This window comes from Siphateles boraxobius, unplaced genomic scaffold (genome assembly GCF_051911475.1).
Source record: "Siphateles boraxobius isolate OS27281-9 unplaced genomic scaffold, OSU_SipBor_1 1, whole genome shotgun sequence".
In the NCBI taxonomy this organism is placed as follows: Eukaryota; Metazoa; Chordata; class Actinopteri; order Cypriniformes; family Leuciscidae; genus Siphateles; species Siphateles boraxobius.
The window spans coordinates 17,528,765-17,672,591 of NW_027508699.1; the positions used below are offsets into that span (position 1 = coordinate 17,528,765).

The 143,827-nt window shown below is 38.4% G+C and overlaps 8 protein-coding genes across 21 annotated transcripts; 5 read left to right on the plus strand and 3 right to left on the minus strand.

The window, feature by feature from the left end:
• Nucleotides 1-4,260: 4,260 nt before the first annotated feature.
• On the plus strand, nt 4,261-24,012 carry palmda (palmdelphin a). 2 transcript variants are annotated; one of them, XM_077225522.1, is made up of 9 exons: nt 4,261-4,380; nt 7,508-7,559; nt 7,777-7,857; nt 7,972-8,090; nt 9,015-9,129; nt 10,420-10,444; nt 10,546-10,662; nt 16,910-17,803; nt 22,892-24,012. In XM_077225522.1, exons 2-9 carry the CDS (start codon nt 7,515-7,517, stop codon nt 22,930-22,932), a joined length of 1,437 nt encoding a protein of 478 aa, XP_077081637.1. In that variant the 5' UTR covers nt 4,261-4,380; nt 7,508-7,514; the 3' UTR covers nt 22,933-24,012. The 2 variants fall into 2 exon arrangements, with proteins under 2 accessions (XP_077081637.1, XP_077081628.1); XM_077225513.1 differs by lacking the exon at nt 22,892-24,012 and having other exon boundaries at nt 4,356-4,380; nt 7,510-7,559; nt 16,910-20,405.
• An 84-nt stretch (nt 24,013-24,096) lies between these two features.
• LOC143735427 (uncharacterized) lies at nt 24,097-30,796 on the plus strand. 2 transcript variants are annotated; one of them, XM_077225592.1, is made up of 4 exons: nt 24,097-24,333; nt 27,524-29,537; nt 29,637-29,725; nt 29,919-30,796. In XM_077225592.1, exons 1-4 carry the CDS (start codon nt 24,328-24,330, stop codon nt 29,928-29,930), a joined length of 2,121 nt encoding a protein of 706 aa, XP_077081707.1. In that variant the 5' UTR covers nt 24,097-24,327; the 3' UTR covers nt 29,931-30,796. The 2 variants fall into 2 exon arrangements, with proteins under 2 accessions (XP_077081707.1, XP_077081700.1); XM_077225585.1 differs by lacking the exon at nt 24,097-24,333 and adding an exon at nt 25,839-26,141.
• frrs1a (ferric-chelate reductase 1a) lies at nt 30,674-39,652 on the minus strand. Of its 3 annotated transcripts, none has more exons than XM_077225611.1 (16): nt 39,391-39,652; nt 37,668-37,903; nt 37,399-37,538; nt 36,075-36,169; nt 35,794-35,938; nt 35,517-35,699; nt 35,294-35,392; nt 34,978-35,125; nt 33,918-34,031; nt 33,545-33,660; nt 33,264-33,350; nt 31,842-31,939; nt 31,673-31,731; nt 31,426-31,569; nt 31,154-31,212; nt 30,674-30,971 (listed from the first exon to the last, which is right to left on the minus strand). In XM_077225611.1, the coding sequence occupies exons 2-16, from the start codon at nt 37,861-37,863 to the stop codon at nt 30,879-30,881; spliced, it is 1,776 nt and encodes a 591-aa protein (XP_077081726.1). In that variant the 5' UTR covers nt 37,864-37,903; nt 39,391-39,652; the 3' UTR covers nt 30,674-30,878. The 3 variants fall into 3 exon arrangements, with proteins under 3 accessions (XP_077081726.1, XP_077081718.1, XP_077081735.1); XM_077225603.1 differs by lacking the exon at nt 39,391-39,652 and adding an exon at nt 38,328-38,374; XM_077225620.1 differs by lacking the exons at nt 37,399-37,538; nt 39,391-39,652 and having other exon boundaries at nt 37,668-37,832.
• Nucleotides 38,413-67,850, plus strand: agla (amylo-alpha-1, 6-glucosidase, 4-alpha-glucanotransferase a). 5 transcript variants are annotated; one of them, XM_077225552.1, is made up of 35 exons: nt 38,413-38,487; nt 38,674-38,771; nt 39,848-40,006; nt 40,812-41,022; nt 41,132-41,301; nt 42,494-42,697; nt 43,884-44,065; nt 44,167-44,278; nt 44,924-45,050; nt 45,344-45,446; nt 45,516-45,613; nt 45,859-45,998; nt 47,004-47,191; nt 49,493-49,616; nt 51,847-52,010; nt 52,096-52,197; nt 52,291-52,446; nt 53,897-54,047; nt 54,800-54,924; nt 55,218-55,330; nt 60,686-60,820; nt 61,385-61,515; nt 62,306-62,442; nt 62,832-62,965; nt 63,498-63,673; nt 63,884-63,986; nt 64,277-64,502; nt 64,876-64,987; nt 65,071-65,206; nt 65,338-65,450; nt 65,743-65,954; nt 66,455-66,552; nt 66,658-66,745; nt 66,837-66,970; nt 67,304-67,850. In XM_077225552.1, exons 3-35 carry the CDS (start codon nt 39,928-39,930, stop codon nt 67,419-67,421), a joined length of 4,602 nt encoding a protein of 1,533 aa, XP_077081667.1. In that variant the 5' UTR covers nt 38,413-38,487; nt 38,674-38,771; nt 39,848-39,927; the 3' UTR covers nt 67,422-67,850. The 5 variants fall into 5 exon arrangements, with proteins under 5 accessions (XP_077081667.1, XP_077081677.1, XP_077081686.1 ...); XM_077225562.1 differs by lacking the exon at nt 38,413-38,487 and having other exon boundaries at nt 38,771-39,593; XM_077225571.1 differs by lacking the exons at nt 38,413-38,487; nt 38,674-38,771; nt 49,493-49,616 and adding exons at nt 39,322-39,593; nt 49,900-50,023.
• Nucleotides 67,851-71,497: 3,647 nt separating this feature from the next.
• LOC143736512 (putative defense protein 3) lies at nt 71,498-76,707 on the plus strand. The gene is made up of 5 exons (XM_077227239.1): nt 71,498-71,524; nt 71,685-71,877; nt 73,970-74,094; nt 74,853-74,947; nt 76,404-76,707. Exons 2-5 carry the CDS (start codon nt 71,685-71,687, stop codon nt 76,687-76,689), a joined length of 699 nt encoding a protein of 232 aa, XP_077083354.1. The 5' UTR covers nt 71,498-71,524; the 3' UTR covers nt 76,690-76,707.
• A 505-nt stretch (nt 76,708-77,212) lies between these two features.
• LOC143735452 (ADAMTS-like protein 2) lies at nt 77,213-98,981 on the minus strand. Of its 3 annotated transcripts, none has more exons than XM_077225641.1 (18): nt 98,849-98,981; nt 96,185-96,327; nt 91,519-91,594; nt 91,196-91,298; nt 90,751-90,896; nt 89,679-89,802; nt 89,101-89,181; nt 88,836-89,011; nt 87,387-87,819; nt 86,147-86,495; nt 84,777-84,880; nt 84,552-84,678; nt 84,187-84,400; nt 83,010-83,165; nt 82,740-82,910; nt 82,365-82,541; nt 80,956-81,100; nt 77,213-77,765 (listed from the first exon to the last, which is right to left on the minus strand). In XM_077225641.1, the coding sequence occupies exons 1-18, from the start codon at nt 98,945-98,947 to the stop codon at nt 77,644-77,646; spliced, it is 2,946 nt and encodes a 981-aa protein (XP_077081756.1). In that variant the 5' UTR covers nt 98,948-98,981; the 3' UTR covers nt 77,213-77,643. The 3 variants fall into 3 exon arrangements, with proteins under 3 accessions (XP_077081756.1, XP_077081747.1, XP_077081764.1); XM_077225632.1 differs by having other exon boundaries at nt 96,185-96,387; nt 98,849-98,975; XM_077225649.1 differs by having other exon boundaries at nt 96,185-96,322; nt 98,849-98,951.
• A 3,612-nt stretch (nt 98,982-102,593) lies between these two features.
• Nucleotides 102,594-116,376, plus strand: olfml2bb (olfactomedin-like 2Bb). Of its 3 annotated transcripts, none has more exons than XM_077225746.1 (8): nt 102,594-103,013; nt 103,334-103,600; nt 103,787-103,894; nt 104,340-104,498; nt 104,921-105,110; nt 107,760-107,870; nt 107,980-108,156; nt 115,473-116,376. In XM_077225746.1, the coding sequence occupies exons 1-8, from the start codon at nt 102,870-102,872 to the stop codon at nt 116,069-116,071; spliced, it is 1,755 nt and encodes a 584-aa protein (XP_077081861.1). In that variant the 5' UTR covers nt 102,594-102,869; the 3' UTR covers nt 116,072-116,376. The 3 variants fall into 3 exon arrangements, with proteins under 3 accessions (XP_077081861.1, XP_077081850.1, XP_077081856.1); XM_077225735.1 differs by having other exon boundaries at nt 102,596-103,013; nt 107,421-107,870; XM_077225741.1 differs by having other exon boundaries at nt 102,596-103,013; nt 107,424-107,870.
• A 20,011-nt stretch (nt 116,377-136,387) lies between these two features.
• dusp12 (dual specificity phosphatase 12) lies at nt 136,388-140,138 on the minus strand. Of its 2 annotated transcripts, none has more exons than XM_077225661.1 (7): nt 140,088-140,138; nt 139,613-139,881; nt 139,169-139,282; nt 138,967-139,085; nt 138,722-138,809; nt 138,248-138,431; nt 136,388-137,995 (listed from the first exon to the last, which is right to left on the minus strand). In XM_077225661.1, the coding sequence occupies exons 2-7, from the start codon at nt 139,873-139,875 to the stop codon at nt 137,846-137,848; spliced, it is 918 nt and encodes a 305-aa protein (XP_077081776.1). In that variant the 5' UTR covers nt 139,876-139,881; nt 140,088-140,138; the 3' UTR covers nt 136,388-137,845. The 2 variants fall into 2 exon arrangements, with proteins under 2 accessions (XP_077081776.1, XP_077081784.1); XM_077225669.1 differs by having other exon boundaries at nt 140,092-140,120.
• Between the last annotated feature and the right edge of the window lie 3,689 nt (nt 140,139-143,827).

Consider the following 143,827-nt stretch of genomic DNA (forward strand, 5'->3'; position numbering starts at 1 on the left):
AGGTGCATGAGGACCTTTTGGTACCATGAATCATATAATGTTATAGAATAATTCACATGATTGCATTGTAGTCTTGCCAGCAATCTGTTTTCCTATATCCATGGGCCACCACGGCACGAAAATGTTTCAAAGAATAGCTCTTGATGCATCACTGGAGTGAAGCAGCTTTTTAAAATGGCAAGCTCTTATCAAATTTTGCAAGGTCAACACACTTTCATTATGTGGGACGCTATTTATTTCTATGATGCTATTGCATAACTTCGTAGTTATCACAGTGCATTCATGAGCAACACTGTGTTTCAAGCTACTGTATATTAGGTATGCTACTGATTTTTCTTTATCTTTTGAGCTATCCACCTGGAATGAGCATCGGTTGCAGAGCATTGCCATCTACTGGAACTTTGAATAAAGCACAATTTATAAATCAATGCTGAGATATACAAATATATTTTTTGATGTCCATTTTTTTTCTTTGAATTCAATCATGCATTTTACTTAAAAGTTTTCATTTTATTTTAGATAATTAAAATGTAGGTTCCACTTATTATTTGACTTTAAACACATATTATTCCTGAAAACTAAAACTAGAACTTTATTATATATATATTACAGTAATATCCCATTTCCCAGATACTGTTTTCCTATAGGTACTGTATGGGTTTTTTTGTTTGTTTTTTTGATAGAAATACAAGAAATTAGACTGTTGTCCTAAACTTTATAACACTCTAAGTCTTTGTATGGAGTTTTTGTCTATATTTAAACAGAGTTTATGAACAAGAGATTGTGCTTTGGCAACCATAATGATGAATCAGAACAAATAAATTAAATGTCAAAATCTAATACAGAGAAACAACATTATATTCAGGCTGGTAAAAAAGGAAAGAAAAAAGAGCTGCTCTATAGACAGGAATCCTTTCTCTTGTTCAGGCTTTAGATTCTAAATTTACATTTAGTTCCTACTGTCAATGACCAGTTCACAATATCATAACATTGAACAACAGGTTTGCCTTATTCTCATTTGCCGATTAATGGGTTACACTTAAAGTATATAAAAAGCACTTTCTCACCTCTCATTACATTCCTGACATGATTCTGTTCCTTCTAAGCATTACAGCACTAAATGTTCTTGAAAAGGAATGTCTCTCTGAAGTCATTTTGACATGGCACCAGAGCTTGAAAATTAGCGCATTTCTCAGCTATCTATTTTTATGGGGTTGACAAGACCTTGGTTGTCTCACAAGAACCGCCCAAATGCCTTTCTGCTGTGTAACATGCAGCACCCACAAATTTATGAGTTAAAAATGACAGGGCGTGGGAAAATATGATGTGGTCACAATAAATAATAACAACTCTGTGACTTTTAGGTACACTATGCAAATTTTTGACCTAAAAAAACTGCATGCATATTGTGGAAGAACATTGTTTTGGGTGCGCTTCGGCTCTGCATGAATGCATGAATATGACCCTTCACAATATATAATGCTTTATAATGAACTCTGTAAGAAAGCTACATATGGTAATTTGTCTGTTCAGCTAAATCACTTACGTGTTGAGTGGTTGACTTACCTAATTTAGAAAAAAATTACATAGTGCACCTTTAAATTTAAAAAGTAGTTTAAAATGAGTATGAGGACCATGTGACTTTTGGACACACACACACTCTCATACTCGCAACTTGTCTGATCAATACCCAGTGGGAAGAATAACAGCCTTATTGGATTAGGTCAGAAAAGTGTGTTAAGCATCTTCTTGGATGCCATAAATATATCAGAAATAGAGGTGCATTCTGTCACTTCCCAAACAGGGAAAAAAGGCCTTGAATTCTGTAGAAATTTAGAAGAGGTAAAGTGATAGAGACAAACTAAAGGTCTCAGGTCAGTAAAGATTATAAGTTAGCTGATCTGATCAGTCAGTATTAGAACATCAAATTCACACTAATTAAATAAATATGCATTAAATGAAAATTCATTCATATAAGAAAGTTACTGACAAAAATATGTTTTACAATACTGCATATTATAATGAATGGAATAAATAATCACACTGCGAATACACTGAATGATGATTAAGCATTCTTTACATTTATATTTGTATTAGTTTTTATTATATTTGTTTATTATTTTTATCTATGTTTACTATTTAGTAATATTTGATATATTTATATTTTGATTTATGATATTTTATTTTATGTGATATATGTGACCCTGGACCACAAAACCAGTCACAAATAGCAATAGCCAACAACACATTGTATGGCTCAAAATTATAAAATTTTTATTTTATGCCAAACATCATTAGGATATTAAGTAAAGATCGTGTTCCATGAAGATATTTTGTAAATTTCCTACCATGAATATATCAAAATTTCTTTTCATGAGTGGATGCAGCAAAAGCGCGAACATAAATGGACATAAGTTTAAAGGGCAATTTCCTCCATTTTTTCGAAATATTTTTTTTTTCCACCCTCAGATTCCATATGTTAAAATAATTGTATCTCTGGCAAATATTGTCCCATCCTAACAAACCATACATCAATGGTAAAAAAGAATTTATTTAATGTCCAAAAATTTACCCTTATGAATGGTTTTGTGGTCCAGGGTCACATATAGGCCTAATAATAATGCATAAGGACTATATACGTATATAATTATGCAGGGCCGTCCTTGAGGAGGTATATTTTATTTTTAGTATAATGCATGTTGATTTTGTAAAAAAAAATCATCAGTTAAATGAAAAGTAATCAAATTAACCAGAGTCTCTCTGTCTTATTTATTACAACTAATACAAAGGTAACATATGTTATCAATATGCTATTTTTGAAGCAGGCTTGCAGTCCGATGATTGTTGCTTTTTTCCAGAGGTCTCTGTAAAAGCATTGGGTGCCCTCAGCTGTCACTAGGGCAAGGGCCTGTGAATGCCCCACCTCACACATACCCTAAATATCTAAATGAATGTGTCATTTGATCAGGAAGCAGAAAGTATGACAGATGCTACTGCAGGGAGGCTTGTGCAATATCCTTTGAATAGTTTTGCTTTACATTTGCAGTGTCTGTTTCTCCATGCATATAAAAGAAATCATCAACCACATTCAAATAAAATATGTGTTATTGCTTGAAATGCGTGGGCCAATACATCAATTTGAGATTGATTTAAAAATTAGATGAGAAAGATTTCAGCATTCTTCATTCTGTTCATTAGATGCAACTGTCGGAATGTCCCATCCTGCTGTGGGTCTCATTTTCTACAGCTAGTGTGAACAAACAGGAAAGTGCATGTAATGTATGACACTTGTCTGCAGCTTGTGAGTCGCCCCACGTCAAAATGATTTGTGACACTGTTTTCTGCTCCGAAAGCAGCTCTGAAGTGTATAGCCCAATAAAAATTTTGAAGTGAAGAGACACTGCTCTAGTGTACACTCTTAAGGCCAGTAAAAATTTAGATTAAAAGAACAGCTTTCCAGTGAAACCATTTACTGTATCGTACTGTTTTCTGCCTTACAAAGGGCACCAACACTGAAATGGAGAAAAATGGCTAACAAGCTTTCCTTATAAATTGATTCATTTGATATCAACTTTCACTCCATTTTGTTGTTTCAGCATTGAGCCACAGTCTAAGATTTTGATTTTAGTGAAAACTCAATTTACAAAATGTAAACATTTACAATACCAATTAAAGTCGACATGAAATGAAAGTTACGATAATATTTTAATCCACATTGTGACGTATATCTGAGTGAAACAGTGAACAAGAACAAATGCATAGGCAGGACTTGATTTTATCAGGAATTGATTGGATTGTTGGATCATTGGAGTTTGCGGTGATTGACAGGTTGTCCCACCCTCGCCAGTAAACACGTCATCAGAGAAGAGAAGAGATGTGGATGTGGTTATTTATTAAGTTATTTTGATTACAAAAATTATGAGGGCACTTAATTTCTTTTTTTAAATGTGCAAAGACAAATCGTTTATAATAAGCTAAATACTGCAATATTCCATAAAAAAATAACAATTGTCAATTTTGGTTTCATGGTGACTTTAAGTGAAAAATATTTTTCAGATTTTTTTCCAGTATTTTTTTCCCCCCCAAGACAATGTTGTTTCCAAAGGTTTGTTAACCCCCACAGCCATCAAACAGAAGTATAAATTGACACATTCACGTCTACATGGTTGTGGACTGTCGTCATTCACTGCAAACATTCACTGATGAAACTGATGAGACTGAACAACTGAAACAGCTCACTGGCATTTCATTGGCTGAGGGCAGGACTGCCAATCATGCATACAGCACCTGCGAGAGCTTTGGCCATTTAATGAGCGCTGCGTGACGACTGCGCGTGAACTCAGAAAAGCCTTCTGGATACCGTTTGTCTTCAGCGGCCCGGTAAGTGTGTTCTTCTCTGCTATTTTACTTCTTCTTGTGGATTCACAGACAACATGTGCAAGACAATTTACTGATGCCATAATATGCCTAGGGTTTGTCTAAAGTTTTTGTAGAATTAATTCATTTGTAAATGAAAGGGTCTCGTATCATCTCAAATGTCATTAAGGCTGCATAATTCTCCCGTCACTTACGAATCCTGTGTGACAGTTTGGAGAAAGTTAATATAAGTTTAAACCCTCCAAAGTCATTAAAGAGAGTTAGTCATTAAAATATTCTGACATATGGAAATTATATTATTTTCAGTCCGTTTTCTATATTTTTACACACATGAACACCTTTTATCATTATTAATGATTTCATTATTAATGGGGGTGGGGGGGGGGGGGGTAGTCAAAAAGTACTATTTTTATAAAGTTTAAGATGTTCTTAATCTTTTTTTATTCAAATACTATAACTCCTACAGTTCCTGGATGTTTGTTCAGTCAGGATATTGAGCAGATGCCACAACAGGAGATTTACATCTTAACTGACTGGTGATCAGATTAGAGGAGATTAGAGAGAAACTTCCTCTGGGCTAAAACTGACAGGGGAACTGACCATGTGCAGGAGCGTCTGCAAAGACTATCATATTCATGTGATTGTGTCTGCCAATCAGCTTGTTCAGTTTGCTTTGGATCTGTGCTGAAATGTTCCTATATGCCATAAAGCTGTCAGCTATAGCCTGTAACCCAAACTGTTTATATAGTACTTACTTGTAGTGTCACTCTTAATGCATAGTTTTCATATAGGCAAATGCAAATGTACTGTATCTGGTTATCTTTTCTTTTCTTTTGGGTTTTAAACCATGACCTCGTCAAGGGTCAATTTAAAAACATTCAGATATTGTGAAGGTGTTTGTTAATAGCCTAATTTATTGCTCATGTTATCAATTCTTTACATCAGCTTCACATCTGTTTTATCACTATGATCCGTTTCAGAACGATTGGTGTGTTTTTGTGGCAGGGAGACGAAAGGGACCTGGTGCTGGTGTCCCACAACCTCAGACTCATTAGGCAATGTACCCCTGGGTGGCCTTGCTATTTTTAGATGTGCCTTCCTCTAGTGAAATTCTGGAGCATAAGGGGTTCAATAGGGGTCTGTAGATGGATGTACAGATAGATAGATAACTTGATAGGTTGTAATGTAGTTTTATGCTAAAAGCTTTTATGGTTCAGGGCCTGTGGTTTCTTTTAGGTTTTGCACTCTAAAAAATGCTTGGTTGTTTCAACCCATGTTTAGGTCAAATATAGACAAACCCAACTGTTGGGTTTAAAAATGTAATTTAAAATTTTAAACCACCAGTTTGGTTTGTCCATATTTGATCCAAACATGGGTTGAAACAACCAAGCATTTTTTTTAGAGTGTAAAGTATATACAAAAATTGTAGAAAAGTTTAAGATGAAATCAAATTCATTTCACAAAAAAAAATCTATAGGCATAAACTACTGTTCAATTTTACTTAATTTTTGTGTGGAAAGAAACTAATTTAGCAAGAATTAAGCATTAAGTTGATTAAAAAGTGACGCAAAGACTTTTACATTAACCTTTTTTAACTTTTGAACTTTCTATTCATCAGAGAATAATGAAGATGAAATGCATCACTGTTTCCACAAAAATGTATGCAGCACAAGTGAATTCAAAGTTGATAAGAAATGTTTCTTGAGCACCAAATCAGCATATTAGAATGATTTCTGATTGATCATGTGACACTGAAGACTGAAGAAAACCGCTAGTTTAAATTGTAATTATATTTCACAATATTACTGTTTTTACTGTATTTTGATCAACTAAATCCAGCCTTTTAAAACATTAATATATAATACTGACCTTAAACTTTTGAATGGTAGTGTATATATATTGAGTAATGCTTTTATTGTGCATTAATGGCGTGGTGATGGCGCAGTGGATAAGACACATGCCTTTAGTGTGAGAGACCCGGGTTCGAATCCACTGTGAGACACCAATGTGTCCGTGAGCAAGACACTTAACTCCTAGTTGCTCCAGAGGCATGCGACCTCTGACATATATAGCAATTGTAAGTCGCTTTTGATAAAAGCGTCAGCTAAATGAATAAATGTAAATGTAAAATGTTAATATTGATTGCATATACATAAAGAGGTTTCTCTTGCAAGCTTTTAGAATATGTCACTGAAATGAACATTGTAACATTGAACTGTGGGCAGTGAGAGGCCTTATATCTAAAGCAGATGAGGGTTATGTTGAGTCAGCGCTGGATACTGTCTATGTGAAGCAAGGGCAGAGACATGAAGTCTGGACTGGAGTCGGTCTCACATATCCTGGGAAAAGAAAGAGCAGCCTGGAGACCCACAGACACAGGCCCTGCTGTCACTATAACATGACAGTGTTACATTTTCAAATACTTGTGTTGGTCAAAAACTTGTAACTGAAGTATACTTAGCACAGAAACAACTGACAGGGTATCGGAGATGATGTAAATTGAAATGATATAGAAAGTGATGGTCCACTGCAGTGTATTGTGGCCGCATGCAAAAACAAACATGCAGGACAACCATTATAGATTTATGAGGTCAAAAAGTCAGCATAACTTTCATAACTGTGAATTACACATGCTAATAAAACATAATTCTTTAAAATGCTGTCTATCTATTGCATACCTTTGCAATATTTCATTCTCTTGCATTGCATTGCATACTCACATGTGGCCAGTTGTAAGAGATATTTAACTGAATGAAGCATGAAGCTACTTCAAGGGGCAAGTTCTAGCCTAAGGCCTTACTTGGATGTCTATTAAACTGGACAATATATTCAATGGGTCACCCACTCAGACACAGGCTACCGAATCATGTCAGGCAGATAATTTATGGTGCATCGCAGAGACTGTTTTACCACTGCTGCTATTCATGGAACCACAGTGATCTTTAGAAAGCAGGAAGCAAGTGGTGATAAATGGACATTAACTAATGTATCAAAATATCAGTGTCACTGTATGGAGTTTGACCTACCTATCGGCCAACACCCTTTTGAGGCCCCACTAGTATGGATGATGATTTAGTGTCATATAAAGGTAAATTATTCTTTTGTTGTGTTTTTTTCCCTTTTTTTCCAGAGGCAGGATGGAGGAAGCAGAACTCTTAAAGGAGCGACTTCAAGCTATTACGGTAACCTTACATGGGTTTTTGTTACTTGTTTCGAAGCTCTCTGAAATACTTGATTGTGATTGCTTAAATGCTGCTATCTGAGCTAAAATATTTTTTAATGATGATTGCTAAACAGTATCAGTGTTATTAATTCATTCTTTCTCTTTTTTTGCATTATACACTTATAGTATTTATTAATATTTTGAATTAACTATTTGAATTGTCCATTTGTCCACAGAATAAGAAAAAAATCCAAGAGGAAATTGCCCACAAACGGCTTGAGATTGACAGAGAGAAACTGAAGCTTCAGCATGTTAAGGTACCTTCTTGATGTTAGAAGTATAGTGTCATTTTCATCAGCTTTTTTCTGAATTTTATGTTTTTAATTATAAGGGTCTGGAATTTAAAGTATCTCTCTATGTCTCTTTTATAGAAAAGGTCCATGAGAGATATGTGGCTCATGGATGGGATGAACAGCAGTAATGCACAGGAAACACAAAAAGCTCTTGAAGATGCCCAACAAACGAAACACCTCAAGAGTAATATATATCGGTAAGACAAATTATTGTGCTGTGCCTTATCATATTTTTCATTTCAATGGTTTTATTAGTGTAGTTTTATTTATACCATATTTACCACAAGGGACTGTTGATCCAAACACCATTTTGCTATTTAAGATTTTTCCTTAGCGAATGTCAGCTTGTTTGTTGAAATTATCATAGCATATGTCATTCTGGCATCTTGTGAATACAGTTAAAACATTTTCAATCTGAACTTTAGGGTCTTTTGTATTTTGCTTCAGGGGTTGGTCTGATGTTTCTCAGCTAATGTTTTTAGCCCTGTGGTGCCCTAATAAAATCTTTTAGAGTGAAGTATGAGGCAAGCATTGTGCAATGCTTTGTAACCGCATTGCATTGTAGTAGCAATGAAGTCAGAGAAGGATGCTTAAAAAAGCTTTTCCCATGTCCTTGAGAAGCTGCTATGCAGGTCACAGCACACCCTGGTATTGCTGTTGGTTTCATTCTTTGCGGGTGTGTTAAATGATTCAGGCCGATGGTGATTTTGACTGAACCTCTGTCGTATGAGAGAATAAAATTCTATTTTATTAAAATCTATGTCTGTTATTTTTTTATATTTGTTTATAATGCTTTCATACCCTCTTAACAACTCAATGTGTCTTTAACTCAATGGATCTAGCATGTCTATGCAGCAAAAAGTACAAGCAAAGTCTGACAGGCTTTGTCACTCTTGTGTGACTTAACCCAGCAAAAAGTGTGTGTTTGTGTGTGTGTGTTTGTGTGTGTGTGGGTGTGTGTGTGTGTGTGTGTGTGTGTGTGTGTGTGTGTGTGTGTGTGTGTGTGTGTGTGTGTGTGTGTGTGTGTGTGTGTGTGTGTGTGTGTGTGTGTGTGTGTGTGTGTGTGTGTGTCTAATAGACGGAAGATTTAGAAAGCAATCATTTTTTAAAATTCTCTGCAGGATAGAGAAAGAGATTGAGGCGTTGGAGAGAGAGGAAATGAACATCTCAACAAATGAGGGGCTGATTCTAAAGAGGCTAAAAGCCATTGAAAAATCTCCAGAGGACATCATTAAGGTACCGTGCTTTTGTTATGTTCATTTAAAACGATCAGAAGCCATGTTTCCATCCACACCTTTTTATCCGAATTAAGTGATATCGAATGAAAAATGCTTTATGGAAACAGTAAAATACGATTAAATTTCATGAATATCGACTCAAATGAAATACGTTCGGTCTCATCGGATTTTATCTTGATCGATATACGGCAAATGCGATAAAAGCTGATGGAAACGTTATTTGCCGAATAAATAATGAATTGCGATTAAGTTTTAGGCCCTTTTATGGTTGCAACACGCCACAAAACATAGAAGAAGACGAGTTCATTTCCTGCCAGTATTCCTGCTCTGTTTGCGCACACATGGCGGATGTCAACAAAGACAGATGTAAGTGGACAAAGCAAAAAAATGCTTCAACCAAAGGGTTTCCGTGAAGTGTCTCTGAACCACGATCTCCCAGAACTGATGGAGCGCTGTCGTTCCCACACCACAGGCTGCCTCCGTTGTCGTCGGGCATTTACGTGCATCTGCATCATCATAGCAATGTGTTTATAGAGTCGTTGTTTTCTTATGTTAGGTTTGCTTGTTATTACGTGGCTTGGTTGAATTCTAATGTAGAATGCGGTATGTTATTTCTTGTTAACAGACTGCGGAGCTGCTAAGTATAACACACCGTTGCCATGGACGCAGTTCAGAGACGGAACAGACTATTTTCTTTAGCAGAAGCACTACTCGTTTTAAATCAATAAACTCCTTTTTAAGTTAATATTTTGTGTCAAATTATTGATTTATTTGGTAGGTAGCCATGTAATAAGCAGGATAATGTATAGCGAGGCGGTTGTTAGCGAATACAACCCCTTCAGGCTAACAACCGCCTGGCATATACATTTTCCCTTACATATGTCGCTATCAGCTGGCACATAAGCACTATTAGGCTCCGTTTTGTCTAGCAAAACTTTGTTCGCAAAAGTTTGCTTGAATGTTGTTCGATTCAGTGCGAAAATGAATGGAAACACCTTAAAATGTCTCAAATCAATTCGATATACCAATTTGATCGCAAAACAGCATGTGACGTCATTACGTACAGGTTTTTATTCGCTTTAAAGCCGTTGGATGGAAACACAACATCACCAGCTTTATTCGCATGAGTTTTCTTTACCGAACTTCAGATAATTCGGTTGACAAGAGGATGGAAACATGGCTAGTGTCTTTAGCTTTAATTAACTACATTTTACAAAAAATAGGCTTTATACATCTGAAAATTGAAGACACTTTATATTAGAAAATGATTCTGTTTGTATCTTCACAGGCAGTGAATGCAGATTTCATATCAGGTAAATACTTTGTATTACATCACAATCACAATGTTTATGGACCATAAAACTGTTGTTTTGTTTTCTGGATTATTTATGAATATAGTAACTTTTTTTTGCAGACCCGATCTATATACATTCAACAATTCCAAATATGCTAAAGCCCAGCACACCTCTATTAAATCAGAGGAAGAAACAAGACCTGGAAACTGAAGCAAAAAATGATCAAGCCAAACCTGGTAAACTGAAAGAAGACTTCAAACATCTTCAATATGTTTCTATAATGTAGAACTAGCAAAAAAAATCTTTTAAAACAGGGTTTCCCAAACTGGGTTTCACAAATCCCTGGGGAATAGCAGGGAGTTTGTGAGTTGATTAATTCTTTAAAGCTAATTAATTAAATAATAATTTTGACTAAAAGTTTAAATAAAAAACGTCTCGGGTTATGACTATAACCCTTGTTCCCAGAGAAGGGAACGAGACACTGCGTCGAGAACTTGACACTTTGGGGACGCTTCCTTAGCGTGCGCCTCTGAAGTAAGAATGAAACTATTCCAATCCTGATTGGCGTTGCGTCCTGACGTAACATGTGACGGCATAACCGGAAGTATAAAGGTGACGCTGAAAGACACACATACCAGCCTCGCGTTGAAGCAAGACGCTCTAAGGCCTCGAGGGGCGTGGCAGAGCGACGCAGTGTCTCGTTCTCTTCTCAGGGAACAAGGGTTATAGTCATAACCCGAGACGTTCCCTTTCGAGGGAACTCAACACTGCGTCGAACTAGACACTTTGGGGAACGAATGCCTACTAGGCCACGCACCTAAAAGGCCTGTCCCGGAGTGAAACTGATTCAGGCACTCAACTAGGACGAAAGCACGTGTGCGCCAGGTGTACTAGGGAGGTGTAGACTGTAAAACCTAATAAAAGTGTGCGGGGTAGCCCAGCCGGCTGCCTCATAGGTAATATTGGATGCCGGGAGCCCCTTCTTAGGTGACCCAAAACACACCAATAATTGGTCCGACCTCCTCCAAGAAGAGGACCTCTCGAGGTACACGCTCAAAACTCTGACGGGGCATAGCAAATGAAGCTTCTCTTCTTCTGCCGACACATGAGGTGGAGGATGGAATGCCTGAAGGACCGTGGACCGAGCCGTATTCGTAGAAACCTTAGGCACGTAGCCTGGACTCGGGTGCAAAAAAACTCTGCCAGGGGCAAACTCCAAGCAAGCTGGTGTCACTGCCAGGGCTTGGAGATCTCCCACCCTCTTAAGAGAGGTGATAGCTAAGAGAAATACAATTTTTAGCGTAAGATCCCTAGGCGAAGCCGACTGCAGAGGTTCGAAGGGGGCCAGGAAGCAGAGCGATCGGGGGAAATGCATACAGGCGAAGCCTCGGCCAGGCCTGTACCATAGCATCCAACCCCAGTGGGACTGGATGTGCGAGGGAGAACCAAAGTGGGCAGTGGGACATCTCTCGAGATGCAAATAGATCCACTTCCATTGGTCCAAACCTCTCCCATATCAACTTCACCACATCTGGATGAAGTCTCCATTCCCTAGGCCTCAGCCCCTGCCTCAACAGGATGTCTGCTCCCTGATTCTGAAACCCCGGAATATACATTGCTCTGATAGACAGTAGTTTCCCCTGGGACCAAAGAATAATCTGATGCGCGAGTCTGCACAGAGGGCGCGATCTGAGTCCCCCTTGTCGGTTCAGATAAGCTACCACTGATGTATTGTCTGATCGTACTAAGACGTGGTAACCTCTGATGTCTGGAAGGAAGCTTCCCAAAGCCCTGAACACAGCCATCATCTCTAGACAGTTTATGTGCCAAGAATGATGATGGTCCTGCCACAGACCCCTGGCAAAGCGGCCGTCCATGACTGCGCCTAAGCCAGTGAGGGAGGCGTCTGTCGAAACGGCTTTACGGCGACATGACGCTCCCAATACTGGCCCTTGGACAGGAACCAAGGTTTCTTCCATATTTGTAGAGAACGAAGGCATCTGCGCGTTACTCTGATCATACGAAATGGATTCCCCTTGGGAGAAAACCCCTTGGCTTTTCGCCACCACTGATGGGGGCCTCATATGTAGAAGGCCCAAAGGTAAAATGTTGGATGCCGCTGCCATGAGGCCCAGCATTCTTTGAAATTGCTTCACAGTGATGGCCTGACCTAGCTTTACTCCTGAAACCATATTTAAGATGGACTGGACACGTGCGGGAGACATGTGTGCCCGCATCGTAATCGAATTCCATACCACACCCAGAAACGTTGTTTCCTGATCTGGTTCCAACACGCTCTTTTTCGTGTTGAGTCTCAACCCCAAACTCTGAATGTGGCCAAGGACGACATCTTGATGCCGAACTGCCATTTCCCGAGACTGAGCCAATATAAGCCAGTCGTCGATATAATTCAGTATACGAATGCCCTGGAGTCTGAGAGGAGCCAGAGCTGCATCCATACACTTCGTGAACGTGCGGGGAGAGAGTGCTAGGCCGAACGGAAGAACCCGATATTGATATGCTTTGCCCCCGAAAACAAACCTTAGGTACCTCCTGTGACATGGAAGGATGGAGACATGAAAATAGGCGTCTTTTAGGTCTATTGTGACAAACCAGTCCTCGGACCTGATTTGGTTCACAAGGATGGATATTGTCAACATCTTGAACCTGAACCTCCTCAGAGACTGATTCAAGTACCTCAAGTCCAAAATCGGCCTGAGCCCGCCATCCTTCTTTGGAACTATAAAGTATCGGCTGTAAAACCCTGACTCTCTGTCTGGTAGGGGAACACATTCTATGGCCCCTTTGACCAGTAGAGCCTGTACTTGTTCCATAACCCGAGCCTGTTCTGGAACCACTGTAGTTGGTAACACCCCTGCAAACCTGGGAGGTTGGTGACCGAACTGCAGTCTGTACCCTTTTTCTATTTTATTCAGGACCCATATAGAAATATTTGGCAGAAGGCGCCACCACTCCAAAAAATTTACTAAGGGAACCAGCCTCTCGAGGCTGGCCTCGGGTGTTTCTCGAGAACTGTTCTCGACCTTCTGAAGCAGCGAACTGGCAGGAAGCGGACGAGAATAATTTTTCGACCATAGGTGGTGCTTTTTTGCAAGCTCTTTGGGCGAGCGCCACGGTGTGCGTTCGCTGGAAATTGATGCGACCCGAAGCATCAGTGACGGCGGGATAACATCTTTTTCCGAAGGGCTCCGCTGGGAAAACAACCTCGGTTGCCTCACAGCGGGGGGGACAGCCCTTAGTGGTCCTATTACTCTGGCTAGGACCTCTTTCCTGAAGCCCTCTTTCCTGAATGACGGCCCTCAAGTCGCCCTTCTGGCCAGCGGATTTAGAATGAGAGCGTTTTCTCTGTTGCCAAGCTCCCGTAGGAGGGGCTCGAGAGGAAACGCTCTCCTTTTGCTCCAGGCGATGAGAGGAGCTGGCTGACGGCTGAGGCTGGCCACTTGGATCAGCCCTCCCAGATCTAGAACGGCGGGGGAGGTACTGCTGAAAAGCTGCCGACTGTTTTTTCGCCTCCTGAAACCTGTCGACGACAGTAGATACTGCATCGCCGAACAGGCCAGAAGGCGTAATCGGAGCATCTAACAAAAAGGAACGATCTTTATCTTTCATGCCCTACAAATTTAACCACAAATGCCTGTCCGTTGCCACCAAAGCTGACATGGAGCGGCCAATAGCACGGGCCGTCTCCTTAGTGGCACGGAGAGATAAATCTGCGGCTCTTCTTAGCTCAGCAATATCAGCAGGTGTTGGTCCCTCCCCCTCATCTATATCTTTGAGAATATCGGCTTGGTACGCCTGCAGAATAGCCATCGAGTGAAGGGACGCACCAGCTCGACCAGCCGCCATATACGCCCTGCCCACCAATGCAGAGGTGTCCCTACATGGTTTGCTGGGCAGCGCCGGGGCTTTAAGCGAGGATGCCGCTTCGGGAGAAAGGTAGCTCGCTAAAGCTTCCTCCACACACGACATCCTGCCATACCCCGCCTCTCTCGCACCACTATAATCACATGATGTATTATGTGAGATGCGAGACGAGTAGGGCTTTTCCCAGGATCTAACTATCTCTTTATGGAGATCTGGGAAAAAAGGCAAGCCCCGGCGCTGAGGTTGTAAACGGTGCTGCAGGAATCTCTCGTCTAATTTACACTGACGAGATTCCTCCTGCTTATCTTGTGGCCAGCTGATGCTGAGTCTGGCCACAGCACGCGTTACAACCTCCACCAGTTCCTCATAAGCGGGAACATGAGCTGGCGAGTGAGACTCATGTTCCACGCTCCCGATGCTGAGCACATCCACTTCCTCGGAAGCAGACAGCTCAAGCACCGGGCACTCATCACGGGCAGAAGAAGCTGCAGCGCGGGCTTCTGCACTATGAGCGAGTGTTATAGAATCCGCAGATGACGAACGAGAAAGTGCCTCGGCAGTCTCGTTCTCATCTGCTAGATCCTTCTGCGATCCCCAGGATCTAAGCCTCCGCGCCGCCTCAACAGACGCAGGACCTGAACCCGCAAGGATCGCGAGCTTGGCCATCTTTACAAAAAAATAGCCAAGTTTGAGCGCAGCAATCTTAGTGGGGGTGCTTTACAGTGTTCACAGGGCTCACAAGCAGCTCCCTCGAGAGCTGCCTGTGCGTGCTGCACTCCCAAACAATTTACACATAACGGATGCGTGTCTCCACCCGTAATAAATCTAGGACAGGGGTGCACACATCTCGTAAATTGTTCACTCGCCATACTTTCAAGGACCAACAACAGTAAATAGGACAGACAGTTTCAACATAGAGCGCTTAGTGGAGAGCGATAGCTGGTATGTGTGTGTTTCAGCGTCACCTTTATTCTTCCGGTTATGCCGTCACATGTTACGTCAGGACGCAACGCCAATCAGGATTGGAATAGTTTCATTCTTACTTCAGAGGCGCACGCTAAGGGAGCGTTCCCAAAGTGTCGAGTTCTCGACGCAGTGTTGAGTTCCCTCGAAAGGGAACTACGGTGATCAGAGGATCATAGTGAGGCTTCCCTGCCCTGTAACCAATCCCTGTGGGCCCCTCACTCCTCTATCACATCGGTGGAGCCTCCCATTGATCACGCTGGTCCCTCTGTAATGGACCGACCAGCCGTTTCATTCGGGACCCCTCCAGAGGACAGGATGCAAAGCCTCAGGACCTCAGACCAGCTCTTGTCTGTTACGGAGACCAGCAGAAGGGAAGGCTGTTTCCAAGCAGAGGTTGGCCCACTGGATAGTGGTTGCCATAATCTTGGTGTGTTTACCCAAGGTGCACTGTGCCCACCTGGGTAGCGAGCCTCTCCAAAGAGAGAGTGTAGCTCTTTCCTGGGCGTTGACACAGGGTGCCTCGCTGACAGATGTTTTAGAGCTGCGGAATGGGCGACACCAAACACATTCGCTAGAAAAATAGCCTATGTGTTGTGCCGGTTGCTTCCCATGGGCTCCCTTCACATGAAGCCAGTTTCACTGTAAGCCCGGTTCGAAGTGTTGGCTTGCTGCGCCATTCCCCTCCTATGGACTGGATACGTGCGCCATTCTTGCTCCTGTAGAGTTCCTCTTTAGCCGAACCCTGTTGAGTTCCTCCACACCATCGGCAACGGACGTGGCAGAGCGTCCGATGCCAGGCCTAACACTCATATGCACTGGTGGAACCTGTGTTAGGCTTAGTCCTGTTGTGATCCCTACGGTGATCCCATATGTGTATTCTTCCACGGTACGGCTCCCTGCGGCGAGCCTGTGTCTTCCCTGGGCAGAGCCCGCTCTGCCGTCACTGTCAGGTGTGTCTCCTCCCTGTTAATAGGCTGGAGCCACCTCAGTGACATTCCATATGTTGTACTGCCCGGTAACGCCCAGTCCATATGTGTATCCCCCACATGTTACTTTCCTATGGACAGGATGTGGCTTCCGCAGCGTATTCCTTTCCAAAAAAACGCTTTCCCAGTGGTCTTGTGGAACAGCTGTGACTTCCCTGGCCTAAGCCCTATCCTGTCTCTGCCTCAATAATGGGGGGGGGATCAGAAGACTTTTGTTTAGGCACTGGAAGGTGGCAGCACTATTGGCATTTTAATTGGGATCCCAATCAGTCGACTACGTCGAAACGTGAGCGACTGAAGGGGAACATCGCGGTTACGTATGTAACCCTCGTTCTCTGAAGGAGGGAACAGAGATGTAGTCCTGTCACCACTATTGCTGGAACACCGCTGACTCCGGGCTCTGCTCGGCTCCTAAGCGAAAAACAACTGGTGTGTGCATCCACTTCTGTTTTTATTCCTGCGCCGTGGGGCGGAGTGGGAGATGCAGTTTTAACGGCTCGTTTTAACAGTACATGAAGATGACAGGCTCCCTAAGCGTAATCCCAAAGCATGATCCTCCTTAAGGGAACATTGTTAAATATTTTAACATCTTGAAACGATCTTTAAAAATCTTATATATTATACACAATCCATTTGTCTCTTACAGCTTTGTTTGCCATGGAAATTAATGTTCAGAAGGACTTGCGCACAGGTGAAAGCCAAGTGCTGTCCACCTCTGCCATTTCTCCACAAGAGCTCCAGCAGAGAGGCATCAAAGTCTATGACGATGGACGGAAGTCAGTATACGCCTTACGCACGGATGGTGACCAGCCTGGTGCGAACGGAGTGGATGAACTCAGTCCCGTGGAGGTTGAGGAGCTGCTGAGACAGGCCTCTGAGAAAAAGAAGAGGTCCAGTCAGGTTCAAATGGACCCTTCTTATCCCTACAACATCTCCCATGAACCACAATCAGACTCCAACAACATAGAGAGCCACAAACCCAACGGACACCAAGATCCCTACAGCATCGACTTATCTAAATGGCCCGAGCTTGTGTACAATGATAGTGTTCGCTATCCGGAGGACGTGGGTCATAGACTTCCACTCCTTCCAATGCCTGATTATAATGACAGACCAGACGAATACTATCAAAACGGCAATGGGAACAACTACAGCCGTGAGTTATATAGAGGGGAAAGACACGCGCATGGACAATATTACAACCGAAGAGAGAGCAACCGGGGAACGCAGCATTTGGATTTTGACATCAAAAACCACAGCCTGTGCTCAGCCTACTCTGAGGACTCCAAAGTCAGCATCCTTAATGCCATGCCATCGGACGAGCCCGTCACCATGATCTTCATGGGCTACCAGAATGCCGAAGATGACAGCCAAAGCTATGAGGGCTCAGTTCGGGCAGAGCTGGTAATCGTTGGAGAAGGTGAAGATGACGCAAGCAAGAGCTTCCACCCTCATCAGAGCTCCAACATCAACAACGCCTTTTCCTACTCTGCCGGATGGAAAGGCAAAAGAGAGGGCATAGAGGACCCGTCAACTACAGGTACCCGTAACATTAAAAAAGTCAAAGAGAGACACAAGCCCTGCTGTGTGCTGATGTAGTTGCACTAACACTCTATCAGCTCTTCTATGATGCAGCTTCTCACCAGACTGGCTTTCCTCACTGGAAATGTTTCCACATTTGCATGCTGGACACTGCTGTGGTTTTCAGTTTTTCAGTGTCTTAAACTGTCCTTCATGTTGTCATTTGCTTATGTTATCTGACAGTGTTTGTAAAAACACCTTCTCGTATATGTGTAGCTTTAGAGCAGGGGTCTTCAACTGCATGGGTCCAACAATTATCATTAAATCTCAAATTATTTTTTGTGAAAATGTGTTGAACAAAGAAATCAATAATAAGTTAACTAAAAACAAATCTAAGGTCATCTAAATACACTACAGTTTAAAAGTTTTGGGTCATTTAAAGTTTTTAATGTTTTTAAGAAAGTCCATATACTCACACAGGCTGCATTTATTTGATCAAAAATACAGTAAAACATGAAATATTATGAAATATTTTTTTTAATTCAAAATAACTTTCTATTTCAATAAATTTTAAAATGTAATTTAGTCCTCTAATGGTAAAGCTGGATTTTCAGCTTCAGCTTTCGTTCCCTCTCAAGCAACTGGGGTTATATTCATAACCTAGACACTCCCTTTTAAGGAAACTCAACGCTGTGTCATAACGTTGGTGCTATGGGAACGTTAATACCCACTTCACCATGCTGAACAAGCAACTGATTCACTAAGCTGTGAAGTTATGCACAATCATAGTGAGCCAGTGTCAATAACTCAAGGGACTTACACCTAAATTAAATGTCAAAGTCTGTTCAGGTGCATAACCATGACATGCAATGCCCTTAATACCTAGAAGAGCTAGCGGTCCAGCTAGTGACATTCCCGAAGCTCAATGTTCTAACTAACCATGTAAATTCCATAACAGCCCAACAATGGATGAGATACAGAATTGATATCGCAACTCTAAACAACTCTAAACCCGTTACTACCTCTTAAGCACTAGGAACAGCCTTAGCGAAGGGAGAATGTGAGGTAACTCCTCAGCAGGCTGATCTCCAGACTTAAAGTACTGGAGAGGGCGACAAATGAGAGAATGAATCACCGATTTCAATTCAATCTACTTCTGCTCTGTCAAGGAGCCTGTTTCAACCTTGACTATGCCTTTTGAAGAAGGGTATTATTAACAGCAACTCATACCCAGGGGAGCATGTATCCTTTAACTTTAACACCCAATGATGATTGGGGAGGGCCAAGCTCTATACCCTTAGCCTCATTGGCTAATAAATGCCTATTCCCACAGCTTTACTGAGGAGGACAGAACGTGAGCTGCCACAGTGCAATGCCACCTTTATACTCTGTCTTTATACTCCTCACAGACCTTTAGGAAATGTTTTACATAGTTCCACTATGACTACACTATCACCATGTCCAAAGTGGAGGGGCGACAGATTAGGAGTCTGGGTATTTGCCCAGTCTTCCTAATCTGTACAAGCCTAAGGTATTTAAACACTTCCATCATTATCACTTCCAGGTCCAAACTGGAGGGGCAACAGATGAGATGAGGCAGTGGGACGCCTGTGGCGGTGTTGCACAGTCTACCTAACCTGTACCAATACTAAATACAGCACTAGATGGATCTCTGAGGAGCAGAGGCTTCAGCATGACAACCCTCTTGAGCGAGAGGAGGCCTGTCAATGCTCTACCTTTCACACTTGATATCACTGTCTAGAAAGAGCTCTGGGAAGCGGAGTCCTCAGCATGATGACCCTCTAGAGTGAGAGTAGACCTGTCTACGTGTAACTGTCCTAGGCCAGTAAGAGCTGTGTGTGTAAACCTCACTCCTCTAATCTCAAGGGGCACTCTAGTAACTGACGCTGGAGGCTGCGGTCTTTAGACTCCTTGTTAGAGTGCCACCTCCCACGCTGGAGACCACAGTTCGAATCCAGCTCAGAGTGGGTTGAGTAGAACTGGTTACATATGCTCTACCCTAAATACAGCTTACCAAGAAGGCTCACAGGGAGCCTTCCACACCTGATATCACTGTCTAGAGAGCTCTGGGGAGCGTAGGCCTCAGCATGACCATCCTCTAGAGTGAGAGGAGGCCTGTCTATGCTCTACCCTAAATACACACTGGGGAGACAACAACTGAACTGATGATGTCAATGGATCTAAATAGGAAAGCTCCCTTGTCAAACTCATCCACCAGTTTATATCCATGGTCCCTGTGATCAGAGCCTCTGCAAACGCAGGGTCTAAAACATGATTTGCAGACGCTCGATTCTGATCCCTCAAGAACAGAATCAAGTGAGAGCAGAGCTTCCCCACCATGACACATTGCAGTGCCTGCATACAGCTCCCTCAAGAGCTGACAGCACTCACTCTGCTCTCAAGCTTACATTGACAGGCAATATCTTCACACACACATACACACACACACACACACACACACACACACACACACACACACACAAGCGGATCCTGAAGTCAAAGAGGCAGGCAATTTTTTTATTATCACAGGCGCTCCATGTGATGTCATAGGGCTGCAATCTGCCAATCAATTGCCGTGTTTCCACACCTGCTTCAGACACCGGTCAACTAGGGCTGCACAATTAATCACAATTTCCATGTAATCGCACTTAAATGAGTTTGGCTTATAACGATTTTGAAATCGCAAAGGCTGCGTTTTATTTTTTTATGCGCAGCTTGTCATTGATGTACGGTTCTGTAAACGCTGCTCCATCTGAAAAAACTGTGAGTTTGAGTCACTTATAATGTGCATTTGAAAAAGCGAAATGCGTCAAACATCTTTCCAAACATTAAAGCATTTATGAACCTCTTGTCCAACAAAAGACAACATTTAATAACATGCTTTTACTCCAAACCCGCTTCATGACAACAGTTGAGCATCCTTCTGTGAGATGATGTGGCTTCTTACACAGAATAAGGCAGTTGTTTTTATTAGTCATGTTTAATCAATCAAAGTGCTTCAATCTTCTGTTCATTCAGCTGCAGATAGTATGATTTCAGATAGGAATTTCCTGGAATAATGTGCACTTCTCCGGCGGCTTATATTTGGTGTGTCTGCATTAGAGCACCCTCTGGTGTTCAGATGGAGCAGCATTTACTACCGATCAGCCATGCTGCTCTGACAAGCCGCGCATAAAATAATTGCAGCCTTTGCCAAATCGTGTGCGTTTTTATTGCGATTAATTGCGCAGCCCTAGCATTAACCTTATGACATAGTGTCTCATTCCCTCGAAAGGGAACACTTCTCTACTGTTAATCAAGTAAATTCATATTTGCTGCATAAAATCATTAATTAAAAAAAATACTAAATATCTTTGACGCCAAACTTTTGATCAGTCATTGTACCTCCCATAATAAGATTTACATTTCATATACATTTTAATTTCACCTAATAGACTTAATATGTGATTCTGATCATTTTAATGAATTCGCAATGTAAACATTATAAGTATGTAAATGCATTCATACAGGCCTATACAGCATACATGTTATTAATAGTCAAGCTTAAAATACCGTTATTAAATTTTATGCAAAATGTATTGAAAAAAAGACCCCTGATTTAGAGCTTTACCTCCCTCTAATGGTGAAAGGGCAGAAATGCACTTCTATTTCAAAATAATACGTAAAAATGCAATAACTCTCCTTTGTTTTCACCTGCCAAACTTTCTATGCTATATTTCTTTTTTCATATTTTGCTTATAATTTCCTCCCTGTGTTTTTTCCGCTTGCAATAATAAGCATGACAGCATGCCATCTGCTGTGACATGAACAGTCATGCTTGCTTTCATGGATTGTTTCTTTTCTGTCATGCATCCTTTCTTTTGCTTTGACATTGAGTGTATGAGAGTGTGAAAAGAGTGAGAGATTAATCTTTGTAATAAAACAGATTGAATGAGTCTTGTTTTTTTTTATATCCTCATATGTTCTATTTAAAGAGATAGTTCACCCAAAATGCTAATTAATAGGTTTTTATTATTATTAAAATGCTATTATATTATTTATTCATATTTTGAATTGGATTTTTTTTTCAGTTTTCATTTTAGTTTTAAGTTTTAGTAATTATGTTATGTGTGTTTGTCTTGAGTTTTTTTATTTGTAGCTTCCATTTATTTTTAAGCTAATCTTTTCCTAATTTTAATACTTCAACAGACTTATTTCGTTCATTTATTGTCAAGACAACATTTTTTTACGATTTTCATTTAATATTAATATTTTATTTTATTTCAGCTTTAACAAAAACAATTTTAAATAGTTTTAGTTTAAGTAAACAATAGCAGCTTTGTAATTAATCCATAGTTGTTTTTTAATGGACAACAAAATGAGCTTGACAGCTGCTGTCATTATTATTACTATACATTTTATACATTCAAGTAAATGACAGAATATTAATTTTTGATTGATCTATTCCTTTAATGCTGAAAAATAAACTGATTACGACAGCATCCACCTACACAAATGTTGCATGAAAAGATAAGTGACTCATAACTTTTGAGGCTACACTAACTTAAAGCCATTATGGCAATATTTTGCTGGTAAACTCAATATAAATTATGTAGTTTAACAGTATGCTTTATATATAAAAAAAATAATAATAATAGGGGACACTCCCACACATGGCCCCCTCTCTGTCATTTCTTCATTGTAGAATATGCAATCCAGCCCTGTCAATCTTCTTCAGAAACACACAAACTCAGAGCGCTCCAGTGGTGGGCAGATAATTTGCTGTGCATGTCTTCCAACCTTAAGAGGCTTTTAAGAAGGCTGGGTGGTGTGCTTGAAACACTCTTATATAATCAATCTTGGGGATTATATAAATGGGGATAGCTTGTTTCATGAGGACAAATGTCTTTATAGCTTGAGTTATTAAGATTACCCTTTTACTTAAACTGCCCTTGCACAAAAGATGAGTCAGTGAGGAGGTGGAGCACTGCTGATAGGACTCAGAGGGAAGCTACTGGTGTGCATCAGCTGTCCATTAATTTCTATTTGGTTGGGAGGATAGAACTGAGCAGCTAAATCAATGTCTTTTCTCTCATGCTCCCAACAGCATTACAGATCCAGATGGAGAAACTGGGTCAAACCGCATAGTGCCCGACACGCAAATTTGTGGAAATCACACTCTCTGAGAATCTTGTACGATTGTCCAAAGTGGCCAGCAAGACAAGAAACATAGATCAACATCTCAGCGGAGTCTTCTGAAAGTGAAAGGAGGATGTACTATTAACACTTTTCAGGAATTTTTTTATATAACTCTAAACCGCTTAACATTTTGTGCCTCTGTCAGTTTCTTTTATTCATAATGGTGCTTCAAAGAAATATACAACACACACAGATATCTGCTGTGAATGACACTGACTGTTTGAAACATTGTTGTCATATGATATGTCACAGTCTGAAGCTTCTTTTCAGATGTGTTCTTATTGAGAAAAACCCAGAATGACAGTCTAACCTCATGGTGTGCATGTGTATGTGTCTGACAGCTGTTTGGGACACCTTTATTATCTGTGCTAATGAATGAATCTTTCTGTTGTGTTTTTGTGGGGATTTTTTTTTTCATTAGATGTCCATGTCAAAGTCGTATTAGTGAGCCCTTATTCGCTGTTAATAAGGGCTAATTGTTTTTTTATTTTTTTTATTTAGATAAAATAGTAAGTGTTACCTTTAATATTATTAGTCTAAAACAACTAAAAAAATTAGTCATAGCTCACTCAAAAATTAAAAATCTGTCAACAGTTTTTCAAACTCATTTTATACAACTTTCTCTCTTCTGATATTCTAAGCTGCTACAAAAAAAATTTAAGATATCTTTCAGTGTTAATTAAATATTTGACATTTCTGATATTTTTGTCATATAGTGAAAGTGAATGGGGACCAGGGACAGTCTTAGTCTCTATTCGTTCTCATTATGGAAAAGAGCAGCTTGGACAATCTGCTAAATATCTACTTTTGTGTTTGACAGAGTCATACAGGGTTATTGTAACAACATGAGGGTGAGTAAATTATGATAGATGAACTGTCCCTTTTATGAAATAGCCTAACTGACAAATACTTTTGATGCATATACACCCTATAATGTTGTTTTTGGTCCCCCTGTAGTTTTGCAAAAGTGATGGTGGAGCGAAAAAATAAATAATGAAATACTAAATCAGATTAAAGCTGATCTTTTAATACACTGACCCTCTGTATTTAATTCTGTTCACCGGCGAAACTGTCTGAATACAGTCGTCTGGTGTGAGCTTTTTTCCCAGAGCATTGAGGATTGTGTGCAAATATATATTTTTAGGTATATTCTCCCTTCCCTATATGTGGCTGTATGTGTTTGAGCTTGAACTTGTCATGTCTGTCAGTGGAGTTACTGTGCTGCCATTGGTCGATTCCCACGCATTCAATCACAGCTGTGGCTTCTGTCAAACACATTCATATACATGCACTCAAAGGAAGAAACGAGACCTTCACTGTTAAACCGGCCGACCTCAAAGCTCCATGACAGTAAGTATTCACATTTCAAACTTTTGTATTGATATGGAATACACATAGCCTACTGTAGTGTAACACATCGGTCTGGATGAGGAGAGTCATTGTGCATGCGTCTGGTGAGAAAAAAATGGTATGCATCTTCTACAGAGTTTAAAAAAGGCTCAGAAGTACACTTTGGAGTTTTGGCGAATGTGTGCATTGTAGTGGGAAGGTCTTAAGTAGAAAAGACGGAGGATGATGAGAGATGATGCCTTTTTTGGTGTTACATTTGCAATTTGCTGGAGTGTACTCATGCTGCTTTTCCGTCAATTGTGTGGGTTGGTAGCAAAAACAGAAAAAATGGGGGGGGGGGGGGGGAAACATGCTGAGACTGAACCAGTAACACAGGCAGCAAACAGACAGAATATCCTCTAACAAACTTACTTTTGTTATTTTTACTATGATGCTCTGCAAGCAGATTTGAATTGCTTATTCTAAAAATATGCTTATTTTAGAAAAAAATCTAAAAACTTTGCCTCATTCCCTTCCACATCCAAAGATAATCTCGGTTTATCTACAAGATGCATTGGATCTTTACATTAGTTAATTTGCAATCAGATCACCCAAAATGGGTGTTGTAAATATGGTCTAAAAACCATTAGTTTGCACAAAATTAAATGCATTGTCAATTCATTGAAACCAATTTCATGATCAAGCCATTGGAATGGTTGTTTTTTTTCTCTCAAAAAGATGTAAACATTTGGATATAAAGTTGTAGAGTGTGGAATCACACAATGAATAGAGTTTGCATCACATGTGACATTATTACAATAAAACAGATGTGGCAGTTGATTAATACCGAATTCTGGGTTATTCCTGGAAAAACATAATGATAGGCCTACATGGTTTGGCTTAGAGTCTAAGTGGAGGATGAGAGGATGAGTTTAATAGAAAAAAAATATAGAATATAAACATTTGTGAGATTTAGTCAGTCCAAACAGATGGTTAACTCATCAGGTTAACTCATCTAATTTTCTGTCTCTGGAAAATATTATGCTGAGTTTTTTGTGTCTATTTGTTGATGGGAAATTTGTGGACAATTGTTTTTAGATTTGTATGAGTAAAAGTTATAGTTTTTATTTTGGAGTATAAAATATAAAATTAGACCCGTGGGGTAAGATTTTGTGCTATAACAACTAAATAAGCAAATGTTTCTATTTATTTCCTATAATAACATTGGCTGATGCATCATCATTCTGCACATGCTAAAGTTATCTAAATATGTTTAAAAGTAGGTTAAATCCACATTGTTGTTGGGGGGATGCATCTTCCCCCATCCTACCCATATATATATATATATATATATATATATATATATATATATATATATATATATATATATATATATATATATATATATATATATATATAAAAGAAGAGTCCAAGAGTGACCTTGCTTAAAATATGGACTGCATGTTCAAAAATCGCGTGGGCACAACCAAGCGTTCAATAGTTGGTTGAGAAAGTGTGGGCGCCTAGAGGGACAGAGCGGCTCCGGCTCAGTGCAACCAGTGCTGGCGGGGCTCGTGCATTCAGTTGCTGTCGTTTCTGTCAATATCTTTATCTGCTCTATTTCACATTTGACAATTGCTGACGGATCGATAGGTCTGAACAGGAATTTGTGGCGAGCTTGATTTTCCCTCATCGAGTTCAACCATATGAATTACTCGCGACGCGTCGCCATTTGGTTACTCGCGTTATCAGTGCAAATTATTCAGGAATGTGCGTATTGCGGTAGATTGGAGATGATATCCGTTTGGCTCCTCTTTTTAAAGCTGCTGGTAGGTATCAAAATATTGAAGCTTTGTGCATCATCTGTTGCATCCCGTATCTGCTTTGGTAACATCTGCATGCGCAAGGCACGACGAGCGAGTGATGCAGGAATTATGTGTGCTGGATTTGCACTGTCGTGCTTGGAAGAGTGTCCAGTGTATTTAAAAAAAGTTATGATGCTGCTGTCTATATCTGAAATCTGATCGGTATAATTTCCCTATCTGCTTGTCAACACTGCAGTGATAGAGTAGAATATACTCATTTACCAAAGTTAAGTTTGACTTAAAGGGATAAACCACCTTCACCACAAAAAGCAAATCCATATATGTTCTGTGGAAAACGAGATCAGTCACCATTGGATGGAAACCAGATGTAATGAAAGTAAATGGAGACAGAGGGTGTTAGACCCTAACACATCTTAATTTTGGGGGGATATTTCCCTTTAATGCAACAATCACACTTATTGGACAATAACTGAGGACATCATTTTGCTATCTGCAGAATTCCACCTCTGGCAAAGTGGATGTGATGTTCAGACATTAGAAATCTATTTTCCAAAACAGACAGGGGTTAATGGTGGTTACAGCACCAGCAGGCATGCATAAAAGAACATCATATCCGCTCGATATGAGCAATGGATTTGTTTCTCTGTCTCTCTTACTGAATAAACTGCTGATTGCTAAAAAAGCTGATTGCTCTAATAAACCAACTGCATCATGGCACTTTGATAAGGTTGTCTCTTACTAGTGAGCTGCATATACATGGCTCTTACTGTATAATATACAAGACAGCCTCCTCAGATGGAGCATGTTGCCAGGCAACCACTACTTTTCGGGAAAAAACACAGAACAGACCCTCTGAAGTCATACAGTATCTTGCAAATAAATTATGATAATGACAGTATTAAATGAAATGGCATTTTGATCATCCACATAATGTAAGCTCCTCTCAGTTTGCATGAGTTTGAGCACTGAAGCAGCACAAAGAAGGGGAATGATAAACGATTAAGTTATACATTTTAAGGAAATATGAATTATTGTAAAGGTCACATATTTTCTTTGAGGCTGCTAAAATATCCTTTAATGTAGATTTTCAGCCCACTTTGTAATTGCCTGCTTTGTTAGAAACCATTTCTCATGGTTATTTGGTATCAAAGAGGTCTACCCACTTCTCACAGCATGGATGCCAGAATAGCTTGATGAAACTAAAGTGACACTGTGCAATTCTGCAGAATAAACAGCACAAGGCTGGTTGTCTATGTTAATTGGATCTGAGACTTTTCAAGGACCAAGTCTAGAGAAAACTAATGTTAGTGTTTGTCATGTTTTGAGTCTTTCTAAGCTTGGTTCCTTTAATTCTAAACATATCTGTTTCAATGTAACTTTCTTAGAGAGCCACAGCTGGTGTGGGAAGGTCATATGGAACTGAACTAAATGAAGGCAAAAGCACCTCTGTAAATCAGCAACAAAAAGAGCAGAAATACCTCTCTGAAACAGTCACCATGGAGACCAGCCAGCTTTCAGAAATGGCTGATCTAACAGACTGTAAAATGGATCCTGAGTGTACAGAGGACCAGACATGCCAATTCACTGAGGAGGTAAATGAATGTTTTGACCCATATTTCTCTGAGTGCCTGGATACCAGAAAGAGCAACCCCCATGAAGACCTCGATGGGCAAGACGACAAAGGCATAACCAATGCAAGTGATAGCTCATGTGAATCTGATGGGAGCAAAGAATCTCAAGATAGCGTTATGGTCAACAAACAAGAACAGCCGAATGGTAGAGAATCTTTTAACTCTGATTCTCATGAAGACCTGCACACGAATGACCAACCAGAAGAGGAAATGGAAATTCACAATTCTGATGATACCCAGGAGGAGGAGCACAATGAACCTGAGGAGAGGCTGGAGGCAGAAGAAGAATCTGTGCTAGAGCAGCAAATGAACAAGCTGGTGATTTCTGAAGTCCAGACTGAAACTTGCCCGGATATGGATCGAGATGACCTGAGTGACTGTCTGCTTGTGGAAATGGCCATCATTTCATCAGACAGTGATGCTGAAGAGCCATGGAGATCTTTAGTTCCACCAGCTGTCAACAAAGAGATTGATGAGAACGGTGATGTCTTGGGTATGGATGAAGCAGAGGTAAAACCGGAAGTGGTTGAAGTGATTGATAGCAATGCTGAACCTGAAGATGAAGCCCTGGCTTTGAACCTTAATGAAACTGAGATTCTAGAACAACCAGAGTTTCCCACCGAATGTGAGCTGCAAGATATTTCTTTGGACTCCTCTGTCCATTACTGTAGCTTAACAAAGATTGCAGAGGACGAAGATGAGCTTGGGAAAACCTCAAAGCACAACCTGCAGCGCCTGTCTTGTTCAACTTCGGAGCTCGATAAGAAATTGCCGCAGGACTTCTGCGTGGTTCAGGAAATAAAGAGCGAGAATGTCAGCACAGAGCATCTGGATTTCAGGGTTGCTCGCAAGCAATGGCAGAAGATGGAAGAGCAAACCAAGGGTCTGGTGCACCGGCCAGTGATGAAGCATGGATCTTGCCAGGGTGGGCACAGCTTCATGTATACACCTGTCCGCAACATTGATCGCACTAGAAGAGACCCTGACATCGAGAGTCTTGGTCTGGGGGAGTACCAGTACACTCAATTCAGCCCCTGTTCGGAGGATTCTGGTCTGGACGACACAAGCTACAGGTCACCTTACGATGAGCCAGAGACACCAGTGGAGCGGGAGATCCGTGAAGCTCTCGAGCGAGAGGAGAATTTCAGACGAGAGAGGGCAATGGCAAAGATGTCTGCTGGTGATGCTACACAAGTTCAACCAAGGCCTAGTGTTCTTCACCACAGCAGATCAGAGCCTGGGGAGAAAGGACGGATGTTTGACACACCGGAAGACAGGTGCAGGTCTCAGAGGTCCCCTAGTGCAAGAACTCCAACTTTGTCCATCACTGCATCTTCTGGAAGGAATCCCACATACCATGAAATGACCGCCAGCAATGTCATTATACTCGAGCCGGATTCGTACCCCACAAGTCCACGGAATCGAGGGAAAGGTGGGCTGCTCTCTCCAGGGACCAGCAGTTTCCAAGAATGGCCAGACATGAACAACGTGATAATCCTGGAGACGTCAAATCTCATAATTCGAAGTGCCTCGGAATTCTGCCTGAGCACTGCATGTCAAGAGACACAAGAGAGCACGTTTCAGAACAATCCCTTCTTCAAACTGCGCTCTCACAGCACCCAGTCTCTGGTGGATCAGGAGATCAAGTTGGTGAAGCAAAGAGAAGAGGAGCTTAGGAGGCAGAGAGCACAACTATATGTAAAGGAGAGATATGACACAGTCCTCGTGTCCCCCAGCCAACTGCAGAATTTCACTTATGAGAGACAAGGTAGCACATTTTGCAACTTGTAAAGTATTTATTTCATTGATGTTATTACACAAAGATGTAGTTAAGCAAACGTCGTTCTTTTATTTGGACACTTTTCAGGAGAGGTACCTGCAAAATCCAAGTCATCCCCCTCATCTCCATCGAAGATGCGCAAAATGGATCGCTCCGCTTTGTCCTGCGACCACAAGGTACATTCAATTTAGGCATGCTGATTCAAAGTTACAGATTTTAAACTGTACATATTTTTCTGTTTGTCCTCTCATGAATCATATATAAGTGTTCTGAATTCCATTGCAAAGCAACTGTTTTTCATCTGTTTCACATCTTTGACATCTCATTGATCTCTGCCCATTTCACCTTGAAACTGGAAACTGCATGCAGTTTTACAGGTGAAGTTTTCTTCTTTAGTTCCCTGAAGCTCCTTTCCCTCGAGTCAGACGAAAAAGTGCCCTGGCCCAGAGGTGGGAGGCAGGTATCTTTGCCAATCATCAGCAACAAGACTGAATGATTTGCCTAAATGAAGCACCGATGCACAAATCAAGTTTCCATTACAGTAAACACATGTAGAAATAGATTCAGAGTAAAACAGTCATTAGTACAAACCTGGAACTTAATAGGTGAGTAAAAATATTCAGAACTGATGTCATACCTTTTTTAATTTTTTGGATGCGAATAGTATTTTCATTCTGAATTTTATCCTGGGTACAATTTTATATTACTGCAGATGGAAAATTTATACAGTAATGCATTCCTAAATTGCACTATGTAAAAAAATAACGCCAAACACTGATAAATATATTTCACATAACATACATTGTTTTAAAAAAACAAACAAATTTTGAGTCTTAACAATTCAGTTTCTTGTTTATAAGATATTTTGTCACTTTAGCCATACAGTGGAGAGCAGAAGTAAATAAAAAATACATTTATTATTGATTTAATCTGATTAAAAGTGCAATTTAAGACAAGAGAAACAGCTTCTTGGAATGTCTATTAAAGAGTATATTATGGATGTAGCTTCCAGAGGTGTTACCATTATTACATTGTGAGCCTTTAAAATATTTTATGCTTTGATTGCCTGCTTATAATGTCAACATTAATTTCTGTGTGAAAATAATAATTTAAAATATGTGTGAATTTCACTTCATAATATTCATGTTTGGAAAGGCATCTTAATAGATATGTTTTTTCCTTGCAGGATGTTTTCAATGCAAAAATACTGTTCAAACATTGCAATAAAATGAAATGACAACTGATAATGATTTGTTCTGCTGTATAAACAATTGTTGGCCTTCATCCCAGTTTATGTCCTGAAAAGCTGCCATGTGATTCATTTGTTGGTTATACGTTCCCTATGGAGCCGAGCATTGAGATACAGAAAGCTGAGTTTCCGAGCACAAACACAGCAAGGACAGCCACTCTAAACTTAGTATCCTGTGGAAGCAGGAAAAAGGCCAATTAGATGCTTAGATGAACACTATGTAAGGTTGTTTTGGAGCCTTATAGTTTGACTGAACGTTTTTGTTGTGTCTATTGCAATACACATTGATTTATTTGATTATTTATTAAGTTTTTCTTTGAATCTCCACCTTTAAGTCTGAGTAAACTAAACATACCCAGTTTACCTTCCCTGAAAAGTCTGTGAAAACTGGAAGTTCATCTTCATTGACACTTCCTGTTGAAACAAGAAAAATAGCTAAATATATAATGTTACATATCTTTGAAAACATATTTTACTTCATTTCACTCTCAGTTGGAATCATCTTCAAATGTATGTCTGAACCACAGTAAGAGGGAACGTGACAGAACAGGTACTTCCAAATAAATCAGACTTTTGCTTTTGCATTGCCTTTCAGAGGTATTTAATGTAAAAATGATTTATACAAACCTTTTCTAATAACATCATGCTTATGAAGTTTTAACACAAGCTTTAACACAATGGTCCAAACCACAAAAGCAGAGAGAACCCCTGTGGTCCACGGGTAAGGTAGCAAAAGAGACTGTTGCCTTATTCCAAAAAATATGGAAATCACTGCAACAATAATAAAAAAATTAAAAAACGGAATTATTACAGATAGAAATGTATTTTTGAGATAAATTTTCTAAACATCAAAATTCCAAAGTTCGGAATTCACCGGCAATAATTTCAGCAGCATTTCCAACACCCCAGTGTAACCAATTGAATATCCACCTCCTGGGAAAATGAAATGATTATCCTGGTGTTATTCTACTCACTTCATTATGTATTTCAATTCAGATATGTAAGCAGAAGATGTAAATATGAGTTCATTGATGAGTCATAACCTTGAGGAGTCTGGAGCTGGTCTGAATGCAGCCATTATAGGCTGACAGAAAGTGAGAATCATAACTATGCAGCCTAGGTAAGGATGAGCACCTGCTCTCTGCAAAGACATTTGGTAATAGGATTGTTAACTAAAACCAAAACTATTTTCAGAAATTTAAATAAATTTAAAATAAATGAAAATCTAAATATTAGATGAAAAAAAAATATATATATATATTAATAAATTACTATAATAAATTAATAAATGCTGGATTAATAAATGCTGTAAAGATATTGTTCATTGTTAATTAATATTAACTAGTTAAACGGATAGTTCACCCAAAAATGAAAATTCTGTCAGTATTTACTCACCCTCATGTTGTTCCAACCCCGTAAGACCTTCGTTCATCTTCGGAACACGAATTAAGATATTTTTGATGAAATCTGAGAGCTGGATCACTCCTCCATACTAGTCCATAGCTTCGAAAGGATTAAAACTTGCCGGCCTCGAAAAGTTATTAAAGATATCGTTAAAATAGTCCAAGTGACTACAGTGGCTCAAACTTAAGTTTATCAAGCGACGAGAATACTTTTTGTGCGCAAAAACGAACAAAAATAACGACTTTATTTCAACTATTCATTTCCTTCTCTGTTGGGCTCTAGTCAGTTAACTTAGTGTAATAGCGTAGAGCTACGTCACACGTAGGCTCACTATTGGCCGACGCTGGTCATGTGGGTGATGCGTGTGACGTACAACAACAGGAGCTCTACGCTTTTACACTAGTGAACTGACTCGAGGCCCACAGAGAAGGACATGAATGGTTGAAATAAAGTCGTTATTTTTGTTTTTTTGCGCACAAAAAGTATTCTCGTCGTTTGATAAACTTAAGATTGAGGCACTGTAGTCACTTGGACTATTTTAACGATTTCTATAATAACTTTTCGGGGCCTGCAAGTTCAATCCCTCAAGAAGCCTATGGACTAGTATGGAGGAGTGATCCAGCTCTCAGATTTCTTAAAAAATATCTAAATTCGTGTTCCGAAGATGAACGAAGGTCTTACGGGGTTGGAACAACATGAGGATGAGTAAATACTGACAGAATTTTCATTTTTGGGTGAACTAACCCTTTAACTAATCTAAACAAGTGAAACCTTATTGAAAAGTGTTACTCTTAAACTAAAATTGAAATAAAATCTGAAAACAAAAATAAAGGTTAATTATAAATACATAAAATACTACTGTACAGCCAAACACATATTATAGACATTACAACATAGGCTACAATATAACTCCACAGCATAATTATAAGACGCTCTCTAAATCAAATGGGGCGCCCCCTATTGTCAAAGAGCATTTAATACATTGAATATTGTCTGTTTAAAATATGTATTGGATTTTTTTGCAAAACATTGTCTAGGCAGAGAGCACAGGCTTTACTCACTGTGCTCCATTTTCCTCGGTAGATAAAAGGAAAAATAAAGCCCACCGCTGTGAGCAAAATTGTAAGGGACATCAACATGTGATGCACCTGTAAACAGAGAAAATGAAAAATATATGCATTTATGAAAAGCTGATTACAAGTGAAATGTGCAGAAAACTGAAAAGTATTAAAGTATGAATAAGTAATAAGCAGCAACCAATAGATTGTTTAATTTTTTTTTTTTTTTTTTTTTTTTTTTGCAATAGAAGCATAAATGTCCTGTATAAAAACATAATACATACCTGGAACCATATTTTTTGCCCAAACAATGTTCGTTCTGGCCAATCGGGTTTAAAATAGCCAGCGATTAATGTTCCAGTGCTTCCTGCTAGCATCCAGGCAATCAGCATTAGAGCTCCTGCATTTACATTTGGAATTATATTTGTAAACTTGCAAATGATAGCATTTTGCAAGTTACACCAATAACATGTAGTAGTTTATCTAATTACCAAATTGCCATGCTTTTATTCCACAGCAGTTGCAATACACTTTTCAATGGCACAATTATTATAATTGCCCTTTCACATGCAACATTTCCTTTTCCTGACCATATATTGAACCATCAATGGAAGTCTCAGTATCCTGCAGTAAACTTAATTGCAGCAAAACACTTACCATGACATTTCATGAGCAGTGGAGATCGAGAACCTGTCAGTATCTCAGGAGGGCCGGTTATGATCTGATGGTGGGATGATATCAGTGGCTGCCACGTGTGTCTATGGATCATACCTGTAGCACAACAAAACAACAATAAAAGTGATGAGATAACTTGGATAAAGTATAATCTCACCCCATTTCTATCAATAAAAAATGTGATTTATTATACAATAAAGATAGAATATAATTTTTTTTTATCTAAAATGTGAAACAATTGCTGTGTAAATCGTAGAACATCACCTGGTCAAAGTGTTTTAAGAAATGCACGCTTGTAAAAGTTTAATTCAGATTTTAGCAAACCAGCTATAACTTTTTTTTTATCCCTGTGCACCCAATGACCCTGCCATAAAATAAATGAAAGGAAATGAGTACTGATTGCTCAGGCCTTCACAGACACTTTTTAACCAGTAAGGTCAGAAATCCGGATCTGTGGAGTAACACGCAGTGGGGAGGCCATAAAAACAAAGTTATATGTGACACTGTATCTGATGAGATGCATGATCATTTGCCAAAAGGAAAAATACAGCCCTGAAAGACATGATGACCGGAAAGACAATTCCTGCTATTTCATCATGCTGTAAATGTAGCAGTTTAAAAATAAAAAACACATAAGACAAAATTATCTATTCTGTTATTTGTCATTATTGTTATTTTAGTATATATATATAAATATATATTATTGTTTTATATTTTCAACTTTCATTTCAATTTTAGTATTACATTATTATATTAAATTATAATATATATTTTTTAATTCTTTCATTTTAATTTTAATTTCAGTTTTAGTGCTTTTGTTATGTGCTTTAGTCATTTTATTAGGTTTTTTAGATTTCTATTTAGATTTTTATTTTTTTAACTTCATTTGTTTTGTTTTTTTCAGTTTTACTTTCAGTAATTTTAGTACTTCAACTTCAGCTTATTTTATTTTATTTAGTTGCCAAGTCATTTGTTCCAATTTTTATAGCTGTATTTGACAATAACAACAATCTATGTCATTGATGCAGTTAAAAAAGCCCACCATATTCCGCAGTGCCGTGTGCTACGAACAGGTAGTAACTGTTGTTAAGACTGAATCGAACCGGATCCTGAGGGATGTAGATGGATCTAGAGAACTTGCACTGAATGACCCCATCGGAAACTCTCCAGCCTACATCAGTCAGCACAGACTGCAAAGGAAGTGAAAATCCTGCTGATTACATTTATGACTGACATTGCATAAAGTTTAGAGCACACGCTGTCATCTTTTTAGACTATAATGTTTTTATGGATTTAAAATTATGTTGTAACATACTGAAAACTAAAAGCAGCATTACAATCCTAAAGTACTCTCTCACCTGGGATGCCTCCTCTGGGTATGTCCTTCCTGTTGTGTGCGCAGACTCAACGCTTACACGACCTCCGTCATTTACGCACAAGTACGCATCATCATCTCCCTAGAAAAACAATAAGATCTTCAGGGTCACATCACATGAATATAATATATCGAAAGTCGGTTCATTATAATGCACTGAATGCAATTTTAGGACTACAATTTGAAATGCGTTTGATCATGCTCACCATCCATTCATCCTTGGACAGGGCAAAGGAGACGTATCCCTGTGCAGGGCCGCTGAGCTCAAACGAAACTTTTTGACCCAAAGTAGAAAAAGAAAGGAAGAAGCAGTTTGTGTCTATAGAAGGGTTACAGCCGACAGGGTCCATGAGACAAGACTTCCTCCTGCCACATCCCTCTGGAGTGAACTGTAAGACAAGTGGCATCATGCATTTCTTTACAATAAAAGGCTATGTAAAGCAGCTTGTAAGAGCAGATTATGTTTAGTATTTTGGCACGTACTGGCTCAGGTAGTATAGAGGTGCTTGCAGAGTTTGTAGACATGACGGTGGTAGATTGAGGTGGAGCGGGAGTCACGTCACCCTGAGATATGACCGGACCAGGAAGTTTGAGCCAGAATATCTTGTAGTGGGCAAGAACTGTGGCACTTGATGTGAAAAAAAACCACACATTAAATTTGAATATACCACAAATATTGGTTTGAAAAGAGCCAATACAGTGAGTGACCTGTTTATGAGTATTTTCAACATTGAATGACAAAGTCAGATCAGAAACACACTCACAGAAACTGTACAGTGGGAGGAGCATTTGAAGGGGCTTTCCAGATCACCTGAATTTCGGTCTTTTTGGCATTACTGGTGTGACTAACAGCAGAGCCCTTTAAAAGACATCATACTTTCATTGTACGGCAACTCTTTAACATTAAAAGCAGATTTTGAGACACATTTCAACATACTTTGTAATACCCAGTGTTGGGGAAAGTTACTTTTAAAAGTAATGCATTACAATATTGCGTTACTCCCCAAAAAAGTAACTAAGTACGTTACTTAGTTACTTTTTATGGAACGTAATGCGTTACAACACTTTTGCGTTACTTTTTCTCACCTGCATGGGCTTGTTTGTTTGTTTTTTAATAACAGCTAAAACAATCTATTTTTGCCAATTGTTAAGGCCCTTTCACATCAAAAGTTAAATGAATAAGACTAAGGCTGAAGGAAATGCATATTTACTACTGTACAGTAGAGGGCGCCGCTCAAACAAACCTTTCAGCTGCTGCTGTTCTTGATTAAATAACAATAGGATACAGGAGAAGGAAGTTCAACACTCTTATTTCTAAACCTAATCTAAAGTCATTTTTGCTTATTAGTATGGTTGAATTAGATCATTGTAGGTCAGCAGCAAAGACATTGGTTAATAAAGTGAGATTAAATACATAAAGTATATTTGTGTAATTTAACATAGTTAATTATAAAACTTTTGCACAAAATTCTGAGATTGCTTTGACTGTTTTTATTCATTTTGAGGAATACTGAATGTTTTTGTGCAAGTGAGATGAGTAAATGCATGTTCAATGCAAATGCACACAACACCTCACTTTATTTCTCTCAACATGGGGACAGGAGAGCTGTCAGTCAATAAATGTGAAAAAGTAACTAGCGTTACTTATTTGAAAAAGTAACTCAGATATTTTGATGTTATTTGAAAAAGTAATGCGTTACTTTACTAGTTACTTGAAAATGTAATCTGATTACGTAACTCAAGTTACTTGTAATAAGTTACCCCCAACACTGGTAATACCAAATAATTCATGGTAAGTGATTTATACTACAGCAGGGCTGTGATCCACCAACCTAATGATATTTAGTATAATAGAACTTTTGCTCATGTGATATATTTAAATACAGTACCAGTAAAAAGTTGCAAAATGTTTTTGAAAAAAATGATTTTTCATCAGCCATTATGCCAGTTTTCAGTGTCACATGATCAGTTATGTGATCATGTTTCATTGATTTGGGGCTCAAGAAACATTTCTTATTATTATCAATGTGGAAAACATTTGTGCTGATTAATATTTTCGGGAAAACCATGGCGTCCACTATAAAGTACCTCTATGCTGTTGCATGTCAAACACTGGGAAATCTTGGGATCTGCCAATGCGAATGAGCCAACAGCTGATCCATCAGGGTTTGTGGCATCTCGGGCTTGAATTAGAAAGCCTTCAAAGTGCTCACTTCCAGAGAGAGTGACTATGGACAGTGGAAGTGTCAATAAATAAAGGCAACTGGCAAAAGGAAGCTACATGATTGTTCAACTTTACTCAAAACATCTAAATTGGAAAAAATGATAATCATTGTTTAATGTATTTCCCCCCTCACCTCTGATGTCCATCCCTGGGCTGAATTTACTGGCATTCACAGTCAGTGTGTATGGACTGGCAGTAGTGTTGGGTTGGCTGTGATGTTCTGGCATCATGCTCTCGCAAGATTTTTCCACCTTTCCATTTTTGTATCCACTTACAGCTGTCAAACACAAAGTCCCAAGGATTACCAGAGACGTTTGCAGATTCCACATTTCCAGCAGAGGCAAAGTGATCCTCGTCTGTGAATAGATCCTGAGAGGAGTACAACAATGGCCATTAGTCATTATGTCATAGTTTATACCTTGCTCCTTATGATTCATATTACATTACATTAGGGTTCCCACATTTATTGACAAATTATTTTTCAAGAGTTTTTCTTAACTTTTCCAGTCATTTGTGATTTCTGTGGAAATTGATTTTTGCTGGGGTGAATTTATATTTGTATGTCAGTTGCCATTATAATTAATAGCTATATAAAAGTTATATAAAATGTATAATGGCTTTTTGATGAGAAATATAAAATTTATATAAAATTTGCTGCCCAATCTATTGAATTTTCCATGACTTCACTACTCAGTTTAACAATAACAATAACAATATGTAGGCTAGTATGTGTGTAAATAAAGATGTTAATAAAAAGTTAATGAAGGTTTTCAAAAGAAAGCACTGCTCTTACCTTGTCAGCAACCTGTCTGCTCAGGACCAGGTAATGTTGGCAGATAATAGGCTACTTTTATGGTTTGAACATGAATGGGCGGGTCATGTCGCATTTTAAGAGTTTTAGAGTAGGCCTGCCACCACACGATGGAGACAAACTCTGAAACAACTCCCAGCAGGTTTGTGTGTTTGTTTTTTTACTTTTCATCTTTTTATTTATTTGTTTATTCATTATTTATTCACACACGTGAATTTAATGCCAGTAGGCTACGTGAATAGTGCATTATTTTTCTATCTAATAATTTGTATAAGCATACACGGTGTCTGAAAACATTTCATGTAAATGGCAATGTGTCTTTTATTAGTGTATTTACGGTAGAGGGAAGCAGAGTCGTGCACAGCACACGCCTCCTTCACCAGCGACTGGAACGTCCTTAAGCCGAAAACAGGAAAAAATACACTGGTGTGTCTTTTAACCCTACTGCTCTATAACACTGTATTTTCGTGCAAAACTGATCTAAATGTTTATATCAGTTTAAATTTTAGACTGTCGTGCATCAGAATAGGACATTATGCATGTTGTAATATGGCTTGGCAAATATAGCCTACTGTTTGCCCCGATTGCTCATTTAAAATAGACTATTGCTTTGCCTTTATCCGCTAGATTCGTAACCCCGACCCGTCTGAGATAGAGGATACTTTTTTGGCCGTGCCTTTTAAATAGTATAGTCATGTTTACTGTAGTGATGGGAAGTCCGATTCATTTCCGCCAGTCGGTTCTTTCGAACTAATTGTTTCAAAGAACCGGTTTAAAACGATTCAGTGATCATTTTTACATCTCGGTGTGGCCTAGTGATTTAGATGAAAATAATCTAGTAAATACACATATTACTGGTTATTATGGATGAATCGTATAATATTAACAATTATTGTATTTTCATGTGTTATTAAGTTTTAATCGGCTCATAAAACAAGTCTTTTACAAGCTAAATATAATTTGTATTTACATTAGACAAAACGAAAATTAATTCACATCTCTTGGGTGTAGTTATCATTTCTGCAATTCGTCTTGGCAAACTTACTTTTCTCCCCTTTATCCTCGGGTCACTCACTCCAAGTTTTAGGCACATTACGAATCGGACATGTTCTATCCAGTGAACCGGTTCAACCTATTGAAAAGATCCGACTCATATGAACGATTCGTTCACGAATCGTACACTGTCAAACTATCAGAGGCATAGAGCGTAGATACGAAAGTACGGATACAAATCTTGACAATATTGAGGTATATTCCGTATATGTAAGCTATTACGGCAGAGCTCTCTGTTTTGGTTGTTGTAATTCTCAGTCGTTAACATATGTGGCTCTTACATTGTCATGGTTAAATGTTGCAATAATTTGTATTTTAAAGGAAACTATTGCAATTCTGTGTTTTTTTCAGAAGCTACACTACAAGCTTCTGATAAGTTGAATCAAGTCATCATCTATTGTGATACAGTGTGTGCGTGTGTGATGATTTGCATTTTGCATATCTTTTAGTTCACTTTTCAGTGAATGGGGTCCCGTTGAATTCCTGTTCATCGTTGTATTAAGGACGTTCTAAAATAAGGAGGGCAATCATGACACCAAAACAAACAAGAGTGATGGTCCTCAATGACATGGAGAAACTAGACAGGACCCTGTTCCGTCTGGACCAAGGCAAGTTTCAGCTCAACTTTAACTCTTTGCATTGTCCTGAGGCATGACAGAAGTACTAGTGTATTCATTGTAATGTGATATTGGCCAGTAGTCTGTTACGTGCGGCGTTTGTGCTTATTTATAGACATTGGTGTTCTCAGGAGCCAACTTTATTAAGTACCTATTCATTCATGCACTAATAAAGAGCAAATATAGAAGAGGAGTTTGTTGTCATTTGTGTATGTATGTTCAAATTCATATGCATGCTGTTAATGGATATTTTCAAAAAAGTTGAATTGTGTCAAGTTTTTATCTAATTTGCATATGCTAAAGCTGTGAGATGAGATGCTTTTATTTGCCTTTATGTTAATAATATTAATTTTATAATTAATATAAGTGATATTAATGATGATATTATATTATTAATAATAATATTATGAGCCCTATAGATCCTTCATAAATACATAATGGGTTTTTTTCTGATGATAACTCTTCTTTTTGGGATTGTATCAGGATAATACAATCCTTATTTTAGAGACTACTATGATGGTAAACCCATGTTACACTTTAATGAACTTTGAAGTACCATGTAAATATCATGGCATAATAATAAGGAATCAATGCAAAGTACCATCATATTGCCATCTTATACTGTTACGGTACCGCAAGACATTAAATATATTTGAAAAAAAGAAAGCTTGTTAATAAATACAGTTCATGAAGAGTTTGTGGCAAGTTCCACCAGTATTTGTATCAATTCCTTTTATTATTTATTTATTGTAACTCAAAAATGGAAAGATCAAGCTTATGTTGTGTTTCTGCTCAGGGTTTGAACTCCAGTTTCACCTGGGTCCCACTCTTCAGGGGAAACACGTGCATGTTTACACCAACTACCCTGCAGAAGGGGAGCGCTTTGAGCGCCACAAGTTTCACGCCTTAGACTGGATTAACCCTACTGGAAGACAGGATGATTCTGACAAGTTCTGCAACCTTGACCTCAAGATTTCAGGCTCATACCAGTATTATTTTGGCCATGGGTGAGTTAGTTGCAGAATTATTTTTTTAAATTATACTGTCAGTTCTGCATTTAAATATTGTTAAAAACTGTACAACAGGTCCTTGTTCATTTATTTTTTTACTCTTCAGAGATAAGGAGAGGTCTGGTGGTGGATATATTGTGGTTGACCCAGTGCTCCGGGTAGGGGTGGACAACCACATCTTGCCCCTAGACTGCATCAGTATCCAGACTTACCTGTCCAAATGCCTCGGCCCCCTGGATGAGTGGCCGGACAGACTTAGAGTCGCCAAAGAGGCGGGTAAGAACTGAAGACAGCTGGTGCTATATTAGTTACACTTACAATTTCAACACTCACAACTTTAACTCCATTTGAACTTCTCTTATCTCCTTCTCTGCAGTCAATTTGATTACATGACCAATAACTATGCAGAAACTGAACAAATAGATTTAATGACGTTAAGTTACTCAAAGTTAGTAAGGCCAAGTTAGTTTTTCCAAAGTGAACATTTTTGAGTTCTTTATTTCAGAATAATGACCATTAGAGATGCTTGGGTCAGCTCTAACATCCCCTGAATCTACTGTTAAAAATAAACCATCCACCCGTGACCCATCCAAACTATGATTTTCTCTGATTTAGATATCTGTTCCCGAACCACACCCGATCGTCACATTACAATTATTCAAATTTCTCTGTTTTAAGCAAAATGATATGGTAACATATTACACGGAAGTAGGCTGCTTTTAAATAAACATTTGTTTAATGTAAAAGTTATTCTTTGGCAAAATTACATTTCCGTAATAGTCTAAAGTTAATAAAGATCTGTTTTGCTTCCACTAACCCTGCAATTGCATAGTTTATTGAGAGTCTGCAAATTGGTGCCTGGCCAAAAAATTAAGCTTTTAACACTTAAATATTTCCATCATTATGTTGGAAAACTCTCTATCAGAATAATTTCGGTGTATAATTTTAATTAAAGCTGTTAAGTTATTAAGCAATATCTTTGTGTTTTATATAATGACCACTAGGAGGTGCTTGATGCATACTATGTTTTCCTTTTCTTTTTCCCTGAAGAGATAAAGGTTGTTGTTGAAACCAAAGTAAAGGAGTGACGCACGTTCGTTGCATTTTACCATGACATGAGAGTTCCCTGTCTTATCGTATCAACACATTAATGGTTTATCTCTCATCCACCCACAATTAAGTGGAATGTTATTATCCGCAGTGCATCACTAATGACCATATATAATCATACACTGTAAGGTCTATCATAGAAATGCACGTAGATAGATCATACTTCTTAAAACTATATGAGTAATGTTTCCAATGAGCAATATCCCTTCAAGGTTAATTTATGTAGACATATGGCTAATTTGGTATGTCATAGTTTGCATTTATGTGGTTTTATGACATTGGTAAATTAACTGAAATATATCTTAATATTCAGTTAGTATTCTGTTTCAAAGTAACTGATTTCCTTTCTATTTTTTAGGGTATAATATGATTCACTTCACACCACTGCAGACGCTGGGTAAGTCTCGCTCCTGTTACTCTCTGGCCGATCAGCTGGAGCTTAACCCAGACTTCTCCACTCCTGGACAAGCTTACACCTGGACAGATGTTGGCAACCTGCTGGAGAAAATGAAGAATGAGTGGAATATGCTTTGCATCACGGATGTGGTTTACAATCATACGGGTGCGCATTTTTACATTTTTTTATTATCTAGTTTATAGACAGTTTTCAACAATGCTTTATGCATTTTTGATACTTATTAACTTTTAAAATATCCTAATAAATCAGAAAAGCTAAATGCATAACCATTATTAAAGAAGGTTGTTAAATAATTTTAGATTAAGTATAACATATCACACCCACAGGACTTCTCAATAGTATTGCATGTCAATTAGCCATTTGCAGGGTCCAGCTATAGTGGGTTCTCTTATTCCAATGGAAAAGGCCACAGTTCCAAAGTGAATGACTGTAATCTCCAGTAAGCCCCCACTAAAAGCCTTTGCATTGACTTCAATTCTAAAAATAGTTTATTTGCAGAGGACAGGACCTATCGGTGAAACATTTAGCCTGTCTGATATAGTGCGGTTAAGCTGTTGTATGGACCCAATATGTGAGCAGAATACTAAAGAGAACCACTTTAAAACTTTCTTTCAGACAAGCTGACTGACTGTGACGGTTTAGAGAAGGCTAATGTGTTTACAGATGAATAACTGCAGGGGAATTTGAATTGTTTACTTGTTTTGCATAGGCTTGTTACAGAGCTTCTTCAGTCTCTGTTTGACATCTCTAAGCATGCCACTATAAGATCATGTTTCTTTTTCCTTAATCTTGTCTTGCTGTGCATGCATGTGTTAGGGTAGTCAGGCTTAATAGAAAGAAAAGTTCATAGTTAATTTCTTTCTACCAGAACTCAGCACAGCTAAAGGTCAGGGGGTGTGTGATACCTTATCTGAAGCTGTGTACAAATGCCAAACATTTAAACAAGGGGAAGTCCAGTGCGGCGGGGTATATGTGTGTATTTGTGCAGGTTACATATATACAGTGGGGTCCAAAAGTCTGAGGCCACATTATGAATCTGGGAATCAAAGTCAAATATACATATATAAATGTACAAATATAGGAACATTTATTTGATTTAAAAAAATATACTGTAAAAACTGTAATATTGTGAAATATTATTACAATTAATATTTTCTATTAATATATTTGAAACTATAATTTATTCCTGTGATGACAAAGCAAAAGTAGAATCACCAATTCAGTGACTTGCAGTGACTTACGTGATCCCCGTTTCATCTTCTATGTCTTTTTTTATTTGTTTTGCATTACAATGTCATGATAACCACTTTTAACGATCTGCCTTTCTCAGCTGCTAACAGCAAATGGATTGAGAAACATCCTGAGTGTGGTTATAACCTGGTGAACTCTCCTCATCTGAAGCCGGCCTGGGTGCTGGACAGGGCCCTGTGGCACGTCACCTGTGCTATAGCTGATGGCAAATACGAAGACAGGGGTCTCCCTGCCCTAATCCAGGATCACCCGCACCTCCATGTGAGTGAATCGCTTTCTCTGAAAGCCATAGAATGGAATTCATTTTGAAGTGTAAGTTGCTCTTATTTCCTTCAAAACTAACTGTAATGTGTTTTCACTAGGCCATTCGTGGAGTTCTCTGGCAGGATGTGTTTCCCAAGATTAAACTGTGGGAGTTCTTCCAAGTCAAAGTGGAACCGGCAGTGGAGCAGTTCAGAGCTTTACTTCAAAGCGGTGAGTTCCTGGATGGTTCTCAGACACTTAAGTTAAGAGAAATGAAAATGTTAAAGTCGGCATGAAATGGAAGTTGCGATAGTCTTTTGTGATGAATATCTGAGTGAAACGGCTTGTTGAACAAGGAAAAATGTAGGGCGGGACTTGATTTTGTCCATCAGGGAATTGTTGGATGGTTGTGGTTTGCTATTGGTTGATCTCATGTGAGTGACAGGTTGTTCCTTGCACAAGTAAACATGTCATTAGAGAAGAGAAAAAAATGATGTCATCAATTACTCACCCTCATGTCATTCCAACCCCATAATACTTTCCTTCATCTTCTGAACACAAATGAAAATATTTAAATTTTAAATGAAATCGCAGAGATTTCTGTCCCTCCATTGAAAGTCCATTCACCCAAAACTCTGATACTTCAAAACTTTCATAAATAAATTGTAAAATAAATTCATATTAATCAAGTGGTTTTAATCCAAGTCTTCTGAAGAGACACGATCACGTTATATGATGAACAGATCTAATTTAGGCTTTTATTCACATATAAACATTGACCAGTCTCATGGGTTTGGAATGGAATGAGGATGAGTAAATGATGACAGAATTTTTAATTTAATGTATTTAGTGGTTTGTTCTACATTTTTTGTACAGGAGCCAAACCTGATAGGATCAAGACTGATGGCAAACATCAACTGAAGATCATTCAGGACCCTCAGTACAGGCGCTTTGGTAACACAGTGGACATGAACTCCGCTCTAGAAACCTTTGTGCCCCATGGGTTAGTATGCTGATGCACATTTGAGCATGTGTTCAGTGTAGACCAGGGGTGCAAAACTCAGTTCTTGGGGGTCCACAGCCCTGCAGAGAAACATTCTCCAACACACATACCTGTCATTTTCAAATAAGCCTGAGGGACTTGATAAGCTGGATCAGGTGCGTTTAATTAGGGTTGCAGCTAAATTCTGTGGGACTATGGCCCTCCAGGAACTAAGTTTTGCATTCCTGCTGGACACTGTTTGTTATGCTTTATTTGGTATTCTACAGATGAATTATACATTTATGTTGATGTAGGAGCAGTCCTGGTGCCATTGAAGATTGCTGTAACTGGCTGAGGAGGAGACTAGAGGAAATCAATGATGAACAGTTTCATGAAATTAAGCACCATCAGGAGCAGGTGAGTCTTTCTCTGTTACCTCTCATTTCAATGTAGTCCAGTGCAGTAATGTCATTTCTTTTCTCTCAGGCTACTAACTGCATTGATGGAACTGTGAGCTATGAAAGATTGGCTGACCACGGACCCAAGTTGGGCCCCGTCACCAGGAAGCATCCTCTGGTTACAAGGTAGCACAGTTCATCCCATCAGCCTCTGCTGAAGTTTTAGCATCATGTTCCTTTGTTTAATGAAATGAATGTATACAATAAGGGCCGTAGCTAAGGTATCCGGAGCCCCGGTGCGGGTTGTTGTTGTGGGTCCCAGTCAGTTGGGCCCTAGAATCGTCAGCAACTTTCGGCCCTCTAGCGATGTCCCTGAATACAATACAATATATGTAATTATGGTGCTTCTGAAAACTTTTGTCTGTATACAGATATTTCACTTTCCCATTCGAAGAGGCAACTTTGGAGGAAGATCTGGAACTGATGAATCAACCAGAAAAGTCATGTCACTTCCTGGCCCACAATGGCTGGGTCATGGGGGACGATCCTCTGAGGAACTTCGCAGAGCCAGGTTTTGCAGTCTGCCTTGACTAATAGAATTTTGTTACATGTTTTCTTTATTTATGTAAATATAGTAGTTTATATACGGACCGTAAAGAAGCTTTATCAAAATGAAGTTGCATGTTGATTTATTCGTTTTTTCTTCATTGAAAGGACAATTTTGAAAGAGCTTTGAAAAATAAAGTTTGGGGTCAGTAAGATTAAAAAATGTAATTAAATAAATTAATAATTTTATTCAGCAAGGACGCATTCAATTTCTATTTCCAAAAAAAACCTATTCATCATTAAATACAAAATAAAATTGATCACGTTTTTCTCAGAAATACTAGGCAGCACAACTGTTTTCAACATTGATAATAATAAAAATGTTTCTTAAGCTGCAAATCAGCATATTATAATATGATTTCTGAAGCATCATGTGACACTGAAGACTGGAGTAATGATGGTGAAAATTCAGCTTTACCATCACAGGAATAAATTACATTTATTATACATAATATATTTGAAAAGTTTACTTTTATTTTTGATCAAATAAATGGAGCCTTGGTGAGCATAAGAGACCTTTTTAAAAAAACATTTAAAAAAAAATCTTTCTGACCCCAAACTTTTAAACAGTGGTGTAATTAAGTTTATTGTTTAAAAAGGTAAAACTATTCATGGCTAAATTTAAAAAAGTTTTCACCTTCCATTAAGACTTTAATATTCTCAGTTCTGAAGTTTAACGCCTTTAACCATATTTAAATCCACTCAGAAATACACAGATCCCCCCCATCCCCCCCACCCCCCACAATTACTTTTACATTAAACACAATTACATTAAAATTACCCCACAATTACATTAAAAATGAATTCTGTCAGTGGATTTGTAAAATGGCATTGAAGTCATTCTGACTTTAAACACAAGGTGGCGATATCAACACATTTCTAAATCCTAATCATTGATAACACTTACCAAACCTTTTTGACAGTGAGTTGAATCAAAGTTGCTTTTACTTCTTCTCCTCATTCTGGTCAGGGTCCAATGTCTACATCAGGAGGGAGCTGATCTGCTGGGGTGACAGTGTTAAACTGCGGTATGGCAACGGGCCCGAGGACTGCCCCTACCTGTGGGCCCGCATGCAGAAATACACCGAGATCACGGCCAAGCACTTTGTGGGAGTGCGTCTGGATAACTGCCATTCAACTCCACTGCATGTGGCTGAGGTACAGCGGCAGTGTCAAAAGATTGATTATTACTTTTGGCTAGGTCACAGATAAATAACCTGTTTGAGATAAACTATGTGTAAAGATGAATATTAGACATGGGGGGGGCAGGAATGTTTTTTTCCCCTACACATTTTTATATTGCGAGCTCGTTACTTACTGTCTTGGTTAGTACGTTTTGGCTGCTGACTGTTCCCCATCTACCGATAGCTCCGTCATTTGCTGTACCTCACACTAAGAAATATTAATGCTTATTGATAAATCAGTGATGGTATAAGAGTCATGCTATGAAACTGACTCCTTTTCGAGTTTAACATGGTGATTTTTAAATTACAAAAGTTGGTCCCGCTTTATATTAGGTGTCTTTAACTACTATGAACTTACATTAAAAAAAAATGTGTTTGGTACAATAAATGTACTTATTGTGTTCATGTTGAATTGCAAAACACATTTGCTGCTATTGAGGTGGGAGACAAGTAAGGTTAAGACAGGTATGGTGGTATGGGTAGGTTTAAGGTTGAGTCAGGGAAAGGCAAAGGAAAAGTCAACAGTGTAAATATAGATGTAATTACAGAAATGATTTGCAGCTGTAATTACATGCTGGTATTTACAATGTAAAAACATTTATGCGCACAATATGTGCATTGTAACAAATGATTAATTCAAATGCTAGTACATAGTAAAGACACGTAATATAAAGTGGGACCCAAAAGGTGTCATAAGATTTTAAATATTTTATTAGACAAATGTATATGTTTGAATTTTAATAAATTGCATTATAAGTCATGTTGGGATGTAGTTATGCCCTCAGAAGGATAACAGGGTTGACATGATGTTTTTCAATTATCAGTTTACTACACAAACACAGTAACAGGTTGTCTGTTAAACTGTTTAAAAAGAGACTGACTTTTCCTTAGTTCCAGTAGTTCCACTTCTTTAAAGTGATTCTGTCATTAAAATAATGTTGCATTAGCATTTGTTGAAAATTTAAAACCTGGGTACAACTTTAAGTCTGCTTTGCTTAAGACTACTGAAGAGAACTTTAAGATTTCACTAAAATGTAAAAATACAGAAGGCACAAAGGCAATTGATAGCTTTCAAAATGTGCATATTTGCTAATACAGTGAGAAGTCGAAAGCAAAGGGCAAAAGTAACCTCATGAAAAAATTAAAAGATAAAACATGAAATGAAGCTGGCGCATTTCTAAAAATATCTATTATAACACATACAAATTGGGAAACAGCTGTTCGTTGTTGACCTGTATTCATTTCCTGTGGAATTTTGACTCTACACAGTATATTTGGATTTATATATTTTTTTGCAATAATAATTATTTTCTTAAAATATGGATTACTTAAAAATATGTTTGTTTTTTTGTTTGTTTTTTTGCTCTGAGCCAAGAATTTGCCTCAGACACCAACCCTGTGTCTCAATATGCATATGATACCTACCTACTTTATAATAGGTGAAAAGCAGTATGTTAAAAGAGTAGTATGTCTGAGTTCACGGCATTCTCAAAACAGTAGGCCACAAAGTATCCGGATGACCTACTACTTCTGCCATGATTGTGAAGATCACATCCAATGGACACTTTAACATTCAACAGGGAAATGAGGCAACTCACTCTATAGCTCACATTACAAGTGGCGGGTGTAGTACATTCAGACTGCATTAATACTACACACATTCATGGTTGATAATATTCATATACACATGCGTACTTTTGTAACAGCCATGTAGTTCTTCATCAAATGTAGAACCTACTCGAGACAGTATATGTGATTTCAGGCTATATTAACAGACAGCTGAAGGCCCAAACAAAGGTGCAACTGCCCAAAAGTGATGCTTAAAAAGGTGCAAATCTTATGTGAAATGTTCTGTCTTTGTCTGAAAAGATCATTTTCACAATTTCATAATAGTAAATCTATATTAGTTTAGAGTTTAAGAAAAAGTACAACTGCATTTAAAATATCATGTTTTGTAATGCATATATACAAGAAAAGTGGACACATAAAATGTTTGATATATTAAAACATTAGTGTATCATCAATTATTTTAATTATTCCATTAATAGGGCACCTATTTTTGAATAAAACCATTAATTGTAATACAGGTCATTTTGCCCCTCTTCATGCATTCGTGTTGATTATTTTATGGTTTATGCATTCTAGGGTTAAAGTTATTTTAACACACATGTACTGTATTTAAGGGACATGAAAGAAGCCCAGCTAAATGAAACATCAGTTGACGGTTTTCTAGGCAGCAACACTTCTGAATTTGATCACATGTTGTACCCTGCAGGCCATGCTGGCGGCGGCCAGAGCAGTCAGACCCAATCTCTATGTGATAGCCGAGCTCTTTACAGGCAGCGAGCTGATTGACAATGTGTTTGTAAACCGGCTCGGAATAACCAGTCTCATCAGAGGTACTGATGTCTGTAAGCATGACACTAACAATGTCTTATCTGTTTGTTTTTCTCTCTTTGCTCTGCATATCCTGTCATTTCCTCTCTGAACTATCATTCCTGAATATTTACATCCTAAAACTCTCTCCTGGACCTTGTTTCCTGTTCACTCATTTTGGCTTCATTTGAGGCACGACTCTCCTCTTTTTCTGAACCCATTTTTTTGCCCCTGACCTGACATACTAACACCCGTGGTTTGGTTTCCTCTCGGCTGTGTGTCTTGCACTAACCCTGCTTGCTGCAGTTCATGCTGGATGCCGCCCGCACACTGAGGCCTGACCTGTACGTGGTGGCCGAGCTCTTCACGGGCAGCGAGGAGCTGGATAATGTCTTTGTGACTAGATTAGGAATCTCCTCACTCATCAGAGGTATGGTCTTCTTTGACAAATGGTCTTTGACAAAATTGCATTGTAGCTCTTTTCTTATATTGTTCGTACAGAAGTGTATAGTGTGAAGTCTAACACTATTATCAAACGTCCTGAATTGTTACCATTCAAAAGTTTCACTAAGGTCACTAAAGATTAAATGTTTTTTGCAAGACGTCTCATGCTTAACATGGCTGTATTTATTTGATCAAAAATGCAGTAAAAACGGCAATGTTGTGAAATTTGATTTTTATTCAAAATAAGTGCTTTTCTATTTGAATGTGTTTTTAAATGTTATTTATTCCTGTGACGGCAAAGCTGAATTTTCAGCATCATTACTCCAGTCTTCAGTGTCTCATGATCCTTCAGAAATCATTATTTTATGCTGATTTGATTATCAAGAAACATTTCATAGTATTCTCAACATTGAAAACTGTGATGCCATTTTTTTCAGGATTCATTGATGAATATAATTATTTGAAATAGAAATCTTTTTAACATTATAGATGTCTTTACTGTCACTTTTGATCCGTTTAATGCATCCTTTCTGAATAAAAGTAGTAATTTCTTTCAAAATAAGCATCAGTGTTCTTTAGCTTTTCATCATTTACTCGCCTCATGTTGTGCCAAACCTGTAGGACTTTCTTTCTTCTGCACTAGAACCAAAAAACTTTAAAGGACACAAAGCACCATAAAATGAACTAAAACTACCATAAAAGTAGTCCACATGACTTGCGCACTACATTCCACGTTTTCTGATGTCATACAATATAGTTGTGTAAGAAACAGACTGTAAATCTCCTTGGCATGTTCATGAGAGGTAGCAATCCGATTCATTATGAATCACTTTTTTCAGTTGGATCTTTTCAATGAATAATTTGATCTGATTAGGAAAACTGGTACGAATACTTTTTTTGTGTACAACTTTGAAAATGAAAGTACAGGTTTACAATGACATGAATGTGACTGAATGATGAAGAAGTTTCTATTTTTAAGTTAAGTAAGTAGCGCCTGTTAAAATGCCCCTATTATGCTTTTTCAGGTATTCACTTTCATGTAATGTGTAATGTAGATGTTTGTGAATATAACAGTTCTGTAAGTTTCAAAGATCAAAGTGCACGATAAACAGTTATTGTCTCCCAAAAGAAAGATGCGATTCTGAACTGCCTGAAATTAGTCGTCAGTAATTCAAGTCTCACTTCCTGCACAAACCTATGTAGGTTTGTAAAAAAAAAAATGCATTATCTCAGCCTGTGGTCATCATTGGCTGGCTGCGAACAACGTATGCTTTAACCCTACTTAAATACTGTATTTGTAGCTGAGGCCTGGAATTGTTTGGTTTGTGTTTTGAGATGAGAAGACGCTGTTTTCTGCACTTTAAAAGCAAAACCACTTTGCATGCACTTACCAAAGGATGAGGACCCGGGCTCAAATTGTTTAAACCGACCATAGTTAGTCGTTACTGTTTGTTTCACTTTGTATACAAATGCTGGGGAAATTCATATTATGTTAATTGCCGTTTCGTTTGCGATTCGACCAATCAAAACAGACTGGGCCATCTGACCAATCAGAGCAGAGTAGACTTGGAAATGAGGAGTTTAGAGAGGCAGAATCTCCAAAATACCGTTTTCAGAATCTTTGAGAAGTGAGGTGATGTGCAATGTATATTATGAAAAAATGTAAGTGCTTTTTTTTATGTAAACCTATTGTAGGAGACCTCCAAAACAATATCAGGAGACTTTTAAATATCATAAAAGGGGCACTTTAAACTGATGGAGTATTGATACTTTGAATTGCGTTACTTGTCATTCCTTGTGCTGTTGTAGAGGCGATGAGTGCAGGAGACAGTCATGAGGAGGGCAGGCTTGTGTACCGGTACGGAGGGGAACCGGTAGGGGCTTTTCTTCAGCCCAGTCTCAGGCCTCTGGTGCCCAGCATTGCCCACGCCATGTTCCTAGATGTCACACATGATAATGAGTGCCCTATTCAGGTATAGCATTTTCAAACACGACAAATTAAATGAATGTTGATGGAGCTTCTTGAATGAGTTCTTATATTGATGTTCTTTGTTGTAGGTCCGCTCTGTTTATGATTCACTGCCCAGCTCTGCTGTTGTTTCTATAGCCTGCTGTGCCACTGGGAGCACCAGAGGCTACGATGAGTTAGTACCCCACCAGGCAAGATATCAACTTCACAACTCACAAAATATGTATTGAGTTCCTTTTTTTGAGTACATCTTGAAAGCCCTTCTTTTGTGTCTCTACCATCAGATCTCAGTGGTTACAGAGGAGCGCTTTTATAGCAAATGGAATCCTCAGGCTAAGCCATCATCCCCTGATGAGGTCAACCTGCAGTCAGGAATCATCGCCGGAAAGCTGGCCCTCAATCGGCTACACCAGGAACTGGCTGCAAAAGGCTTTAACCAGGTAAATGCAGCCCTGGGGGTCCACAGTGATGGTAATGTCGCATTAGGGGCTTTTGCACTGGAGGAATATTTTCATAGTTCCTTCAGTATATTGGCGGAAATACCCACTTTTTGCCGTTTTCACACACCCCAGGAACTCGGAATGAATTTAGTTATAAGAATGCCTTTTGGGGGGAATAAATTAGCACCCACTTCAGAGTAGTGTCTAACCCGGCACAATAGGAACTACCAGTGACAAAACTGTACGTTGATTGGCCAAACGCATACTATACGTAACACACCGGCATATACTTACTCCATGAACTAACTCTACAAACATGGAAAACAGCGATAAGACATAAGCATACAGAAAGCTAATGTTAACTGCATTTACCTGTCCACTTGCATTATGTTCTTTTCTCAACCTCAGTGATATGTAGCACTGCAAGTTGGTGTAGGAGATTTTGTCTCTTAGCTCTTCTTTTTGCTCTTTCAATCACTTAACTTATATGTCTACATTCAATCTCCATTATCACAAAGACCACGACACACAACAAAAACACAGCTGATGCCGAGGCAGATTACGGCACTTCAGAGTTACTACTGGCGGTGCGAATACAACCAGGAAAATTGCCCTAGGGGAAAATTTAGTTCTCGGAGGACTGTCCTGGTGGCTAGTTCCTATAACTACCCTTTGGGAAAGCCCCTATAGACTGTTGAGTAGTAGTCCACTGTGAAGTCTGTACAAATGCAAGTTTGGGCAGACGGAGCATCACGGCCACAAGGCGGGGACTTGTGTACAAATTAATAAAAATAAGAATGACCAAAAATGTATATTCATATATATATATATATATATATTTGCAGATGACGATATGACACGTTACACAAGTAAGGTTATCAGTACTTTTTAAAGTTCATCTAGTGAGTTTTGCCAACACATTAAAATGTTATGTAAAAGTATACATTTAGATATAAATTTAAATATTAAATTTTAATTAAAACTAAAAATAACCTGCATTTTTAAATTTTATAAAAATAAAAATTGCTAACTATATGTATTAAACGCTATATTATAAACTAGAAATAACCAGAAAAAAATGTTGGAGTAAATACAGTTACAAATAAATGTTATTAAAATAAAAAATGAAATAAAAAAATGTAGAACTATAATAAACTTGGACAAGTTTAATTAATTAAAGCTGTAACTAAATAAACCATTGCTGAAACTAACCAGCTAAATAAATAAATGTTAAATATATTATATTTTTATAGATAGTAGTTCATATTTTATATATTATTTGATGTATAGTATGCTATATATAAAAAATGCAATATACAATTATGAACTAGAAATAACCTGAAAACAATAGAATAAATTTGTAAGCACGATTAAAATAAAAACAAAACTGAAATTCAAAACTATAATAACCTTTGAGCATCTTTATCAATATGTCTGGGTCTTTTCTTAGGTGTTTGTGGACCAAGTGGATGAGGACATAGTGGCAGTCACCCGGCATTGTCCCAGCACACACCAGTCAGTCGTGGCTGTGTGCCGCACTGCATTCAAGAACCCCAAACACCATCGCTATGCAGATGAGGTTCCACCGATGTGCATCCCAGGTGTGTCACAGGCTCACTGCTCCTTATCAGAGATGCTGAACCTTCTTTGTGTTGAACTGGATGAGATATCCTCTCTCACTCGCTCTGACTAGCTACTTTTACATGGACACCTTTTGTTTGAATTCATTCCGATTGACATTGGACGAATATACAGAGTTTCCCGCTGTTAGTGCATACTAACAATTCTCCTATATGTCTTCCTTTCTTTTTTTTAAAGAGCAGACTTAATATTTACATATTTTGTGTCCTAAATAGGAGACGACGAGCACATGAACCGTTGTGCCGTGCTGCTTCTATTTATCAAGCAGTAAAAAAAACCTTTCCCGCGCCCAAAACAAGGCATCCGTGGATGAGAGCAACAACAGCTCATTCCACATAATACTTCGTAACACCGTTTCTACGTCATTGCACATGCACAGTACTTTCCAGTTTCGGGTTTCAATCCCATTTAGTGTTTACATTTCCTCTCGATCGAATTAGAAAAGGTTTAAACCACCCCTTACTATCCGAATGAAATTTTAATTGTATTTGGCCAATTCATTCCGACGGACGTGATTACATGTGACTTTTTTTTTATTCCGACTGTGCTACTAGTTTGATTACAAACGGATTATATGGGTCCATGTAAACGCAGCTACTGAGATTCAGTTCTGGTGTCTGGTTTTATTCTGTCTCTATTATATGTCCTTTGTACTTAATGCCTGACTGGAAGCCAATCCCTGAAATCTCTTGGAACAAATCCTCTCTCACAGGTAAGATAGAGGAGGTGGTGCTGGAAGCGCGTACTGTGGAGAGGCAGGCGGGCTCCTACAAAAAAGATGAGAGGAGCATTAATGGCATGCCTGGGTACACGGTGGAAATTAAAGAGCACATCCAGGTAACTTGAGTGCTGTGAGACCGCTTTAATTATAACCGTTCTAAGCCGACACAATGGCCTCAGCAGAGAGCACTGATTCACAAAACAGCAAAAGCTGTACCCCTACAGCCCTCAAAGAGCTCTTCTTTCATCTCAACAAATTGTTTTGGTAAACCTCCCCTTTCCTGCCTGGTTGTAAAAGTCTGCCGCCTGGACTTGCATGGCCTTTTGATTTGCTGTACTGTCAACACTGCACGAGTTAATCTTATCGTTTGGTCTCAGAGGTTCCTTTGTTTGCGTCTCTGTCTGCTCAGCTGAAGGACAGCAAGGTGGTGCGGCAAGCTGGGGTGACGTCTCGAGGGAGCAGTGAATATGTGCAGGAGATCGTGTTTGAGCAGCTGACGCCTGGAAGCGTTATTGCTTTCAGGTTAGACTTCAACAGCTTTACTGTCCCTAAACCGATCTATGACAGTGGTTTACAAATGGTTTTACAGCAGGATTTTGCCTAGATTTTGCACTGGACATGAAGTGGTGAAGCCAAAATTGTGTATCATACAAAGTAAAAAAATAAATAAACGGCGCAATTCCAATAGGGTCCTCACACTATCGGTGATTAGGCCCTCAAAAACTCACTGTATTTTATATTAATATGAACTGCATAGGCCTGAAAATATACAAAGTAAACATGTAATAGGCGAAATAGGACAATATTTATACAATAGGACTGCTTTTATACACAGGTATTGACGTGAAGTACTTTTGAGAAATTGTTTTCCTAAACTCCATTTAAAATAATTTTAAAAAGCACTTTAAAAAGTTAAAATGGAGTTTGATTGGACACACAATATTTAATGTCAACAACAAAGAACTGAGACGTTTTGAAAAGTTTGGGGTTGGTAAGATTTTTCAATGTTTTTTAAAAGAATTCTCTTATGCTCACCTCGGCTGCATTTATTTGATTAAAAAAATACAGGAAAAACAGTAATTGTCAGGTGTGGTTAAACACAAATCCAAATAGAATCAAGAGTCTTTAATGGACAGGGAGAATACGCAGGAGAATCAGAACAGTAACTGCACAATAACACAAACAAAAAACTGAGGAAATAACTTTTCTATTTTCATATTAATATATTTTAAAATATAATTTATTCCTGTGATGGTAAAGCTGAATTTTTAGCATCATTATTCAAGTCTTTAGTGTCACATGATCCTTCAGGGATCATTCTAATATGCTGTACTTAAGAAACATTTCTTATTATTATCAACGTTGAAAACAGTTGTGCTGCTTAACATTTTATAAAAAACATTTTTTTATCAAAACTGAGAACAGATGTGCTGAATGGGTTTAATAAATGGAAAATTAAAAAAAAAACAGCATTTATTTGAAATAGAAATCTTTTGTAATGTTATAAATGTCTACTGCAACTTTTGGTTCTTGCTGATTTTTTTTTTAAACTTACTGACACCACTCTTTTCAATGGTAGTGTATATGGGATGAATATAGTATCAAAACGATGCAAGCACAATTATCAATGAACTTGATTAATGTTGCAGATATGTTTTACTATCCACAACCAAATGCCTTTCAACTTGCGTGTGCAAAATTAAAAATTTAATGAACGTGTAGCAATTTGTACAAATAGATACATTTTTGTGAATACAAATGTTTTCTTTTGTATTAGTTTATCATAATTTGCGCATGCAACAAAGAAGATGTGCATGTGTGGATCAGGTGACGCGCGTGCATTCATTGACAGGGCTCTCAAGTCTCACGCATTGGGCGTGAGACACACGCATTTCAACCCTTTCACACGCTCACACGCCACACCTTGTATTTCTCACGCTGAGGAGTAAGGGAACTTGTCATGCTATACAATTAATGGACGAGGCGCAGGCAAACGGAGGGAAGTTCTCTGCCGAGTTCATAGCATCTGTCTCGAGTTATACAGAGTTAAATGCTAGCTACCAGCCAATCAGAAATTAGAATTAGTTGTTTCCGGGTAAATTATGTGTTCCCGCTGCAAGCTCGTCCAATATTATCTGTCTGCAGTCCCGGAGGCTGCATTTTCAGGACCCCACTTCTAGGACCGCATTTCTAAGACCCTAGTTTTTTGTGACAGCGCCACCTACCGAGTCGGAGAACCGCAGTCACAGGAACGGATTTCCAGGAATCTAATATTTCCACCCAGTTTTAACTACATTAGAGTGTTTTTTTTTCTTTCAAGTTTTATTACACCCAAATACTACTTTCCTTATTGTAATTAAACCAGGTTCCTAGGAATGTTGAGAAATTATTGGGTCTAAGTAGCATATAATAACTCAAGTAAAATAAACAAGGAATCATTTTATAGTCTTTTCAGTCACTATGGACCACATTTTCAAGTACAGAGGGAAGACAAGGATGACTCTGGGGGTAGATTTTAGATTTTGTATTTTACAAAATAATATAAAACACCTGAACTTGAACACACAAAATATTTTACAAAATAATATATAACTGAAATTGAACACACAAAATATTTTACAAAATAATATATAAAAACTGAAATTGAACACACAAAATATTTTACAAAATAATATATACCCACTGAACTTGAACACACAAAAAAACAAATTTGATCATGACCTGAACCACATAGACAGAACTTCAATGGATGGACAAACACATGGACAACATCATCACTGACTCCTAAGAGAGAGAAAGAGAAGTGATTTAAATAAGGAACATTTAGTTGACCATGTTCTACTCTCTAATTTTACATTTCATATTTAAAAGATCTTAGTTACCACAGAGTAATGATAATGATAAAAATAATGATATCAATCTCCATACCAATTAATTTTCATAATACAATTATTGCATACTGTTCAAAGATTTGAAAAAAAAATGATTTTGATGTTCTCGGAACAAAGGTTCTAGAAACACTCATGTCGTTTCTTGAAAAACATTTTTAAGTTAATTTCATATAAATAAATAGACATAAATTTGGCCTAAGCCTAGTGCTTAACCAATTTATTTATTTATCTTTTGTCATACTATTGCCTACCCTGAGCTGTGTCCTTGATAGCACTTCATATAGAGTACAGTATACAGTAAATGACACAATCTAACACGTGGGATTTCAATTATTATAATGGCCTCTCGGATATGTCTGACTATTAAAATGTCATATGTCTCAACCAACTTTATAAAACCATGTCAAAATGAAGAGACGTACACATATCATGCATGTATTGTGGGTAACGTTAAACAGGCTGACTGTGAGCAGGTGACAGTGAAAACATTAAGATTATTTTAACTGAATTAAAATGGAAAAACAATGAGTAATAAACAAGCTTTCAGAACAAACATGCTACAGTTTATTGTGCTGTAAATAAGTCAACACAGGCTTATCATGCAACAGTTCCGTTAAATGAACGTGCTAACAATTCATTTTCCAGCATTAGAGGCTAATATATGATGGCTATGCATTCAAGACTGTTTAGCAAATCACCAGCACGTTGGCAACGTTAACTTTCCAATGAAATGCATCAGAATTTTTTTTAAAGTTAAACAAATAAAAATTGATTCGCATTTGATACTCACACTCCCAATGTCATTCATCTTCGCTGGTCCTCTAATTCGATAGGTGGCGTTGTCACTAAAAACCTAGGGTCCTAGAAATGCGGTCCTAGAAGTGGGGTCCTGAAAATGCAGCCTCCGTGTACGCGCACACACGGAGTGGAAGTTGAAAGAGCACGATCTGATGAATGCGGTTTGCGGACATCTTCATTTATTTTTTATTTTATTTTTAGCATTTTGATTTTACGATTCCTGGACGATATCTCTTGCCTGTGATCAAAGACAGTGAGAGCTGATGTTGAGGAGTATTGCCAAATTCGTGCTAAATTATTTTTGATGCATTCAAAAACTCTCCAACTGCTTTTAAAGGGGTCATCGGATGCAAAATACACTTTTATATGGTATTTGTAAATAAATGTGTCTTTGCAGTGTGTGTGGACACAATCACCATGCAATGAAAAAAATCCATTCACTTTTTTTTAATCCTCAAAAAGCCAAAAAGTTTTTGCTCATTATCATTTAAAGAGACATGCACCGAAACGGGTCACTGTGAACAGAGCTGTTTTTTAAGAGGTAAAAAGGGTGTTGTTTTACACAACCATTCAGAAATTTTAACCAAAGTATGTTACAAACTTTACATGAAGACCCAAAAGAATCATACCAACTTGTGGAAAATGGGCATCCGATGACCCATGTAAAGGTGACCGGTTTGGGTCTTGACATACATGCTCAGGGCAAGTTGTTATGACACAATGTTATGTATATTGAGCACTGATGTTCAGTTGGCTTGTTTGGGGTCAAATTTATTTTTATTTTTCAATAAATTTATATTTTTTAAATATAACTATTTATTTTATTTAGATGAATTTGTCTTTTTATCAGATTTAACAATTGTTATAATTTCCATTTGTGCTGGTCAATTATGAACAATAGGCAAAATTGAACTGCTAGCAAAAATCGAAGCGAATTTGGTTGGGTCGAGGGACCGCTGCTGCAAATATTTGGGTGGCTCCTCCCCTAAATCTCACTCTAAACTTTTGATAAAACTTGAGAGCCCTGTTCATTGACGTCTTTTCTGAGTCAATCTCATTTGATTCATTTGGATTTTGAGACTTTTATTTCGCTGTTTTTAAGCATTTCACAACCCACACACTAACAACTACAAATGAATAGGCCTGGTTAGGTATAAATAGGCCTAGCTCAGAATTTGTGCATGTAACAAGTAAGGTGTGCATTTGTGGATCAGGTGACACGCATTCATTCATTGACTCGTTTCTGAGTAGCAGGTTTTCTCAGACAGTGTGTGTGGATCGTGCAAAGCTAAACCGGCGAAATGAAAGTCTCAAAATCCAAATGAATCAAATAGGATCGACTGTCAATGAATGCACGCGTATCACCTGATCCACAAATGCACATCTTACTTGTTGCATGCACAAATTCTGCTGCATTAATACATATAGTTGTTTTGTATTAACTATGTCTATATTTGTACAAAATGCTGCACATTCACGTGATTCTGGATTTTGCACACACAAGTTGTATTGTAGGCTATTAGTTTAAATGTAGTGACGCACACTTGTGAATTTGTCAAATAGATGGGTAGTTGTGCACACATTAATAATTAGCACCAGGCCTATTCATTTGTAGTTGTTAGTGTGTGGGTTGTGAAATGCTTAAACACAGCGAAATAAAAGTCTCAAAATCCAAATGAATCAAATGATGAGATTGACTCAGAAAAGACATCAATGAATGCACGCGCGTCACCTGATCCACATTTGCACATCTTCTTTGTTGCATGCGCAAATTATGATAAACTAATACAAAAGAAAACATTTGTATTCACAAAAATGTCTCTATTTGTACAAATTGCTACACGTTCATTCAATTTTTAATTTTGCACACGCAAGTTGAAAGGCATTTGGTTGTGGATAGTAAAACATATCTGCAACATTAATCAAGTTCATTGATAATTGTGCTTGCATGTGTTAATCATTTTGATACTATATTCATCCCATAGTGTATATATTTTTTTTTGTACAATTGTAAAGTTAGTTCCATTTTGTTACTTGCATTTATAATTGTTTCCTGCTATCCACACTCAGCTGATACAGTACAGACTCTTGTGACCCCACCACTGAGAAGCACTGACCTATGGAAAAAAGTTTTGACTTCTAATTAAATGTATTTAGTAGTACGTAGTGATATGTCTTTGTTTCTCAGGGTAAGTCTGGACCCCAAATCCCAGGAGCTGGTTGGTGTGTTGAGGAACCATCTCATTCAGTTCAATCCGCTGTATAAAGCAGGAAGTCTGTCTGATCCAAACACACCCGACATACTGAAGAGCACCCTGAAACAGTGAGTTCACACTAACACATTTCAGCTTTTGAGTTTTTGATGTGATGTAACTGTTTTTTCTTCTAATATATTCAAGACACATCCACATTTACCAGTTTCCACCACCATGCTGCCGGTGCACAGTCTAGATCCTTTCCGCATATCTCCACTGACGCTAATGGACATCCCGTCCCTCTTTTTCTTGTGCTTAACAGCTACTGCAGCCTTATAGTCTTTCTGTCCCACCCAGATTTTCTTTCTGTGCACAGAGGACTGAATATGTATGTTTTGTTCATTGTTGAGGAGTTCTGAAGACTTTTGAAGGGGGTCATTTTTATAAATTCAACTATTTTCGGATCCTGTACTATACGTAAACATCTGTTGTGTGAAATATCTCATTCAGGATATACTAAATAAAAAAATAACCTGCAATTTTGATGATCCCTCTGTCACGGTTTAAGTCCAAGGATGAAGAAGGTAGCCTATAAATAACTACAGTATTTATTAAACATAATCCAACAACTCAAAACTATGTGCCTTGCACAAACAATACTGGACAAAAAAATTGTTTCTCCTCCACACCAGGATTATGTCTAAGATGACTCTGGCTGATATGAACATTCTGCTGTTTCGCTGTGACGCAGAGGAGAAGGAAGATGGAGGCGGCTGCTACAACATCCCCGGCTGGACGCCACTCAAATACGGTGGTCTGCAAGGTACAGATTGTATTTAAAAGGATTTGTATTGAAATTTGTATTCAAAATGACAGTATACACTAGATTTGTATTTTGTGCAAATAAATGCTTTCCAGATGTCTTAAAGGGTTGGTTCACCTAAAAATGAAAATTAACTAACAATTTGACGCTTCAAAAAGTCCATGAAGATATTGTAAAACTAATAAATATGAATTGAGTGGTTTAGTCCAAATTTTCTGTAGAGACACGATTACTTTATAGGATGATCAGATTGAATTAAGGCTTTTATTTACATGTAAACAATCATCAACTCACACATCAGTTGTGGTAAACGGAAGCTCAAGCATGTTTGCTTGAGTGCGAGATCCAATGAGGTACATTCTGGTGTTACGCAGCATGTTTGAGCTTTCGGAAAAAACAACTAGGTTTGTTCTCGTGTGTCAAGCAGGTTCGGTTGAGCTTCTGTTTATGTTCGCTGATCAATGTGTGAATAAAAGCCTAAATTAAATCTGTTCATCATATAAAGCAATCGAGTCTCTTCAGAAAATTTGGACTAAACCTCTCAATTCATATGGATTAGTTTTGAAATCTCTTTATGAATTTTTTGAAGCGTTGTGTAGCTGTCAATGGAGGGACAGAAAGCTCTCAGATTTCTTTAAAAAGATCTTCATTTGTGTTCCGAAGATGAATGTTTTACGGGTTTATGACATGAGTGTGAGTAATTAATGACAGAATTTTCATTTTTGTGTGAACTATCCCTTTAAATAAATCACAGTAACTGGCAATAACTGTTGTGATTTCACCCACCCAGGTCTGTTGTCTGTGATGGCAGACATTCGACCCAAAAACGATCTTGGCCACCCGTTCTGTGACAACCTTAGGCAAGGGGATTGGATGATCGACTATGTGAGCAATAGACTGATGTCACGCGGCGGCACACTGGCCGAGGTGAATGAGTCAAGCGATTAAAATAAATACTGTATATACCTGATAATCTCAAGGTGTTAGTTAAAAGCTTTGGGAAGAGCCAAAGTTAAACTGCTGATCCTATTTTTAAATTCAGTAGTTAGTTAAATTTGGGTAAATTTAAGGCTCCAATACATATTACTAGGATATTGGCTATTTATTAGTACATAAAAAGCACATATTAATGCCTTATTCTGCATGACTATATTCTACATAATTCTAAACCCTAATCCTACCCAATACCTAAAAGTACCTTATTAATTATTAATAAGCAGTAATTAGGAGTTTGCTGAGGCAAAAGTCATTAATAGATAGGCTAATCCAATCTAAAGTGTGACGTAAATTTGACTCCAACTCTAATGTGTGCTTAGGTGGGTCAGTGGTTCCAGGCTATGTTTGCTTACCTGAAGCACATCCCTCGCTACCTCATCCCCTGTTACTTTGATGCCATCCTGGTTGGGGCTTACACCACTGCACTTGATGCGACCTTCAAACAGATGTCAAGGTCAGTGTCTAAACAAGACTGAGAATGATCAGCCTGGTGTTTGTGTCTATTCTAGCCCATCCTCAACTTGTTGGGCTGTATGATTATTATTATGATTCCACTTTCAAAAACAACTATATTACAGGGTCTGTGCATCACTAATGAAACAAACAAACAGTTCCGTCATAAAACTCTTTTGAGTAGCCGATTGATTCTCCTAATCCAGTAACCGATCGATCTCTATTCCCTATCTTATTCAGCAAGCTTATTTATTACCATCACAACCTGGTTCAGCTCAATACTGTGTGACATGGGAATTTTCTTTAGCCCTCCTCATCCTCCCCAGCTCCACTTGTCTAGATCAACTCTGGGGTTCTACCTACTTTACCTTGCAGAAGCAGAACGTAATGCCTGTAATTCTAAACAACATTGCAGATCTAGTCCGCCACGGTCAATCCACTTAAAATCTGTTTTGAGAGTTGTCATGGGCTTGTTTTCTTTGGGCTGTTATAAGATTGCTATTATTCTGTGCATGTGTGTGTGTATGTGTTAGTTTTGTGCAGAATGGCTCATCTTTTGTGAAGCTGTTGGCTCTGGGATCGGTCCAAATGGCTGGCGTGGGACAATATCCAGCTCTTCCACCTCTCTCACCAGCCCTGAGCGATGTGCCGTACCGTGTCAATGAAATCACTGAGAAGAAGGAGCAATGCTGTGTCTCCTTGGCTGCAGGTGACTCTGTAGTCACCCATAGACAATCCTAAATATGTCACGAGTTGCACAGGTCACCAGAGTAAATTAATTATTGAGTGTTGCTAGCCGAATAGCCAAAGTGTCTGGGCTGCTAACATAGGATTGTGGGTTTAAACTTAACTATGACCAGGTACAGTGTTTAAGCTCTGTATTATCATTCTTGGCCTTGATGATTTCCTCCTACCATAGGTCTGCCACATTTCTCTGCTGGAATTTTTCGCTGCTGGGGTAGGGACACGTTCATCGCCCTGCGAGGACTGATGCTGGTCACCGGCCGTCACCTGGAGGCCAGGTACTGAATTCAGTTCATTTCTATAGCAATCAACTGAGACCAATGTGAAATAGACGTAAGAATCTTTAGGCACCTCACAATTTCATTTTGATTCAGGGACTTATCAGGAAATTATCACTCCATCTGGAATCATTTGAGAAAGATTTGTGATGCAACCGCTAATGGATTATTTATGCCCTTCTGCTAATATGGATGACCTCAGACTGAGAAAAAGGAAAATGATTTTATTCTTGAGTGACTAGTAGATTTCTTCCTTAGTTCTTTCTGTTTCTCTTCATCCTGCTTTACAGGAACATCATCCTGGCCTTTGCAGGAACACTGAGACATGGCTTGATCCCTAACCTGCTGGGAGAGGGTGTAGGGGCCCGTTTTAATTGCCGTGATGCAGTGTGGTGGTGGCTGCAGTGCATTCAGGACTACTGTAATATGGTGCCCAATGGCAATGACATCCTCCAAAGCCCCGTGTCCAGGATGTTCCCTACAGACGACTCAAAACCCCTGACACCTGGCACCGTGGTGAGCACACCACCAAAAAATCGTTTTCTTGGCCAGAGTCGTTTTTTTATATTGATTTCCACTAAAATATATTTTAAAAGTATACATTTATCCTTAAAACAGGATAAATCATTCTATTATGCTGACTTTGTTTTCATTTTTTCATGATATTTAATGAATAAAAAAGAACATTGATTTGAAATAGAAACCTGTTGTAACATTATAAATGTCTTTTCTGTAACATAATTAAATTTAACCTTGCTGAATTAAAGTATCAATTTCAGTAGTCATTCAAAATAGACTATTTAATGCTTTGTGAATGCACTCTATTAAAATTTTGGCTTCACTGTTAGCCAGATGTCACCAGTATTGCTTTGTTTTGATGATGCCGCAGGATCAGCTGCTGTATGAGGTCATTCATGAGGCCATGGCGCGCCACATGCAGGGTATTGAGTTCAGAGAGAGGAACGCTGGACCACAGATTGACCGCAACATGAGAGATGAAGGTAAAGCCTTTTGAAATAATTTTTAAACTTTTTTTTTTTTATTTGAAAAATGTATGAATCTCTTTTATTATGAACTTTCTCAGGCTTCAATATAGTGGCCAAGGTGAACCCCGACACTGGTTTTGTTTATGGTGGAAATCGGTTTAACTGCGGGACCTGGATGGACAAAATGGGAGAGAGCGAGAGGGCCCACAATAAAGGGATACCGGCTACACCCAGGCATGCACTGAAATCTCTTAAAGCCACATATACTCTATTTATAAGACACCATTTATAAGTGGATCTCTTTTCTTTGTCTCACATTCTATGTCTGTCCATGATTGAAAATGACTCTTTTGTTTCTAATGCAGAGATGGCTCAGCGGTAGAAATAGTGGGTCTGTGCAAATCTACATTGCGCTGGCTAGTGGAGCTACATAAGCAAGGGCTCTTTCCTTACAATACTATGACCATACACAAAGACGGTGAGCTCAGATGTCCCATACAGTGCTCATAACATTCGCTTTTTTACAAAACGTAGTCAGCTGCCTACCTTGACAGCATTTTAAGGCATCATCAAGTACACTCCCAATGCAAGTGATGTTACCTTCTAAGATACCTTTTATCATTTCCTCCAATTATGTGTGTGTGTATATTGTTTGTGAGCATGTCAAATCATAGGATGCTGCCTCTGCTTTGGAACAGAGCTAATATTTGTGACCGGTTCATTCTGTCATCCAGAACCTTTGATCAGAAATGTTTCTGTTATACCTGCAGGCAAGCAGCTCTCTGTGTCCTATGAAGAGTGGGACAGAAAAATCCAAGAGAACTTTGAGAAGATGTTCTATGTGTCTCGTGACCCAAATGACCCCAACGAGAAGCATCCTGAGCTGGTCCATAAGCAGGGGATTTACAAAGACAGCTACGGTGCCTCCAGCCCCTGGTGTGACTACCAGCTCCGACCCAACTTTACCATTGCCATGGTGGTGGTAAGGATTCCTTCTAAGTGTAACACACTAGGTCTTGATCAGATCTAAAAGATCAAAGATCCTTTCACTTCATTTTGTGTGAGCAGGAGTGCCGTAATATGGGAGGGTCATATAATTTTTAAATATAATATTATTTATTTGCTTGCTTGCTTATTTATTTTATATTTTAACATTTGGTGTATTTCATGTTTTATCCTAATTTTTAGCATTAATTAGAGCATTTAGAATCATTTATAGCTATTTTTGTGTTTTATGTTCAATTGATGTTATATGTAGCATCAATAAATACTTTGATCGGCAGTTTATTTAAATGAGATCATTCAAGTCAAGTATTTTATTTAAATGGGTGACATGATGAGTTTTTATATGGGTAAGAAAAAAATAATGCCATAATGCTCAAAAGTGCCTGTGAAAATCAATTATAGGGAGCAAATTATTGGTTAGTTACTAAAAGATTTATAGTTTATAATTTGTATATTTCTAATGGTTTCCCTTCCAAGGCTCCAGAGCTGTTTACCGTGGAGCGCGCTTGGGAAGCACTGAACGTTACAGAAGAGAAACTGCTTGGACCTCTTGGGATGAAGACCTTAGACCCAGAGTGAGATTCCATATTTTCCTATCGGCTTACATTATTATACTGCTTTTTTTATTATACCATTATTCCTGCTTCCTGTGAGTGACTCAAGATCATTTGTTTGAGTAGTGACATGGTTTACTGTGGCGTTTATGACAATTCTCTGGACAATGACAACCATAACCTTGCCAGGGGCTTCAACTACCATCAAGGCCCTGTAAGATCCATATATGTACTACTTCATCAGGACATTTTCAGCTTTTCAGTCTAAGGGATCACTTATCTTTTTGTTCATTTACCCTTATCAGGAGTGGCTCTGGCCTATTGGTTACTTCCTCCGTGCAAAGATCTACTTTGCTAAGAAGTTGGGCAAAGACACTTATGACAAAACAGTGTATTTGGTGAAGAATGTCCTCTCTCGCCATTATATCCACATGGAACGGTAAACATTGCATGAACAATTATTGCTCTTCAAAGCAAATTGGATTTTTAAATTACTGGTGCCATGAATAATGGCTGGTATAGTGCAAATAGTACCTCATAAAAACGAAACGTAGCAAATGAGATGAGTAAGTTCATAAAGATAACCTGTTCAATAATCCAGTTTATAGTGAGTCATAATTTCAATACCACTGTAGTCAACAAAATGCGGTTCCAACAACTGAGAAACTATGCAGACCGTTTTAAATGTGAATGGAACAATAAATGATTATAAAAACAGATTAAATCTTATGCTGTATTTGGAGATCTGATATATCTGTGTCTTGTTCCTCAGGTCATCCTGGAAGGGACTGCCAGAGCTCACCAATGAGAATGGCCAGTACTGCCCTTTTAGCTGTGAAACTCAGGCCTGGTCTCTTGCCGCTGTGCTTGAGATTCTTCATGACCTGTGAGCAGAGATGCTGTGCAATCTTGTTTGTGTGCTCTTTACTTCCAAAGGTCTGAGGGCACATCACCTCCCTGAGCTATAGTGTAAAGTACAAGACAACGTGCAGTAATGTTAATATGATAGCTCCTTGTTCCACTGTCTTCGCTCCCTCATCCAGCTTCTACTAGACTACTAGAGACTGTGAATTTGCCCTTAACTAAATTGAGGTGCATAGTCAAAATGTTGTTGTTCTTCTGTCAGAATATTCAGAACCTGTCTAGTATAACCTATAATTCACCCATTAACCCATTGTTAGTGCTGTAAGTTAATGTGTGATGTTAGTCCTTCTTTGCACACAAAAGTCTGCAAAAGTTGTTTGCATGTTTGAAATGACTGAATAGTTAGAAAAACTAAAAACAGGGATAAATGTGAAATAAAAAGCTTTAAAGACTGAGTATCTGGAAAATGTTATTTTTTAAACTTACTATAACTATAACTTTTTGTTTTTAATTCAGAAAGCGAAAGACACTTTTGTTGCCAGCTATTTATTTTATTACATGTTTAAAGTACTCGCATTCTCCACAATTATTGCATGGCTATATTCTATAAATAGTATACTAATCTTTTATCATCAAGTTTTATTACCTTTAATCTAAAACATCTGCATATTTTTCTATACAACTTATTTATACTTATCAAAGGTTGATCGGAGTAAAATTTAGTGCAAGGAGAATCACAGTGAGTTGCATCGCACTCAAATGTGGGTTTCTGTGGCAGGAATTCTGTCAGAAAAAAGAAAAGGAAAAAAAACATTCAAGCACCTGATGATTTGAAAATGAGAAAGCATGTATCTGAATACTCACTGGTAAAGTTTGTTGAGAACCAGCCAGTGGTCTCGTTGTAGATGTAGTGTTATTTGGAGGGGACTGATTGTGAATTGAACGAATTGTAGAGCTGTTCACCATGGTCCAGAAAACAGTATAGTCTCTGACAAATGTCACACTGTAAGGGCATTCAAATAATGGGAATTAGGATCAAGGAATTTGAATAATTTAAGAGACTGCAAAGTATAATTGGCTATTTAAACGAGTGTTAAATACATACAAAAACTGAACATCAACCAGGGAGGTGTTTGTCGGTGCTTCCCATGTAGCCTCAAACTGGGATTTCTTGACTGCAGATGCTTGGCTGAGAGTTGAATTCTGAGGGCCAAAACCAGAGTGTTTCCATGACTCATGCCTCCTTTTAGCACTAAAGGAGCTAATATTTAAATGTCTGCAATGAATACGAATGAGCAATGTAATACATTAACTCCATCTTAAAATAACAAAAAAGCACCTCTATATTAAAGCAGTCCATGGCACGGGATTGGACGGTATTTATTGATGTGAAGCGTCCCACTGCAGTTTTTCCATCCACCTCTCGAGCCTGTAACATGAAGCCTTGGAATTCGGAGACATTCTCCGCCGCCTGCAGGGTTACTAAGAGTTAAACACAGAGATGTGTGTTGACCTCTCCAGGCCTGTCAGCGTAACTCGAGTTGACCCCTGCTGCTTACATGATCATGAGCTTTCCATTATTGGGAAGTGATATAATGTGAAACCATGAAATTACTCTTGATAACACAGCGTAATTTTAACGGGTTAAGGTAGAATTCCAAATAAAAGTCTTTAAGAAGACCCATGAAATAAAGAAAAATGTGGCTTTTAGTCCATATCTATTAGTTTTGATGTCATCTATAGACCTTATTTAACCCTGCCTCTTTCCAGCGCTGCGCTCTGTCTTTCGGTTTGAATTTCCACAGCATGAAGATAAGATCTTACGGATTTATGAATGAACCGCTTGTTTTAAAATCTTCTTACATATTTTTTTTCCGGTGTAGTCTTATATATTAATGACTCATCCTGCACTGCACAGATTTTTGTCCAATCCGATGGTCTCTAGAATGGGAAAGTCCCTCCCTAAATACCAGGAGTTGGTGAAACTGAAGTCTAATTGGCTTTTTTTTTAAAGGGACAAGCCCTTCGATATGTCCAGTCAAAACTTCCTATTTCAATAGGAAATAAATCGGCATGGGAGAGAAAACTGTGCTTGTCAGTTTTTCAGAATCTAATTTGTTTAACAATGGGTGACCAATACACCTAATATCTAAAAACCTAAAGAAGAAGCACCAGTTAGAAACTGCCCCTCACCAGTGATGGTTTGTCCTGGTGTGAATGTGGGGCTGTTCACAGAGACTTTATAAGGAGAGCTGCTTGTCTGAGACTCAAAGTTAGAGTGATAGGGGGTCATGCTTTGACAGGAATCCTCCACTTGCCCATCAGGGAAAGATGTGAGCCCCCTCACACACACACACAAGAGCAGGAGAATGTAAACGTGCATCTAAAAAACAACAACATATGTTTATCTAACAGTAAATATAGATGTAATTACAGAAATGATTTGCAGCTGTAATTACATGCAGGTAAATGTAAGTACAATGTAAAAACGTGTATGTACACAAAAAGTGTTTTGTAACAAATCATTCATTTAAATGTTTGTACTTCGTTAAAGACACTTTTTGGTAACACTTTTGGAGAATGTGGTTCCGTCATTAATGAATAATTACACAGGAACAAATAAGTAACACAATATTAACATTCTAGTTACTACTATTAACTAACAAGAAGCTCGGATTAATTAATTAGTAAGTAATAGCACTCAGTTAAATGGGCTAGTTCACTATTAACTATTCAGTAACTACTATTATTTTCATAACTCCCAGAGGACTTCTAAGAACTACTAAATACAGGCTCATAATTAATGACAGTAATGTACAATGTATAATTTATTCTAAAGTAAAGATCATGGTAACCTATTAGTAATGACTTACCAAATCCTTCAGAAGGAATGTATTTGGAACAGTATTATAAAGTGAAAAGCATGATAACTCGGTATTTTTAAGCTATTTGTTATGATGCTGTGGAACCAATAAAATATGTTTAAAAAATGTATAATTTGCATGTTCTTCAGCTGTTAGATTCTCATTCAAAGACAGCAAAGTAAAACCTACTGTAAGAGTGAGAAGTTTGCCCCTCCAGAAACAGCCGTGATTGTAGAGTTGTTTGAAGCCTCTTTATTGACTATAAGGAAATTTCTATCTCATAAATACAGACTGAAAACAGATTGAATTTCATGTGGGTGTAAAAACTCTTTTGTATTTGTAATTGTGCATGCGTAATGTGTGTCGCAACTTTATATTGTGTTCTAGTTTCCCATGTACATTTATTGTGGTTGTGATTGGGACATTTACTCTCATTCATTTAGGTTTACCATAGAGCAAAGTTTGATTTAATCTATATTTAAACAAGTCAAAATTTCACTTATGCTGACTATATCCTAAAATGTATCTTACATTTTTTTTTTAATAAAAATAGAGAATATATTTTCAATTGTATACTTCCTAAAACTTTATACACCAGACAACGGTGTGAGTGTGAAAGTGGTTTAAAGGGTTACTAAACCCCTGGTCAGAGCCTGACTCCACCCACTGGCAATATTTGAAAATGCTGTAAAAGTGGGCAGAGCCCAGCGGAGGGTGGGTGTACCCCCGTCTCTCTGTAGGTAAAGGTGTGTTGAGCTGGTGCCTGCTTATTTCACGTAGTATCACAACATCCAATAGGAAAATTCAACTGCAGTAGCCACCGATCAGCCTGAAGCCGTTTTTACACCATATATTGTAGAATTAAAACACTTTATACCCAAATGTCAAACTTTATGATGCACATTCAGGTGATCTCTGTTAATTTTAGATAAGCACTCAACTCCACTCATCCATTTTTACACATTTAAGAAGTACAAAAGACATGAAAGAGTGAATATTTACATGCAGAAGAGATGCAAATGTTTTATTTCCTCATAATTCAAATATCTACTTTTATTTTTCACAATTCACCACTTTTATTTCCTCATTCAACACATATCCACTCCCTTTTCTTTATTGTTTTACGATAGCAATAAATGTTTTTTTTTAGCTCATTTACACTCCTGTTATCAAGAACATATAAAGCCCTCTTCTTCCTGACACAAATCAGATGACAGTGACATTTTCTGGAAAGCAACACAACATTGCTGTTTGGTTTTGTGAAGGTTGGTAACTCTTGGTTAAAACATTTATTGCTACAAAAATTGTGCACTTAACTTTATTGTTTTTATTAAAATGTCAATAATTGTCATTAGGAATATTTATATCTGTTATCTATATGCTATTAAAATTGAAAATCCATCTTTTTGATTTATTCTGTTTCAGATGCATGTACAGTTTCTCATCCTGGTTGTTGGGCTGAATCTTCATGCTATAACGGCATACAAAAATGGACAGGTGACTAAGGCATGCATGTCTATGACTCCTGGACATGACACTAACTTAACCTCTCCATTAGAACCTCCATATACTGTCACCTCAGGCGCCTCAAACTACACGGATGGTCAGGTGATCACAGGTTAGTAACAGCCCTATTCATCTGTAAAAACATGCATAAATTACATTTCATAAAACACAATCTGCAAACACATGCTTTTCTCAGAAATAACCACTTTTACGGTAACACTTTACAATAATGTTCATTAGTTAACATTAGTTAATGTATTAACCTTGACCTGACAATGAGCAATACATTTGTTACAATATTTATTAATCTTTGTTAGTTCACAGTGCATTAAGTAATGTTAACAAATACAACCTTTGATTTCAATAATGTATTAGTAAATGCTGAAATTAATATTCGCACGGGATTAGTATTATCTGGGGACCTCGTGTGAATTAGAAATTACCCACCCACATCTGAATTTTGTGTGGCTCATTCGCACGGGAAAAGCGAAGCCTGTGATTCTACTCGAATTTACCATAGGAATTTACTTACTTATCTCCCGGATATGATGTCAATAGGCTTGGAAATGTCTTGTCGTTATTATAGGTCTAGCTGTATGATATATCGTATACAGAAGAATGGGTAACACTTTAGAATAAGGTTCCTTCGTTAATGAATAACTACATAGGAACAAATGAGTAACACAATATTAACAATCTAGTACACTTGAGTCATTACACTTGTGTCATTACTAGTTAGTTACCATGATCTTCACTTTAGAATAAGGATCCAAATAATTAGTAATTCCTTTAGAAGTAACTTATGTAGTAACACTTGAGTCATTATTAGTTAGTTATGATCTTCACTTTAGAATACGTACCCAAATAATTAGTAATTCCCATACAAGTATGTAGTAACACTTGAGTCATTACAAGTTAACGTTAGTTACCATTATTCTTACAGTAGTTACTAATAAAAAAAAACAATCCTAAAGTGTAGAATATTCTAATCATTCACAAGATATTCACACACACACACACACACACACACACACACACACACACACACACACACACACACACACACACACACACACACACACACACAAACACAGTAGTTCCAGTAGTCACCATGACTCTATAGAGACATGCTATAGGAGGTCATCCTATAGAGGAAAGCCGGAAAATTAGCCACAGGACAAGTAAGGTCCCGACAACTGCTTTTAAAAATCCATTTCTTTAAAATTATTCAGTTGATAAATAATTCTCTAGGAGACAGGATAGGCTAATTAAGACAACATAAGTCTGCTATGCTATTACATATTGATAAAGTAAACAACCTTGTATTAGGCTAGTTTGCGGTAGCTAGCAGTTAACATGTTAATGTAGTGCTAGTCATTTGTCCTGCATTAGTTATTGGTTAGTTTTGCATGAATTATTAAACTTTTTCAGTAGTTCTCTGGGAAGTATAAAAAAATAGTGGTTATTGATAAGTTAGGGAACTTCTGATGGTTTTCAGCTTTCTCTTTCTGCAAATTATATAGTTGTGTATAGCGATATGACCCAGCACCCAAAATAGGCCTACTATCAAAACACTCCAATGCAGCGTCCATTATTTGCGAAAGCTGGATAAAAAGCGCACAGGAAACAAAAACCTTGTAAAAATTATAAATGACCCTGCCAAATCACAGAGATGCCGATTCGCACGGGACTAATATTATCACAGGACCTTGGTGTTCGGCAAAATATGGTAGGTCATTTGCGGGGGAATTTTTACTTTACAAATTACAGACATGGCCGATTGGCACGGGATTAAGATCACAGACAACCTCCGCAATTATTACAAATGACTAGAGATCACCAGGTAATAGGGCTTAAGATTAATTAATGCTGAAGAAGTATTGTTCATTCTTAGTTCATGTTAACTAAGGTTGTTAACTAATGAACCTTATTGTAAAGTGTTACCACTTTTCCTAACCTTTTTGACAATGATTTTTTTTAGCAACAATGTGGCTGTACAACTAATTTGTACTTATTTATTAATTTGTACAACTTAAATTATACTAAACTTAAAGAAATTAAGTTGAATCTCGTAAACAAAAACAAATTGAAATTAAATTATTGTGATGATTTTTTTTTTAGTGTGGAGTCTTGTTATCTTTTGTATTGGATGTATGTGTCAGTTTCCCTCAAGTTAACAGTTAAAATCATTGTTTTATTGTCAGTGACACTACAAGCAAATAACACTGGATTCAAGGGCTTTCTTCTTCAGGCCAGGGATGAGAAGGGTCCAGTAGGAACTTTCACAGTCATGGGAGACAATGCTCAATTACTCTCCTGTGGAACCCAGGTAAAAATGTTATTAGCCCTTTGATGCGCAAGCCATGGATACCCCTTCTAATGCGCAACATGGGTCTAAAAAGACCCATATTCATTTCCTATATTATTTCAGTCATGGCTGAATGTTTCTTTGCTGAATCTTTAAAATATATGTATTTTATCATTTGTTATTCCAGGTATTGATTAAATATCTTGTTTTTGATTTCCATAAATCATTATGTTTATGTTTCCTTTCTTACTTTATAAACAAACACAGTTTTTGTATTTCTACATCAATTTTACATACACGGGTCTACAATGACCCGTATTCATTTCCTATGTTATTTCAATCATGGCTGAGTGTTTCTTTGCTGAATCTTCAAAATATATGTATTTTATCGTACAAAAACTATTTTTATTCAAAAGTAAGAAAGTAAAAATAAAAATAAGGATTTGTGATGATCAAAAACAAGTTAATTGAGGAATACCTGGAATACTGAATGATGAAATTAATTTCTTGCAAAGATATAGAAAATTAAAACTCGTCGGGTCTATTTAGACCCATGTTGTGCATCAAAGGGTTAAAGGGACAGTGAACATTCCTGTCATTTGTTCACCCTCATGTCATTCCAAACTTCTATGACTTTGGGAAGCTTCCTTCAGTAAAGAAGTTTTGGCCTTGCATAACATAATTATAGCCTAAAGTGACTGGATATATATCTACATATAGCAAAGAAGGAATGAAGATAGGATTGTTGTTGATGTGAACCAGCATACTCTGTCTTTCAGGGTTCAGCTGTCAGTCATACTTCAGATGATGTCAAATCAACTATTGTGGCTCAGTGGAAAGCTCCCAACAGTAACAACAGAGATATTCACTTCAGGTAAAACTTATTAGAGGCCAAGCGCAGGCACCTATTGTATCTGTTAGGTTTCCTCCTTCTTCTTCTTCTTCTTCTGCTTTTGAGTCTATGGCAGCCCATAGAACCGCTTGCGGGAAAATTATGAAATTTGGCACACTGATAAAGGACAGTCTCAACATTAGCCACGGCAATTCTGGATTCTCTAACTCAATCCCTCAAGCACCACCAACTGACTTAGGTTTACGCAAATAACGTTTGAACCGTAGGCTGGAAAAAAAAACTCTTTTTCTCTGATTGGCTCAAGAAGATTCGAATGCACATCATGCAAATGATTTCATTTTCTGACATGAAAATTCTTCTGCTATTTGGAATTTTCTGAGAAAGCTTTTTCGAACTTGTCCAACACGGTTCGTCCACTTTTCACAGAAATTGGCTCAGATCATCTACATACCATGCAGACAATAAGTTATTAAAAGCTTTTTGATAAACCCAACCATTCTTAAATAACGTGCAAACGAATTTGACGAAGAGCACACGAAATTGGATGCAAGGATATATCTCTGCATTGCTTTAGTGTATTGCGATACACTATTCTTGGTAAATGCCATCACAAGCATGACCTGAGGCAATGTTTCGGTACAGCACAATATAGTGGTTAGGAGATGTAAAAAATGGCTAAGTTTGCTTATACAGTTTGCCCAAATATCATAAAACGGTTCTCTTTTTTTTTTTTTACTGCATCATGCCGAGACAAACGGTTTTCCCATAGCAGCAATTTTGGGCATTGGCCATTTTGAAGATTGTCATAAAATGCTTTATTTTCTGAACACATTAGTGTATCGTTATGCTACTCGTTATGTGTCATCAGGACCATGTCCTGAAGGTTCTCAATGAAATTTTAATGAAACTGGTCTTGGTAGATTCCTTGAGTCAAACTGATCGAACTTGCTGTCCGCCATTTTGAATTTACTTCTTGAACTCATCCTAGATTGTTGGTCTGATTTTCAAAAAGAAAATTCTCAGATCATCTTTAGACTATGCTGGCCAAATGTTATTACAACCTTTTTGGTTGAACAAACCGTTCTTGAATAAACACATCAACGAAATTGTTGGCATGGTGCCAAGCTGATTCTGAGGCTGATTCTGATCTCTGCAATGCTTTGGCATATTGACACCAAACTATACATGTCATTGTCTCCTCACACTAACCACACAACATCAATTTGGTAACAGCGGCACCTATTGGTCAAAAGTGATAAGCAATTTAATCATATTTCAAGTGATTAATCATATTTCAAGCATTTTTAAACATTGCATTCATAATGCAGCAATTGAGGATTTCCCTTCCCTTGCCTCATTACCCTTACACACTGAAAGATGCTTTCAACAAATAATTATGAAATGCAGTGCTTTTTTCAGGTAACTGCTTTTTCCTGCTGTCATTTCAAATGTAAATGGATTTAATTGGTTTTTGCAGGGCAACATTTGTGCAGAATTTCTCTCTCTTCTGGGTTGGTGTTCAAAGTGATTCTGTTAGATTTCTGGTAACAAATCCTCCAAACGTGACAGTCTCCCCACCGAACGTGACAGTCTCCACAACCAAAGTGACAGTCTCCACAACCAATGCAACAGTCTCCACAACCAACGCAACAGTCTCCACAACCAAAGCAACAGTCTCCACACCTATCCAAACAACTGCCGATAGTCCATCAATATCTCTCACATGGTGTCTTCTTTTTCTACCTCTGCTGGCAATTATTTAAAAAAAACTGGACAAAATCCTTAATTAGATATTGTAATATAAAAATATTTTTTCTTTTAATAGGGCAACATAAAAGCCTCATTGTACCCTGTCATATTTATATTTACAGTATAATGAAGCTTGTATCAAATGTTAAGACTATGTAGCCTGTTAAATGTCAGTGTCTCGCTAGTGGGACATGGTGCACTTTTCTTCTTATCAGATATTTTAGTAATCATCAAAAATTAGGTAGCCTATCATTTCAAAGCTTAAACACTCAAAGCTTGAAATTAGTCATTGCCTTATGAAAACGGGCTTAATTTTTATCAACGACTTGGTTAGACATATGGCTTTGATTTTCTAGCAATTTGAGAGTCCAATTTTATCTTGTGTAAAATAAAAAAACATGTTTAGTTTAGTACATTTGCTTTCATTCATTTTACTTCTGCAAGAGTGTCTTTTACAGGTTATTTACAAAAGCATGAATGTTTACAGTATGGGTGAACACAAGAGTCTGGATGTATGAAAAAAAGACAGCCCAGATCTCAAATCCGCTTTAGTTTTATTTCTTCTTCCAGGCCAAAAGTGGAGACAAAATACAAACAAAAACAAAAATATTTGTACATACATATATCATACGATGTGTTTAGAAGTATGTAAGAGCAGAATCAAGGCTTCTACAGTACACAGGAGGAGCCTGTACAGTTGTTTGATCAGAGGACAGTGTGTCTCTATCATCAGTAGACCCACGGCTCCTCCGCAGTCCAGTTACAGGAGCTGCCTTTCCTAGGACCACTTAAGGGCCTGTGCCCTTTTGATATAGCACCTTTCTTTGAGGAGGGGAGAGTGACAGCAATGAGGGTTGGAGGGCTGGACTATGGATAGGCAGGGGTAAAGTTCTGGGTTCAGTGCGTCCAGTATATGGAGGAGGGTCTTCACATTAACTGCCAGGCCACAGTGAGGAGCCAGACAGACTCTACTGGCTCTTGTTCCTGCAGGACAGACAGCAGGCCTTCCTGTAGTACCAGTGAGTGCACAACTTCACCCGCAGGACAAGCGCACAGTTGGCTGTCGCTTTATCCTGACAAGCATCCTCAGCTGGGGAAAAATAGAAAACAGACTATTTTAAAAGATTCTTACATCACGATTCTTACATCACTAATTTGTATTAAATAAATACATAAATTATATAATTATTATAACTTTTTAAATGTTAAAATCACAATAGCAATAAATCATTAAATAAATAAAATGTTTTTTTGCAAGCTTAATAGCAGAGAAAGTTATATAATAAATACATAAAGTACATACATTTCAATATTTACATTTATTTTTCCCATGTAAGAACTAGTTTACTGTAATAGTAGAGAAAGCTATATAATAAATACATACATAAATACATTTAAATATTACAAAAAGAATTCTGGGCAACGGCAATCTTCAGATGAGCTAACCAGCTCAGCGCACCTGAAGGTCATCAGTCTTGCCTTTATATCCGTTGTGTTTGCTCTTGGCTTTTTGTCATTTGATCGTTGTGGTGCTCATGTCTGCTGGTTCTCTCTGTTCAGTTTGTTGTCAGTTCTCTGTGCCAGTGTGTTTGCTTCCCGCTCGTGTTCTGGATTTTTTCTGCCTCACTGTTTGCTGGATTACTTACTGGATTTACCGATCGGCAGACGCTCAGCCCATTGGAGTCTCCTCTCTGCCAAGGCCTACAGTTCTCCATTTTCAACCCACGACATCTGACTACATTTCTTTGATTATTTACTGTTTGTTATATAAACTGTTGAACTGCATTCACGACTGGATCCTGAGTTATTTCCTCGGCATAATAAAGATTTCAAAAGAGTTATCTGTTTGTTTTATTTGTTATATAGGACAGTGTAGATGAGACCAAAAAAAAATTGGGAGGAGAGAGGGAAACAAGACAGGCAAAGGACCACAAACTTATAATTTCTTGTAATTGTGACTTTCATTTCTCGTAATTGCAATCTTATAATATATCATAATGGTGGCTTTATCACACAATTTTGCATTTATATCGTCTCACATGGCTTTATGGGCCTCATTTATAAAAACATGCATATGCATACCCCGACAGAAATATAGTGTCAGCCCAGATCTGGGCAGAGGTGGACAACGTACACAACTTCCTTACTTGAGTGAATGTGCAGATACTACTGGTCAAATATGTCTCCGTTACAAGTAAAAGTTGTAAAGACCGATTTTTATTTAAGTAAAAGTACTTAAGTATCAAAAGTAAAATGTAAATGTCAATGAATTGTTTTATTATTGTTGCATTGTTGTATGTAATACTTACAGTACCTTATGCCTCTGAATCTATGCTTACCTACCCTCATATCAATATCAAATTTATTCCTAGAACACAGTTCCAGTAGTGGGATTGAATGTGAGATTGAATGAGTGTACTCAATAATGTCGACAATGGTTTCAGACACCCAAATGGCTGTTCCCTCAAATAGTGCCCTTTTTAATGTTTTTTGGCTTTTAGTATGAATATGTTAGCCTTACTGTTATCTATAAGCTAGTGTCCTCCAAAACAATGACAACATTCGCATTTAGAAGATCAAACCCAACGTTGAATGCCAGAATCCAACATCTGATTGACTTTAATCTCCAACATTGGACAGACGTTGTATTGTGGTTGAAAATCAACATCAGTCGGGTTCTGACGTCAACCCGACTTTCATTTCCAACCAAATGCAAACCCTGCAACCAAAATCATCCCCTGACTGACGTTACTACTTTCTACTCAAGGATCTTGACAGAAATGTAGTGGAGTATGAAGTACGATATTTGTCTTTCAAATGTAGTGAAGTTAAAGTAAAAAGTTTCCAGAAAAAATAATACTCAAGTACAGATACTCAAAAAGTGTACTTAAGTACAGTACTCAATTAAATGTACTTTGTTACTGTCCACCTCTGGATCTGGGCCACATCTGGTACATGTGGATTTAACGTGTACCAGATGTGGGCCGGATCTGGGCCGACACTATGTTGCTGTCTTGGCAGATTTCAACTTAGAGTGTTGAAATCCAAGTCAACGTTCATATTTATAAAAACGGTCTTTGAAGTGGAAAAGTGCTTAGCGCCACGTCAGGATCTAAAAAGACGTACACACTTTTCCTTGTGGCAGAGAGTCAAAGTCCTGCAGGTATTTGGAAGTCGAAGCAATTCTTCGCCATTCTCAATTAAAGCATTTGGACATTGACTACTCTTTTATATTTTAATGATATTAATTAGGTGGCATTTACAAGGGGGAGAACTGAAATCATTCAGCTGCGCAATATTTTAAGATCATTTGCGATGTATAGATTTCACATTTGGAAGAGAGGCATACGCACATTTTCTGTGCGGACATTCATTCTCTGAATCACCCATAGGACATTTGAGAAATGATCATAAGATCAAATGTAGAATGGAAAACATTTTATAAATGAGGCCCCATTTCCCATAATTGTGACTTTATTTCCAACCAACGTTATGAGAATTTTTTTGTTATAAGTATATTTTTGCCTTTTTTATGCCTTTTTTAGAAACAATGAAGAGGAGAAAGGGGACCGGTACAAGCATAGAACCGGTGCTAAGATTTGAACACAGGTTCAAATCCCAGGGGACTGCCTGTTTGACTAAAAAACGTAACAGTGGAATGGGTGGAGTGTTTGGGAGACCTGTTTGGAAACAATCATGATTTTTGCAGTACGGCTTTTTGCACAGACATTACACACTTCACCTTCATAAGGCAAGTCTTATGAGAATAGTCCTTTAAGTAGATCTCGATGAACATCAGCGTCTGCAGGTCTGTACCATGTTCTCCCTACTAAATCTCTGACTGAGAACAAGGAATGTCACTGCTGTCCAAAAACACAAAATTGGCTGCCAAATTGACAACATGCATGATGCACTTGCCCTGCAAAGCTTAAAAACAACAAAGCATTAATCTGGTCTAAATTTCACAGGAATTAGCTTGTGTTGTGCCAAGATAGATCCACATGTGCTTTTAATTGAGCCAAGCGTCTTAACACGCACTCGTTGCTGTGTTTCATTAAAAGGTACAGCGTAAACTACTTACAACTGGCATGATCAAATAACAGCCTTGCCAGAGTGCGTCCTTATAGCATCTTTCCAAATAAAGATAGATTGGATTTCTTTTCAATTCTCTTAGGGCCTGTCTTGTTGAAAATCTGCTGTCCGTATCCAAGCTTACACCATCTCAAGCTGGAAACCACAATCTATTTGTATTTTAGTGCTGTGGTTTGCTTTAACAGTACCTGGTGGCTCAGTGGTGCAGGACTGCACCTCACAGCTCTGTCTCGCCTCTGGTCTCAGTGTTGAATCACAGCTATGGCCCAGTTCTTCACCTTGATAACACTTGACCTCTCGCACACGCACTCCAATCCCACATGTCTTACTGCACTGCAGGGCACAGACAAACACACAAACACATGTGTGAGCGGCTAACATTTTAATGAACTATTAACCAGAACAGAGAAATCACAGCCTGTTTGCACTGATGACTTTCAAAGAAATGTGCAAAAGCAAATATTTTTTAAACAAGCCCTGTATAATTAGGCTGTGTTACAGTCATGTGCAACAGATACCATACAGAAGTGTTTCTTAAAGTGCTGACACATTCATTTTTGTACAAAAAGGTCTCATAATAAGTCACTTTTAAAACAAGCAGCTGCCTGTTGGTCAATGTGGCAAAATTGTGTGACCAACCTCCACATGAGCAAAATCATCAAAATTGTGGGGAACTTTTACACCGTCACATGAAACTCCACTTGAATCGTGCGGATTCCTATTTAAATGAATGGATTTCACTCGCAAAATTACCCCAAGCAAATGTGACTGCACCTTTAGGAGGCGTTCACGTAGGACATGTTCTTGAGCTCACAAGTGCGATTTTAATTGTCTCAGAATTGAGACTTTATTTCTCATAATTGAGACTTTATTTAAAAAAACTGCAACTTTATTTCTAGTAATTGCAACTTTAATCTCTTCTCATTTTAATTAAATCCCACAATATCTCATAACTGAGACTTTCAATCAAAAAAAGTTTGACTTTTTTACTTATAAAGTTTGACTTTATATTGTCTCACAACTTAATTTCTTGTAATTGTGATTTTAAATGTCAAAATTTCCTGTAATTGTGACTTTTATTTATTGTAATTGCAATTAAATTCTATACTATCTCATAATTCTTGCTTTATCGAACAATTTTGACTTTTATCATCTCACACAACTTATTTCTGCATAATTGCAAGTTGAAATGAATAAAAAATCCCACAATTTGTTGTAATTGTGACTTTATATCTCACAATTGCAACTTGATTTCTCATCATTGTGGCTTTATTTCTTGTAACCAAGGCTCCATTTCTCACGACGTGACTATGTCTCACAATAGTGAATTTATTTTTCTTATTTTAAACAGGCTTCCATAAATGACCAGTAGAATGTTGAACATCTACTCAGTGGAAATCAAAATTATAACTGAGATTCTAAATTGATTTGTACAGTTTAAAAAGGGCACATGACATTTTGTGTAATACATTTTGAACAACATGAGCCTAATATGTAAACATCCCAATGAACATATTATTAAATTTTATATGTTTTATAGAATTCAATTTATGCCATGAGTTTCCAAACCAGTTAAATTATAATAACCACTCCTAACCTGGGACCAGGAAGTGGTGAACCACTTGGAGCAGGGTCTCTCGAAACAGGCCACACTGTCTGCCAGCCTGAGGGATCTGTCACACATCCGTTCGGAGAATTCCTTGAACACACCCCCCTCCAGCCCTGCACACACCACCTGACGTGTCTTCACCCCACGGCCACATGTGGCATTACACTGGGAATGTTCAAGACAAAACACTACAGTAAAAACTCATTATACACATAGGAGCCGTGTTGTTATCGTTCAATAAAACTAAAATTGAACTAATTAAAAATATTGATAATTATTATAATAGTACATAAATAATGCTAATAACACAGCATAGGAGATTGATGGAAATAGTTAGCGTTCATAAACTGCAGTTCAGCTCACCTGTTCCCATTCTTGTTCCACCCAGTGGGCATGGCAGTTTTTGTCTCCACACGGATGCACCGCCAGCGGCTTGAGCTCTGGATCACACTGCCCATCAGAAATCACCTTCCCATTACTGTTCTTACACACCACGTAGCGTCTCATCCTGCCCTCCCCACACGGCCCTGAGCACTTAGAGAGGGAGAAACAAAGACACATAATGTCATGTTTAATGGACAATCTATTTGAAGTTTCTATGTGATATTTTACAGGATGTTTTCTGAAACACACCGGCCCCCAGTCAGAGACGGTCCACCTGCGGTCACAAGGCGGCCCCTCACACTCTCTCTGGCTGGTCGGTCTGGTGGATTCGTTACAGAGTCTGGCCTCCATGGAGCAGCGCACCTCACGACTCCGCACCCCACGACCGCCGCACCGAGCTGAACACTGTCACAATGAAAAACACTACGGTTCCTGCCACATTCTGCTCACTATTGACACTTTTCATGGACTGCCATGATGCATTTCTACAGTTATCAACATCACACATGTATTTTTAAATTTACATTTATGACTCAAAACTTTGTGTTATATTACCATGTCAGTAAATGACAAAAAAAAAACGGATTAATGCTGCTGCGAGGGTGTTGTGATGGGAAATATTTCTCTCTTTTGACTGCTGTAATCAATCTCTCTATATTTTTTCCTCTTATGGAAAGTCGTGGAAACACTATTGTGTATTTTTTCTATTGCTATTGCAAATGCAAATACAAAAATTATATTTGCTGTCTCCTCCCATTCACCGCTATAGAAGTTCACCCAACTATGACAAATTTTGCTTGTGAGAACGCTGGAGATGTGGGTCCATTGGGTTTTGAAAGGCACATCTCTTTTGAAAACAAAAAGTGTGCTTAATTGTACTGAATGTGAACTGTTAGTGTATTTCAAACACACTTGATCATTACAAATGTGTAGGTATAGATATATTTAAATCCATAACATACAGGTTTTAATAGATATTTAGTTAACAATAAATGTTTGTCAGTACATTTGGCAGTACACATTAACCATATTTCAAAGACAATAGAATTATTGTCAAATAAATGACTTATTAAATAAAAAGTTGTACTCAAGTGGGTTAAAAAAGCTCTCTAAAGTTCAGCTAATTGCATTTGATATCATTTTAAACTATAATAAATTTTTATTTAATTCCAATTATCATGTAATTAAGTGTCTGAAAACATCACATTCTGTACGCACTTAAGTATATTCTTTTAAAGTATATTATTTCTGTAATAAGTACTCTTTTTCTCACAACTATAAATTTTTAATTTCTTTTCCACAAGGGTTTTCTGTAAAGCTGATTTGGAGCATACAAATAAACTGAATTGAGATCAATGCAACTAACTGTGCAGGAATACGTCAATTTTGGCATCAATTTTGGCAAAAAAAGGCTTTACACACTGACCTCAGACCAGTCTGAGATCTCCCACTGCGGGCCGCAGCTTTTGCTCTTGCAGGCTTTCCGTGTCATGGGCTTCTGCAGCTCCGCAGCCTGACACAGCTCATCATACACAGTGCTGTCAAATCCCGGTGCCATCATCTTCCAGCAGCGCACTGTGCGGAACTGAAACCCCTCCCCACATGTCCGAGAACACTCGCTCCAGCGACTAGTTTCCCACCTGCCTCAGAATACAGAATACCTATCATCAACAGCATCTGCATCTATGCTTAAGATGCTGTTTTAAACATCTATGCAAAAGAATTTACTTACTGTATAATGAAGCAAATTATATTAAACTCAATTCACAGCATGAAGTGTCAGTATCAAACCTGGGCAGGCACTCTTTCCCTGTGCAAAACTCATGTGTGGGTTCCGGCCTGGTCAAAGCGTCACAGTAGCTCTCATCCACCTCTGACCCATCATACTTCACACATAAGGCATAAGAAGTGCTTATACCTACAGACACAGAGCATATGGTCAGGTTCATTGTGTGTTTGCAAATATGTATCAGTGTCTGTGTACTGTATATGCTCTGTGTGTGCTTGTAATTTCACCTGTGGTACACGTTGAGCTGCAGGGTGCATACGCAGATACCTTCCATCTGTACATGTCGGACATGCTGATGTCATGATCCAGAGATTCCACCTCAAACTCATTACTGCCGGAGTAGGAGAAAAGAGAGAGAGAGAAAGGACAGAAAAAACTTTGAGCAGTGCTGGTTCAAATAACTAATTCATTTTTTTTCTTCAACTTTTGACATGTCACACAATTGAAATATTCTGTATTATATACTATATTAAGCTTATACAGTGTTAAAATAATGTTTTTAATCAGTCAACATTTATTCACAGGGAAAAAACAAGTATATTTACCTTTATATGCTATCATACAGTATAGACAAAATATGCAGATCTATTTGTTTTCACTTATACATTACAGTTATATTGTAGCTGTATAACTGTACACATTTTTTCAAATTGTCTTTTTTTAAAGTAAATCAATTGGTTTAAAGAAAATTGTGTAAATTGTTTTAGAAAATTTAGAAAAAAGTATAGAAAATGAATCATAAAGAAAGCTTAACATTATTTTATTTTTTTCAAATATGTATTATATTTAAAAATATATTGCTAAAAGGAAAATGTTCATTCTTTTGTGGTTGGGACAGTGAAAATATTAGCAGCCCAACAAAAAAAAAAAAACAGCACAAAAAAATCCTGGTGTAGTTTGGAAAATTAATCAGAAATTAGTTATTTCGAATTAGTAATTTAATTACGACAAGACAAAACATAAGAGATTTCCACAAGAGTTTATATGTTATTTAACTGAATAAGGTGAGACTGGTCAACTGAGTTCCAGTTTCAGCTCTTGGTCCTTTCCCAATCCTGTTCCTGTGATTCCTGTCTCAATTCAAACTGTCCTATCAAATAAAGCCAGAAAGGCACAAAAATATAGCTTTAAAAAAAAACACTACAGCCTGTTGTTTTAGATTACATAGGCTAAAATAGTGCACATAACTCATCAAACCTTGAATTCACCCACCCTGACACTTTGTCACTTTCACACTTATATGTATGTTTACTTGAGTCTGAACCAGAATTTGATTCATTGAACTACATTACCATCAATACAGTTACTACAGCAGAAAATGTAAATCCCATGAGTTTCAGCATATCCACAATTTAAGAAAAGGCTCATTTATATTTCATGTTAACTTGCCCTCTGAGAATAGAACATTGAAGGCTGTGAAAGGAAAAGCTTTCTACCTTTTTTCTACCCTAACAAGCACATCTGTGGAAAGGAAGCAGTGACGTTTTGAAAGATTGGTGCACATTTCTATTCATTACAACTCAAGCCAGACCATGGCAATAAATATGTCAGAGCATTCATTAAAAGGCTCAATCCGCTCAAATGCCCTCTGTCTGACCTCTCACTGTTGGGGGTCTGCACTGGCTCCACCTGGTGGAGCAGGAGAAGGTTGGACTGGTGCTTTGTGGAGTCATTAGTCCTGGGCTCAGGCTGAGGCTCTCCATCTGAACCGTGCATGTCCAGGCTGCCCGGGTAAATCTCCAGTGTCAGGCTGTTGTCCAGTGAAGAGCTGGAGTTGAGCTTGATGATGGCACAACCTGAGAGTGCAGAACCCTCTTTACAGGGCTGTCTGGAGTCTGAGGGCCACTGCGCCCCATCATAGAAGAGACTCTTCAGAACTGGCAAAGAGGTGTGATTGGAGTCACTGGAACTAGACGAATCACCGTCAATCAAGTTGGAATCAGGACCTGGACAACAGCAAAGCATGCTTAAATGTGAAATCAGTCAATTGGTCCATGCAATTTTAGCCAAGATTAGATTTCCTTTATCTAATAAAAGTTATGTACAATATTTACAGTATGTGCACTTAACAATTTGGATTTTTATTTCAATTACTTCTACAGAATATACTACAGAAAAGTGTACTATATTTAATAATAAAAAATACACTACCATTCAAAAGTCTGGGGTCAGGTTTTTAAAAAAAATAATTATATTCTGTGAGCAAGAATGCATCAAATTGATAAAAATTTACAGTTAAGACATTTATTTTATAAACGATTTATAATTCAAATAAATGCTGTATCATTAAAAATGTATCAAGGTTTTTAAAAAAAATAGATTCTCAACATTGACAATAATAACAAATTATAATGAGTTCTGAAGCATCATGTGACACTGAATACTGTAGTCCAGCTTCACAGGAATAAATTACTATATATTAAAATAGAAAACAGTTATTTTAAATTGTAATAATATTGCACAATATTAATTTGTATACCATGTGTGTTTTGATCAAATAAACGCATCCTTGGTGAGCATAAGAGACTTCTTTCAAAAACATTTAAAAAATATCTTACTGACCCCAAAGTTTTGAAAGGTAGTGTATATAATTGTACAATGAACAATGTTTATTTCATATTTGGCAAAACATTCCCGCATTTACATCAATCATGAACCATACTGTAGTTCACATAAACAGAACCCCCTTTTCCGAACAGACCCATGGGTAATTCCCAAGCAATGCAGCTTTTACACAAATCAAACTAAACTAAACTTTACCCTTGTCTGCAGCAAAACCTCTAATGTGAAAGCAGAATGAATGAATCCAAAATGTTTCCCCCCTTCAAATGACTTACCAAAACTGCTTTGTGCCTCAAGGTGGTGCATTTCATCATCAAGCTCGTTCTGGAGGACCTCACTGACAGGTCTAAACAACACCAGACCAGGGAGCTCACTGAAGTTTACAGAGGCCTGAAGACCCCACAACAGCTCCTCATGGCCCACATGCACCTCCACGTTATCTTGGGCTACCAAAGAACTGCTCTGATTGTCTTTCTTTCCATATTCCTTACGAGCCTCGATTTCATTATGAGTGGAGAAGAACTCCGTAGAGGACGCGTTAACCTTCTCCTCTGCCGATGAAGGGTCTTTGGATGTCTTTGACATCAGATTGCTTATTTGAGGTTGCTCAGGGGTGGAGGCCAAGGGAGGTGCCGCTTTCAACTCTGGAGCGCGAGGAACTGTGTATTCATATGTGATGTGAGGCATCTTTCCATTGAGGTTGTAATACTGCACATAAACATACAAAGAAAAAAACAGACTGTACTTAAAAAAGTCAAGCCACATTTATTATCGCTTTATAGATTGTTTCAAAGCAGCTTCACATTATTAAACAGGAGAATAACAGTGTTAATGTAAACTCTACAGATGATAATAACGTCATTATTTAGCACAATTTAATTCAATGTTGTTTTTAGTTCAGTTCAATAACTGCCAGTGTTGGAAAGTTCATAAATTATGAAACAAGCTCTGCTGAAGACAACAGTGTCATTTTTCAGCTCAAGTCAATTCAATATTGATTCAATTCTGTTCAATAATAGTGTTGATGTTGCAAAGTTACAGTTATTATTCAGCTCAATTCTGTTCAAATTTTTTTCTCATCCGATAGTGTCAGTGCAGTTAAATAGTACTAAATATTAAAGGATTAGTTCACTTCAGAATGAAAATTTCCTGAATAATTGACTCACCCGCACATCAAAGATGTGGATGTCTTTCTTTCTTCAGTCAAAAAGAAATTAAGGTTTTTGAGGAAAACATTCGCATTTTTTAAAAGGGAAACATTTGCATCACAGAGCTAGTGCAAGACAAGCATTTGTGGTTAAAAATTACATAAATGTAATTATTTTTTTAGAAAATGACAGATCGTTTCGCTTGATAAGACCCTTATCAAGAAATATAAGACATAAGACAAACTTAAGACCCTCGACTGGGATCATGTAGAGCCCTTTGAAACTGCAATTTGGACCTTCAAACTGTTGTTCCCCATTGAGGTCAACTATATGGAGAAAAAATTCTGGAATGTTTTCTCAAAAACCTTAATTTCTTTTCGACTGAAGAAAGAAAGACATGAACATTTTGGGTGATGTACGGGTGAGTAAATTATCAGGAAATGTTAATTCTGAAGTGAACTAATCCTTTACTTGTCTTTATTATACATACTACATGATGTCTGAGATATTATCAGATGGTCACATATGAGATAAAATAAAAACATGGTTGTGATTTTTACATACCTATATACCTACCATGACATTCAGGGCCTGATGTGTGGGACCCTGAGCCATGATGTACTCAAAGCCATCAGAGAAGAGGTTAGCCGGCCTCCTATACTTGAAGACTGTCCCAGCAACATGGAAGTTTTGTGGATTGTCAATTACACTGTTCCCATTGAAGAAGAAGTGACCAGCTTCATCAGAGAGAGCTAGAAGATAATGAAAGATATATTTAATCACTCTTTATTGTTCTCTTTGCCCACCAGAATTTTGACTGACCCATCAATGAAACTCTGACCCAAAATATTTTCAGTTTTCCGCCTCTCTATGATTTGGATATCAGTGGCACCAACTGGTATATTGGTTATGAACACATAACCTAAAGACACAAAGACAAACGAAAACATTTTAAATTATTTGTTAAAATAATGCTTGTGTTTAATGACTGTGTCAAATGAAACCTCTTCATCAAGGGATAGTCCATCCAAAAATAGAAAATTTCATCATTGACTCAACCGATGTCATTCCAAACCCATATGACTTTCTTTGTTCTGTAGAACATAAAAGAAGATATGTTGAAGAATGTTGATAACAAAAACAGTTTCGGTTCTCAATGACTTCTATTATATGGACAAAAAACAACAATAATGGATGTCAATGGGAACCAAATCTGTTTGGTTACCAACATTCTTCAAAATATATTTTTTTCTGTGCCCTGCAGAAGAAAGAAATTCATACAAGTTTGAAAGAATATGAGGGTGAGTAAATGATGAGAGAATTTTAATTTTGGGGTGAACTATTCCTTTAATTTATTAAATGCATGGAAAAAAGGAAACAGATGGTCTAATAAACCCTTAATGCTAACATAAGATATACCTAACTGTGTGATCCCTTTCCGGTAAGATCCTGAGACACGATAACAAGAGCCTCCGTTTCCACCACAGACTCCACATTTGTCTATGGTTTTACTGGAATACAATTTCCCATCACACCCTACTACCTACAACAAAGACAACAGAACAGTTAGCACTGAACTGAAAGTTTACAGTGATCACTTTATGACACCAAAGAGCTTAAACCAGCCGGTTGCATAAACTGCTTAGCCTAGTCTTAAAATTTTGTCACCTACATTTTTTCTTCAAGACAAGTCATAACTTTTTAAAGTCAGTTACATGAGATGGTAGATCGGTCTAATTTGAATTGGAAAAGTTAGACGGTGATTACCCATTGGTTAACAGCAAGTTGGTCAAACTAGTTCTAAAGACATAGTCTTAACATAGTTGCTAATTTTAAGCAACAGGCCCCCTCCATCCCTGATCTCTATCCAATTAGGTCACACTTCCTTCTCATTTCCTCTATTTTTACATTCAGATTAGCTTCGCTGCTATCTCTAACACTAATTTAAAGTTTATATTTTAATCACTAATAACACGGTTAAATGTAATCTCTAGAAATACTAAAATGAATTTCTAATTTTCTTTTTTTATATGATAATGTTGTGATGCCTAAATACATGTGTAGTAAACCATTTTTATTTACTTCAGTTTTTTTAAAGGTACACTATGTAACTGGACAAAAGTTACATAGTGTACGTTTAAATTAATTTCTAATATTTTTGGGGGTTAGTTATTTTAATTGTCAGCTTTAACATGCAAATAATTATCGGTCAGAATTTTAAATATTAGTACATAATCAATATATATTTAAATGTTAGCTCAACAGATTCCATGTTTCCATGTCTGGCTTTATTATAAATGTCGAATACATTTAAGTGTGAGCTTATTGATGATTCATGATTTCTACACAAAACGGTTAGCTGAGACCCGATGGTATCAACCAATAAAAATTCAATTGAAAAACTGCTTTTGCTAGAATGTCAAGCATCCTACAAATAGCATTGGAAATGCTTCGGAAAATAATCTTTGCACCAAATATTATTCTGACACACCTGACACTGTCCCTCGATGCAAACACCCTGGTAGATGCCGTCCCTGCAGAAGGTCCCGTCATGGGCAGGCACCAACAGCTGCCTTTCTCCTGTGGTTGTGGTGCACTGGAGGTCACATGGCTTATTGGAGATGTTGATGTAATCATCTGAACAGGAGGTGACATCAGCAAAACATCATTACGATCTAGGCTTTAGAGAATTCCTCTAGAGATAATAGGTCTTTATGGCACTGAGAGGCCTCTTTTGTACATAGGGGACTATGAGCTGAGGAAATAATCCTAAAGGGGCATCTGTGAGCTATAATAGAGCTGGCCAGGGGCCAAGACAAGAAAATCCGAAGAGTCTAGAACACTGAAAGGCTAAAAGATGGAGAAGGAGAGCAAATTAACTCAGAACACTAGAGAGATTTAAAAAAAAAAACAGAGAGAGAGAGAGTGAGGTTTACCCGGATAAAGTGGAATCCACTCATAGTGCTTCGTGCCGAAGGCTTTGGCATTGAATTGAGAGCACTGGTGCTGTTTGAAGCTGATTCTGCTTTTTGGGCACGGCTAGGCAAACATCCAGACAACAATAAAGACACAGCTCGTGAGCCAGGCAGCAGGTCAAACAGCCTGCAGATTTTAGAGCTTCAAGCCAACATGTGTAAAAATGCACAGTTATGCCAGTTGGCCTAGATGGAGTATTCCACTCAGTAAACACAGTCACATTATTATGGGTTATAATTGAATTATACACAAGCATCTTTATGAAGATAAATTTAGATCATACCTGGTTTGTACACAGCTGATACTGTTTGGATGGTCCAGTGCAGAAGGAACTGTTGATGTTGTGGGTCGACGTCAGTCTGAAAATAGTTAATCTGTATATAAGTTCATCTTGATGGGACATAACATTTTTACTCATTCATGAAAGGATCTGCTATGGCGGACAACCGATAAATGGGCGACATTAAAATTCTATACTATTCCCTCTTACACAATAAAACACTTTGAAATCTGTCATTTTAAATGCTACAAGTGAATTAAGGCAACGCAACATGATAAAAAAATGGAAATTAATTTTGAGATTAGTTAGTTTATCTTTAACAGTGATATTAGTGTTTTTAAAGATTTACTTTTAATGGGCATTAGATGGCGACAAAGGTAAACTAAATATAAAAATAGGGAAAATGAGCAGCACAATTAAATATCTAATATCAGCAAATACCAATAAATCTTTAATATAGATTGATAACCTTTATGGACCGATATCCCTAGAAAATAGAAATGTTATTTCAGGCGACTATATTAGCCTATAGTTGTTATTAATAGTTTGAATTAGCTTTAATTAAAAATTTTGTCATTTTGTCATGTGCTTTTGTCTTTTTTTTAAATATACCAATTTGGGTTAGTTTTTATTTCGGTTTTACTCTCAGTTCAGTTTTAGCATTTATTTATTTCCAGTAAGTAATTTTAGTGCTTCATATCAAACTTATTACAGTTAGATGTCAAGGCAAAATTTCTAATTGCTGTTTAGTTAAAAGTTTTTCATCTAATATTTGACTTTTGTTAATTGAAATAAAGCTAAAAAAAATAAAAATAATAATATGTGTTTAATAGTTTAAATGTTTTATTTAACGATATTAACCCAACTGAGAACATCAGCATACCAGCATACCATACTGGTGGTAACCAGCAGGCAAAACACAGCATAAGCCACTGAGATCGCTCTAAACGTATCCGTATATGATTCGCCTCATCTTTCTAGCTCTCTCCATTCCCTCCCCCCACACACACACCTTTCGCTGCCTCCACCATACTGGGAAGTGCTAATGGGAGCCAGCTGGACTGGCTGAGCCAGGGCCCTTATCTTCAGTGGAATCTCCTCAAAATGTTTGACCATTTGCTTTAAGAGCCATTTTATAAATATGTTTGTCATTCTGAGCAGAATTCCCTGTGTCATGTGGGCCAGTGGATTGATTTTAATTACACATGACATTCCTCTGGGTGCTCTGGAGGATATTAGTCAAAGGGGAATTCTCTCCCACTTCCCCCCTTTCTCATGTGAGAGTTCACTTGGGTTAGTCTGCGTTCTGGTATAGGCTGAGGAAGGTTTATCTTCAATGGATGAGACAATTGTTCACTATTTTCTCTCTTTCTTTAAAGAAAATAAACTAAAATAAATACTAAATGTAAATAAATTCATAAAAAAAATGAGTAAAATTGACAATACTTATTTTTGTGAAATATTGCCGTATTTATTATTAATGATTTATCTATGCACATCATTAGTTTTTTAAAATCCATGTGCTCTCATAATCTTCCTCTTGCAGCAACATCTCTTCCCTATCAGTCGCTCATGCTCGACGTAACGTCGACGTGACAACGTAATTGGGATCACTCCAGGGAGCCCTATCACCTTTAAGTGTCTACAGAACGAGCCAATGAACGTTGGCATGCGTGAATCGAGTCACGCGCCCCGCCCCGCAGCGCGGGTATAAACAGGAAGCGGGCGCACGCACACATTGTCTTTCACTTTTGGAGACGAGTTTCTGTTGGTCTTCTGAATGCAGACTCAAGCTACTGCGTTGACGAATCCTCTTTCCTTCCTTGTATCCGTGTTGGTGTGACAGCGCGAAAAGCGAGTGGCCGCGTGCTCAAGCTTAACAACTGCTGTTTTCAAAGTGTTTACAGCACTGCTGTACGCAGCGGCCATTCCCTGGGGGCCTCAGCTCTGCGGGAAGGCATTAAGAGAGCATTTTTTTTGTTTTTTTCTTCACAAAAGAGCAACACAAGCGTGACCCTGCGTCCTTTTCAGGATGTCATTCCGCTTGTGCGTTTCTGGATGCGGTTGTTCCCTGGCGTCAGCAGACGGCCACAATAGTTGCCTCTCGTGTTTGAGCATTCAGCAAGCTGAGGCAGCGTTTGTGAATAGTTCATGTTCCCATTGCGGGAATATGACTATGGCAGCGTTGAGATCGAGACTCTCTTACCTCAAGGGAGGTGCAGTCCCCTCGCCTATGCACCGATCTAGTACTTATTCTGGACCTCAGAATAGGCCTACTTCGGTGCTTAGCCAGGGTGATCTGAGGGTTACCGTGAGGGCTTCCCCACCTAGGCAATCTCCGTGGGCCCCTCACGCCTCACTAACACTGCCGCCGATGGAGTCTCCAAAAGAGCGTGCTGGTCCTTCACATGGACGACCAGTCGTGTCTTTTGGAGCTCCTCCTGATGACCAGATATTGGTTGCAGCATTGGAGGGGGAGCATCCTGCAGGTCCACCAGGCCCAGGCGCTCATGGACATGAACGAGGGTGGTTCTGACCCAGAGCTCTCCGAGAGCTCTGTGTGGCAACTGACCTCGCCCTCCGGGCGATGAAGGAAAGCGCAAGTTCCGTTGGTCAGACGATGTCCACCTTGGTGGTCCAGGAGTGCCACCTTTGGCTCAACATGTCCGATATGAGGGACACCGATAAATATTGGTTCCTGGATGCCCCTCTGTCCCAGGTTGAGTTGTTCGGCGACGCTGTCGAGAGCTTTGCCCAGCAGTTCTCGGCCACACAGAAGCAGACGGAGGCGATCCGACACATCCTGTCCCGGCGGACCACTGCTGCTCCCACCCGTCCTCAGACTCTCCGTCCGCTCGGGGTCGGCCTCCCGCGGCATCCTCCGCTCCCGCCAAGCCTCGGCAGCAGCCATCATCCAAGCGTCAGCATGGAGCAAGCCGCAGGAAGACGCCATGACTTGTCACCCACAAGTCCCTCTTTCATCGCCAGCGAGCAGCAGTGGCTGTGTCCCGGACGCATTGACGCCTCCGCACACTCACTCTGGGTCCAGCGTCCAGTCAGTGTTGAACTGCGTGAGCAAGCTCAGGTGCAGAACAGCGGCACCACTCAAACTTTTTCAGAGGCTCCTGATCGGCGTGGCAGAGCGGCTCGTGCCGGGTCCAAATTACTCCACACTGTCGCCAAACTCTCAGCTTGTGGTCGGACCCTTCATTCCTGCGGTCAGGTGTTCCCCTAGAACAAGTGTCAAGGTGTTCTGGTCACTGTTGCTTTTGTTGCTTTCCTTCCTGCAAGATGGGTTGAAGCGAAGGCTGTCTCCCTCCACCCTTAAAGTGTATGTTGCCGCTATCGCCGCACATTACGAAGCAGTTAATTAAGAAAATTCCAACTGGAGTCACTGGACAACAGCACAGATAACAGTTTTTTGAGGTAGTTTTTTCTTGCTTTATTGAGTATTTCCATTTTATGCAACTTTACACATTTACTACTATTATTAGTTACCAACTCCACTAGGCCTGAAATATATTTTGTACGTTTTAATCCCCTGGATCATGCTACAAACATGATGATCTTATAGAACATGATGGACAGTGGCTGTGTTTTTTCGTTTACATAGTCTTGCTTTAACGGTTATTAATATAAGATAGTACTGAAAAAAAAAACAGTTGACTGTAAAGCTATTCTATTGCTGTTATATATATTTATTGTCCAACATTCCAATTATCTGATATAGCATGTCCTTTACTTCATTTTATGTGTTGGTATTAATTCACTGTTTGTAATGCTAATACTAAAGGTTTTGTGGGGGAAAAGTAGAAAATTTGTCTAAGTCTGTGAAATAAACTGTTACAAGGGATTTGATGATCACTAGTCTAATGATTGTATTCTGTGTTTTCATCATTCAGTTTGGATTTGATCTTTAATGTACTTTTTTAAAAACAAAAGTACTTTTTTACAAAGCAGCTGATATTGCCATATAGCGACAGCAAAAAGCTAGTGGAAAGTGATGGGAAGTCCGGCTCTTTTTAAAGAATCGGCTTTTAGAGCGGCTAATTCGCGAACGCAACATCAACACTAGTGGACTGCCGAGTTGCTTTCACCCCAAAATGGCGTAAGTGTAGCGCTGCTGCTGGGCGCTTTTGTTGCATTGGAACGTTCTATTGAGTTTCGCCTCTTGTTCTTCTATAATCTTTGTTATCACTCAAATGAGATCACAGCAATAGCACAACTATCAAAAGATCCAATCAAAATCAAGTCACATGTCCTACATTCTTTCTTGTTTGAGAAGCCGTTTGACTCGGATATACATCACAATAGGGCAGAAAAAGACTTTCACAACTTCTGCTTCATGCTGACTTTAAATGTAAACCAGTTAAAGATCAAAATTGTTCATGAAATCAAAGTAAAAATGTTAAAGAGAGACTGAGCATTCAGGGCCAAATAATCCAACACTACATGAATTTTGTTAGTTGATCGTGAATGACAATATCCGGTGTGAAAATTTGGTTTCAGACCATTGTCAAATTGACACCTCTCGTCTCAACCCATAGTGGAGAACCTTGCACAAAGCGTCAGACTTGTCACTTCTGATTAGTACAGATTCAGAGGGTCTTTTTTCCTCGGGTGAGCTGGATCTGAATGAGCATGTTTGTACTAGTTAAGAGTGGTTTACCTCTGCTGCAGACAGTGACGCTCTTGAGAGCGCACTCCTCCTCCGCAGGTACGGGAACAGGTGGACCAGCTGCTCCATTCACCCCACCACTGAGCTACCTCATCTGGCTGCCTCTGGAAATCCTCCCTCCCCTCACTGCTGTCCTGGCAAGGACAGAGACACAGTGCTTCACTGCTGCACACTTGAATGATAACATGGAAAATCTGTAAACAATGGCAATTATTGTCAGACACAACCACTTCTCTGTGTAACTTGTGGGTAAAAGCTGTCATGACTCTCAATGCACTAATATTAGTCAAATGTTGTTGTAGTGCAGGTCTTGTTGACTACAGTATGTTGGACTCAAGTATTAACTCAAGTATTAAAAAAAATTAAGAAAAAAAAACAACTCAAGACGCATTCATAAATAAAATAGATAGAATAGAGAATAGACAACAGAATAAACAAAGAAAAATAGGACAGTAAGGAAAACACTTTGGCTGAAATTGGAAACACTGGATGTTTATGAATTCAGAAACTCAGACAAGCCTAGAAATTAAAGATGAGATAGACTGTTATTTAAGAGAGACAGAGAGAGAGAGAGAGAGAGAGAGAGAGAGAGAGAGAGAGAGAGAGAGAGAGAGAGAGAGAGAGAGAGATGAGTGGAGGGCAGTTTTAGGGAAGAGATGGAAACTAAGGTGGATTGAGCCCCCCTAACGGCCCAGATGAAAGGGCAAGCGACTGTAGGCAAATTAAGCAGACGAGACTCCTGTTGTCTACAGCAGGTTAATCACTCCTCTTCAAGCCGTGCATCAGTGAACTTTAACACAGCACAGGCACGGCTCCTTGGAAAGTCTTGTGAAGCTCTCAAAGAGAAGAGCTGCCCAGCATGGTTGATCTCAAACCAGCTTTAATAGTCAACGTTTGGTTTTTAGTATAAGGAGGCGGATTTATACAAAGACCATTTTCTTCCTAGAGCTTTATGCACCCGTTGACCTACCCTGAATAGTATGCTGTTTAGTCCACAACTGACATTTGGAAAGTTATGCTATATTTAATCATGAAATCCACTTGTTTAAAGGTAACATTTTGACATAGATGTGCACTTACTGTCTTTTTTCACCACTGAGCCTCTTTAGAAGCATGATTACAGTAGAATACGGACTAACAGCAGAATATGACCCTTAAAGAAAGAACACTGACTATTACTGTAGGCTTGTAGAAATGCATAATCATGGGATGTTTTGTAGTAGGCTACGGAGGTTTGGCAGCCCCCCTCTACAAACACAAACATCTTGGCTAGAGCCACAGTATCCCCCGCCCCAAACGCAGGGGATCTTGTCCAAACAAGGGTCTGAATGCCCATATGTTTTTTATCTGAATGCCCTCTAGATGTTTATATTCTAAATAGACAATAGACTTTTCCCCACTTTCTAATGCAGTCCTAAAATGGAGACCCCCTAGGGAGACCACATGGGCCCAATGAGTTTCGAAATGTCACTTCAGTTGAGTTTAGTCTGCTGATGCTAGAACACGGCGCCGGTCAGGTCGAACACGTTATAACATTCTGAATGAGCATTAAAACATCTTTTATAGTAACAGTATTGCTTTCAAACAGCATGTAGGCTTTGGCTATAACGCCCATAAATGTTAGACCAAACAACTGAGCGAATAACAATGCTCTATTTATGGACAACCATAGGGATTCGTGAACGAATCGTTCTTTTGATTCGGATCTTTTTTATTGAATCGGTAGAAAAACCTGTAACAAAACCTGATTGAACCATTCACGAAACGGACTGAATCAGCGCCAGCGGTTCTCTTGTCAACATTGAAGCCGCTCTATCTAAAATGTGTGGAAAAAATAGGATGTTTAATAGTAGCAATGACAGTTTTATAAACACAGATGTTGGTTTTAATGAAAAACATCCAAAAACGTCTCCAGCCGAGCGATTTTTTACCAGTTTAGTATAAATAGGCTACAAATTATATTTACGATCAAAACGACTTTTGTCCCAATGTGTAGTATAATGCCTGGAACAAAACCCCTCCAGAGCAGAGCATGCAAACTAACAGGATAATAGGAACGCGCGGTGACGTAAGTCGACTCGACTGAATCAGTCTTTTAACAAGGTGCTTTGAAAATAGCTGTTCGAAAGAACCGATTCAAGGAAATGAGTCGGACTTCTCATCACTAAATTCACCTCGATTCAACTCAAACATGCAACAGAAAGAAAAGTTGTCACCGGCACGGAGTACAGAAGGCAAGTGAAAAAGACATTTTCAATAATCAAATAAAAATTTGCGCTCACGATTTGTTATTCTCGCGAATGAATAAAACGTGCGTGTGGGTTATTAAATCGCGAAACAAGTATTATTAATGTGCAGTTTTAATCTGGGAAAATCCAGACATAAAAACTCTGTCTGGGCTTTGATCTCAGAATCCGAATGAGCTCAAAACGCGATATAAAAGAGCAATGCCGTGCTCGTGGACGTGGTCAAACCCGTGTTTTGGTGTGAAAGTTTGACGTTACTACCGCCACAGAGGCTCTTCTCGCTTCCCGCATTTTAACCGGCATTTGTAACTGAGCGCTTATTCAAAGCAGCGTTAGTCGATCAAACTTACGACTTCAAGCCCAAAGAGTGTTTCACATCGATATATATACAAAAATGAACGCGATTTACCTTAACATTTGCACCTGCTGCTGTATTAATAATCCATAAGTGTAAGACAAAGTAGTGTAGTAGAATATGTCCGAATCTTGCAGTCCAGAGACAGTACATGGTTCATTTGAGAACAAGGAGACCTCGCCCCCCTGATCTTAACCAAAGACTAAAGAGAGAGAGGGGCTCGCACTTTGAGGTCTAACGGTGAACCAAAGCCTTGATGCATTAATGGCTTTACAACCTGCTGGAAGAAAAGAAAGGGGGCTGGTCAGACCCACTGTGATTGACCTTGTAGATTTCAAAGAACAGCATCCATCTCTATGAGGACCCAGAAACAGAAGTTTGCCTACATTAGTCATGTAAATGGTCTGAGTGAACTACTACTAATAACAGGACAAAGTTCCACAAAAGGCTAGCGCACTCAGAATCACCTGGCATGTTTTAACATGATATCCTGATCACAGTCTTGTCAGTTTTATGCTATTGCCATATTTTACATGATTAATTCGAGCCATAAACATGTGTAGAAGAAAAGGTTTAAGGGGTTAAATCTTAAGGGGTTATCATGCAAATTGAATAGTGTATCATAATCTATTACACTGGACATACACTTTTCCATTCAAAAGTTTAGGGTCAGTAAGATTTCTTTTTCTTTCATAAATTAATATTTTATCCATTAAGTATGCATTAAATTGATCAAAAGTGACTGTAAAGACATTTCTAATGTTACAAAATATTTCTATTTCAAATAAATGCTGTTCGTTTGAAATTTAGATTCATCAAAGAATCCTGTAAATATATATATATATATCAGTTTACACAAAAATAGTAAGCAGCACAACTGTTTTTCAACTCTGATATTTTTTTTTTTTTAAATGTTTCTTTGTCAGCAAATCAGCATATTAGGATGATTTCTGAAGGATCATGTGCCACTGAAGACTGGAGTAATGATGCTATAAATGCAGCTTTGTCGTCACAGTAATAAATTACATTTTAATATATATTAAAATTGAAAGCAGTTATTTTACATTGTAATACATTTTCACAATATTACTGTTTTTACTGTATCAAATAAATGCAGCTTGGTAAGCATAAGAGACTTCTTTCAAAAACATTAGCGACCCGGAACTTTTCAACGATAGTGTGCATGCCCTGAAAGTCCATAAAAATAACACAATCTTAGTTTAATTACCTTATTAATTATTCACCAGATTAATTATATTTAAACCAACACACAAGGCATTATATATCGTTCTCATGCCACCATAAATTTAGGTTTCTGACAACAAAGACATGTTCAGACACTCCGCGCCTTGAGTCCTTCCACTGATTTCCCTGTCTGTGCTTTCCACTTAAAAATAACAGCTGGATAACTAAAAAAAAAACACTATTCTGTTGCTAGTAATTCCAATATATTATATTTGCTAAATAAAACATCAAAGAAATGCATCTATAGCATAATAAGCTGCAGTCATTAAATAAGCATTTCTCTCTCTCTCTGTGTGTGTGTGTGTGTGTGTGTGTGTGTGTGTGTGTGTGTGTGTGTGTGTGTGTGTGTGTGTGTGTGTGTGTGTGTGTGTGTGTGTGTGTGTGTGTGTGTGTGTGTGTGTGTGTTTTCCTGGAAACCCCTACGTTATGGGGACCAAATGTCCAAACAAAGATGGCAATATCCAACCAAAATTCTTGTCGTTGTGGAGACATTTTTTGGTCCCCATGAAAACAGCTTATAAATCAACAAAATCATCATAACAAAAATTGTTTTTTGAAAATGTAAAAATACAGAAAGTTTTCTTTGACGGGTTGGTTTAGTTGTAGGGGATATAATATACTGTTACAGAATAAAAATCATTACGTCTATGGAATGACCCCATATCATGAAAACCCCACATGCGTGTGTATGCGCGCATGTATTTTTAGACTACATCAATTAAGACTCCATCATTCATGACATAAAGAGAATAAAAACTCCACACTGGAACAATGCCAGATTGTTGCAAATACTTGATATATGAAACAATAGACACCTGTGATAAAAAAAAAAACATGACTTTTGATTAAAGACCTATAGCAGCATACTTGTAGGTGTGAGTCAATGTGAAAGCAGCTTCAGTGCTGCTTCACACTGCTATAGGGCATTCTGCCTACACAATAGACTTTTGTTTGGAGCTGCCAAAATAAAATAATCTTTTTCTTACATACACTGACATATGGACATTCCCAGTAATATAAAATGAACGTAGATCAAGCATTATCAAACACAAAGAGCTATCTGTCAGGCATTTTAAAGGATCCGAGACACCTTAAAATCAATGACACTATCATTGTGCTGATTTAATGTTAGACAGTTATGACAGTATTGGATTGGCATTTGTACATTTATTTAAGCTGATGCAATCATGTATAAGGAGTTATGATATATACATGCTTTTATCATGGAAGACAAAATTATACTTCTTTTTCTTTTTACAAAAATTCAACATTTAAAATTAAACTACAGTGACCCCAAAAATTTATTTGGACACTTTTTGGATACTTTTGTTGCATTAGATACAAAATATCCAAATGGCATCTGCACAAAAGATATTGCAGGGACTTCTATCCGTTCTCAATGTGATTTGCCTCAAGTTTACACAGGCATCAGACGAGTACATGACTGTAGTAAACTGCATGTTTCTAGAAAGTGTAAATGCTTTGTTTTTTTCTTTCCATTCTGAACTATATCTTTTGGATTATTATCTGAAATCTCTTATTATTATTATTATTAGTGCTCGGGAACCCTCTTGTAAGTACTCTGTTTATTTTGTAATGTTTTGTCTTTCTGAAGTTTTGAGTTTTTATTTTTAGCTGCTCAAGTAGTAAATACTAACAAATGATATGCACTGGGAACCGACTTTTGACTTCTGCAATTAACAGTTATGTCAACCCAACTCTTTATACTGTACAAACAATTAGCATCTCTTTGAAATGGTCCAGATTTATATACATAACTTAAAATAAATGTTGTTTGCTTTTTGGTAATTCAGGACAGTTCACTTTAGGACAGTCTATATCCCCCTAATTCAAGTGTGTGCATTGTGCAAGAGTGTATGTGAGAATGAGTAAATGAGTGAGAGAGGAAGAGGCAGAGTGATATGGAGGGGAGATTGAAAATAAATAATTAGTTGCATATAGTCATTCATTGGATAAGGAGGGATACCTGCATCTTTTTTCATAGTATCGTAAATATATCAAATAGAATTTGGGCTTAATATTTTGAACACTTTTTTCATTTTGAAAAATAAACATTACCCAGAGTTAAAATAACCAATTAGTTTTATAATACAGGTCACTTGCACATTAACATTTTCCCATGTTTTGATAACTTGCAATTCGTCTAAATGCCATTAGATGGCGTAAACGCTCTACTTTAGATGCAGCTTCATTGGTATTTGGAGAGTTTCTTCTGTAAATCATGATGTCTTGCAAAAATAGATATATTGATCAGTTGATTATCAGTCAAAAAAAAATCTATCTAAAACCTCTAGAGGATTATTTCATAATTAAGTGAAATAATAATTTCCACAGTGAAATGCTTTTGAATACTTTTACCATGAACATGCTATTGGGCATTTAAAAAAAATTATATCTGTACCGTTTTTATTTTGTTTTGTTTTTTGCGTTTATTTATTGTAGAGCAGTAAAAAGTTTGGGTCATTGATCCAATGGCAGAACTCCTCCCTGTCTTCAAACACTGCTTTAGGTTCCTGCCCACTGACTTCTGTTCATACAGCAAACCTTTCAAATATCCATTCATCACTGGCTATCCAACACACTGAAGGTCTTCTTTCTGTCTGTAAAAACCATAAGCATCTGCTTTCACCAAACCAAGGACCCTTTTGACGTCACCAGGGGCACTTTTTACATCTTCATTAATTAATGGACCATTGATGCATAGATTACATGAAGAATAATTGCATTTTTTTCTCGGACGAACAAAGAAAATACTTCACCTTAACATAAAATTGCTTTAGCAGCTCTTCTTGTCTGAAGAATTTTTATAATGGAATTACTGTTTTTGATTTTTTGCTGTGGCACGTTTTGTTTTACACGTGCAAGTGTGACGGAGCAACAGACTGCTGACAATATAGAAAACCGTGCAACTCTAGAAGATGAAATGGACAATCAAGAAAACATCTTAACACAGGTAATTTTTCTTGGTTATCTACAATTTTTAAAATTCAAATGATTACATGTACATACTAGTTAGTGAGTGTATTTTACATTGATAATAATATTATTAACAATAATTGTATCATATTATTAAAGAATTTGCATTACCAATTTATGCATGTACATAATATAATGTATATTTCATACACAAAATATGTATGTCAAGTCATATGTACATAACATAATAATCTATAAAGCACTATTTTAAAATATTTTAAAACTTTAATTAGCATTAATAATTTGTATTTATTTATACTTTATGAATAATAATGATTCCATTCTTGACTCTAATAGCTCATTGGGGACTATGATAAGGTGAAGACTCTCTCTGAGGGCTCAGACTGTCGGTGTAAGTGTATAGTAAGGCCTCTGAGCCGGAGCGCATGCAAGCGCATTGAAGAAGGTCATGCCAAGGCTGAGGACTTCTACACAGTGGAGACAGTCACTGCAGGATCCAGCTGCCAGAAGTGTGCCTGCATCGCCCCTCCATCCGCCCTGAACCCCTGTGAGGGAGACTTCAGGTTTAAAAAGCTGCAAGACGCCGGGCGGGACGATATCAAGGTAAAGGGAATCATCACAACAAAAAACAACTGCACTGGTTTTAATAGATGATCCCTAATAATCCTGGATCAGTTTTAAAACCAGACTTATCTTATTTCTTCTGATGACTTGTTTTAGACTTAAATATATGAGTATTATAAATAGCTTCTATTAACCCTCTAAACTCTTATTTTTTTAATGTTTCAGCTTTCAACCATAATGGACCTGCTAGAGGGAGCATTTTATGGGATGGACTTATTAAAGCTTCACTCCGTCACAACAAAACTTCTGGAACGGGTCGATACTATAGAGAAAGTGAGTGAGTTATATATATATATATATATATATATATATATATATATATAGTACATTACATTTATTAATATTTTACACACTCAATGATAAATCAATAAATTAATTACCTGCTGTATGGGCCATAACCAAAAAGTTTGTCTTTTTTTATTAGTAAAAAAGTGTTGTGTAAGTTAAAAAAAATTAAAAAAAGTTAAGCTTCCACAGTAGCAGACCAATCCAGTCATGGTACATTAAGAACAAGAACAGGTTGTCACATTATTTCTTTTTAATCATACTGTTCCCTAAAACAACAATGTCGCCTCTGTGCACTATTCAGTATTACCATGGCAACAGAAATCACTGTGTCCTTTCAAATGTTGCCACTGGACAAAGGGGAATTGAGTTCAGGTGGTTTAAGCGGAACTTCCACCCATGGACCTCTATTGTATTAACATTCTGCCTACAGTCGTTTTCCAGAAACTTGACAAAGGAGAAAGTGAGTGTGAAAGGTGAAAAAGCACAGGGGAAGGGGCCTCGCTCCAACCAGCGGCAAGAGAAGAAGCGTCTCAGTGTGCTGGAGCCCTCGCTGCAGAAGAATGTGGCCGCTGCGTTTGCTCACACCGTGGTACAGATACAGGACACACTAGCACAATCCATTACAAATGCCTTAATATTTGTCTCACTTCACATAGATGGCAACTGCCAACATATAACGAATACACACTGCAAATGTCATTTTTAAAATTCATGCAAAGGGCAAAGCCACCAGTACTAAACCCTGCCCAGTGGAAACAGTGGTTGAATTTACTGTGAGCTTGAAGACATGCAAGTAGAGAAATAGTCAATTACAGTCATACTACTTTCCCACAGCATGCTCAAGTCATTAATACACCACAAATTCCCCCATCTCATCCAGGAGATTTATGCAGCCACACAGAAATGGGTGGCTTGGAAAGAGACAATTAATGCTGCTTATTTGATGCAATGATAATTACATACATTTGTTAAGATAATAATTTAACTGGCAATTTCACTGTTCCTGAGCAGAGGAAATATGAGGAGAAGTTTGTTGGGAATCAGGGCCCCAGCAAGCCTGTGCTGAAGAGAAGCAACTCTGGGGATCAGGAGGAGTCACATAAACCTGTGAAGACCAAAGCAGGTCCCAATGACATGACCATCAGAAGCATGACCTTCTACAAAGCCAACACGATGGAGGATAGTGAGGGGGTAGAGCACAGTGAGTGTCCAACATCTCATTTTACTCACCAGAATTTTTTACCTTATTATATCCATCTTAAAAATGTATGTTATTACAGTGGGACCTCAAGTTGCAGCTCCTATGTTTTTTAAAGATATGAGCAACTGAGGAAAAAATTAAGAAGGAACAACAAGAAGTTCTTGAGTTTCATCAAGAAGCTAAATGAAAGTTCACCACTAATAATCACACATTAGCATTACGTATTGACCGCACACATTATTTTAACAGCAACCTTGTTTCCAGAAGTACTACTTTCCCGATTTATTTTATCCATAGGGTTTTCAAAAAAACACTTCAGTAATGAGTTCTAAACCAACCAGTTTTGTAGTGAATCACAACATTTCAAAATTCAATGTAAAACAAAAAGGTATATGAAAATGTGAAAAAACTTAATGTGTACGTTATGTCTTCTATGAGGCAATGAACTACTCAGATGATCTAATCAAATTAAAACAATATACATCTATTAATTTATAGCAAAATGTAGGTTTGAAATCAATATATTTACAATTTATTGCAAAATATTTATGCATATAAATAAAATACTATTCAAAAGTTTGAGGTCACTGTTTTTATAAGGCTCAGCAGGGCTGCATTTATTTGATTCAAAAACAGTAATATTGTGAAACATTATTACAATTAAAAATAACTATTTTAGTATATTTTAACATCTTCAGTGTCACATGATCCTTATATGCTGATTTGGTGCTCAAGAAACATTTTTAGCAATTATTATTATCATCAATGTTGAAAACAGACTTTTTTCTGAACATTTATAAATCTTCTGTAACATTATAAATGTCTTTACTGTCACTTTTGATCAATTTAATGTGTCCTTGCTGAAGAAGGTATTCATTTTAAAGAATCCTACTGACCTCAAAGTATTAAATGGCAGTGTAAATGTTGCCTTTCATACATCGATTTCTGAATACGACTGATCTAACGCCTGTTGCGTGTGTCTCCCACTATCCTGATTAGTATTAGCAGTTACATCTTCGGGATCTCTTTTGATCCGAAACACCATCAGCTTTACTTGTGGATTTGGAAAATGAATTGTGTCAATTTCCACAAGTTGGTATGATTCTTTAGGGTCTTCATGTAAAGTTTGTAACATACTTTGGTTAAAATTCCTCAATGGTTGTGTAAAACAACACCTTATTACCTCCTCAAAAACAGCTCTGTTCACAGCGACCCATTTCAGTGCACGTCTCTGTAAATGAGAACGAGCAATTGCTCAACCCACCACTCTCTTCCATGGGGGGTGTGGACACAAGACACATAAAGTGCTGCCTTGGCAGACAGTATACAATTGGCTGAGATCGAAAAAAATGCTAATATGGGACAGTCCGTCAGTGGTCGTGGGCGGAGCAAGAGCAATATGACATCATATGTATACATTTATTTTATGACATCATATTGCTCAGAAAATCCAAACGGCTTGATTATTGAGAGTGTTTAGGCTTTCTGGGGATAAAAAAAAAAGAATGAATGGATTTTTTTCATTGTAAGTTTGTTGTGTCCACATTTTTTTTAACAATCCAGCATTAACAAGTGCATTACATGGTGAGCGTTGGATTATGCAGATGTATTTGGAGGTTATATTTTGCTATTGGCATATATTTTTGACCAATCAGCTTTTTTTAAGTTCAAAATCACTCTCATTGGTTGGTGCTTATTGCTTATTGTTTTGTGTGCAGTAAAGTGTAAAGTTTGGAGATGGTGTACATACCTGACAAATTATTCTAATAAAAATAATTAAATATCGCCAAAATGTCAAAAAGACAGTCAAGCATATTTTCATTTTCCAAATCCACAAGTAAAGCTGATGGTGTTTCGGATCAAAAGAGATCCCGAAGATGTAACTGCTAATGCTAATCAGGATAGTGGGAGACACACGCAACAGGCGTTAGATCAGTCGTATTCAGAAATCGATGTATGAAAGGCAACAACGTCAAAGGTGAGAGAGAATATCACAGATCAACAGAATAATATTAGGTCTCAACATAGCTTTATACATGTAATTAGGGCCATGCAGAAAGATATGATGCTCTTATAGTTGTGAGATCCCCATTTAGTGACGTGACACATTCCAGGAAAACTTGTATGGTCTTGTAGTACTTGTAAGTTGTATGTATGGTCAGTGTCGGTCACAGAGCCTTTTCGTTGCTGTTTTTGATCCGGCAATTATTCATTTACAAATTAGGCACTGTGTATGACCCATTATTTTCAGACTACAGGTGAAATTTTACAAACAAGTTCAGCTTAAGCATTTCATGTTTCTTCTCTCAGTAGTTGCCACAGCAGCACATGAGGTTGTAAGTGGCGATGGCTCTGTGGATTTAATAATTGAGGACCAGCTCCATAAGCAAGAGCCATCTGCATCTGTGACAAGACCTGGAACTCCAGCAGCAGTGACCCAGACACCCTTAATGAACCTCAACCCACAGAACGGAGACCCTTCTGCTGCAAACATGCCAAATGTGACCAAGCAAACTAAAGGAGAGGCTGTAAAAGCCAAGAAGTCAGGCACAATTACAACAGCAAGGGCAATCCTGCCAACCTCAGTGACTTTAACTACCACTATGACACCAAGCACTAATACAACAAGCATTGCAACTCCTCTTGCAGTGCCAAAACAGCTGGCCAGTGTTACAGCACCCACAAAGAAGTCCAAACTTAGCTGGGATGAAGCTACGACTCAGACAAGCACACAACCCCCAAAGAAGACCAAAGAACAAGGTAAGCTTGAATCTAGATCCCCCTTTGATAATTATTAACTAAAAGAGTTTAGAGGGGCTGTATGATCTGTGAAATATAGATTCTTCCCATCTGTTTTTATTGTTGACAGGGATCTGCAAGGACACATTAGCAAGCATTGCTGATCCTGTTACACACAACACGTATGGCAAAAATGAAGGTGCCTGGATGAAAGACCCAAAAGGCAATGGAAAAGTTATTTATGTGACCGACTACTACTATGGGAACCAGCTTCTGGAATTCCGTGATATGGACACCTTTAAACAAGGTACATCTGACTTTAAAATAGTAATTTGAAGCATACTGTACTGTATAATTTCAACTTAGGGTCTGCAAAGGGATGCTAGGGGGTCTGCAGAATGTTTCGGACAGTGTAATTAAAAAGAAAAAAAGAAGATTATTTTGATCAAATTGTAAGTTTGATTGGAACTGGACTGGTTGGAACCATAACTGTACAAAATATTAACAAATCTGCAGCCTACACTACTGTTTAAAAGCTTTAGGTTAGTGCATTTTTTAAAAAGAAATTAATACCATTATTCAGAAAGGACTGATCAAATTAATCAAAAGTGACAGTAAAGACATTTATAATGTTAAATGCTGTTTTTAAATAAACACTGTTCTTTTGAACTTTATATTCATCAAAGAGTCCTGACAAAAAGTATCACGTTTCCACAATAAAGATATTAAGCCGTTTTCAACATTGATGATAATTAGAAATGTTTCTTGAGCACCAAATCAGCATATGTGACCCTGGATGACAAAACCAGTCTTATGGGTCATTTTTTGAAATTGAGATTTATACAGCACATGAAAGCTGAATAAATATGCTTTCCATTGATGTATGGTTTGTTAGGATAGGACAATATTTGGCCGAGATACAACTATTTGAAAATATGGAATCTGAGGGTGCAGAAAAATCGAAACATTGAGAAAATCGCCTTTAAAGTTGTCCATTTATGTTCACGATTGTGCTGAATTCACTCACAAAAATAAATGTTTTATACATTTACGGTAGGAAATTAACAAAATATCTTCATGGAACATGATCTTTACTTAATATCTTAATGATTTTTGGCATAAAAGAAAAATTGATAATTTTGACCCATACAATGTATTGTTGGGTATTCCCACAAATATACCCGTGCTACTTAAGACTGGTTTTGTGATCCAGGGTCACATATTAGAATGAATTTATGAATACATTACATTTTAAAATATAAAACAGTTATTTAAAATTGTAATACTATTTTACATTGCTGTTTTTAATGTATTTTTTTCATATAATTGCAGCCTTGTCGAGCATAAGAGACTTCTTACAAAAACATAAAAAAATCGTACTCACCCTTATTTAGATTTATTTGATTTAAATTATTTCTCTTCATAGTAGTAATCTCTTCATACATTGTAATACAGAAAACGTCTCGGTTACGTATGTAACCCTCGTTCCCTGAGTAGGGAACGGAGACGTTACGTCGGATGACGACGAATGGGGGTTTCGCTTAGAACACCTATCGACTTCGAGTATTACAAAACGAGCCAATGGCGATGAAATGCCATGGGTCTGCGGAATTTGCATAGCGTATCTCCGCCCCACCGCGTGGGTATAAAGGAGGACGCCGGCAACATGCAGGTATGTCTTCGCTGAGGAGCCGAGACTGAACTCAGGCGTCTGCCCAGCGGTACAGCGGAAGTGGCAGGGAGACGTAACGTCTCCGTTCCCTACTCAGGGAACGAGGGTTACATACGTAACCGAGACGTTCCCTTTCGTAGTCACTCCGAGTTACGTCGGATGACGACGAATGGGGGTCCCCGTGAAATCACGCCACCTTCACAGCTGTCTTCCAGTGCCCTGCGAAAGTCTGATCCCCTTGTCGTGATACTGGCACAGACGAAGGAGTCCTACTTAACACAGGAATACCAAGGTACACTGGGAAGCATATCTCAGAGGAGATATGCCGCAGCATGCCTACCCGTAGGGAGGACTTAAGATACACATATGGCCGGAGGGCTACATATGGGTGAACACTGAAGTGACCAGCCCGAGGGGTGGCAACTTTCAACTCCAGGAGGGCAAGATGGCTTGCCAAGGGAAAGACACATGCTCAAGGAGGCTTACAGTGGAAATACACATGTGGGGGTTACTCAGGGAGGAACCATGCACACGGAGGCACCTAGCCGACGCCCAGGCAATAGACACTGGCGCCAGCGTCAACAGTGCAGGAGGAACTCAGGGCTTCAAAGAGGAAGGCTCACCTAAGGAATAATCGCACGTATCCAGTCCGTGGAGTGGAATGGCGAGCAAGCGAAGACACCTGAGCGGGTCCAGCACGAGAGGACACAGGCTCCACTCGGAGATTATAGAATCTGGCGAATGTGTTGGGTGTCGCCCAGCCTGCAGCTCTACAAATGTCTGCCAGCGAGGCGCCATGTGCTAGAGCCCAAGAGGAAGCCACACTCCGAGTGGAGTGGGCTGTCACACCAAGGGGGCACGGTCGGCCTTGCTGTTGGTAAGCCAAAGCAATGGCGTCCACTATCCAGTGAGACAACCTCTGCTTTGAGAGAGCCTTTCCCTTCAGTCTCCCACCATAACAGACAAAGAGCTGGTCTGAGGTCCTGAAACACTGCGTTCTGTCTACGTAAGCGCGGAGAGCGCGTACTGGACAGAGCAGTGCCAAGGCTGGGTCTGCCTCCTCCCGGGGCAGCGCTTGCAGGTCCACCACCTGGTCCCGGAGGGGAGTGGTGGGAACCTTGGGCACATATCCAGGCCGGGGTCTCAGGATCACGTGAGAGTGACCGGGCCCGAATTCCAGGCACGCTTCGTCAACGGAGAATGCGTGCAGGTCCCCTACCCTCTTGATGGAGGCCAATGCAACCAGGAGCGCTGTCTTCATAGACAGGAACTTAAGCTCAACTGGTTGCAGAGGCTCAAAGGGAGCCCTCTGCAGGGCATTTAAGACCACTGAGAGGTCCCAAGAGGGAACGAGAGGAGGGCGAGGAGGATTCAGTCTCCTCGCTCCTCTCAGGAACCTGACGATCAGGTCGTGCTTCCCCAGAGACTTACCTTGAACTGCTTCGTGATATGCGGCGATAGCGGCCACATACACCTTCAGGGTGGAGGGAGACAGCCTTCGCTCCAACCCATCTTGCAGGAAGGAAAGCACGACAGAGATCGAGCATCTCCTGGGGTCTTCTCGACGAGAAGAGCACCAGTTGACGAAGAGGTTCCACTTCAACGCATAGACATGTCCCGTGGACGATGCTCTAGCGGAAGTGATGGTAGCCGCCACCGCTGGTGGCAGGGAACTCAAACCTGACTCGTCCCGTCCAGGAGCCACACGTGGAGCCTCCAGAGATCGGGTCGAGGGTGCCAAAGGGTGCCCCGTCTCTGAGAAAGGAGATCCTTCCTCAGAGGAATTGGCCAAGGAGGTACTGTCGCGAGGAGTACCAGTTCGGAGAACCAGGTCCGGGTGGGCCAATACGGCGCAACCAGAATGAGCTGCTCCTCGTCCTCCTTGATCTTGCACAAGGTCTGTGCGAGAAGGCTCACTGGGGGAAACGCATATTTGCGTAGGCCCCGCGGCCAGCTGTGCGCCAGTGCATCCGTGCCGAGAGAGCCCTCAGTCAGGGGATAGAACAGGGCGCAATGGGTCGAGTCGTGAGAGGCAAACAGATCTATCTGTGCGTCCCCGAACTGGTCCCAAATCAGCTGAACCGACTGGGGATGGAGTCTCCATTCGCAGGAGATGGGCCGAAACCGTGACAGCTCGTCGGCTGCAAAGTTCCGATCTCCCGGAATGTAGATAGCACGAAGGGACCTCAGGTGCTTCTGACTCCATAAGAGGAGGTGGCGTGCGAGTTGCGACATACGGCGGGAGCGTAGACCACCCTGACGGTTGATGTACGCTACAGTCGCGGTATTGTCTGAACGGACTAGTACGTGTTGACCCCTGAGCAACGTGAGGAAACGGTGCAGGGCAAGGCGTACTGCCAGCAACTCGAGGCAATTGACAAGCAGAAGGCGCTGGGGTCCTGTCCAGGAGCCCGCGGCAGCATGTCCGTTGCACATGGCGCCTCAGCCCGTGGAAGAGGCATCTGTGGAGACAACAACATGCCTGGAAACTCGTTCTAGGGGAACACCGGCCCGTAGAAACTGAGGTTCCACCACGGGGTGAAGGTCTGACGACAGGTCGGAGTTACTGTAACTCGGAGCGTGCCATGATGCCATGCCCACCTCGGGACTCGATCGCGAAGCCACAGCTGAAGCGGTCTCATATGAAGCAATCCGAGCGGCGTTGCCGCAGCTGCAGATGCCATATGCCCCAGGAGCCTCTGAAACAATTTCAGTGGGACCGCACTCTTGTTTAATGGCTGAGTGGAGAAGGCGACCAAGTCCATGCCGAGAAAAGAGCTCCCCTGCACGGGGCAAAGTTTACTCCTTTCCCAGTTGACCCGAAGGCCCAGACGAGCTAGGTGCCGGAGCACTGGGTCCCTGTATTCACAAACCTGGTCTCAGGAGTGAGCTTAAGACAGCCAGTCACCGAGATAGTTCAGGATGCGAACCCCGTGCTCCCATGGAGGAACAAGGGCTGCCTCAACAACCTTGTGAAGGCGCGAGGAGACAGGGCTAGCCCGAATGGGAGAACAGCGTACTGACATGCGCGCGCCCTGACAGCAGAACGTAGGTACGGTCTGAGTCGAAGGAGAACGGAGACATAAGAGTAGGCGTCCTTCAGGTCGATCGCTGCAAACCAATCCTGTGGCCGCACACATCCAGAAATGCGTTTGGCCAGGAGCATCTTGAACGGCAGCCTGAGAAGGGAGCGGTTCAGATGCATAGGTCCAGGATTGGCCGTAACCCACCAGACTTCTCCGGGACAATGAGGTAGGGACTGTTAACCCGGACCTCATCTCGGCTGGAGGGACAGTCTCAATCGCACCCTTCGCCAGTAGGGAGCAACCTCCGCTCTCATGATAGGGGCATAGCCACCGACGAAAGTGGAGCGGACTCCCGTGAAGACGGGAGGAGACCGTGCGAACTGAATCGCATAGCCGAGCCGATGGTTCGCACGACCCAGCGGAACAGATAGGGAGCTCTAGTGCAGGCTCCCAACTGTGCCAGCGGAGTGAAGAACCACAGACGTCCCCCCGGTGGTGCAGCGAAGCGGAAATGACCAGCCCAGACGAGGGCGGCATAGCGGCCCGGTGTGGGGGCAAGGTCATAACCGCACCCTGACAGAGGAGGCCAGGGAAGGACCAGCGTTCCACGGGGGCCTGCTCTGTCAGGGGTCTGGCGACAGAGGGGGACAGGGGCGAAACGGTCCGTGGACGGCACGCCGTGTCAACCACCTCTGGGGCAGAGGGGGAAGAGGAGAGCACGGCTTGTGGGCGGCGCTCTGTGTCGTCCGAGAACTCTGTATGCTCAGAGAGGAGAGAGTCAGTTCTTCCTGAATAAGGATTCTTCCCCAGCCCTCCACCGGGGAAAGGAGTGGCCCTGCTACCAACTCCTGGAAAGAACTGAGTCTCATCTCTGAGCAGCCCATCTCAAAAGTGCCGCTTAACCCGGCGTTTAGCGGGGTGCGGGGCTGGAGAGGGCTGAGGCATCCCCCTACGGTCTTCCAGAGCCAGGCCCGGGTGGACGGGCGGGGTTGGAACCGTGGGAGGGAGCCTTCGGCGGTGGGCAGACTGAGGGATCTGAGCGGACGGCGGGCCGTCGGGCAGAATAACCTCAATCTGCTCACGGGCGGTTGAGAACTGTGGGCAGAAGCACTCAACCGCACCGCCGAAGAGGCCGACCTGGGAGATGGGGTGTCGAGCAGACGGGTCCGCCCGACATCTTGCACATCAGACCGGTCAGCCCCAAACTGGTGAACATCACCTGACTCCGAGAGCGTACGGCCACTTTCGTCGCTCGGAGAGCAAGGTCAGTGGCGGCGCGCAGCTCACTGAAGAGCCTCGGGTCAGTCCCGCCCTCCTGCATGTCCATGAGCGTCTGGGTCAGGTAGACCAGCAGAACGGTCATGGGATGCAGTGAGGCAGCTGCCTGTCCTGTGGCACTATAGGATTTCGCCACAGATTACTGTGACGAAAAGAACTACAGGCTTGGACGGGTGCTTAGGATTGCGCCGGGAAGCACTCTGAGGACACAGTAGCATGGCAACAGAGCGTTCAACCGGGGGAACCCTAGTGTACCCATGGGCAGCGGCCCCTGAGGGGAGGAAAGGCGGATGAGACCAACGAGAGGACCCGTGAACTCATCATGCACGTCCGGGAGGAAAGATATTGGGGTATGCCGTGGACGCGTCGGCGGCCTCACCCAAAAACCAATCGTCCCGGGAAAGCATGGCCATCATCTCCGGATCAGACTCAGGCACAGCCGTATGCACACCAAGGGGTGGCAGCTGTGAAGAGTCGTCATTTCCAGAAGAATCAAGCCCACCTAGTGATGCTGCTACAGACACAGCATCATCCTCTGTAGCTTCAAATGAAAACACACGGGCCACCCGTGGGTAGACTCGTGGAATCATCAGTTCGCTAGCGGGCACCGTCATTAAAGAGGGGGGGCTGGGGCGTGGACACAGAGTCGGCGCCTTGTTCCAGACCAACACCCTCAGGTCACCCTGTCCACCAGCCGAAGATCGGGTAGTGGATGAGGGGACTCTCACTCTTGCGAGTTCACCGAGTCTCGACCTATATATGACGCGATGATCACGTTCCCAGAGAGAACATGAGTCATCCACGAGCGCTGTTCAAGCATGATCAAAGCCCAAACACACTAGACAGCGCTCGTGCCCATCAGAGTCCGATACCAGTCCGCTGCAACCAGAAATGCACGGGCGAGCCGTCTTTAAAAAGACGTGCCGCGTGCGAGCTCTTTTATGAGAGGAGAAAAAAACTCCGCGATGTTGAAGCGCACAGGGAGACACACACACACTGGCAGATCACTGCACAGATCAGCAGGCACTGTGAGCTCGCTGCAGATCGCCGTCACACCAACACCGGAGAGAGAAGCTCGTCTCATAGAGCGAAGTCAGAGATGATTGTGGAGTGAAGAAATATTCTTGGCTCCGAAGCGAAAACATACCTGCATGTTGCCGGCGTCCTCCTTTATACCCACGCGGTGGGGCGGAGATACGCTATGCAAATTCCGCAGACCCATGGCATTTCATCGCCATTGGCTCGTTTTGTAATACTCGAAGTCGATAGGTGTTCTAAGCGAAACCCCCATTCGTCGTCATCCGACGTAACTCGGAGTGACTACGAAAGGGAACGTAATATATAAAGTAATATAATATTACTTTAGTAGTACTACAAATGTATAGTAAAATTACAAAACAACACAAAGTACATCTTACAGATAATATCTTAATCATTTCAGCTACAGTGGTACAGTTACAATATTATAAAAAGCCAATTATTTAATTTTAAAGACAAAATATCACAATATTATACTGTCTTTTCTCACATAGCATAAATGATTCTTTATACAGCTGCCTTTATATTTTAGGAAGGGGTCCCTTGCAACAGGCTCATGATGGACCCCTGCAAGATATATGACATTTATTTCTCTTCTTTTTCTCACAGGGCAGTTTAGTAACTCCTACAAACTCCCTTATAACTGGATTGGCACCGGCCATGTCGTCTACGGTGGCTCTTTCTTCTACAATAGAGCTTATTCTCGTGATATAATCAGGTTTGATCTTCGTCTCCGGTACATCGCAGCCTGGACCACCCTTGATGACGCAGTATTAGAGGAGGAGGAGGCCCCCTGGGGTTGGGGAGGACATTCAGACATTAACTTTAGTGTGGACGAGAGTGGGTTATGGTTAGTGTACCCAGCTCTGGACGAAGAGGGATTTCACCAGGAAGTGATCATCCTAAGCAAGCTTCAACCCTCTGACTTACAGAAAGTGAAGAGCTGGAGGACCGGCCTGAGGAGGAACTACTATGGAAACTGCTTCGTCATCTGCGGCGTTCTGTACGCCGTTGACAGTTTCGAGCGCACGTATGCCAATATTTCCTACGCGTTCGACACGCACACACACACCCAGATGATTCCCCGTCTCCCTTTTATAAACAACTACAGCTACACCACTCAAATCGACTACAACCCTAAGGAACGTATTCTTTATGCATGGGACTACGGCCATCAAGTGACCTACAATGTAATATTTGCTTATTAACAGTAATTTAACACTTTATTAAGGTACTGCGTGCAGCACTTTCTGTATAAAATAGTAAAAAGATTGTGTCTTAAGTGGGTTGTAGATCAGTCTACATGACAAATATTTTTTATGAATATTTCATCATATCTTATTTTTTTGTCTGTTGCATGTCTTTTGTATTTGCTTTTCAAAGTATGTTTCTTATTCTCAAAGGGGTACAAAAATATTATTGAGCTATTCGTGACAAGGTTCTCACTGCTTTCTTGAAGTGTACATGTATGTTGTATATAATGTAATTTAAAATAAACTGTGATGTGTCATTACCTCAGACTAAAGTTATTTTAAGGTCAACATGAAACGTCATTCTCAAGCAACCCATTAAACTTCCATAACATGGTGTATTTTTGAGTGAAACACTGAGACAAAAAAATTAAGATTTCCATCTGAAATTGATTGGATCGTCAAAGAAGGTTTCTGTTTAGCAGGTGGCCGAAAAGGAGATATTCAAATTTGATGAAAGAATATGATGTACATTTTTATCTTTGTATGACATGCACTGATTCATTTTGCACTAAAAGACTAGGAATGTGCATTAAATACTGATTTTGATTTCACACTGATCTCAAGGATTGGCTGGTACTACTTTAGTATTAGCTACATCTGTTATCAGTCCGCAAGCTCTACTGTAATCTTTTCCTTGCCTCTTTCCTATGAGAAATTCCTAGAAAAAACAGTTGAGAAAGATTAAGGGGCAAAACAGCACCTTGTGGAATAGATAAATATCACCATTACAAATCACTAGTGTTGGCACGCTACCAATATGTCAGCGGCTACCAATACCAGTACGTCACAGTTCTCTGTATGGATTTCGGTACCATAGCAAAAATATTGTAACTACTTATATTATCTTAAAATAAAAAATATAAGCTAAATGAAATGTGTTAATTAATAATGATAAGAATTATTAGTACTAAATAACACTACAAAACAGCTTGCACTGAACTTTTTTTACAGCTACTGAGGCATTTGTTTTTTAAACATTTGATCGGCCATTGTATTTTGCACTAAACAGATGTCAGTGATTGGCTAAAAAGCTCTATGCTTCAAAACATGTGGGAATATTTTTGTTATATATGCAAGCAAACAAACATTTATTTGTTTATTTGCTGGTCTCTTTTTATTCCTTTAAACATTTAAGTCCCTCAGCTCATGTATGATAAATCAAAGGGAGATATGTGATGTGAATATCAGTTGTAATAGAAGGCTATTAATAGTTATAATGCTATGCAGACTCATTGAAAACTATGGTCTCAATGAAAACAGCATGCTCAGTCTTTCTCTTTATAAAACATGTGCAATCAGTTTCCTTCTTGGAAATCTTCCTGTGAAAGTTAAAGCTTCTCCATTAATGTCAGTCTGGTTTGAGAACATGCCTTTCTGAGTGAAAAAGACAAAACTCACTCAATACCTGACAGCGTTTGAGTGTTAGACAAGTTGAAGTGACAGCTCTGATATGCCATTGACACTCACTACACAAATTGACAACTGTAAGACAAGAAACGCAAATGCCCCTATGGTTTAAATGGCCTTAAAGCATTATGAGAATGGTAGAAAACAAATTGGCTGTCCAGCATGGCTGTGGGGAATCATTCAGACAACTACATATTAACAGGGTCCTGAATGGCGGCCACATCTGCAGAGCTTTGGAGAAGTGTGATTTGAAACCCCAGAGGTCTCCACAGAGGCTTTACTTTGGCCAGGCCCACCGTCTGTCTGGGTGAGCTGACTGTGTCACGCTATACTCCAACGCCATACTCCAATGAGTTCATACGTTCACTCACTCCAATGTCAGCCAATGCAGTCATTCATTCATGCCTTAACGTTGATGACGAGGTTCCCTGCTCTTATTCTTTTGAGTTATAGTTAATATTGGTCTGACTTCAATCAGCTGGTTCAGGCTTTCGGTGGGATAACTCAGAATTATTTTACCATAAACCCCAGACACAAGACTTACGTCAACCAAAGTCCACAATTAACACTCATCAAAAATAAGAGTGAAAATTGGCTTTCCCAAGTGAAGAAAACAGAGTTACCCGCCAGTTGGCCAGAACTTCATCATTAACCCTGTTAACTGTCAGTGTCCTGGTATAGTGGGATACTTGGCACGTTGTTTTATTGCCTTTTGTCCTTTTCACATATAATTAGGTCATTTGAAAATCGTATGAAACACTAAAAATTCATCCTGTGAAAGCCCTTTTGAACACTGGAAATTGCGGTACCATGGAAACTGTCCTTAAAATCCCTTTGCTCAATTTGTGTGATGAACTTTTGGATCACAATTAGGTTAGTCATAATGTATGGCTTTGTTTTTTCAGCAATTTGAGAGTCCAAAATCTTTCGTACAATACATATATTGTTTAAAATCTAAAATAGTTCCCTAAAACTTAAAATTACTTTTTTAACTAAAACCATTTTTACACTTTTAGCGCAATTACTGAGTGTTGTCTTAAATATCAATCTTATGTCTGTATTCCAAAGCATTCATGAACTACAAACATTTAGGATCAATGCTCTATGACGTCATAGCCTACTGGAGAAATGATTATCAGATCATTACTAATATAACTGACATGTGTGATTAAAGAAATCATCAGTGACTGTCATGACCTATACATCTTTAGGCTTTCCCTCATTTTAATATTTAATATTAAAGGTTTATCCGACTTAAATGAATTGAATAGGCTTTTTGCCTTGTATATCTCAAGAAAATGTAGAGGAAAAATCAAGCTGAAAAACAGAGAGAGGTGAACATATTGAGAAGCTCCTCAGAGAGCTGACCCTTAACAAATGAGAGGATGGTGAGGGGATGTTGTTGTCATGCAATGAGCCGGAAAGAGAAATGCTCCCGCTGGGCGTATCTAAGCCCATCATACATGTTCCCTCTTAAAAAGACATGTCTTCACAGTAATTGGGGACCACTGAACTTGCCTGGGTAATCCTCTGGAGCAAACAAAACATACAATAACAGGACAAAGACAGTAACCCAGAGGTCAAATTCAGCTATAATTCTCTAACACACTTCAAATGAACTTAAAACGAATGAGGTTCAAAATGTCATGCAGAAAAACAAGGTAAGATGAGAGAGGGGAGGTCATAAATTTCGCCATATTGTCAAGAACTTCTGGAAATACTTTTGGGGTTTTGACGGGTTAGGACTGTGGGCCTCTTCAAACTCAAACTTACCAGGTGGTTTTCATGGACCACTAATAGTTTTAGAATTACAAAAAGTGTCTTTATAGACTGTTTGAAATGGCTTTACAATGTCCTTTCCTGTATTGATGCATTCCCAATTGAAATGACGGGGGAAGGACATATTGTATCAAATGGGCTTGTTTCATTTAACCCTGTAAAGCCTGACATTAAGTGATAAGTGAAAAATAACATTTTTTGAAATAGAATAGTTTGCATGTTGGTTTATGGAACATTTAGACAAAATATATAAAAATGTGAAAAGTTGGCATGTGTGTTTCTTCTTGTATCATACTGAAACAGGCTTTTATGGCTCATTAAATAGTGAATGTGGTGCTCATCCTCGAGGAGTACAAAAAAACGAACTAAATTTTATTCTGACGTCCAAAGCAAACCGAGAAAAATCTGCCATTTGGTGCAGTTGCTGATATATGGCCAAAAAGTAAGAGGAAATTCTGATAGCTTGTCATATAAATAAATTAGGTCTTTGACTGCATAGCCGATTACTTACATCAAATGCTTATAATTATCAGTAATCACTCCCAATAGTATGTCTTAGGAAGATGAAATTTAAATGTTTGCTTTTCTGATCAAAGCTCTGTATTGTGGTGGGCAAAACATAATGCAATACAATGACGATTGAGAGATGTACAAATAAACACACCACAAAAGCCTGGTGTATTTGAAAACATGATTTTTCTAAAAAAAAAATAATACAAAAAAAATATAAAAGATGTACGGAGTAAACCTAAGATGCTTCAGTCCAGTATGTGCTCATTTTCAAATATTACAATCAATAAAAAAAGTTAAAACTCAGTAAAGACTTCACAGCAAAAAAAGCCTCAGCAATGGACCATGATCTGGCACCTGCTATTAATGGAAGGTAATATTAGGGAATGGGACTTTATCCTCCTGGAGAGCAATTACACCCTTAAAAGAAAATACATTTTAAATGTGTATATTTTTGTCAAATTTTGATGTATCCATACAAATTTCACAATCTTTCTCTTTGGAAATTGGATCAAATATATTAATCCTCCTGCAATCAAAGGAATCACAAAGTGGGTTTAAATTTAAATGAGAAATATTCTGTTGAATATAAAATAATTTAACTGAAAGAAGACAATAGGAGAACACAGAATAACAGGACAATTCAGTCCTCTCCTAAATCAATATGCCTCCGACTACAAGGAGTTACAGCTACCAAAGACATTTAGCACATGTCACAAGACTTGGGAGAAACTCTGAGCAAATTACACTCAGCCATTATGGAAAACAGGGTCACGTTGGCTGGATGCATTTTCACAAATGCTCTCCAACACTTTAGGTCCAGCTTTTCTTTCCCACAGGAGCTGGGTTATTACCAAGCCAATGCGGTCCCAGTCTGTGCTTTCTATCACTGCGTCTGTTGTATATGTGTGTGTATATGTGCTCTGGCCATTTAATCAGCCAGTGAAGCTTCTGGGAGCAGAGCTTCTTTTCTTTAGCTTTGACCCAATAGGAACTGTATCTTGTCTACTAATACTCTGACTCACAGATAAAACAACTGGTCATCCAGACCTGGACAAGTTTATTCTGTTTAGGCTTTGGTGCCACCATGTTTACACTTTGTAGAAATATCAATCTACAAATGGTTTACTTAGTTGCCAGTTCAAAGTCGGCATGAAACAGAAGTTTCTTCCCTATTGTGACATCTATACCAGAGTGAAACGTCTTCTCAAACAAGAAATAAAAGGGGGGAATCTTGATTTTGTCCATCAGGAATTTATTGAATGGTTGTGGTTTGCTATCTCATTTGAGTGACAGGTTGTCCCGCCCTTGTGCCAGTAAACACATCATCAGAGAAGAGGGGAAGTAATTTGCATTTAAGATTACAAGGGAACATAATTATTTTTTTAATGGATGTGCACTGATAAATCATTTACAATAAACACTGCAATTCCATAAAATAAATTTGTCCATTTTGATTTCATGGTGACTCTAAGAGCATGAAAGAAAACAAGTATCCACATACATGCATATAAACCTCAGAGGAACTGCCACTCCTGGAAACTTAAAAAGTCCAGAGACAGAAATCAAGCATGGTGCTTTTCTCTCTCAAGTTCCCATGAGCCCCATTCTGGCATATCATCAGAAACACATCCGTCTGCGCATCTAGTCATCGGCTTGAAATAATGCTGAAAATCAGGTCTGAAACTTCAGAGGAGTTGTCTGAATAGGGCTAATTGTGGGAGTGTTATCCCTGCATGGCATTAGGACTCCTTTCACAGTGAGACTCAATGCTGATTTATCAGATTAGCATCAAGAGAATGCTTTTACCAAACCTCATCGGACTGTTTATGCAGCCATCAAACACATGGCATTCCTGGAGACCTTTCAGAGGGGAACTCAACACACTGTATCTGTATTAGATCAGGCATTACAGATCATTCTTTGAAGTGAACACAATTATGCTCATTTGGGCTGAAAGAAAGGCATGCTTTTACCAGCACGAAGCACTGCAGGTTATAAAAGCCACAAAAAAAAAAGCTAGCCAAAAAGTTTTATTTTCCTTTTCAAACCTTGGTTTTCAAACTGTGAACTTTGTTGTGAAATTTTAGAACATTTCTGACATATTTGAGGAATTTTATTTTATTTTCACATTAATGGAAAAAATCAGATATTGCACCCAAAAGAAAATTTTCTTCATATTGTTATGACAACACATTTTATGAGATTAGTGTGTCTAACTCAATAACCATTAAATATTACATCAATTGTACCCAAAGAACAAGCAAGTACTAATAAATATATCAAAACTACATTGAAGAACAAATTTCATTTAGTAAATTCTATTAAAATAAGTCATAGAAATGTAGTAAATATAACCTATGCATTAAAAAAATGAAGAGTGGGGAAAGTTAGAATCTATTGTGTTGCATTACACATTTAGTCTCCATTACAAAAGACTTTTGCAACAATTTCATAAAACCATTCAGTCAGCATTCACAGAACTCTCCATGTTAAAGCAACAAACAAAATATAAAATATTCCACCCTGAATGTAATATATATTTTTTTATTTAAAAATGTTCTTAAACTATGTTAATATCCCCACTAAAGTGACAAAGCAGTCATAAGTCATGACCATTTTCCACCGTCTTTCTGACCCTTAGAATTAAAAGTCCCGTTTTGGCAGGGGGTATATGCCCAGTATACGTTTTTAACTCCCCATCCTTCAACAACAGCCTCTTCAAATATAGGCTGTGCATTGTCTGTATTACATTGTGACAAGATAACAAAGCAATCCATTCCTAAACATTCAGTTCAATGTCAAATGACAAAATCGGACTGATATGAGCATATACTCTGTATATTGTTGAAAATAAACTTTAGTCTCTTGTTTCCACACACTCTTCTGTACCTTCCAACACAATGCACCCAACAATGGCACATTTCAGCCCTTTATCTGAAACCAGATGTGTAGAGACTGAACAGGAAGGGGCCTGGGACAGTCCCCTGAGGGGCTTCTGTGCTGCTGACCATTTAATCAGCCTGTATAAAAACCTTTTTTCTAAAATGCAGTGTATCATGTTTTAGCTGGAACTGGGAAAAATTTCGGGTTAGACAGAAGATGGATAACGCAAATTACATTTATAACCTTCAATCATCATCTGGGAAGTTAAAATGGAAAGATGATTCACCGTTCTGCCTGACAGCACAAAACAAAAGAGTAAAACCAAAGTAACTACATAGATTCAATTGTTCCATAACTCCAATGCTTCTACAGTCAATTACTTGTTACAGCAGCTCCAGGTTCCATTTAATTGAGAAGTAAAATAAACATCTAAATTCAGTGTCTCGAGGAACCACGTAAGGGCTGATTCTCCACATTTGCTCTTGCCTGTTTTTCATTTTTCCCACATACCGTTTTTAGGAAATTCATATTTTTATTCAGCAAGGATGCATTAAATTGACCAAAAGTGAGTAAATAATATTTCTGTTTCAAATAAATACCGTTCTTCTGAACTTTCTATTCATCAAAGAATCCTGGAAAAAAAAATTATGTTTGATGATATTGATAATAATAAAAAAAAGGTACTTGAGCAGCAAGTGCAGTGCGTCCCACTACTCTATTTGCCTCCCTCTCCAATGGTTGTGGCTTAAAGTACGGACCTTTATACCCTTGGGATGGGGGTTCTATTATTAATGAAGCCTGGTGATGAGAGTTGTCATGGGCAAAACGCCAGCGTACCATGCCCCTGTTTCACCACCCTCTCATGTTATATGGAGTTTCAGGTAGGGCTAATGGCTTTCTTCCTGTCATATTCTTCCTTAAGGGTGATACAAGGAAAATGGAACGGTGTTGGGGAGTCCGCAGAGAATACTTCCATTCCATTTATCTCCATTCTCTATCACGGTTGGGCTTCAAGTAGGGATGTACGTTCTCCCTTTGGGTTGTTTGGTAGTATGAGTCATTATAGTTGGTTTTATTAACAAAGATTGGGAGGAACACGTTCAAGAAACTCAAATTATCTATTCAATCAGCATGAGAGGAGGCCTATATATACGCAGTCAACTCACCTTCCTCAACAGTTTTCAGCATCCCTCCACCAGCCCGTCTCCTCACACTTGCCTGGTTACTATCCTAACCGAAGATAAGGGCTCGGAGCCCTCTTCTCGAACAGCACGTCAAATACGCATACTACTTAATCTATCTGATTATTAAGGGTAAACTCATGAATAGCCTTTTTTCCAAGGTTTCATGCTAAGACCTGTCTGTGTAGTACTCCTGAAAAGTAATATGGAAAAAAGATGATTAGAATAAAAATGAGCCCTGCAGTGATGGCTTCCTTGTCGTCATAATCTGAATGATTCATAATAGCATATGCATATAACAAAAGCTCAGAATATTACATTCTCAACATGTGTATCACTTTTTTCACAGTAATGACTGGCTGTAGACATAAGGGACTTTAAACATTCCATCACACTAAAAGGAATAAGAAAAATATGATCAACAAGCTATTTAACACTCTCTCTGTACAGTTCACATGCTCCAGCCCCACAATGACATAATGAGTGTGGCAGTGACACTCTAATCTCATGCTTTTTACAAGATATATGCTTTAAGATTTCCAGCATGAATATTTACCCAAATGAAATGAAAGCATGAAATTGATGATACAACAATGCAGCTTGGATATTAATCACATCCTCATATGTAAACTGTTAAATCGATCGTATCTGATGTATTTCACAAAGTAAAAACACATACAATATTGATTTACGACGAATGCAATGCATGACTCAGTTAACAGACATGAGGGGGTTAAATTACCCAAATGCGCACGTAAAAGATAACTCCTAACACTGAAACAACATCATGCACACTGTCACTCAAATAACATCGACATAATGACCATTTATAATGAATAACGGGCTATCGCGCTAATCGCGAAACACCCATGCTAACCATGTGCTCAGGCATACTAAACTCATGACACACTATTAATAATGTTTTTTTTTTTTTTTACTCAGAGTCAATTAAGTGCTATGCTTACTCTGTTTGTGCATACTCACAGCCTAGTGGGTCAGGTATTCTTCATCGTTGCGTGGCGTCGTAAGAATTGCACCCCCCTTTGCCCCCCTGTGCCCCCCTGCCAACACCTAGATCTCCTTCAGACAAAAAAATTGACGACGTGCAACTCAGGCGCCCTTTTAAACTCTTGGGCTGCCGTCTGCCAATGATTATTGCCGTTTGTTTACACATGCTCAGACATCGGTCACGCTGATGACGTGGTGTCTCATTCTCCTTCACATCGAACTGTGTTGCATTTGCAACCTGAGACGTTACTGTCCGATAATAAAGATACTCAAGTCTCTAAATACAATTATATTTATATTATTACTTGCATTATTATATCTAAAACTCATTGTAAATCAGGGCACATACGAGTGCAGCTGAATCAACACATGGTCACTGATCTGCAGAAATCAGGCCTCATCACATCCAGGATTTCCACTGACATTCCATGACCCTCTCAGGACTCTCCCGTTACACAGAAGAGGGGGATTCTTCCGTCTGCAGCCGCTGGAGAATGATGTGAAGTGAGAACTACAGTGTGTGTGGGGTGATTAATGAAGTCACGGCAGGTGGAGGAAAGGACTCCCATGTAGAGGAGAGGAAGAGTGGGAATTCTCCAGTCTGATGATTGTCTGACATAGAAAGCTCTAACAGTCTGTTTAAAATGAGGCACAATCTATCTGATAGAAGTGAAAGAGTTCTGCTGGCCAGCTGTGAGACACGTCACTTGTATCTACTGCCTGAATGCATGATTTTGCTATATATTACGGTTATGTTCCTGCTGGAGCACATGAGAATGTTTAGCACGGATGGGAGTGTTTTTCAAGCTTGTCTGCGATATGAAGAACCTCATGTGCATAAGATTTTTTCTTTCTCTCTGCTCCTGCCCTCATCCAAAAAGCAACTGATTTACAAAACTCCTTAAGTAAGAAACAAGAAAACTCTCCAAGCCTTTGCTCTACGGAGCATTTCATTGAGCTCATGTGGTGTTACAGTTGAGGAAAAATAAAACTAATATAGTTATAAAATATTCATTAAAATAATTTACAAGGTAAACTTCACACCTGTAAACTACAGAGAATTCAAATGACACCGATTACTTTCCAGCAAATTAGTGGAAAGCCTTGGATGAGTAAAGAATGCAATAAATGTCAGATGTGTAATTTACACATCAAAATTTACATTTCATACAGTTGGCAAAAAAAGACAAATGCACGCCTTTGACTGTTGCTTGAATAGCTTAAACAAGAACTTAATTCACTCAGGGTATCTGTTCACGTATTAATCATTTTTACCAATTAAATGTACCATATAAAATGTATTTTAATGCTAAAATAAGACAGTGGCTGTTTATGCAACTTGACTTCCTTGCACCAGTCTAATAAAAAGTCGATTTTAATTATTACAGTTCCAATATTTTCAGGGATTTTCACATAAGTTAATAAGTGGTTTTGACAGATCAGCTCTGCCTATTTATCTGTCTATTTATCACAAATTAACATTTATACTCGTATTATTTTTGTCTTTTGCTTAGCATAAACTATAGGCAACAAGGAGTTCTGATTTGAAAGGAACTGCTGTGATATAATTTTGATTTGTATAAGGCAGAAATAGAATCATAAAACCAGGCCAAAAGGCTTTCCTGTAGTTCTGAGAACATTATGTGATGAGATGAGACTGACAGATGATGTCATTACACAACAGAGTGATCTGTTTACTGCTGCTTGACAGCATGCTTATATATTCTCTGGTGTGCAGAGAGCTGCTTACATGCTCTGAGCAGGCCTACAAAAACACATCAAAATAATTAGGGGTTCCTAAGAAAAATGGGTCCAAAAGTAAGTGGACCAGTATAACCACACTTCTGTGTGAGGTTTCTTGAACAATACAGTTAACAGGGAAGAATTTACACAGAGACCTCTTGCAGCCATTTCCGCTGTTAAATGTAGATCCACTGTTGACAAATCAAACAAGCGTGGCTTTGAACAATAGATCTCATTGTTATAATGAGTAAACTTGAACTGTTTACAAAAAAAAATCACTTTTAAGTTTAAGTTGAAGGAGTTTGGGGATGAAAAAGAGAGAAAAAAGCAACAAGCCAAGGTGAACTTGTGACTTAAAAATTGCTATCATTGAGATTCCTGTACACTATGAAGGTCTGCGGTGGCTGTGGAGTAATTTTGTGCCGTCAGGGAGCAGCTCTACAGCAGAAGGGCTGCCAAAACTAGAAAGCTGGGTCATAACTCAGTGAGAGACACACGTTGGTTATATAAGCAGGTCCTGCTCTTAATGTGTTCAACACACTCCATCACCCGCGTTCACACAGACCAACTGCATTACAATCTTCATGTCACCTCGATGCTCACCAAACGCACCACTGACAATTAGCACACAGAGACTTACCTAATCTATCTATCTATCTATCTATCTATCTATCTATCTATCTATCCATCCATCCATCCATCCATCCATCCATCCATCCATCCATCCATCCATCCATCCATCCATCCATCCATCCATCTATCTATCTATCTATCTATCTATCTATCTATCTATCTATCTATCTATCTATCTATCTATCTATCTATCTATCTGTCTATGGTATTTGGAGATGTGTAAGCTGTCTATACAGGAGTACCATAAGTCAGGCCCCGTCTGGTGTTTCCTGCTCTGTTTTGGATGAGCGTGAGGTCCAGCAGATGTATGCTGTTATCCAGACTGTCTGTGTCCTGAGCATTTGAGGAACAGTTGCTCTCCAATGTAGTGAGGGGTGTAGTTGCAGAGAAAACCCACCAGGGAAATGAATGTACAGACAACGCTGACCTTCAACTTATTCAAGTAAAATTCCACATATCCTGTGGAAAAATACAGTTTGCGTCCCATTCTAGTTTGTTAAGATAAAGCCAACAGATGAGTGGTAAGTAACAGTACATCAATATAATATCAGTTATATCACAATTATCGGCAACACTGTACAAAAAGGTCCCATTAGTTAACGATAGTTGATGCATTAAAGGTGGGGTAGGTAATTTTTTTCTAAAACACTTTTTGCCAAATTTGTTTAAACTGTCTTTATATACCAATACATATCTAAAATGTAAGTACTTTGAAAAGGAGTTTATAAAAATAGAGTGTCTGTAGTCCTCTCAGGGCTGCAATAAACACAGCTCATTATTCCATTCGGACCGAGTGCTCTGATTGACTGGGCGACTGTCACTCTCCCTCGTTGCTATGACTACCAGCACACTGTTGCAACAGGAGCTGCCCACATGAGGAAGAGGAGAGGGGCTCATACCAACCGCAAGCCACGAGGTCTTACAATTATGGCAGTGAAAGAGCAGTCAAAAAGTTATTTTATTACCTCTGATTCTCACATGATGTCACTCAATCGCACTGCGCTCCTCTCCGCTCTACACTGGTAAACGCGTCCTCCAGCTGAGCGGTTGGCTTTGCACGTCCAAGTGTTTTGGGGGCGTGGCTTTGGAATGTGCTCAGAAGGCAGGGGGTGGGAGTTTCTCTGTTGGATACTTTCAAAATCCAGCAGTTTTCTGCTAGTTTCTCTACCCCGCCTTTAACTATTCAATTAATCTAAAACATAAGTAAGATTGGCAATTAAGGTCATCTGGAAAACTAGACTACTGCCACCTTTAAGCAAATTTGAAAGACTCTGAAAGTCAAGATGCTAGGTTTGCTTTATTCACAGAGCTGCACAACATCTTCTCTAGCTGTAAATATTAGTCTCGTGTGGCCAAACCTTCAGACTGACTGCAGAAGGTCTGAACTCTCTGCCTTCATTGGCCAAGGACCACCCAGAGGGCTGACATGTAAAGCAACCATTCTCAGTTCGTTTTGTTCAGCATCATGTTTAGGGGTGTGAAAATGTAAAGTCCCTAATATATACAGTAGTATCTGAAAAACAGTACGCCAAAAGAGTAGTACGTCCGAATTTCATTCATACTACCCATATTCATTCTATATAGAGTATGCTTTTTACGGTCACAAAGTAAATTCAAATTCAAATGTAGTTCCTAGACAGTACGGATACAGCATATGTCCCTACAATAACAGACCAAAGTGTAAAACTCTTGGATGTATTTTAAAGAGTCTATGCCGTAAACTTCACACACTTTTGAAAATCCAGCGTTTAGTTGATCATGATAAGCGCTCATTGTCACAGTTGTAAACACAACGGCTTTCTTCTTCCATAAGGGAGTTTGGCGTCACAGTGGCTTGGTTTCCAGGCGGACCATTAAAGAACATGACACACATGTCTCCCATAAATCCTGGAGAATTCAATTCAGATGACGACTTTGAAAATCTCAGACGTTCAGCCAACAGTCCATGGGCATGAAAGTCTGAAGTCATCAAGTCTGAACTATGTACATATAGACAGAAGTCAAATGACTGACCTTTGGCTTTGAAGTAATCAAAAATAATCTTCTATTTGACTGGGGTACTTAACAAAACTTCTAATGGTAAACTCTGCAAGGTTTTGTTAATAAGCAAATACTTGGCAGTCAGCGAAGAGAGCCAAATAACAGCACTTGCCGATCAGCAGCACAGCCAGGAAAAGCTTACAGTATATTCGTACTCTCATTGTAGTTTATTTAACAAACATTGGAGATGGATTGGAATGGAAGTGGCAGCTTGGGTACGACTGAGCATTTTGGTTCTAAATATAAGCGCGTTTGTTTCATTGAGCCGGCCCTGGTTGACGTCCCAGCGTTCCAAGAAGCCTCAGCGCATGGAAAGTCCGAGCAGCCCGCAGCACCGGTGGGCCAACTTTCCAGAGCATCCATCAAAAAGTGCTGTTTCAAAGGTGGCTTTTCCACACATTTGTGAGAAGAAAGAAATTAAAATATGACTTAACTCAAGCAATTTATTCACGGAACAACGGATGACATGCAGCATTGAGCATCTCTCATTCATTCACATCACGACTGGAGCAGGCTATCAAGAAACCAAAGTCAGACTTGCTTGGACTTCTCTCAAGGTTTCCACTCTTTCATTCCATTGCTGGCACAGAACCTCCGGAAGTCTGCAATTTGAAATCTGCCATATTTGCTCATGGAACTACAGATGTTTTTGAGCAAATCACCTGAACAGCCATGTGACCAGTCACTCTGGAGCAGCATGAAAGTTACATCATGATACTGTTAATAGGTGGATGCCTGGTGGCATCATAAGAACGCAGACCCAAACTCTACACTAGCAAATTTCCTGAGATGTGACATCAAAGGCAGAAGACAAGAACACATAGTGATTCCAAGTCACTGAAATATGTCATTCAAAAGCCTGACATATGAAATAATAGTCAGAACATCATTATGAAGTGTCTATTTTTATTTGTGTAAACTCACAAAAAAAGCAAAACATTGTGCTTTTGTAAAATGAAGAAAATAAACAGGATGCCGCTTTCTGCCGTCCTAGTTTCCATTCTGTGAAGTTTGTGGAGCGTCACTAAAATTAATCAAAACTTGCCACAGTTTTTACTTTCGTTTTGTTAACCTGAAAGTTAAAGTTAAATATATTTCGTCATATTTAAATATATTTTAAGTTAAATATATTTTTTAAAAATCATTCTGTTTTTCTCCATTTACAGAAGCACTCCAGGCGTGATGACAATGTGAAATTGCATGTTTCTGTTTTTTATGCTGCTATTTGCACATGTAAAACTGAACAAAACAAATGGGTTACAGAAACTTATCCATTCTAATCAGAAGAAAAAATAAAAAAATATATATTGTTGCCCCCTCATTTAAAAAACAAAAAATCTGTCTACGCCACTGCAACAGGCTTTTATGGCTAAAAAAGAATGATAAAGGAAAATATGGAGCTCATACTTAAGGAGGAAAAAACACCTTCAAAGGTGTAACTGAGCAAAAATCTGTAATATTCGTACTATTCTGGTAGCTTGTAATGTAAATCAATGATATCTCATAACAGTAAAGCAGACTACGTACTGTACATAAAATGTATATAAATATCAGTTGTCACTCGATATATCCCAATAATTTTCCATGAATGTAAAACTGTATTACTGCACCCTTTTCTTTGGGACAGGTAGCTCAATGACTTGTGAAAGGAGGAAATGTAACGCCAGCTCTCAATGTTCCACAATGTTCTCTATGTCATCTGGTTGCCAAGCCTCATTACAACAATCAGGTCGCATTAAAACCTTCCTGGCTAGCTATATATTGCATTGGTGATCGAATCTCAAAGGTCGTTTAAGATTCGTTTCATGTGGTCAATGTTTTCAGTTAGGGATCTGTGTTTGATGCAAAAGACTCCTGTAACTGGTTGATTTCAAGAGACTTGAAGAATAAAGCCATGCACACAAATCAAAATCAGCTTGTACAGCAGGAAAATGCACAATGCACGATTTCACTGATTACAGAATCTGAGCCTCCTGTATGATATGATGTGTGGCAGTGCAGTGGACTCAACTCACAACACTCCAATGCAATCACACACATGACATGTGATGTGAGAGACTTACATGAAAAATCATCTGCATTTAGAAAAAAAAAACAATGGGTTTGAAGTCAAAGTATAAGTTGGTAATATAAGTCATGATGTCATGGATTTTATGTTATCATTTTCCATTCTCCAAACTGACCCTGAAAACTGTGGCCAGACAGCAGCTTAATGTCATGCAGCTGGTTAATGCAACTGTCTAATGTCTTTAATTTGCAGAATAAGTGTCAGAATTTCAGAGTGAAACCAGAAATTTTGTTAATCGACAAACTACCATCATCCTACTTGGTATGACAAGTTCCAGAGTTCTATTCTATGGAACATATCACATGTAGCAGTGCTGTATGTGTATGAATAAAACACAGCTATTGACCAATCAGAAACAAGGACTGGAAACTAACTGTTTTATAATAAAACCCAACACATGTGCAGTGATTTACATTCCAGCTGCTGCCATCCACTGTACCGCACAGCTGAGAAAAACAACACCTAGCAAACAGGTGCATCAGCTGCAATGGAAAGAATGACATGCAAACATTAAATATAGCTTAATTACCACAGCTTGTCGAAAAATAATTAGATACTAACAAGCATTATAGCTGTCATATAAACTGTGGAATAATGAGGTAATTTGATGCATTACTTAACTGGTTATAATACGGTCAAGTAAGGTAGAGAGAAATCACTAGATGGGGGTCAGAGTATGTGAGCGGTATGAAAGTGGAAAAAATGACAAAGTGTTCCTGACGCATATTAAAATAACTATATTACTGTATATAGTGAATATTGGAAACAATATACCATTTATAAGTTTGGGTTCGGTAAGATTTATGATTTCAAAAGAAGTCTCTTATGCTCACCAAGGCTGCATTTACTTGATCAAAAATACAGTAAAAACAGTAATATTGTGAAATAGTATGAAAAGTTGTTTAAAATAAATATCAATTCGAATTAGAATGTGATTTATTCCTGTGATTGCAAATCAGAATTTTTCTTCAGTGTCACATGATCCCTCAGAAATCATTCTGATTCTGATTTGCTGCTCAATAAACATTTCTTTTTATTATTAATGTTGATGAATAGAACGTTTCAAACAACAGCATTTATTTAATAAAATCATTTGTAACAATGTATATTTCTTTTTTTTTTTAAATTGAATGGTCATGTATATAGAAGTCAAATCTGCATGCAAATGTTACTATGGAGTGAACTCTGGGAGGGGTTTCTCTCAACAGTGAATGGGAAGCAACAAAGAAAACAGGAAATGGAAAACCCAGAGCGGAGAGATTACACAACACTTTGGGAGGGGAGGACAAATTGCCGGCGCTCCACTTTACTCACTTGCTTTTGTGCAGAGGAGAAAAAGAAAAGGACTTAAACATTAAATTCTGCCCAAGCGTTGGTCTATAGAATAAACCATATATGACTAGCGCTTCAGTGGTCCACTCTCCTCAATAAACACATGAAAAAGTCACAAGAGAATGTCCTCAATGTCCTTGTGCAGTAGAAAACCCTCAGTCAGCTCATCTTCAGACCTGCTCTAGGGTCAGTTTTTGTAGGCCATCTAATAGCTTTGGCTTTATAGCAGTTTAGCATTCCAACCACAATGTTGTATTTGGTTTCCAAAGAAACCTTTTTAAATCTGGGAGCACAGCCATCTGTGAGGTCTGTAGGAAAAAAAAACTTTTCTGGAATTGGAATAAAGGACTGATATGTATGAGGAAAAACCCTTAGCGATCATGCTCAGCAAAATAACTAATACGGTTCCTGTCTTCATCTTTGCCATATTGACAGCGGGTTATTCTTCTGCTAATGCTTTTGTAAACACAGCGATGAACAAAACTAAAGAATACTGTCCAAATCGTAATTGCATTTTTAAATGCTAATTTGAGGTTTTGCAAGATTGCGGCTCTATTTGTTTCTTCATTGCTCTGCTTACTGGAGCAAAACTTTTTAAAAACCAATCCTTAATTGAACACACTTTGCAAAACCTCTCACTTCTGGATAGGCTGAGGCTCTCCAATGACCTGAAATGACCAATGACACAAGATCATTTTTACGGGATGTCTCTTTAGCCATTTAAACAAATGCCAGATAGCTAAATATTTAGACATAACTGCACTTTAAGAGGGGTGAAAGAGTTTTAAAGACCACCCTAAAAGAAACCTTTTTACACACGCATTCAGAATGATTTGAAAACTGAGTCATTATTAATGTACTGTAGTAGCACAATAACTAACTAACCCAATAGAAATGTCAGGGCCACAGAGACAAGATTTTGTGTCAGAAGAAAATCCTTTCTTTAGAAGAGAGATTTAATTCTGGGCTTTGACTTCTATCTCCTCAATAACCACTGCAACAAATCTGGCTTTCAAAGACGAAGATGCTGTAAATTTCGGGGGGACAGGGGGATCTGAGAGCTTTTCCACTGATCGCATCCTCCATTAAAGATCAAACAGTCCTTAAGAAAAACTGGACTGGACTATAAGATTTATAACCCAAGTAAACATCCAATACAAAAGGAAAAATACACAAAGCAAATTTCACTCAAATTACATGAATATTAGTTGAGTGTAACTGGTGAATTTGTATATAATATTTGCATACATACACATGTATATATAAAAAAAACTATTTTTAAAAACAATAATAAAAAAATTGTATTTACTCTCCAAGGATGAATTACACTGAAGAAATGTAAAAAATGCTGTTCTTTTGAATGTTCTCTTCATCAAAGAATCCGCAAAACGATATGAATGACATCAATGGCTTGTGATACAACTATATTGCATCTGCTCATTCACTAGAGAAGACAAAGAAAGAATCAATATAGTTCATGTTTAAAAAGAAGCTTCTCGTTGCAGATAATGCTAAAGATAGAGGCAACGAATCAACTGTAAAATATGTGCTTTGATTCAATTTCCTGCAGCTGCTGTGGCCACTTACACTAGGCTATGAATTTTGGGATGAAAGAGTTATATCAATGCTGTGACACATCTTAAAGGGAGCATTTGGAGACGTGGCATGAAGAGGTCAGTCCACCTGAAATCAATTAAAGCTAGTCCAAGGTTGTTCAATTAAGACTGTGTCAATCATGTAGACATGCCATGTATTTGATTCAGACTGCAAAGGAGAGCTCACTCTAGACACATGGGCAAAATGAAATCTGCTAGACATATTTGAGAATCAGATCTCCTCAGTTTAGCTGGATAATCAGATTAGAAAACCAACATCATAACAGTTAAAAGAATACAGTAATTTACTTTGTTCTGTTGAACAAAGAAGATTTTTTACATTGTTTGGTTACCAAAATTCTTCAAATTATCTTTTGTGTGTGTGTGTGTGTGTGTGTGTGTGTGTGTGTGTGTGTGTGTGTGTGTGTGTGTGCGTGCGTGCGTGCGTGCGTGCGTGCGTGCGTGCGTGCGTGCACAAATAAACTCATACAGGTTTAGAACAACTTGAGGGTGAGTAAATGATGACAGAATTAAAATTTTATTTAACCAAAAACTGATTTAAAGCAATCTAGATCACTGAAGAAGACCAATTTAACAGTGAAGTCCATACATGTGCTCAACATCTGATCCAGACATCTGTGGTTTGCTACTGCTGTCACGCAAATGCATTCACTTCATAGATCTGCAGGCTTTGTTTGTGTTGCGACACGGCCTCATCTGATCTGAGAAAAAGTAATACTTGTCTCACATGCATGTTAATTATTTTCAAATGTGGAACTACATACTTTACAATATATTGCAGCATTGCACTATTGGTATAATGTAATAGCATTTTATTTTAAGTCATTACATTTGTAAGACAAGTTAAATTAACATTTTGATTACTTTTGAAAATGCTACCATCTATAAAAAAAAACAACCATTGTTTATTGATCTATTGATTTTAAACCTGTTTAAAAAGAGTCTTAACACTGATACACAAAGTAATAAAGGCAAACTGCACTTTTTTGTTCAGTCTTACACACTCAACCGATAGCAATTTCACAGTTTAGACAATACTGCCTGTTGCATTGTAAGAACAGCAACTTTTCTCATTTCCAGATGTATGGCATGTCTGTAAAAACGGTTATTACACTAACTACTCTTGAAAGGAAAGAATAAACAAAAACTATGTATTTTAGGCCAAATTGCTACTATTGAAAAGGTCAAGACTGTCACACACAGCTTAAGTGGGTCTCTGAACCAATCAGATGTCTGGCTTTTCCACCCCTCCATGTCAGCTCTAACCAAGACCATGACAGCAACATCGGGAGTGGGTTGACCAAGCACACTTTCCTGGTTTCTCCTTTATATGGGATCTGTGTACCACACATTCTCCAGCCCAAACTTTTATTTACCATTAAATTGATATTTAATGTTCCTGAAAAAGCAAAAACAACTGGATATATCGTGTAGTGAATATAATTTTGAGGAGATACATTAAGTTTACTCAGCTCCTCTATTCCTGAAACCCTGCTCGTCTCTCAAATGATGTCATCTCTCTTGCGCAAATACACAGCGGGCGACTCTTCACACTTCACAGAAAGAGTTCAGGTCATTACATAGAGGATATGACCCTCATAAACACAACAGGATTTCACAACTCAATACCATAACCACCCACAGTGAAATGCAGACTCTCTCAATAAACATCATACAAACATGCGCTAGGGGTCAAGAGGAAACTACATGCTCATGAATCTGAATTAGTGCTACATATCATACAAATACAAAGTACATGATGACAATTTATGGACAAAATTCAGTGGCAGCATTAACTTTGTTTTTGTAATTTCTCATTTTGTGAGAAGCAGAGCCAGGTTTGTTATATCGTCCACATACTGTACATCTAATACTTCTCAACCAAGTCAAAGTGTCTCACATTTCCATTAAATGATGATCATCTGTCATCTATAGTGCATGTCTAACCAAGAACTCCTTGGTCCTTATCCTCCACTATTTTGAATAGCACGCAAAATGTAGTCCAATGCAATTGCAGAGTACTAGTTATTTGTCGCCACCTACTGGATAGAAGACCCAGGTTGCAATATATGTAAGATCTTTGTTTATTTATGAATGCAAAAGTCCAAATAAAAATTAAACTTACAGGTTAAATTAACCATACATACATACAATATAATATTAATTTATGTTTGAAAGAAGTTTGTACTTTAATTTAGCAAGGATGCATTAAACTGGTCAAAAGTGACAGTAAAGGCATTTATAATGTTAGAAAATAATTTTATTTCTAATAAATGCAGCTGTTTTGAACTTCATATTAAATCAAAGAATCCTGGACAAATGATAATAATAATAGTTTCTCGAGCACCAAATCATCATATTAGAATGATTTCTGAAGAATAATGTGACACTGAAGCCTTGATAAATTATGCTGAAAATTTTTTACATTTTAAAATAAATTAAAATAGAAAACAGTTATTTTCAATTTTAATTTCACAATATTTTTGTTTTTACTGTTGATCAGTGTTGGGTGTAACTAATTACTAAGTAATTAGTTAATGTAATTTGATTACTTTTCTCTCGAAAAAGTAAAGTAAGGGATTACTCTTAATTTTTTCTGTAATTTAATTAGTTACTTCTGGTGTGATTGAGCTAAATATTGTGTATAGACCAATCCGATCACACGGTAATTTGTATGCATTTTATGAGGTGGCTAAATCGTACGACCTCACTCGTACAAATTCGTATTTAGCCACCTTGTAAAATACTTATTAAATGTCATGAGATCGGACTGGTACAAACCAGTGGTTCTCAACTCCAGGCCTCAGGACCCACTGCTCTGTACATTTTGTATGTCTCTCTTATCTGACACACTCACTTCAGTTCATGGAGTCTCTCCAAACAAGCTGATGATCTGAATCAGGTGTGTTAAATAGTGGGTCCCGACTCCCGAGGACTGGAGTTTAGAACCGCTGGTATAAACTAGAACAATTCCACATAAAACAATAGTGGGTTTAACATCAAAATGTATTGTATGATGTTAAAAAGAATGTTTATTATGTAACTTCCCTTTAAATTGTTTGGTCAGTTTAAGCATAATTCATGCAATTTTATAGTATTTATTTGAAAGAATTAAAACAGTTTCATGTCTATCCTTTTGAGATTGATATGGGATTTAGAAATTAATTAGTAATAAGTAATTAAATACTTTTTCGAGAGAATTAGTACAGTAACCTAATTACACTGTTGAAGAGGTAATTAGAAATAAGTATATTTTAGAGTAACTTACCCAACACTGCGGTTGATCAAATAAAAGCAGCACTGGTGAGCATAACTTTTTTATAAAGGCCCCAAACTTTTGAATGGTATTGTAGATAAAATAAAACTTGTATATCAAAAAATGTAAGCAAAGTTACAATCAATGTAAAGCACAAGGCTTTTTACATGGCATTTCTGATAAATGAAATGTTTTTATGTATTATTTCAATTTAAAACACTAACAATGACAAAAATATCATAGCATACAATACAGATCTTTATTTGTGGGTCATTTGAGTGCAGGTATACTGATGTGTTTGATTTCATCCACTCTGTTCTTGTGCATCTGGAAGGCCGGTGTCACCCAGCGCCCACACGAACACTGTTCACCGTACCAGTTAAACGAGCCCAGCTTTGAGCTGCACTTGGGACACAAAAGCTACAAAAGAGATTTTACAAAAGCTTTTACTTTGAAATATATTAAAAACAGCAACAACGAAACAAAATGGCATAGCCACTACAATCTCTAGCCACAACCTACCCACATAGAAAACCATGCGATTATCAATCTTAAAGCCAATAGTTAATATATATATATATACTTGTAAAAAAGTAAATGGACATACAGGAACAACGTTTTGATGATTCTATTTAATTGTGTGTCTAGATGTGTGAAGCAGTCAGGTACTACCTGTCCATCCATAACACCTAGTAAGGCCTGCTCCATCCATTGCACAGGCTCTATAAAGAAGGATGTGCACTGTCTCTGATCTTCAGCTGTAAGGCTCACTATCCTCGTCTTCTTATGAGAGAACGAAGAGGCTCCTTCTCCCACACAGTGACTGAGAATGCTGGAGTGACGGAAAAGTGTGCGTCTGTTGGGAACGAAAGAAAACAGCAGGTTAAGGCACTTTAGTTGGTGAACGTGCTTTCACAAAAGAACAACTTTGTTGATCCTGGAACAACATTCCAATCAACCAATCAGATTTGAGGTTTAACCAGGGTCAGGTGCTTCTACATCAGTGTTATTCCCCTATCATTTCCCTCTGATATTAGGGATAACTTATGTGTAGGGGTAGGTTTAGGGTTAAGACTACATTTTCGGACAGGAATGTTGTTCCAGGATCAACAAAATATGTTGTGTATAAAAGTAATGCAAATTTACCTGCACTTTCTACATCTGTATACAGCTTCTGCATTCTGGGTTTGTGCAGGGTCAACAGCAAAGACTTCTTTTGGCACATTTTGGAGCTCTGAATTGATCAAAAAACATGACTTTAATATAGGCCCTGGTAAGTTTCTTTCATTACTGTATTTAATAAATATATAGACTATTTAACTATGGGTGTATAAAGTTGAAATTAACACATATTTACCATATATATTAAGCAAGTTTAAGTATGTCCATACCTGGATATTTCTCTGTAATTTTCTTCAATCTAAACTGTTTGTATAAGGGATTTGTGGTATCTACTTTACAGTCCATTAATTCATAGAGTGCCAGCTGCTCCAGAAATTCTTCATTCATTCTGAGAAAATGAGCAGAACATTCATCAATAATAATGCTCTTCACAAACGATTCATCACAGGATAAATAATGAAAAACACTCACTTGACATCTGGTTTTAAGTTTTGGAGTTTAGAATATGCATCATGTAGATTCAGGTGTTGTGTTTTCATCAGGTAAGCAGTCACCACTGCAGCACTTCTACTTTGCCCAACATGGCTGCAGACAAACAAACAAATAAATAAATATCAAGAAAAAAGCTGAATTCAAGTTTCTTTAAATAAAATAGCCAAATACCAATAGAACAATAATATAATATTAATATATATATATATATATATATATATATATATATATATATATTAGAAAATACACTAATAATCAGTAGTAATCAGATCAGTAGTTGTTTATATATATATATATGAAAATATAATATTTTACTTTATTAACATCAACAATTTATTCCATTAGTGAATATCTTGCACTGTTATGTATTATATACTGTACTGAATTTTAATCATTAAAGTTTTTATAAATGATTAAACCGACCAATGCACAAGAACTGCTGGTGATTTGGACTCATCTTGTGTGCTGAGAGCGTCACATATAAAGCTGACACAGTCATCCAGTCTGCTCAGGAGATCTGTGGACGCATTATCCAGAGCTCGGACAAATTTCGTGTGGAATCCAGACACAGCAGGATCCTCTGAGTCAACGCTGAGTATGTGTGTTACACCGGCGTCTGTCAGGCTCTGAGCATTCTTCACATCGGACACAGATCCGATGTAGAGTCCAGCCTCCACTCCTATCATGGTTTACTGGATAAACACAACAACACTTTTCATATCAATATGTGTAACTTCTTAACTAACGTTACATGTATGTTACTGCAACATTTCCAGGGTTATTATTTAATTTTTTTATAAATTCATGAGAAAGTATTTGTATAGTTTATTGATTCAAAGGGATATCGCCCGCAGCTCTTCTAAGGATGACTTAAATGTAAACACCAACGCTACTGAACTCACGTGTTGCTGTTAGAGATGTAGGTCCAGTAAAATAAAAAAGTCCGTGGGAAACAAAAATAACTTGTTAGTTCCGGAGAGAACGACGTTATGGCTTCACGATGCCTCTAGATGGCGTTAATGGGAAATAAATACTTCGTTGACATTGCAATGTTTTTTAAAATCTTTATTAAATCTTAACGATACAAATAGTAAGAACATACAAATAGAGTCATTAATATACAGAAAACAAAATATTAAGACATTGCTATGTTGAAAAACGTGGTGTGATTTAAGTCTTGTCATTCCTGTGATTTATTTTGTTAAAAAAAGATTTTAAAACAATTAAAAAAACATTATACATGTTATTTTTTCATATGTGGACTTCAGTTGAGTTTGTAATCATTTAGGTAGCTTCTGGGGAAATTTTTTTAAAACTATAGTCAAACCATATATTTGACATTAGCAAGTAGGCCTACAATTTTTTTTTAAGTCAGAAACACTCTTACAAACTTAAAATTGATCTACAGTCTGCTCTGTTTTTAGGAGAAAAAAAAAGAAAAGAAAAAAAACAACAACTAAAAAGTATGTTCAGCCAGAAGTTCCTCGAGAACACATGCTTGAGTTATTGTAGAACCATTACTAAAGCAGTTTAAAACAGAATTTATAGAGCTATACCTTACAATATTGCCAACTCACGGAACTGTGCTGTATTAGATATTATTTGAGCTTTGAATCTTTTTGCATCCTATCGAGTTCTGGTGTGTTCTGTAGCTATTTCTGCCCTTTTGGAAGGCTTTTGGCTATCCTGCATGTGCTTAATGAAAGCCAACATTATGACATTTAAACAGGAGTGAAGGAGTTCAGTACACTGCACCTCATGTCAGACACATGAAGTCATTTCAATTACATAAATGGCTGCTCATCTAGCCTATAACATGTCATACAAAGTCATCCATGATAATTGCGTCTTTTCTCAGAAACGGACTGAGATATTATAGACTACAGTGGGATTAGGAGTATTTAGTGAGCATGATGGCAGAGTATTCTCTATGGCATATGATGTGATCTTGCGGGACACAAAAACAAGTCACTGTCCCATTACAGAGCAGATGCCTATGCTTTAATCTGACTGGTCCTCTCAGGACAAGTCCAACTTAGCCTCTTATGGTCCCTCAGAATCCCTGTCCAACCTGTTGCACCTATGTCTTTGGATGCACTGTATCACATGAATCCCCGATCAGCAGAAACACACACGTTGTTCTATTTTTTCTTTTGTAAGCAACTGTCATGGGATGATTAGGGTTATTGATTTTGATAAGAACTTTAGAAGTTTGCACCAGAATCGTCGATTTGTCTAGACCCACAAAGGCAGATTTAGGATTAAGAGCTTAAAGCAATGCAAGGACTGATGCTTATATGAACATCTGTGTGTACCTTCTCCTCTTTGTGATTGCTTGAGACATTAGGAGTTCTTCATTTGCTCTTGCAACAGGACATTGTTAGATAGGAAATGATTAGTACAGATCATTGTCAAAAGTTCCTCTTTGACTCAACATTTTCCATGAAATGTAATTTACACTCAATGATTCTTCTAGAAGAAAAAAAGACACATACACATGCATTTACATAAATATTTATGCATCTTAAACTTATATTTCTCACATATAGTATTCATGATTAGGCCAAGAGACCAGTTTTGGTTTTGTCTTAGGTTTCACACGTTGTCCTTTGTCAGAACTGGTTTTCTTTTTCTCAGAGAAACCCAATTCTGTGAAGAATTGGAAAGACTGTTGAAATCTGGAGTATTTCTCATTTCAGCCAAAGATCTAAACAAATATGCAAACAAATAGTGTAAGACCATTCTCAGAACTAACTTAGCATTTCTGAGTATTTTTCATTCTATATATATCGTACATGCACACATAAATCCATACATGCATTCAGTACCTGTCAAAAGTTTGGAAACTACATTTTTTAATATTTTTTAAATTAGTCTCTTATGCTCACCAAGGCTGCATTTATTTTATCAAAAATATCGTAAACACAGAAATACTATAAAACATTATTAAAATTTTAATTAACTGTTTTTTGTTGTAATATATTTTAAAATTTAATTTATTCCTGTGATGGCAAATCTGAATTCTCAGCATCATTACTCCAGTCTTCAGTGTCACATGATCAGAAATTCAGAAATCATTCTAATATGCTGATTTGCTGCTCAAGAAACATTTCTTATTATTATTATCAATATTGAAAAAAGTATTTTTGTGTATTTTTTGTGTAAACTGTGATTTATTTTTTTCAGGATTCTTTGATGAATAGAAGGTTAAAAAACAACATTTATACTCTTTTGTAATATTTATTAATGTAATAAATGTATTTAATGTATTTTTATTAATTTAATGTGCCTTTGCTAAATAAAAGTATTGGTTTCTTCTCTCTCTCTCTCTCACTCTCTCTCTCTCACTCTCTCTCTCTCACTCACTCTCTCTCTCTCACTCTCTCTCCCTCTCTCTCTCTCTCTCTCTCTCTCTCTTTCTCTCTCTCTCTCACTCTCTCTCTCTCTCTCTCTCTCTCTCTCACTCTCTCTCTCTCTCTCTCACTCTCTCTCTCACTCACTCTCTCTCTCTCACTCTCTCTCTCTCTCTCTCTCTCTCTCTCTCTCTCTCTCTCTCACTTACTGAATGGCAGTGTATCATTTTTTCCCCTCTAAAAAAAACCCAGCTAAAAGTGTTTTTAACATCGATAATTATATCTTAGATCTTAGAATGATTTCTGACGGATCATGTGACACTAAACACTAGAGTAATGATGCTGGAAATTCAGCTTTACCAACACAGGAATAAATAATATTTTAAAATATATTACAACAGAAACCAGTTTATATAAATTGTAATAATATTTCACAGTATTACTGTTTTTACTGTTTTTTTGATCAAATAAATGCCTAAAAAAAAACGTAATGTTTCCAAACTTTTGACCGCTCGTATATATACATTATATATATATAATTAAAGGGTTAGTTCACCAAAAATGACAATTCTGTCAGTATTTACTCACCCTCATGTTGTTCCAACCCCGTAAGACCTTCGTTCATCTTCGGAACACGAATTAATATATTTTTGATTAAATCTGAGAGCTGGATCACTCCTCCATGGGCTTCTAAGGGATTGAAACTTGCCGGCCCCTAAAAGTTATTAAAGATATCGTTAAAATAGTTCAAGTGACTACAGTGACTCAATCTTAAGTTTATCAAACGACGAGAATACTTTTTGTGCGCAAAAAATAAATAAATAACGACTTTATTTCAACTATTCGTTTCTTTCTCTGTGGGCCTCGAGTCAGTTCACTAGTGTAGCAGCGCAGTTCTTCTGTTGTTGTACGTCACACACATCACACACATGACCAGCGTCGGGCAATAGTGAGCCTATGTGTGACGTAGCTCTACGCTATTACACTAAGTTAATCGACTAGAGGCCCAAAGAGAAGGAAATGAATAGTTGAAATAAAGTCGTTATTTTTGTTTGTTTTTTGTGCACAAAAACTATTCTCGTCGTTTGATAAACTTAAGATGAGCCGCTGTAGTCACTTGGACTATTTTAACGATGTCTATAATAACCTTTCGGGGAACAAGTTTCAATCCCTTAGAAGCCTATGGAGGAGTGATCCAGCTCTCAGATTTCATCAAAAGTATCATAATTCATGTTCCGAAGATGAACAAAGGTGTTACGAGGTTGGAACAATACGAGGGTGAGTA

Excerpts from the sequence above, each read along its gene's own strand:
- LOC143735427 (XM_077225585.1), top strand. The coding sequence starts at position 26,019 with ATGAATTACTCGCGACGCGTCGCCATTTGGTTACTCGCGTTATCAGTG. Across the intron at positions 26,142-27,523 it reads TCCTCTTTTTAAAGCTGCTG|AGAGCCACAGCTGGTGTGGG; the intron begins GTAGGTATCAAA and ends TAACTTTCTTAG. Across the intron at positions 29,538-29,636 it reads TTTCACTTATGAGAGACAAG|GAGAGGTACCTGCAAAATCC; the intron begins GTAGCACATTTT and ends GACACTTTTCAG.
- LOC143736512 (XM_077227239.1), top strand. The coding sequence starts at position 71,685 with ATGCATGTACAGTTTCTCATCCTGGTTGTTGGGCTGAATCTTCATGCT. Across the intron at positions 71,878-73,969 it reads GGATGGTCAGGTGATCACAG|TGACACTACAAGCAAATAAC; the intron begins GTTAGTAACAGC and ends TTTTATTGTCAG. Across the intron at positions 74,095-74,852 it reads TACTCTCCTGTGGAACCCAG|GGTTCAGCTGTCAGTCATAC; the intron begins GTAAAAATGTTA and ends TCTGTCTTTCAG.
- agla (XM_077225552.1), top strand. The coding sequence starts at position 39,928 with ATGACACCAAAACAAACAAGAGTGATGGTCCTCAATGACATGGAGAAA. Across the intron at positions 62,966-63,497 it reads ACCTTCAAACAGATGTCAAG|TTTTGTGCAGAATGGCTCAT; the intron begins GTCAGTGTCTAA and ends TGTATGTGTTAG. Across the intron at positions 66,553-66,657 it reads ATGAAGACCTTAGACCCAGA|TGACATGGTTTACTGTGGCG; the intron begins GTGAGATTCCAT and ends TTGTTTGAGTAG.
- LOC143735452 (XM_077225632.1), bottom strand. The coding sequence starts at position 98,947 with ATGTACTGTCTCTGGACTGCAAGATTCGGACATATTCTACTACACTAC. Across the intron at positions 91,595-96,184 it reads CGTCACTGTCTGCAGCAGAG|ACTGACGTCGACCCACAACA; the intron begins GTAAACCACTCT and ends AACTATTTTCAG. Across the intron at positions 89,182-89,678 it reads GAAAGGGATCACACAGTTAG|GTTATGTGTTCATAACCAAT; the intron begins GTATATCTTATG and ends TTGTGTCTTTAG.
- dusp12 (XM_077225661.1), bottom strand. The coding sequence starts at position 139,875 with ATGATAGGAGTGGAGGCTGGACTCTACATCGGATCTGTGTCCGATGTG. Across the intron at positions 138,810-138,966 it reads AATTACAGAGAAATATCCAG|AGCTCCAAAATGTGCCAAAA; the intron begins GTATGGACATAC and ends TGATCAATTCAG. Across the intron at positions 137,996-138,247 it reads TAGGTGTTATGGATGGACAG|CTTTTGTGTCCCAAGTGCAG; the intron begins GTAGTACCTGAC and ends TCTCTTTTGTAG.
- palmda (XM_077225513.1), top strand. The coding sequence starts at position 7,515 with ATGGAGGAAGCAGAACTCTTAAAGGAGCGACTTCAAGCTATTACG. Across the intron at positions 7,858-7,971 it reads TGAAGCTTCAGCATGTTAAG|AAAAGGTCCATGAGAGATAT; the intron begins GTACCTTCTTGA and ends TCTCTTTTATAG. Across the intron at positions 10,663-16,909 it reads AAATGATCAAGCCAAACCTG|CTTTGTTTGCCATGGAAATT; the intron begins GTAAACTGAAAG and ends TGTCTCTTACAG.
- olfml2bb (XM_077225735.1), top strand. The coding sequence starts at position 102,870 with ATGGAATTACTGTTTTTGATTTTTTGCTGTGGCACGTTTTGTTTTACA. Across the intron at positions 107,871-107,979 it reads AAAGAAGACCAAAGAACAAG|GGATCTGCAAGGACACATTA; the intron begins GTAAGCTTGAAT and ends TATTGTTGACAG. Across the intron at positions 108,157-115,472 it reads TATGGACACCTTTAAACAAG|GGCAGTTTAGTAACTCCTAC; the intron begins GTACATCTGACT and ends TTTTTCTCACAG.
- frrs1a (XM_077225611.1), bottom strand. The coding sequence starts at position 37,863 with ATGTGGAATCTGCAAACGTCTCTGGTAATCCTTGGGACTTTGTGTTTG. Across the intron at positions 33,661-33,917 it reads ACTGCTCATGAAATGTCATG|GAGCTCTAATGCTGATTGCC; the intron begins GTAAGTGTTTTG and ends ATGTAAATGCAG. Across the intron at positions 33,351-33,544 it reads GGCAAAAAATATGGTTCCAG|GTGCATCACATGTTGATGTC; the intron begins GTATGTATTATG and ends CTCTGTTTACAG.